At 33.8% G+C, this 144,179-nt stretch overlaps 12 protein-coding genes and 11 pseudogenes across 21 annotated transcripts; 12 read left to right on the plus strand and 11 right to left on the minus strand.

Moving 5' to 3' along the window:
• Window positions 1-4,714: 4,714 nt before the first annotated feature.
• On the minus strand, window positions 4,715-5,309 carry LOC120126852 (transmembrane emp24 domain-containing protein p24beta2-like). Its single transcript, XM_039144919.1, has 2 exons — window positions 5,100-5,309; window positions 4,715-4,966 (listed from the first exon to the last, which is right to left on the minus strand). The coding sequence occupies exons 1-2, from the start codon at window positions 5,307-5,309 to the stop codon at window positions 4,715-4,717; spliced, it is 462 nt and encodes a 153-aa protein (XP_039000850.1).
• Window positions 5,310-15,293: 9,984 nt separating this feature from the next.
• Window positions 15,294-17,771, plus strand: LOC120126966. 2 transcript variants are annotated; one of them, XM_039144992.1, is made up of 5 exons: window positions 15,294-15,721; window positions 15,932-16,059; window positions 17,030-17,154; window positions 17,274-17,337; window positions 17,449-17,771. In XM_039144992.1, the coding sequence occupies exons 1-5, from the start codon at window positions 15,683-15,685 to the stop codon at window positions 17,465-17,467; spliced, it is 375 nt and encodes a 124-aa protein (XP_039000923.1). In that variant the 5' UTR covers window positions 15,294-15,682; the 3' UTR covers window positions 17,468-17,771. The 2 variants fall into 2 exon arrangements, 1 of the variants encoding a protein (XP_039000923.1); XR_005516491.1 differs by having other exon boundaries at window positions 15,932-16,788; window positions 17,030-17,771.
• Window positions 17,772-21,403: 3,632 nt separating this feature from the next.
• Window positions 21,404-22,930, plus strand: LOC120126752 (U-box domain-containing protein 3-like). Its single transcript, XM_039144848.1, has 2 exons — window positions 21,404-21,873; window positions 21,971-22,930. The coding sequence occupies exons 1-2, from the start codon at window positions 21,539-21,541 to the stop codon at window positions 22,794-22,796; spliced, it is 1,161 nt and encodes a 386-aa protein (XP_039000779.1). The 5' UTR covers window positions 21,404-21,538; the 3' UTR covers window positions 22,797-22,930.
• A 181-nt stretch (window positions 22,931-23,111) lies between these two features.
• On the minus strand, window positions 23,112-24,491 carry LOC120126753 (probable E3 ubiquitin-protein ligase XERICO). 4 transcript variants are annotated; one of them, XM_039144849.1, is made up of 3 exons: window positions 24,444-24,481; window positions 24,124-24,128; window positions 23,112-23,797 (listed from the first exon to the last, which is right to left on the minus strand). In XM_039144849.1, the coding sequence occupies exon 3, from the start codon at window positions 23,787-23,789 to the stop codon at window positions 23,316-23,318; it is 474 nt and encodes a 157-aa protein (XP_039000780.1). In that variant the 5' UTR covers window positions 23,790-23,797; window positions 24,124-24,128; window positions 24,444-24,481; the 3' UTR covers window positions 23,112-23,315. The 4 variants fall into 4 exon arrangements, with proteins under 4 accessions (XP_039000780.1, XP_039000782.1, XP_039000781.1 ...); XM_039144851.1 differs by lacking the exon at window positions 24,124-24,128 and having other exon boundaries at window positions 23,112-23,812; window positions 24,444-24,491; XM_039144850.1 differs by lacking the exon at window positions 24,124-24,128 and having other exon boundaries at window positions 23,112-23,830; window positions 24,444-24,473.
• A 2,358-nt stretch (window positions 24,492-26,849) lies between these two features.
• LOC120126773 (zinc finger protein CONSTANS-LIKE 9-like) lies at window positions 26,850-31,481 on the minus strand. Its single transcript, XM_039144868.1, has 5 exons — window positions 31,242-31,481; window positions 29,758-30,459; window positions 28,617-28,841; window positions 27,681-27,985; window positions 26,850-27,434 (listed from the first exon to the last, which is right to left on the minus strand). Exons 2-5 carry the CDS (start codon window positions 30,340-30,342, stop codon window positions 27,305-27,307), a joined length of 1,245 nt encoding a protein of 414 aa, XP_039000799.1. The 5' UTR covers window positions 30,343-30,459; window positions 31,242-31,481; the 3' UTR covers window positions 26,850-27,304.
• Window positions 31,482-34,333: 2,852 nt separating this feature from the next.
• LOC120126967 lies at window positions 34,334-36,616 on the minus strand. The gene is made up of 4 exons (XM_039144993.1): window positions 36,449-36,616; window positions 36,270-36,351; window positions 34,854-35,255; window positions 34,334-34,638 (listed from the first exon to the last, which is right to left on the minus strand). Exons 3-4 carry the CDS (start codon window positions 35,247-35,249, stop codon window positions 34,558-34,560), a joined length of 477 nt encoding a protein of 158 aa, XP_039000924.1. The 5' UTR covers window positions 35,250-35,255; window positions 36,270-36,351; window positions 36,449-36,616; the 3' UTR covers window positions 34,334-34,557.
• A 493-nt stretch (window positions 36,617-37,109) lies between these two features.
• LOC120126954 lies at window positions 37,110-38,204 on the minus strand (annotated as a pseudogene).
• Window positions 38,205-41,481: 3,277 nt separating this feature from the next.
• LOC120126853 lies at window positions 41,482-49,791 on the plus strand (annotated as a pseudogene).
• A 7,783-nt stretch (window positions 49,792-57,574) lies between these two features.
• On the plus strand, window positions 57,575-60,925 carry LOC120126854 (annotated as a pseudogene).
• A 1,021-nt stretch (window positions 60,926-61,946) lies between these two features.
• LOC120127137 lies at window positions 61,947-64,577 on the minus strand (annotated as a pseudogene).
• Window positions 64,578-65,528: 951 nt separating this feature from the next.
• On the plus strand, window positions 65,529-68,079 carry LOC120127077. 3 transcript variants are annotated; one of them, XM_039145082.1, is made up of 6 exons: window positions 65,529-65,683; window positions 65,813-65,905; window positions 66,159-66,390; window positions 66,538-66,629; window positions 66,930-67,031; window positions 67,829-68,079. In XM_039145082.1, exons 1-6 carry the CDS (start codon window positions 65,600-65,602, stop codon window positions 67,988-67,990), a joined length of 765 nt encoding a protein of 254 aa, XP_039001013.1. In that variant the 5' UTR covers window positions 65,529-65,599; the 3' UTR covers window positions 67,991-68,079. The 3 variants fall into 3 exon arrangements, with proteins under 3 accessions (XP_039001013.1, XP_039001012.1, XP_039001014.1); XM_039145081.1 differs by having other exon boundaries at window positions 65,530-65,683; window positions 66,924-67,031; XM_039145083.1 differs by having other exon boundaries at window positions 65,554-65,683; window positions 65,808-65,905; window positions 66,924-67,031; window positions 67,829-68,078.
• A 258-nt stretch (window positions 68,080-68,337) lies between these two features.
• Window positions 68,338-75,040, minus strand: LOC120127076 (annotated as a pseudogene).
• Window positions 75,041-76,203: 1,163 nt separating this feature from the next.
• On the plus strand, window positions 76,204-77,723 carry LOC120126855 (annotated as a pseudogene).
• A 1,633-nt stretch (window positions 77,724-79,356) lies between these two features.
• LOC120126937 (mediator of RNA polymerase II transcription subunit 19a-like) lies at window positions 79,357-83,267 on the plus strand. 4 transcript variants are annotated; one of them, XR_005516488.1, is made up of 7 exons: window positions 79,357-79,451; window positions 80,537-80,602; window positions 80,804-81,093; window positions 81,283-81,489; window positions 81,858-81,917; window positions 82,089-82,224; window positions 83,049-83,267. XR_005516488.1 is itself a non-coding variant. In XM_039144974.1 (6 exons), exons 2-6 carry the CDS (start codon window positions 80,572-80,574, stop codon window positions 83,051-83,053), a joined length of 588 nt encoding a protein of 195 aa, XP_039000905.1. In that variant the 5' UTR covers window positions 79,357-79,451; window positions 80,537-80,571; the 3' UTR covers window positions 83,054-83,267. The 4 variants fall into 4 exon arrangements, 3 of the variants coding, with proteins under 3 accessions (XP_039000905.1, XP_039000903.1, XP_039000904.1); XM_039144974.1 differs by lacking the exon at window positions 82,089-82,224 and having other exon boundaries at window positions 81,858-81,912; XM_039144972.1 differs by lacking the exon at window positions 83,049-83,267 and having other exon boundaries at window positions 82,089-82,332.
• Window positions 83,268-89,236: 5,969 nt separating this feature from the next.
• LOC120127079 lies at window positions 89,237-93,250 on the plus strand (annotated as a pseudogene).
• A 1,178-nt stretch (window positions 93,251-94,428) lies between these two features.
• On the plus strand, window positions 94,429-96,091 carry LOC120127078 (annotated as a pseudogene).
• A 12,722-nt stretch (window positions 96,092-108,813) lies between these two features.
• Window positions 108,814-109,345, minus strand: LOC120126766 (annotated as a pseudogene).
• A 2,153-nt stretch (window positions 109,346-111,498) lies between these two features.
• Window positions 111,499-112,608, plus strand: LOC120126756 (uncharacterized protein At5g01610-like). The gene is made up of 2 exons (XM_039144853.1): window positions 111,499-112,075; window positions 112,173-112,608. Exons 1-2 carry the CDS (start codon window positions 111,596-111,598, stop codon window positions 112,251-112,253), a joined length of 561 nt encoding a protein of 186 aa, XP_039000784.1. The 5' UTR covers window positions 111,499-111,595; the 3' UTR covers window positions 112,254-112,608.
• Window positions 112,609-118,964: 6,356 nt separating this feature from the next.
• LOC120126808 lies at window positions 118,965-119,814 on the minus strand (annotated as a pseudogene).
• Window positions 119,815-126,409: 6,595 nt separating this feature from the next.
• LOC120127082 lies at window positions 126,410-127,615 on the plus strand. The gene is made up of 4 exons (XM_039145086.1): window positions 126,410-126,517; window positions 126,647-126,850; window positions 127,204-127,380; window positions 127,512-127,615. Exons 1-4 carry the CDS (start codon window positions 126,512-126,514, stop codon window positions 127,554-127,556), a joined length of 432 nt encoding a protein of 143 aa, XP_039001017.1. The 5' UTR covers window positions 126,410-126,511; the 3' UTR covers window positions 127,557-127,615.
• Window positions 127,616-133,048: 5,433 nt separating this feature from the next.
• LOC120127084 (EPIDERMAL PATTERNING FACTOR-like protein 9) lies at window positions 133,049-133,626 on the minus strand. The gene is made up of 3 exons (XM_039145089.1): window positions 133,496-133,626; window positions 133,323-133,390; window positions 133,049-133,250 (listed from the first exon to the last, which is right to left on the minus strand). Exons 1-3 carry the CDS (start codon window positions 133,566-133,568, stop codon window positions 133,056-133,058), a joined length of 336 nt encoding a protein of 111 aa, XP_039001020.1. The 5' UTR covers window positions 133,569-133,626; the 3' UTR covers window positions 133,049-133,055.
• A 524-nt stretch (window positions 133,627-134,150) lies between these two features.
• Window positions 134,151-136,105, plus strand: LOC120126857. Its single transcript, XM_039144920.1, has 3 exons — window positions 134,151-134,295; window positions 135,099-135,697; window positions 135,968-136,105. The coding sequence occupies exons 1-3, from the start codon at window positions 134,151-134,153 to the stop codon at window positions 135,986-135,988; spliced, it is 765 nt and encodes a 254-aa protein (XP_039000851.1). The 3' UTR covers window positions 135,989-136,105.
• A 3,131-nt stretch (window positions 136,106-139,236) lies between these two features.
• LOC120127080 lies at window positions 139,237-143,950 on the minus strand (annotated as a pseudogene).
• Window positions 143,951-144,179: the final 229 nt, after the last annotated feature.

A 144,179-nucleotide genomic window follows, 5' to 3' on the forward strand; every position in this document is an offset into this window, starting at 1 on the left:
ATCGAACGCCGGATTGGTCGGACGAAGGATCGATATCCGACGAGGATAGTCTCATTGAAATCTCACTTCCTGGGGACATTACGTTAAGCACAAAGAAGTCGAGCCAAATAATTACAGTACTATGCAGCAGAAATTGCCGGAATCCATTTTCCAGCAACGGAGTTTAATGGAGCTTCTAGCAGAGTTGAACGACATGAATGAAGAGGAAAACCTGATAGAGATCGACATATCCATGGGATCCATCAAGTGTTCAAGGTTTGAGACTGAAGCCTAATTAAGATGATAATATTTTACATTTTTATTTCCAAATGTTTCAAGTTCTGTTCTTTTTTGATCCATCTGGATTTGGTGCAACTTTTTTACGAATTTAGAAATCTGATATCGCTGCAATATTTTACGTTACTATTTCATGTGGCAGTAATATTATTGTAAACTTTGTATACCCTCCCTGCTACTGCATCATCCTTTTCATTTTCTCTTAATATTCATTAAAGTAAGCAAGAGTAATAAATTATTCTAAATCGTTCTATTATTTATGTAGCAGAGATCATTTTTGATAAGTTGGCCATATTAAATTTATGTGTCTGAGCATTTGCTGACAATTATTATTAGATGTTCGAAAATGAAAAAGGAGGAAGAGTAAAATGGGAAAAATTTAATAAAGCAACCAGTATGAAGAGTACAATGAAATGATAGATGGACCATTTTGCATCATGCATCTTATTCATTGTTTGGGTTGAAACTTGTTAATTTAGATGTATAGTAGTATACTTTAATCTCCATATTCGTACAAAATAAACGATATTCTACTTAAAATAACTCAATTGAGTTTTTAAATTTTAAATTTTTTTAATCTATCAAGTAATCTTAATGATTAAAAGAATTATTAATCTACTTTTGATGTTTTAGGTAGATCAAGTTCTGTTTTGGGTTTTATAAAATTTGGGTGATATGGTGATGGGTTGCGTAGGATAACTGGATCGCTTTCTCTGTATGCAAAGGTCTAATTAAAAAATAAATGTTCTAATTATATTTATTATTTATTTTAGATGTTTAATTTTTTTCAATGTAAATTTCTAATGTTTTTGATGTTATTATTTAAGTATCTAATTCATTAAAATCATTAAAAATACACTAACAAAAAAATTTATTTACAAAAAACTTGAAAAATCTCTCTTAACATTTCGATTGATCAAGTTAACATATATAAATCACAACCTTTAACTTCATCGAATAATAACACAACTTTTATCATTTATGCAAAATTGGTTACATAGGTTTAATGTAAAATCTAACTTAGCATGCATATGCAAGTTCGACTTATTTTCTAAATAGATTCGACTTTGAGATTTCTTGTTTAAATCACAGTTAATTATTTTGTTTATAAAAACTGCTCAATGAAAGAAGCATCAATAAACAAAAAAAAATTTAATGAAAATTTTATAATAATAAAAGACTCAAATTTAAGAGAGTAAAAAAAACGAAGAAAGAAAACTCTCATTAATTACTGCTTACTCTCCGAAGAAGTAAACCTCGGAATCAAGAAAGCATCTAACTTAATTAAATGCTGAAGTAAAATGAAACGGACAGAGGCGGATAATGAAGCTGAAAACAATAACCAAACCGGGGAGAAGTGTCGGTGGAGCTCGGCTGTTGGCGTGCTTGCCGACGTGGCTGAACAGTCTATCACGTTCCTGCCGACACGTGTGGCTGCCACACCTTAACACACTCATATTAATCTCCAATTATATTAAACTAATCAAAATTAAAGGAGAAAAGAATGTTCAAAGGAGAAACTATTCCCTTTATTTATGGTTCTATTAATTTAAAAAGTTTACATCATTCATTTTTTTGTATCATTTATATATTGATATTATATTTTCCAAATCATCATCTTTTTCAATAATACACAATAAAACAAAAAATTAAAGTTTACTTTCATTCTTATTCTTATTCACAATCTAATTCTCATCTTTAATAGTATATATTAAATATTTTATCAACGTCTTTTGTTATTGAAAAAATTAAATGATTTATGTTGAAGGTTAAAGGTTTAGAAGGATTAGAATGTAGGGGGATGTTGGAGTACAAGTTGGGTCCATCACTGTTGAGTGCAACGTGTTTGTGTTGCCTTGCGCATGAGTTTGTTAGAAGTTAGTTGAGGCTGTTAGGGTTTCTGTTAGCATGGGTTACTTCTGCTCATGTATAAAAAGGTTAGTCACAGTGCTTTAATGCATTATGAGATTTTCAATAATAAAAGACTACTGAACGTTTTCTTCTCTCTCCCTCTTCTGTTACTCTGCTCTTTTAGATAATTTTATTGTTATCTTTACATGGTATCATTCGTCTAATCTTGTGGTGGTTTTATCCGCAACTTGATTCGTTGATGGTTTCTATGGTCTTCTCGTTGATTCTTTGTCACTGGGATTGCAGATCAAGCCTCTATGGAAGAGTTTTTCAAATCTGGAGGTTATATAGTTTGTTTCTTCCACTCTTTTTCATTGTTTGTGCTTGATTTGCTTCTATTCTAAATCTGTGTGGAAGAATTACCTGTGATTGTAAGTATGTTTGACTCATGTTGACTCGTTGTTTGAAGAGCAAACTAGTGCTCTTTTGGTGTTCTTAGATCTAGATCAAAGTAGCTTTGTATTCCTTTATGATTCTTAGGTACATCACAAGGGTTGCGTTTTTAGCTTTGTGATCTATCTTAGTTTTCTCAACTATGAATTCAATGGTTGCTTGATCTAGTTTCTCTCGTAACCGGTTAAAATAAAATAGGCGCTACTTATTACATTAAATTACTTACCGATTTGTTTAAAGGTATAATATTAATGCAAAGAGTTAAATATTTACAACTTAACATGTTAAAATAAAATAGGTGTTACCTATTACATTAAATTATTTACCGGTTTGTTTAAAGGTATAATAATAATATAAATAATAAAATATTTACAACTTAACCGTTTGCTTTTTTTTTAATTTGAAAGTATACATATTTGTAGGTTGATGTGAGGGGTTTAGGGTTTATACGGCTTAGAGGACATTTACGTGATTTATATGAGGAAAAAATGTATAGGGAAACATCAGCAACAACAAAAACTAATGATACAGTTTCAACGAACTAAAGGAAGAAAAATACCCTAATTAATTTTAGCCATTTTACTCTGGAAATCAAATGCTAAAATTTTCAACAACTAAACTTGGTCCAAGCAATAAAATTTTGTTAAAACAAAATTAAAAAATGTAGAAAAAGAGGTTAAGTTAGATAATTTTTCATCAACTTTTTTCAAAAATATCAATTATCGATATTTTAACATTTATTAACTTTTTCAAAATGATAAAATTTCGATAACAGTAATAAAAAATCTAAAATTCTAAAGTATCGATATTGGATATTAATAATTTTCCTAAATATGTATCGATACATATACACTAAGTATCGGTATTAATAATTTTCATACATCTACACTAAGTATCGATATTTTTACAAAGATATTTTAATGGAATTTTGTAAATAAGTAACTTTCGATTTTAATATTTCAATTTTTTTCAAGTTAACAAGTTTCTAAAATGATAAAATATCGAACACATAGATGATATCGATATTTGCTAAAGTATCGACCATCAGATCATAGTAGTATTGATATTTATTTTAAAAATAATTTTCATCCAAAGATACGTAATATATTAAATCGCTACCGATTTCATTAAACACAACTTTAATTTTCTAGATCGTAACCTACTTTTTTATTCACAATAATATTATTGGGCGCAACCTAGTATGTTAATATTTATTTATAATAGAATAAATATTTAACCTATTTTGTTGTTGTGAGATTTCGAATGCCTCATCATCTTAAACTTTGGTAACATATTAGACGCAGTCTAATATGTTGATAATATTTATAACAAAGTAAGTAATTAACTTATTTTGTTATCGTGAGATTTCTAAAGCCCTGTTAGCTTAAACTTTGGAAACATTTTAGGTGTTACATAATATGTTGATAATATTAATAACAAAATAAATAATTAACTTATTTTAATATCATCGGATTTCTAAAGTCTCATTAGCTTAAACTTTGATAACATTTTAGGCGCTACCTAATATGTTGGTAATATTAATAACAAAATAAGTAATTAATCTATTTTGTTATCATCGGATTTCTAAGGCTAATCAGCTTTAAACAAACACAACTTATTACATTAAATATGTGCTACTTAATATGTTATTACAATTGTTAATGTTTCCAATAATTTACCTAAATTATTAAAATCAATATTTTTTTGGCCTATTTTACATACAGCGATAACATTTCTAGTATTACTATTATTATTATCAACACAAATAAAATTTCCGGTGAAGACATATAATATTATCGATAACACTTTTAACTGGTCATCTATTTAACCAATCACGTCATTTTTTAACCGTATTTTAACCCAGCAGAACCTCAATCAAGGACGATTGCTGCAACAAGTGCAACTAATTCCAAAATTGCCTTGTGAAGTGCTCGTTGCCCCAAGCTATCATTCACTGCTAGCATGTTCGAATATGTTTTAGACAAATATGAGCGTTCTAAAGAGAAAAATGAAGAAATAGGGTGACATATTGATACCTATTGCCTGTCGATTGGTCTGAGCCTCGATCCAATGCTGTTCGAATTGGATATTGTAAAGGGCTTCCTCCAGTCTTGTTATCTGCTCCATCAACGGATCAAAAGGCTCTGCAAATATCATTGAAAAAGTTTATCATTGAAAGGAACCAGCATTTAAGCTCACCATCTTTTGCATGATGATGACTGTACGTAAAATGCCCAACTTGTATATCGAAATCAATGGTATCATTATAAGGAGATTTGTTAAAAAAACAGAATCTGTAAACCCCTTTCTTGTGGACAACAAACTCGTACTTTTCACTTATTTTGTTACGAAGATCTTGAATCTGTTCCTCTGTTGGTCCCTGTATCTGTTCATCTCACCATAATTGACAGTGTTAATATTTGCAGCAGCAATCCATCAACATTCAGCGACAAACATAAAACTGGTAATCAATCAATCCGATGGAACGATTCGAACCCAGAAAAAAGGAAAGATTATACAAGATTGACGCTAAAATGCCAAGGGGCATCAGCCTTAATGACGACGAAAGAGACATGAACAGTGTCACCTTCGTACTTGACTTCATGGGATAAACATTCTTCTCTGTCTATCTCGAATCTTACCCCTTCTGCTACTTTTAAGCTCCATAGAAAAAACCCCATTGCTAAACATGCAATTTCGACGCTTGTCTTCCATCTTTTTCCCGTCATCTCTACGAAACAAAAACACAACCCTACAGTTTAGATAATCTGTTGTTATTTTCTTTTTTGAACAAGATCAAGAGATAGTGTTAAGAAAATTTTAATGATAAATTTAATAATACCTAGAAGATATAGAAAATTTTAATGATAAATTTAGTAATACCTAGAAGATATGCTTTCTGTCGGAAACTATATTGAACTCATTTTTTTTTCTTTTGGATTAAATTGAAGAGTTCCCTGTTTTAGAAACCGGAAGAACAGAACAGAACAAAAACTCGATATTAATGCTATTTTTTTGTCTCAATATTTTAGGCTTGCGTGTCCAAATGTTTTTGGATTTCATATTCTTTTTCCTTCGCATTCTTTCTATCCAAACACTGCTCACAGTTTTAGATCCACTTTTCTTTTTTCCAAGCCGCACCTACCAGCAGGCCAATTCTGACTTTTTTTTATCCGGGTAAAATTAAAAAAATAGGTTCTAATTTAAAAGAATATTAAAAATTATGTAATATAAAATTTTAATTAATTTTTTATTAAATTAAATAAATATTAATTCATTACAATATTAAAAATGTCAAAAACATATTTAAATATATAAATACTTATAAAAAGTATTGCCTTCGAGTATTTCCTGATGTAAAATCATTGATGATAGTGTAACATCAATGCTTTCCAACATATTTTTCTCGATATATAACATAGCTAGTCCATTCAATCTTTCTTGTGACATTGTTGATCTCAAGTAACTCTTCAATAATTTCAGCTTTGAAAATTTCTTTCCGCGGATGCTACCGTTACCGACATTGTTAATAAGATTTGATAACAATTGAAACATTACGATAACAATCTCTAGTTTTAACAAACTAAAGAACTTCAAGCGCTGACATGAATACATTTGACAAAGTCAATTGCAACACTTTCATTTTAGAATAAAAATCATCTGCATCAACATCCGATTAATTATTATGAGAAAAAATAATCTAAAATTATTGCAACATTCTTTTAATTTATTGTCATCCAATGACTTCAACCTTGTAGAATCAATTAAAAATCCAAAATAATTTTCAAAAATCTTTAACTGCTCAAATTAATCTTTCAAAGTATCGATCGCCATATCAACAAAAATAATAATTAACTTTAAAAGACTCCTTTGTTGATTTCATTTCTTCTTCATGGTCATTCTCATCAAATTGTTTTTTTCTAAAAATACGACGCTTAGTCGAAAAAATTGGCTCTATGTTCATATCTAATGCAAGGCTTTTATCAATATCTATAAACTCCTTATTTCTATAGTTTTCAAAATTGACATTATAATTAATTTAGTTTTTAACGTTAGGATGAGAACAATAAGTCAATAAAAAATAAGTTTATGGGCCCTGATTTTAATTTAATTTATTAATATTTATGGGTTGCTTTTAATTTAATATATTAATATAATTTTTAACATTATGATGAGAACAATAAATTAATAAAAAATAAGTTTATGAGCCCTCTTATATTAATTAAGAAAATAATATATTAATATTTATAGACACTATTTTTAATTTAATTTATTAAAATATAATAAATTAATATAAATTAAAATTATGGCCCTGGGCGGGAGCCCCTCTTGCCCCTGCCCAGAGCCGGCCCTGCTACCAGCTAGCTTACATTAATTCTAATCTTATGATACTTCATAATGAGTTTTGAAATATCTAAGCTCACATTTTAGGTTATTTGACATAACTGACACCCTTTTTTTTAAATTTTCCCTTTCTGACACCGTTTGACCAATATTTCCAGAAGTAGTACCCTTTCTGCTAAGTTGGTAAAGGCGCGTCCCCAGGGATGCGCTTTACCCGTGTTTTCGCTGAGTTGATGCCACGTGTGGAAGGCGCATCCCCGGGGACGCGCCTTTGCCAACTCAGCAGACACGTATTTTATTTAATAATAAATAGTTTATTTTTATTATTATTATAAATTAATAATATATTATGTAAAATGTTTCGATTATAATGTAAGAATTATCAAATGTAAGAATCAGCAGACACGTATTTTATTATTATTATAAAATGTTTCGATTATAGGAAAAATGTATGAAATTATAATATTACACATATGGTTATATTATTATTTTTGATTTTGATTATCGATCTATTAATTTTATCAGTTAATTATTTAAATGTTATCAATATAGTCATCTCATATCAATATTTAACGAAAATATTGATGTATAAGTTAATAAATTAGTATAATTACATATTTAATCTTCAAGACTTACATATTTTATAAAATTAGTCTTATTGAAAATTTAATTTAATAAATTTAATCCTCCAATCAGAACATGAAATGTGTCATCGTATACATAAATTTTTTAATAACTTTTAATTTGTTTAATTTAATATTTTTCTCTACTTAGAAGGTGGAATTATTATTATATTTTAAAAAAAATTATAACTAATAATATTAATTATTATATTAAATAAATATATTAAATATATTTATGTATTTAAAAGTTAAAAAAAATTATTTAGGTGTACATACATTGACAAATTATATAAATGCAATAACATTAAATTATTAGAAACAAAAACATTTATTTAAATACAATATTAATTACTTAAGAGTTAACGGTTATATGATGATAACAGAGCTGAACATTTTTTTCTATTGTGCCCGATGTTTCTACAATGCCCACATCGTTTTTGTTCTGTTAACTTCTCCCGAATATCCATATCACAATGTATTCTAGTAGATTTTGGACGACATGAGTCCCTCAATAGCAATGGATCTGGTACAATTGTAAGCCAAGTTTGAATCTCATTTGGGTCTCTTTCGTTTCCTATGGGCGGAAACTCAAATTCATATACCTTGAATACTTGTGAAAGTTGGTATACGGGATCAACATAATTTTTGTAATCCAAATGCGAATGTGAGCAAGCAACAATGACATGAGAGCATGGATATTTGAGTGCTTGAAAGAAACCACAATCGCACCACCTCTATTGCAGATTAACTCTGAAAGAGTTAGCTTCAATCCCTTGCAGGGGACGTTTGCATTTCGGTTACACGAAACAATTCACGGGTGCGAGAAAAATTTGTAAATAACAACCCATTTGATGCAGCCACTTTTTTTTTTGTAAATCAACTACTAGTCTTGGGTGGTAAATATGTCCGTTTTGCATCCAAGTAAGAGCTTGTCCACCGAGCTTTGCAAAGAGTTGACCCAAACGAAAATAAGTCGTTTTAACCAACGCCGTGACTGGTAAATGACGCGCCCCCCTTTAAGGTTGAATTTATTGCTTCAGCCAAGTTTGTTGTCATATGATCATAGCGATACCCCCCGTCATATGCATTTGTCCACATTTCTTTGCTGATGTCCATAATGTACTCGCATCCCTTCTTATTTTTGCCAAACAGCTCTTGTAGCATCGACTCAAACCTTTGAGGTAAGAGTTCGTAACCTAAGCCATTAGGAATATGTAATAGTTAATATGAAGTATAAATAAGTAATAAGAATTGATAGAAAAATTGGGAAAAAGTAACATACCCATCCGCACGACTAACTGACGTTCATCGTTCTTCTTGTATTTTCCGTAATAGTTTGCAGCAATATGACAGACACAATAACGATGTTGAACATGTGGAGGTCTATACATTGTACCCAAAGAGTCCATTGCTGCTTTTATCCCGGCTCCTCGGTCTGAAATAATGCATACTCGTTCCCTGGTGACAACATGTAAACGTAAATTTTTAAGGAAAAAAGCCCAAGACTCAGTGTCTTCTCCTTGAACGAGGGCAAACGCAACAGGAAGAATATTGCGGTTTCCATCTTGGACCACAGTCAATAATAAAACTTGCTTGTATTTCCCATACAAGAAAGTACCATCAATTTGGACAATTGGTTTACAGTATTTGACTGCATTAATACACTGAGGGTAAGTCCAAAAGACTCGGTAAAATTGGCAGCGATCGCGAACCATTCGATCATTCACGTAATGATGTTGAGTTTCGAACTCAACAATTGTCCCGAGATTAAGTCTTTGCACAACATGAAACCAACTGGGTAGCTCGTTGTAAGAGGAATCCCATTCGCCATGAAGTTTGCAAATGGCATTCTGTTTTGCTAACCACGCTTTTTTATATGAGACAGTGTACCCATATTGTGACTGTATAACAGAAATCAACACTGCAACAGCTATATGAGAGCTTTGCTTCACAATGGGCATGATTGCTTGACAAATAATGTTGGAGTCCAAGTTGGGATGATCCTGGTTTATACCTGTTGCACAACATGTATGAGGACCGTTGTATCTGGTTAGTTCCCATAAGTTGTTCTTCCTATTCCTCTTTGATACACGGACCATCCATTGACATCCGTTGTCACGTTAGACGCATTAGCAGACATATTTCTCCGTGTTAGATCGATCAACTCAGGACTGAAATGAGTTACGAATATTGTAACTCTTTATTGCCATCATTGCTTCCTCCTTCGATGCGAACTCCATTCCAATATGTAAATTACCGTCATTGACTGATGATTGAAGTCTATAGTTGCCAACATCAGGAAGATCTGGAAATTCAGGCTCATACATTGCATCATAATCAGCCTCATACATATGTGCATGAAGTTCGGCTGATGTTGTATTTATCGGAACGTCATCCTCGTCATCATCAGAATGTACGTTAAACTGTGGTGAGTCAGGTTCAACGAATAATCCCGTTTCAGCACCATCTACACCTGGCTCCCGAAGAGGTTCTTCTGGTGGAGATGAGGGTTCCTCCGATAATCCAATGTTGAGGTCAAATAAGTTCCCGCTTGCGTGTCCTCCCCTTGAACTTAAGGTCATTGTATCATGTGGGATGTGAATAGACTGTCGTCTCGTTGGCATTTCCATATGTAAGTCGAAAACATTGGAAGATGAATGTCTGCCCCTTGAAGTAGAAGAGATGTTGCCATATGGATTATTGGTGAAGCCACGTGGGTTGAGATCATAAGCAGTTGCAGATGAATGCCTTCCTATTGAACTTGATGGCATGGTATATGGCGTTGGATCCGCCATTAATGATGTGAAATCATTACAGATCAGTTGTGTCGGGCTATCAACTTGATTAGTTTGATATGCAATGCCAAAGTGAGAGGAATATGAGATACCACGAGTTGCACAAACCTCAATAAAAGTGGCATACATTTCAATAAGAGATTGTGAACTCCCCATATGAGCATCAACCATCATAGAAACATCATCATCGTTTGAAAGCTGAAATGATGTATACGTGAGCGGAAAAAGTTCAGTAGGAAATCTGTACTGAAGTAAGATAGTCTTCTCTGGCCTGCTACACGAATCTTTAACGAAATTTTTGATTAACTCCTCAATTGTGATGTTTCTCTTCAAGGTTAAGGGGACATAATGATCTGACTCAAAAACAACCCCCTCTTCAGTTTCCTTAATTTCTCCATCATACAAAACAACAGCAGAAAGACGACTCATTTTCAGAGAATTTGAGAATTTAGAGTTTGGGAATTTGAGAATTTGAAAGATTGTGAACTGAAGTTTGTTTTGAAATTTTATAATACGTTGCATATAATAGTGTATATAATCGGAGTATTATTCATATGAAGGCGCGTTCCCGGGGGCGCGCCTTCCATTATTTCGTCAGAGAATATGTTATCATTGCCCTATTATGTCACTCATGTCCCTCGGGGACACTAGATATATCAGTACCTATTATTTCACTATTCACATGAAGGCGCGTTCCCGGGGGCGCGCATTCCATTATTTCATCAGAGAATATGTTATCATTGCCCTATTATGTCACTCATGTCCCTCGGGGACACTAGATATATCAGTACCTATTATTTCTCAGGGGACATGAAGGCGCGTTCCCGGGGGGGCGCCTTCCATTATTTCGTCATAGAATATGTTATCATTGCCCTATTATGTCACTCATGTCCATCGGGGACACCCGATATATCAGTACCTATTATTTCACTATTCACATGAAGGCGCGTTCCCGGGGGCGCGCCTTCCATTATTTCATCAGAAATATGTTATCATTGCCCTATTATGTCACTCATGTCCCTCGGGGACACTAGATATATCAGTACCTATTATTTCTCAGGGGACATGAAGGCGCGTTCCCGGGGGAGTGCCTTCCATTATTTTGCCATAGAATATGTTATCATTGCCCTATTATGTCACTCATGTCCCTCGGGGACACCCGATATATCAGTACCTATTATTTCACTATTCACATGAATGCGCGTTCCCGGGGGGGCGCCTTCCATTATTTCATCAGAGAATATGTTATCATTGCCCTATTATGTCACTCATGTCCCTCAGGGACACTAGATATATCAGTACCTATTATTTCTCAGGGGACATGAAGGCGCGTTCCCGGGGGCGCGCCTTCCATTATTTTGCCATAGAATATGTTATCATTGCCTATTATGTCCTCATGTCCCTCGGGGACACCCGATATATCGGTACCTTTATTTCACTATTCACATGAAGGCGCGTTCCCGGGGCGCGCCTTCCATTATTTCGTCAGAGAATATGTTATCATTGCCCTATTATGTCACTCATGTCCCTCGGGGACACTAGATATATCAGTAAATCAGGTAAATTATAACCAAAATTTAACTTCTTTTGAAAGTTCAGCAAGTTAATAATAACTTAAATTAAAACGTTATGTGAAGTTTGAATAAATAGATAAAATGTTATGGATAAATTGAATAAATGTGAAGTGATAAGTTGATTGTGACATTGAAATTGTATGGAATGAGCATTGAAATGTGACATTGAATAAATTTCCAATTCACCCCTCTTGGCCGATTCCGTCGATCGATAAACTCAACATAAGTTGATTTTAATGTATACGTTTTAATATATATGTTAATGATAAAATCATATGTATGGATAAATTTAATTTCAATTTAAGTATTGTGAACTATAATTGGAATATAACTTTTAATTTCGAATACAATTGGAATATTAAGTTGAAATTTAATGTTAAATTTCATACTATAATTTATATTTTAAATTTAAATTTGAATAATATTATTTTATTTTTATTTTAAATTTCGAATAATATAATTTGTATTTTAAAAACATTTATCAAACATTTAATGTTAAATGTGAATAAAAATAACATTAAAAAATATGTATGTAACAACCATGAAACATTTAAATAACATAAACAAATTACATAAAATTCTGAAATATAATTATTTAAATAACATTAAATATAACTGGATCACCGATGTCGTCTTCTCGAATGAGTTCCACATGGCGGTGGTTGTCTATTTCGTGGAGGATTTCTTCGTGGAACTTGTTCTTCAGTCTCCTCATCTTCACTATCATCATCAGCATTTTCTTCATTTGGTGTAGATGATGCTGAAGGGGCTGAAGGGCCTGTATAAAATAACGACCCTGGAGGAGTGCTAGTAACAATCCCACCGCTCCCCGGGAACTGTGAAAACTGTGGAAACATTGGCATCGATGTCTGTGATCCAGATGGAGATTGAGGTGTCTGCGGAGAAGCACCACCAGCCAAATAAGATGCATATGAACCATATGCTGGATCATTAAACATAGTCGTATATGCACCTCCATATGGTATAAAACCCTGCGGGCTAGGCATGTAACCTGGCGGGCTAGGAATGTAACCCTGCGGGCTCGGAATGTAACCCTGCGGGCTCGGAATGTAACCCTGCGGAGATGGCATATAAACTGGTGGGCTTGGCATATGAAGTGGAGGGCTGGGCATGTACCCCTGCGGCATCGACGAATAAGGATGTTGTGGTGGGACTGATGCAGAACCGGTAGCGCCTTCTCTCCGTCCACGCGTCGGGGGACGATGATATTGAGATGGTTGACGTCTTTCTCGGCGCCTAGGAATGTTAACCCCTCGTGCTTCCGCCGAAAGTAGAAACGGCTTCCCATTTTCATTAAACCAGTCCATATAGTTATCCGTAACCATATGACCAGTTTCAGCGTAATATTGTCGAGGGGCCACCAGTGTATATCGGTTCTCCCAAAGCGTAATCCAATATCTGTGTCTCACCACCCAGTTAACATCTTTCTTCCCTCGTCTATCTATGTTATGCACGTCGTCTAAATTCCTAGGAGCTCCAGGAATATATTGCGTACAACCATACTGATGGAGCACGCGATCAACTGGATGCCACTCAATAATAGCATAACATATAAGAGGTATAAACGATATCCATACCTCTAATGACCCACTAAGGTGGGGTGGGATGCAAGCTTTCACTTCATCGCTCGCATAAGGTATCCACTGAAACTGAAATATAAATATACAATTCAAATAAATAAAATATTCTAATTATATCTAACATTTTAAATTAAAATATTAATAATTAAACAAATTTAAAAACATACCTCAGACCCAACTTTCGTATCAATAAGTAAACGAATTTCCTCTAACCCAGTAGGTATACTTTTATGGTCATTTCTTTTCATCGACCACCTATGAAATATAATATAAATTAAATATCACCCTATTTAATTGAAAATATTTAAATCAAAATTTAGTTCGAAAATTACCTCAACAATAAGGGGAATACGTATGGTTCATTCACGATCGGGCATAAGAAAGGCATGCGGAACCACGCCCATGATTGTAGAAGCAGAAGACATCCACCGATAGCAGTTTTCTTATAATTCGTCGCCCGACACATTTCTCTAAAGAGAAATGCCAAAACTGCAGCACCCCAACTATATCTTCCAGCTTCATCAAAATCGATCAGATGTCGTAACCACATACAATGCACCTGGTTGCGAGATTTGTCGGGCATCAATATTCCTCCAATTATTCGTAGAATATATGCCGAGCACATGCCTTTGCTTGATCCTCTGAAGCATTTTCATTTAAAACTCAAAATTAGCTTTCAACCAAGATAAAGCTATTCTACCTCCATTAAACTCTGGCGGAGCAGCTCCAAGATAATCAATGCACATTGATTACCAATCACCATCCGCCATACCACACATCATATTTCCGTTGACGGGAAGCCCCAGATGCATAGAGACATCCTCCAATGTAATTGTCGCCTCTCCACATGGAAGGTGAAAAGTGTGTGTCTCGGGCCTCCACCTCTCAATCAGTGCAGAAATTAGGACAGGTTCGAGTTTGCAACCGCCTATAATTGTTGCAATATACCCGAACCCGGCAGAAGCCAAATATGGCAAAATACGTTCCGGTGTCGGTATACATGATTTTTAATAAAAGTCTCTAAAATACGATCACATCCTAATAATATACATTATAAAAAATAAAAATTAATATAAATTCATAATAACTTTAAAATAAAAATAAATTTAAATATTAACATTAATTATAAAAAATATTACCATATCGCTAAAATGTCTGGAGATATGATCAATATCCAATCGCAACAATATTTCGTTTTCCATTATAACTGTAGACAAAACAATATAATTAGTAAAAAAAATTAATAATTCTAAATAAATAATAATTATATAAATATTATTTTAATAAAAATATAATATTTACATAAATATATTAATATAAAAAATAATAACTATTTAAAAAAATACTAACATAAAAATAAATTTCTTACCACTAATAACAAATTTAAAACTCAAATAATTGGAGAATTTGAGTTATATAAGAGAGGAGAAGATGATTTTGGTGTGAAGAATGAGGGAGGGTTGAGGGGGTTTATATAGGGGAGGAGGAGGGGTAGTTAGGAAAAACAGATAGGGCATTTATGACATTTAATGGAAGGCGCGTCCCGGGGATGCGCTTTCCACACGTGTCTGCTGAGTTGGCAAAGGCGCGTCCCCGGGATGCGCCTTCCACACGTGACATCCAACTCAGCGAAAACACGGGTAAAGCGCGTCCCCGAAGACGCGTCTTTGCCAACTCAGCAGAAAAGATACTACTTCTAGAAATATTAGTCAAAAATAAAAAATTTAAAAAAAAAGTGTAGTTAGGTCAAATAGCCACATTTTAAGGCCTGTAAGAACGAATCAATTAACTTTCAGTTTTTTTTAAATCCTTGACTTTTTTTCTTCTCACAATGTCTACTATCACCAATCTCATGATCTGTTGCAGCTTATCTAACGTACCTCAAAACTTTTTAAAGTTCAAAGCTTTAATCCAAGCTAGAAATCTCAACCAACAAAGTCCTTTGCAAAAAAACCTACAATTTCTCAGTATTCCTTAAACCCCACAACCATAAGCCTTTAATTCCCCTATTTCAGCAAAAGGGTGGTCTTCGAATATGTCAAAGTACCTTAAAACACCCAGAATTCTGAAGAAGAAACGGGTCAGGGTAAAGGGCTTTCCGATGATAATAATAAAGAAGGGATTGGACAATCTCGATTTTGCTTCTTGTGTTGTGGGGTGTTCTCATGTACTATGTTTTCAAATGCACACCTGACCAGATCCCGGTATTTTCCAGACCCAACTTCTTCTTCTTCTTGTTTTCTTCAAATTGTAAATGAATTCTTGTGTCTCAGATTTGGAATTGAGATGGAATTTAGTAAAGCGGCTATATCACTGCTCAAAATAGCTTGTTTTTTCTTGGATGCTTTAGGATTCTGATTTACTTGCTGTAGTTGTTGTTAATCATCTTCTGAACTGAAATATTATCGCTAAAGCTTGAGTTTCAGATGCTATGTTCCGATGATAATAATAAAGAAGGGATTGGACAATCTCGATTTTGCTTCTTGTGTTGTGGGGTGTTCTCATGTACTATGTTTTCAAATGCACACCTGACCAGATCCCGGTATTTTCCAGACCCAACTTCTTCTTCTTCTTGTTTTCTTCAAATTGTAAATGAATTCTTGTGTCTCAGATTTGGAATTGAGATGGAATTTAGTAAAGCGGCTATATCACTGCTCAAAATAGCTTGTTTTTTCTTGGATGCTTTAGGATTCTGATTTACTTGCTGTAGTTGTTGTTAATCATCTTCTGAACTGAAATATTATCGCTAAAGCTTGAGTTTCAGATGCTATGTTCATTGGTTACTCATTGTTCTCCAGATAAGTTTCTGCATTCATTTTTGGCGTGTCTTTGTTTTGCGTGCTATTTATAACTTCTTAATGAAATGTTAATAGGATGCCGCTTGTTTGTGATATCATATTAGGAAAATAGTAAATTTAGTTTTCAATGTCAAGTTCACGGTAGTAAATTATGCATTTTAAGTTTAAGAAGTTCAAACAGCATATAAACAGGATGCTAATTGCTACATCACATTCTCCTGATTATGCTGAAGGCTGACTGGCCGAGAGTTTACATATTTAGAAATTCTTAAAAAATCAATTAAACATTTGCAATGAATAGTTAACTCGAATGTGAACTCGTTGCAGTCAAGGGACGTGTATTTTTTAAAAAAGCTCCTGATTTTGAAGGGAGATGATGGTTTTAGGATGAATAAAGTGCTTGTCTCACTATGGTACATCATGGGATTGTGGCCATTAGTGTACAGCATGCTGCTGCTTCCAACAGGCAGAAAGTACCTTCAACTTCTCTCATCGCTTACCTTATCTGAACATTTTATCTTCATCATGTTATTTTGTTATTGAAATGGGTGATAACTTATTATATATCTTCATCACCTCTTTTTCGTTCTTTGAAAGAGATTGTTACAGGGACTTGAATCCACGGTCTGTCTTATTGTTGTACCAAGATGCATACTGTATTTAGCGTTAATTAGTTCAATCAATCTAATTTAGTAAGATTTTATATATCTGCAGCTCAAGTAACAACATTCTCACCTGGCCTTTTCTAGTACTTTCACGCTTTGGTGGTGCATATGCTCTTTTACCATATTTTGTTCTTTGGAGTCCACCATCACCAGTACTTCAGGGAAAGCAAATTTGTAAGATTGTAGATCTTTTGAGTACTCATGATTGTTTGTGATTGTCTTGTCAGTATGTTGTTATAATCTCATGGAAATTGAAATATCTTCATGCCGGGAATCAAATCTCGATGTTGCAGATTCACATCATGACCCTGGATTTTACACTACCAAGGTTTACAATAATATGACTGCCCGTAAGGGGTAAGACAAAAGAGAGACTATGATGCTCTTGCTTTGAATCAAAGGTTCAAAACCTCTAAGAAAAGATTATATGGCATGACAAAGGTATCGGAATGCTTTTCCTATTTGCAGGTACAACAATGGTTTTTAGCTTCTTCCCTTATCATTGGTGCCATTCATAGGTCCCGCTCTTTATCTTGTCTCACGGCCATCACTGTCAGATTTGCTAGTTACAGTTAGCATGACTACGCCTTAACAAAATTAGAATTTAAGCTCCTCTTTTTCTTCTGGTGAACATATACCGACCTTGGAAAGAGGAAAGCTCATAGTCTGAACAAGACAATAGAATTGATAGTGAATGGTGGCGCCCGACGAAATGCAGCCGATGCCACTTGATAAAGAGTTTATTCCTCTTACAGGTGCACCAGAAAATCATCACATGATAGTTTCCCACCCGTATATACATATATATGTTCAAAATACATGTACATGTATAAAATTTTCCTTGGTGAGGTTCTGCTGATGTATGGTGTACTTTTGTATCGACCATTGATGATGAGAAGTGTTGCTTGTTTATTTCTTCCTTTGCTCCAGGCAGCATGTAAGAACTGATTGGTTTGTGATGAACAACAAACATGAGTATTTTGATTGGTTTGTGAGTTTTAATGGAAAATTGATGTTTAGCAATTTTCTCACTATTGCCCTGTGATAATCTTAACATTATGTGTATGGATATTTATTTATATTCCAAGAGCAATAAAATGACAAGTTCCAGTTTTCTTGTATTGGATGATGCTACTACAAAGCAGATAAGATATTTTGACAACAAAGATGGCAGGATATCTCAAAGCATCTTTAGATGTTTCAACCCAAGCTAAACAACAAGAAAAATGGCCGGCCTCGGACTCTCCATAGTGATCTTGCATAGTTGTTATCTTCTTCCACGGTTGTAAATCCCCCATCTTTAATTGTTATCTTTAGATGTTTCAGTTCATATCATTCTTGTCATCTTTCTTTCGAAGATTATAAGCAGAGTCGAGGTGATTCTGGTTAAGCCATATTTGTCATAAATTTGAATCACTGTAGAACACAGGTATTGTAGCTGACATGCTTAACAAGATCCTCAATGTCCGTAAACTCGCCCCTTTCACTAGCCACGGTCGGCCTAGACCAGTGGCTCAAATTCAGCAAGGGCCAAGGGAGAGCCGTGGGATGTCTTCAGCTCTGAAGATTGTTCATCCAGGTGGGGTTGTTGAGTCCTACTACATGGCGATCCCTGCAGTTATATCATGAAGAAATACTTTCGTATTAGCTAGACCAGAAGTTTTCAGGAGACGATGGGATTCATTGGTCCGGTCACATGAGATCCTCTCTCCAGGTGAGAAATTCTATGTCGTCCCTCGTCATACCATACGAAAGCTTCGTCGAAGGATCAAAAAGCCCAGCGGAGACGTTTCGGTATCACAATTCTTCACCGATGTCTCGAAGGGTGGGTTATCAAGTGGGGTAAGTAGCTCATTGACTTGTAAAATCAGGAATAAAAATGGAACAAAGAAACATGTCACGTTGCAGGCATTGATGTAAAGCACAATACTGGTTTGGCCGCCATTAAAACCAGCAAGAATGAAGGCATTGTTGCCATTGCCGACGACTCCAAGAAGCAATCCCAGCAGGTAGAGAAAAGGAAGTCCAAAAATGGCGTTTTATGGCAACCCAGACTAGAAGCAATCAGTGAAAGTCCCCTGGTGAATGATGTAGGATTATGACATGTTTTCATCTTTAATCCAATTCAAACATTCAAAGATTACTCTGATAAACTAACAACCTTTATAATAATAATAACAATATCCCGCCAAAGTTTCATGTGAAAAATCCTTTGCATTGGAGACATGAAATCTTGTTCTGGGAGTAATCAAATTTGTTGTTTTAAAACTTTGTCAGGAGCCTCTTGTTTCTATGCCATTGGCAGCTTACACGAATTTTTTTTCTTGTATTGGAAACAGAGAAGAGATTCTTCTCTGGCGTTTTTACTTAAAAATCACTCCATACATAAATTAATTATCTGTCAGACATATTTTTAATTTTTTTTATTGATTTAGTACATTTTTTGAAAATGCGTAGTTTAAGATAATTTGTCAGAAAGAATGTTAATCAATAAATTTTCTGAAAAAATATGAACAAATAATTAATTCATATCAAAGTGATTTTTTTGGATAAAAACGACAAAATTCAAACGTTTTTACTTTTTAACCCCCATTATCTAAACGTTTTTTACTTTTTTGTTCTCTCGGGAGGTTAAATTCAAAGTATTCCTTTCCCCCGAGTAAATATAATATTTATATTTATAGTTAATAAGATAAATAAATGATCATAATTACAACTAGTCAATTAGGATATGTACCTAACTAATTTGAAAAAAGAAAATAAAATTATTTTCGTTTGTATTTATAAATTATCCACACATTTGATTTTCTATCATTTTATTTAATAAATTTGTTAATCTTTTAATAAAGATGTTGTTTTTTATAACATATTTGTATGTTTTTAAATATTATTTAAAAAAAGAAAATTTAACGTTATGTCTTTAAATAACATTCATTTGACTACTTTAATGATTTATCCATGATTTAGATTTTCAGACTAGTTCTATATTGATAAATGTTTGTAATCAATTATATATATATTTGACTCAAATTTGATGGGTTATGATTCGATTGATCCTATACGATCATTTTTTAATTTGAGTTTTGAGTAAGATTTTTTGAAGGATAATGTTATGTTAGGTCAGGTGCATGTTTAAGTAATAAATACAACTAATGACCTAACTTGAAAATATAGTATAATTAGTCTTTATATATTTAAGGATAATTTCTATAATACATATCTTTATAATTTTTCAATTAGGTCACCATTTTACCAAAAAAATGAGAAATATATATATCATTGTAAGAGCGTATTTTTATCTAAAAATTGAGTTGAGTTTCAAGTAAGGTGAAGTTTCCCTAAACCCGAGTCAAGTGACAATGAAGGAATGTTATACTCAAGTCAATTAGTGAGTGAAAAATTTAGTTTGACCCAATCCATGATTTTCTTAAATCATCAGAGTTGGATCGCGCTTGAATTGTTATAAGACCAATGATCACCGTGCTATCATCATTATATTCATTTTTATATTAGTATTAATGATATTTTTTTTTACTATTAATAATAGCGTTTGTTTTTTTTTTGAGTTGTTTGATTAGTTTTTTAACGCTTTTAATAAATAATTATGTTTTTATCATGTAATGGTTAGTTTGCGTTCAATAATGGTTTGAGGAGAAATATTTAATTAATACGAGTAGTTTATTTTATTTTTTTAGAGATTTTCCTTTTCAAAATTATAATGAAAACGCAAATATTTTTCATTTTAAATATTTACATATTATTTAATTACATCTTATATAATAAATTAGCGAATATAAACTATGATCATATTTTAATATTAAAATATAAAGCATTTCTCATTAATTACGCATAATCAAAACTAATTAATATATAATAATTAGTTAGATAATAAATAAAACTAAATTTCTTAATATTTTATCTAAATAAAATTATATATATTAAAAAGAAATGTGTTTTTGAAAATTGACGTTTTACCAAAAAAAATCACCATGACATGAGTTAATTATATGTTAGACACCTTTTCGAAAATTTTTACCGGTTAACACCTTTCTGACAAGATTATCCTAATATGGCGCCAGCTCGAATAAAGCGCGGATCATAATACGCGTCTTGTCAAAAAGATGTTAGATCATATAATTTTCTGAAAATGTGTATGACAGATAATTAATTTCTGTCATGGTGATTTTTGGGTAAAAACGCCTACGTCTCTATCGTTTTTAATTAAAATATTAGTGTTACTGGAAAAATCTTTTAAAAATTAAGCCTCACGTTACACAAAACATTATCAAAATCATAATAATTTATACAAATTAAATAAATTTATGTTATTAGAGCTTATGAAAAGCTTATTATGTAAATGAGTAAAACATGATATGAAAATGATAATTCAATCAAATATAAAAACAATACAATGTCACAACCTTATATATTTGGAGTTTCTCTTTTGTCATTGTCGGGTTTTTGGAACAAAAAGACTCGAAAGTCGCAGTCCAAAGATAAAAAAGGGCAGAAAACACAGTAGCTTAACAGCTTTGAGAAACAACCCTGAAAAGGAGAAATGGGTCATGACCAAGAAGAGGATACACCACCAACAACCCCAATGACCGTCGCCAGCAGCGTCATCAAAGACCAAGAAGAACAGGCTTGGAACCACCGGAAACGAACCCTTGTAGCGGAGCTTTCAGAGAAGCTGATTACTGGAGACCTTCAGGCCAAGATTGAAGCTGCCAGAGATATAAGAAAAGTTGTTAGGAGATCATGTGGTAAGACACGTTTGAAGTTTGCTGCTGCTGGTGTTATTCCGCCTCTTGTTTCAATGCTCCGTTGTCCTAATCTCGATGCACGTCAAACTTCTCTGCTTGCTCTCCTCAATCTTTCTGTTAGAAATGAAAGGTCTCTTATTTATTAGCTGCTATCTTTTTTCTTTTTTCTTTGTTTTAGAATATACGATTCTGACATGTCTCTCGTCATTCTCGTTTTGTGTTATCAGAAACAAGGTCAATATCGTGACAGCAGGGGCTGTACCTCCTCTCGTAGAGCTTCTCAAATTGCAAAACAATGGTTTGAGGGAATTAGCCACGGCGGCGATATTAACGCTCTCAGCCGCTGCACCAAACAAGTCCGCAATTGCATCCTCCGGAGCTGCACCCTTTCTGGTTCAAATCCTTAGCTCCGGAAGTGTTCAAGGAAAAGTCGATGCCGTCACTGCATTACACAACCTGTCGACCTGCAAAGAGAATTCGGTTCCAATTCTTGATGCTAAAGCAGTTTCCCCACTTATCAACCTCCTTAAAGAATGCAAGAAATACTCCAAGTTTGCTGAAAAAGCTACAGCCCTGCTCGAAATCCTTTCTAAATCCAAAGAAGGACGAGTTGCGATCACTGATACGGATGGTGGGATTTTAACCTTGGTGGAGACTGTTGAAGATGGCTCTCTCCTCAGCACACAACATGCCGTTGGAGCTTTGCTTTCTCTGTGCGAAAGCTGCCGAGCAAAGTACAGGGAACACATTCTTAATGAAGGTGCAATTCCAGGGCTTCTTCGACTGACAGTAGAAGGCACTGACATAGCTCGAGAAAGAGCCCGCATTCTGTTGGATTTACTCAGAGATACTCCTCAAGAAAAGAAATTGGCTCCCTCAGTTCTGGAGAAAATCGTGTATGATATTGCCATTCATGTAAACAGAACCGATAAAGTTGCCGACACCGCCAAGAGATTACTAGAAGACATGGTTCAAAGAAGCATGGAAGTCAACATGAATAGCGGTCAACACAGGCACGCATCTCGTACACCTGCCCAAGTGCCATCTGCATGAACCATTTCTGTCCATTCTATACCGGTCAATAGAGTAAAATGTGATGGATTAGGTTTCATTAGGCTTTGTTGTACATCTTGACCATTGTGTATTGATAAAATCCCCCACTTTTATCATACATGTATATTTCCACCTAATGATTAATCTTTTTAGCTGAATTCTTGCATTTTAGCAATCTGGGTACTTTGTTTTGATCTTAACAAGTAGATTTAGTTCTTTGTAGAGGTTTTTAGTTCATAAAGAAATATTGGGTGATTGCGGGTTGTACAGAATTCGAAGCTGTAGGCCAGAAATTCAAGATTTCAACCAAGGTCAAAGCTTAAGACGGAAATGAGACTTGCATATAACACCAGAAACCCTGAAAATTACACAACACGTCACCACATCAAGGTAAACTTGCGGGTAGCCTAACACACTAAGCCTCATGTTGACAACATGAAACTATATATATACCTATACGTGAAGTAAACAGGCTGTACAATGGAGACTTTTCTCCAACTCGTCACACTTGTAATCTTCTCACCAATAGCTGGAAAACTCTTCATCGGCCACCATAGGAGTCCGGCAAAGCGGGCAGGTACCCCTCAGATATCTCAACCACTTTTCCGCGCACTCCTTGTGAAAGGTATGGCCGCAGGACAAGAGGTTAATCTCTGATTCAGGCTCAAACTCACACCGGCAGACAGGGCAGTCATACTCGGGTCGCTCACTGCTGCTTAATGTGTCGAACCGAACTGTCGGGATCTTACTCCGGAACTCCTCGATGTAAATTTTAGATGCCTTGCGGTATGAAGATGGTTCCCCGGGACTTTCACTATAATCCGTGAATGATCGAGTAGAATCCGGGGATGTTGATGACGATGATAGATGGATACCGATAATCCGAAGGATGGACCGAAGTATGCCTTTAATTATAGACAAAGACAAAGCTGCATTTACCAAGAGTACACATAGCATTCCTTCTGATGGACTTGGTAGCCTTGAGAGCCCCATTTTTTGTATCAAGTTCGGGATTCCTATATGAAAAAAGAGAGATGCAATTCGAGAAATTCCAGATTAAACTATGTTTACCTGGACAAATGATCATATAACAGATCAAAAGCAGATCATCCACATGCACAGAACTTGAAGATAAACAGATCACCGACCAATAAGCACACAGTCAAACACCAAAAACAAAAGAGAAGGAAGATCACTATAAATGATATGAAAATTACCCGGGTAACCCCTAACAAAACCAGCATTCAATTGGGGAAATTATGTTAATGGAACACTTCAGGGGGGGGAAACTAAAGAAATCTGATTTTTCTTCAGCTTTTTCATTATCAAGATCTGACCATGCTCAAAACCTTGCTTGATGGCAATAAATGTTGTCAGAAATAGGAAAGAAAAAGGATATCAACTTTCCGATTCGTAAACCATTAAATAAACAACGCAATTTGAGATTTAACATTTCATGTATAATAGAAAGAAAGAATATAAAGTATAACCCCAACTTTTCCTTGAAGACCATCCAAATCCATGAGAGCAAACTTTAAAGAGGTAAAAGATTTGAGTTGTTTTAAGCAAAGACACCCATATCAAGAACTAAACAGGATTTCTTTTCATGGGAACAATGAAACATGGAGAAAGGAGATTTGGGTTTACCAGAAATGAAGCTTTTTGAAGCCTGGTAATGGCTGCTGCTGCTGCTGCAGGCTGTGCCGATGTTCTCTACTTATATACAGCAACCCCAACTCTAAAACCCAACTGTGGTTAATTTTAACTATGGTTACTTTATATCATAAATCCCTTTACTCCAGTTTAGTCTTTACTTATGTAAGCTTGGAGAAACCATACTAGCAGTTTTACAAGGAACAGTCTCTCTTTTCTAGCTAAAATTCCCACTTATAGCTAAGCAGTTTTCAGCTACAATTTGCAGATTTAAGTGAAATGTTTTAAAACCCCAATTATTTGAGTCATGAGTTTCTTCTCCATAAATTTGATAAGCAGTAATAATCCCTTAATTGCCACTATAAAAGCTAGGTAATTTGAATTTTTATTTTTAACGATGGCATTAATATGTGTGCACTAAATATATTCATATATATATATATACTATTATTCATTTGATCTCATTGAAGATAAAATTTAAATGCATTGAGTATTTGAAGAATAAAACTATATGTTTTCTTCGATCACTCTCCGAACTAGAAAAAATATTGACAAATAATAAAATAAAATTTATTTGTATTCGTTCAATTGTAGTTACATTATTCTACATCTACATTTTAAAGTTAATACAATAACGTAAGTGTTTTACGTTAAGAAGTGGTGGTTGAAGTGTTCGAAATCGAGATTTTTAGAGACACAATGAAAGTCCAAACATTTTTGTAAATGTCGTGTTTGAATCTAAATTTTTAAAAGATAATAGCTATATCTTAACTATCGAGGTCAACTGTTCCGTACTATATAAATAATATGAAATGTATTTTAATAAAAGTTTTGTTAATTTTGGTTAGTCTCGAACATTATCTAGTAGAATATATTGAACATTGTTAGAAATAATAATATTGATTTAGATAATGCTTAAAAGAGTTAATATCCTTTTGTTCCTTAAATGAGATAGATATATGTATTTTAATTAAAATAATTTTAAATAACGTCTATAACTTATAAGAACCCGTTAATCATATGAAGTCTAACGTATCCAATTATTAAATTGCTGATTTGGTAAATGATTTAACAATAAAGTTCATTAATATTGTCTAGTTGGATAGCTTTTAAGTTTTGATAAATTAAAGTAAAATACTTAGTTTTTAATTTTCATTTTAAAAATGAACGAAAATCGTTATTATAGCTAGAATATATTATGTACTCATTTGTTGGATAGAAAAAACATTTTGAAGAAGTAGTATTTATAAAAATTATTATTATTTTTAATAATAAAAAAGTATGATATCCATTTAGGTAAAGCCGTCACTTCCTTACCTTTCTATTCATCGTATCTTTACCTACAACAGTGACAAGTGGCGTATATCGTGTGATGACTTGTCTCCTTCTTAAGACAAATAGACAATGCCTATTTATGAACATTGCCACATGTCTTAGTTTTTGCAGTTTAAAAACGCTGGAGAAACTAATATTGGGTGCTAGGTGGACCCTACAGTATTTTATCAACACCGTAGATAAAGATATGTTATTACACGTGTGAAACTCTCAGTAGATCAATGGCCCATCATTCCTAATTTTGTAACTCGAATGCTTTTGAAATCTGCAACAATTTATCGCCATTACATCCTCACACAGTCTTGTCTTTGTCACTCCCATATAATATAATATCTTGGACACGTGGAACCCAAACGCGATCTTAGGAGCATTAGAATTGAAATTACTTGAATTTCATTTTTTTTATTAATTTAGGAATTATTTTATTTTGATAATATTTAAGATATTATATGAGGATAATAATTTGAGTACGATCAATCATATAAAGGTAGTCAAAGAAGGAAGGCTGATAATGATAAAAGGATAATAAAACGTCTTTAAAATAGAATTTATGAGGTGATTTTAATAATAATAATAAAATTGTCACTTCTTTTAATGATTTTATATTTAAATAATTACGTTTGTAATATATATATATATATTATTAATTGATTAAAACTTTCTAAAATAATATTACCTTACAATTATCCCTAGAAAAACCAAAATAATACTCTCTAAATCTAAATATCAAAACAATACTAATGTAATACAATTTCAAAAGATCAAAATACCATTTATCTTTAAAAGTAATATTTATTTGCTTATATATACCCTTCGGTCTAAATTATTGAAAGCGACGTGTAACAAACGATATTTATTGACTAGCCGTTCAAGTGTTTGGAAGTTATTGACAACAGCTTCAACTTCACGGGTTTGATTTGTTGTCGGCTCTTCACTTCAAATTCAAGCCCAACCCAACTTCACGAGTTCAAGTATTAACGTGAATGATCATGAACTTAATTACAGTAAATTAATGAGACTAGCTAGTGGAAATATGTTTTAACTAACTTATGAAGATTACAAGTGCATATGATTAAAGCTTTTCTGTACACCAGAAGAGAAATATTACAATTGCGTGGTTCTTGTCTCTCAACTGCAGATATCTAATGGCTATACACGTCATTAGGATAAACAAATAAAAAATAAAGTGCAAAATTACAGCTGCATGCTCATTTGCACGTCACTTGACAGCGTCAATTGAGACTTCTTAGCATGGCATGGTGTCACGTGCCAAGACTTTGGTCGAGCAAGCACGAGACAATGGCAATGGCAACAGAAACGCTAAAAAAACAAAAGAATTTGAGCAGGTAAACTTGCTAGAGTGTAATATGGCGGTCAAGGCGAATGATGCCGCCGTAATCCATGGATATTTTATGGTGGTGGACAACCAGGCTCAGCCAATTTATTCATGGCATTTTCTGTATCCAACTAACATTCGGCATTTCTTGCCTTGTTCTAAGCATGGTTAAAAGATTGCACTCTCAGCAGCTTCGAGTTGGGTTCAGTGGATCATAATCATAGGCATCGCCAGCTTTGACAAAGCGTCCTTTCTCGCGCTTTCGCACATCAGCCCTTGCTTTGCGAGTGGCATATCTTACTCGCTTTTCAAACCTATCATGTAACACAGATGGCGTTGAACATGTATATGATGATCGCAAACAAGACTAGAAGTAAAATAAAATGTTGAAAGACCTACAATATAGGACCTTCCCGATCAATTGTTGATAAATACAGACAGATGCATATATTGGAACGCAATTCACATTTGCTTACTCGAGAGCACCACAGTGAAACGGACTCCTCTAATGGCAGGATTAGTAACTAAAATGCACAGATAAGTTAGTGGCATATACTTACTTCCGTGTCTTCTTCTTTTCCTTGTAACGCATGACTGCATCACTTCGAGTAGCTGATGGGAAGGGGCCCTCAGCAGATGGAGAACACCAAGAGGGCTCTCCCATGAGAAGTATTGACGAAGCCCCACAATCTTGATAATCTCCTCCGCTAGTCTCTCCAGTGAGGCCAGAAAAGGAGAAGCTTGAATGGTCCTTCCTTGCCGAAAAATACAAAATCAAATCCGTTTTACTGCTCAACATGGAATCAGCAGATGCTGCATTGCTGCATGCTGGCTTGATGGAATTCACCAATCCATGAGATGAGCCCTGGACAAGAATATTTAATTCAACCATAAGAACATTTTCTGAATAGAAACTTGAAATTCTCAGGGTTCACATCATGGGATGATTCCTTACAGCAAGATTACTAAGGGAGATAAAACAAAAATGTAATTTCAAACAGAAAAGCTCCAATTCTGTAAGCAAACATTTGAACACGTGCATAATTTATATGAAAAAACCAATTTATCACTAATCAAATTCAAGACGACACTGAATGGCCAAGTACTTAGTAATTAGTATACTTACAAACTTGACGAATCCTACCACAATGTCTATACAACCAACACTGTTAAAAAGATGGATATTTTCCTGAAAATCGGAGGACAGTAAACTTCCTTTGGTCATAATCTGAAACTCAACGATATTGATTTCATGTAGATACTTCTGACACAAGGGATATGTTCTTTTTGTGGCTATTCAGAACGAAGATCAACAAATGAAATTGATACCCCTACCAAAATAAACTCCAAGTGAAAGAATGGGAAAAACTAATGGCTAAAATATTTAAGAATACCAGGAAACAAAGCATAACATCTTGAAAATTGGTGATATTACTATCAGAGAAAAAAATGATGATACAGATACCATTAAGCAAGACGAAAAGAGATAAGAGAACCTCAGCAGCCACTCCACCCTGACGGTTGGAATCAGTAGCAGACATATCGTTAGCCCCAAATAAGCTATCAATTCCACAATTCTCAAAAAGCTCTTCCGAATGATTGAGAGTTGCCCCAAAGAGTTCTTCATATTTTTCAAGGTTCAAATCAATTTCATCCATATTGAAGTCATCATACAGATCGTCTTCACAAAGTCCAGGATACTTTGTTTGAGGGCAAGAGAACTGCAAATTAGCAAGGTAAGAATTAGCCAAAGTTCTCAAAACGAAACATATTGTGTCTACTAATAATAAAGAAGAAATTTTAAATGCTGAAGTTTTCACAAACAAGACAAAAATTATCTGGGACCATCCAATGCAAAAGTTCTAGAGAATTACTAATAATGGATGGTTATTCCAATCACTCTTTTATGATTAAAATAAAATGTTGATAACTTTCAACAACGACCTCAGACAGCTTTGAGTTTATTGTTTCCTATCACCTTCACACTCCCCTTTTCAGTCTCAATTAAAACTCCTATCAAAAAAAAAAAAAAAAGTCTCAATTAAAAACAAAAGTGTAAAACTTCAATGATATAGAGGGTGACACACGTTCAGGCAGTAATTCATGCGAGTAAAATAGGAGAGATCTACATCTTGAGTTTATGAACCCATGGCAAAAACAGGCATAAGATTCAAAATATAATCGAAGATGAGGTTACAGGCTTAGTAATTATACAGTAAAGGCCAACATGAATAGTTATCTACAATATTAACCTCACATTTAAGTTGCTTTTGGGCCAAGAAACAGAAATATCTGAAGAGACCAATAAAAATACAAACTGAACAGAGATTTACTGAAAGAACAAAATCATTTACATATAGTTCCTCCCCAGAAGAAAGTCGACACCTTAATGTCAAGCTGGTTTTCCAGCCATAGAACAATTAGCGATTAGCACTCAACAGTCACTGTTAATGTGTTTTTCGGCGTATAATGCATATTTAAGAATACATTAGCAAATTGAAACTCATTTTCACCAAATGCTTATTGTAGTTGTTTACTATTATGGTATTACCCCATGGGACTAAGTAAGGGCCTGGAAGTACATCAAAAACAGTATCTAAATTCTTAAAAGACAAATATTACAAGTTCATCATTTACCTTGGTTAACAATGCATCTGTTGTCCCAGCTGGCTGACCAAGAAATGGTAGTGCAGATCCGAATTCAGGAATGCATGACGCACCCCAAGTACTTTCTCTATCCACAATGTGATCATGATTGGTTTCAGCAACACCAGTATCAATATGGCTGATGGTATTTTCAATAAGACACCATGAAGTCCTCTCTATGTTCTCAGTGATACTCATTTGCCCTAATTCCTGCTCACAGGTAGATTCAACTGCTGAAGAGGATTGTGAGAAAAACGACAGTATGGAAGAAAGTTCGGCAGATGACGGGCAACCAGAGTAAGAATTAACTGTTTGCCTCTTATGTGTCGAATTTGAGGTAGAGGCACCGTTTCCAATCAAATCACAATTCTGACAGAGCGATACACTTTCTTCTTCACATCTAACAAAAGCAGGTTGTGAATTGCATCTCTCACACAACAATGTTCTCGAATGGCGTTTCGACAGTGCATTAGCCGAATGGACATTTCGATCGCAAGACAAGCATAAACAGGCGGCATCAGACCGGCAATATACTATCGGTGGTTGTTCCCCACAGAAATCACAAATGTAACCCATTTCAATCACACTACTACTAACAAGAGCTAAAAACTTGTAAGCAAACAATATATCAACCGGGGCAAGTCGCTTCTGAGATGATCATAGACTGCGCTATTTCTCCTCGCACTTCAATAGCTGTCAAAGGTTAACAGAAAAGGTTAGCTGTTACAAGAGAATTCAGCACATGTCTGAGTAAAAGCAAGCCAATCAGTGAGAAAACTGAAATTATCAGTTAGGTTGCTTAATTCCTACATCTCAGACAATAATGATACAGCTCAGGGTCAAAATTCCAGAAGACAATTTAGTCATAGAAGACTAAGACTTCACGTAATCAGCACTATTCAAGGGTAAAAGTCTCTATAATGTTATGATCACAACAAAAAAAGTAAACAGTTTTAAGCACCGCGAAATCAATGTCAACAAAAGAATTAGTTAATGTCCAAAACACACACATAACAGCAAGTACAATAGAAAACATACCTCATCAAATTTTAGAGTCATCCATGACGGCTAAAACAGTGAAATAAAATAAGAAAAAAAAATATTTTTTGATAAAAATGAACTAGCAGGGGAATAACCATTCCGAGAAAAAGAATTATAAGCAAAACTAATTCAATCTCAAAACATTTAAAATAAAACAATCTACTATCCAAAAAAGGTAAAAATTTAACAGAAATCAAAGGAAAATATTGAAGTTCAATCCAAATATGTTAACTTCATAATCAAAGTAAACAGCTAAAGCAGAAAAAGAAAACAGAGGATCAAATAACAAACCAAGAGACCCAGAAATACTTATCCCCCAAAAAAAGGAAAAACCAAAACCCAGATACAAAACTAACATTAAGTGAAGAAAAGAAAAATACCCAGAAAGGAAAATCAAATTAAGAACAAAAAATGAACAAAAATAAGAAATTTACCATCATAATAGAAGATAAAACATTAAGAGGACAAGATCGGTTACTAGCTGAAACATTCAAAATTAAAAGATTCTAAAAAGATTACGAGAAACCTAGAACAATGAGCTTTCCAGAATTTCTCATCTGTCTATCCTCACTATGAATTTCTTCTAATTTTGTTCTTAATTTTTTATGTGATCAGTTTAAGTAAGAGATCTGAGATAGAAATTGGTGGGTGTATATTAGGAAATCTGATGACATAAGCTGAGAAAAAGTGTAAAGAGAGAGAGAGAGAAAATAAAGTATTAAATTGGAAATCCGATTTAAAGAAAACATAAATGAATATAAAAAAGCAAAATTTTTTAGTAGCAAAATTAAGTATAATTTTAGTTGGATTTATAACTTTAAAAAATTCAATTTTTAAGTATATAAAAATTTTCTCATGTTGCATTTTGTATTTTTAAGACATTTTAAATTAGGGTATTTTTATTTCATTAAAAATATTTTATGTAAAATAAATTACATATTTAAAAATAATAATTTTTAAAAAACATTTTAAACTATTTGAAAGATATTATATAAATCATTTTTCACTAATTAATAATTTTGTTAAAATTTTATTTATTAAAAATATCAAATAAAATAAATAATATTATTTATGAAAAAATTAAATATTATTATTATTTAGATATTAGAATAATTTATTTAATATTATTATTAAACCATTATTTTCATAATTTTATAAATAAAAATGTTAAGATCAGTATATTCTATTGAAATAAAAATACTATAAATTATATGATTAAAATAAAAATACTATATTATATTTTAAAATTATTAATAAATACGTTTTAAGTATTTTATTAAAATATTATTAAACATTATATTAATATTAAATACATAAATAATATTGTTTATTATTAATAATTTAATAATATTATTTTTAGGAAATTAATAACTATTATAAATTTTATTAATAATTTATTATATATTATTAAAATAATAATATAATATCATATATTATTATAATATAATTGAGTATATTATTATAATATTATATTAATAAAATATTAATAAATATATTTTAAATATTTTAATTATTAATATTTTAATAAAATGATATTAAAACATTATATTAATACTCAATATATAAAATAATATTATTTTGAGTATTTATATTTGTAGTGAAAAACTTAAAAAATAACATACGATCTAACTTTTTGTAAGTCATTTTTTAAAAATATAAAAAATCTATTAACTAGAAGAATGTTTTATATTGATCAACTTGTTTTACCTGAAACATACGTACCTATTAATATATGATTTACTTTATAAATTACGTTTGATTAAAACAAAAATATTAAAAAAATTATTTAGTGTCACTTCATGAGTTTATTATATTTAATGTTACCAATATATTTTAAATACATCTATATATATACACACATACTATTTTGTTAACTGCAGTAATAAAATATGGATAGTAAATTAAAAAAGGGTTTGTTATGTGCTTTATGGATGAGGCAGCTGCTTCAAATCCAATTAGACAAGACAACAACCTAAAAAGTAAAGCCCATGATATTCTTCAATAATAAGCACAGCAACAACAACAATAATATATTTATATTTCATAAAAGAAAATTATTTAATAATTTTGTATGCCACTTGAACTTTAAGTTGAAGGGTGAGGTTGGGGTTTAGCAAAGATTTGCTTTTAAATTTAAAATTATTTTACGACATTATCGCTCCATCACTTCACCATTTGTAGGTAAGGAATAATATTTTACTATTATTACTTCTTCAAATTAAAAAAAATGCTGCAAAAAGTATCACTTTGCTGAGATTGCTCCAAGGTTGGTGCCTATGGGAATATCATAAGATAATGTAATAAATTGAGAAAACAAAATATTATTTTCTTGTTTTCCAACCAAATAATATAAAAATATTCACTATAAATTTAAATTATTACTTATTGTTTTATTTTATTATCTAAACTTTATTTAAAAAAAGTATACTTAATATTTAGTTTAAGTTTCATTTTGGTACCCTACCGTTAAAAACTTAATGATGTGTTGTTGTGTCACCATAAAATAATAGAATATCATCATTGAAAAAATAAAAAAAATGTTATGTTAACAATTCTATTAATTTTTTAACGAAATGGTATTGAATTGAAATATAAATTAAACGTTAGATATGATTTAAAAAAATAAAGTTTAAGTCCAAATAAAACAAGTAATAGTTTAGATACTAAATTTATATTTATCCTAAATTAAATGAAAACTTTAAAGAGGAAACAAGCTGCAAAAAGCCACATGAGAATATTTGAGGTGTGCAAACTGTTCAAAACGCAGCGTTTCAATCTGCAACGATGAGAATAAACGTTAACGAGTTGATATTAGGCTGCATTTAATAGAGGAGGTTTAGGGTATCAATAGAGTGTCTTTCACTTCCAAGTCATTGGATTCTTGGTTACTTCAAACAACCACAGAAAGAAATGAAATCTAACCTGCCATTTACTAACGATGTTACGGCAAGGCGCCACTTCTTTTGGAACAATTTACCAACAAAATGCTCACACAAGCAACAATGTGAAGTCAAAATCACTGCACAACTTTTCTGACATAACTGCTCTTTTATAAAAAACCAAAATATATATATAACCTGAGACAGCTGAGTCCTTGGTTGTTGAGAACAACATTCTGACGGTCATTTCCTGTTCCGCAAATCAAATATGAAAATTTAAACATTATTATAACAACATACAAATACAAATCTAATCATCCAACATAAACAGTGAGGATTTGAGCATACAAATTCGGCACTCTATCATTGTATAAACTTTTAATAAATATAATAATTATATATTTTCATAAATTGACACCATATAATTCACTGTGTTTATGCATTAAATATAAATCTTTATATTATAAACTATCATCCATTAAATTTTGGGTAATCAAGTTTAATTCTTGTCAACTTCAAATATTTTAAAGTTTGAAATTAAAAAAGTACAAAGGTTAAAGAAAGAAACATCCAAATAACCTGAAAGAAATAATAGATGGGGTCAGTCAACCATTCAAGAAACATGTTGGATCAACTTTCGACATGATGAACACCTATCAGGCACTGAATTCCCAGATTATATGATACATCCGACAAATATGGAACATATAAGATCATCTTTCAACTATTTTAAGCCACTGCTGCTGTCTGCTGACTTCATTTCGTATCATATCCGAAAAAATTCAGCACCACGGGCCCTAGTTTTGACTACAATGTGCACCCACTCACATGCTAAACCTCAGTTTCTGCTTCCTGCAGGAACCTAAAACATTTAACCATGGAATGTGCGCCATGGCTCTCCACCACCACCACTTGCTGCCTTTGCGGCAAGCTCTCCTATCTCACAGAGGGTCTGAAATGCCATTTCCCAGAATTAGATTACATATAATTCGATATTAATCTCAACACCTGCCCCCTCCCACAGCATGTAGGAGAAAACAATGAAACCAATTAAGGTAATGCATAGTATGGTCCCACAGGAATCTTGTTTTTATAATCATTTCTAGCTTATTCTATTCAAGCAAGCCACAGAATACATTTGCTTTAAATTGACAAAAGAATGAATACCTGTAGATCCACATTTAAAGCTTGATTAAATGGGCTTTGACTTCGTTGGACAACTATAATAGAAGTCGGCAAGTTTGAAGCATGAACCAGGTGAAGAAAGCAGGCCAGAGGCTCGTAATGAATTTGCAAAGATGGAGGAGGTGGCTTCTGGGTTTTGGAAGCAATGGCTCGACTTACATCAGTCTCAGGGCCTACTTGGATACCATAAAGAGGGAGCTTTCCGCTATTTGTTGTCATCAATCTACCTTCCAACTTAAGCTTTGATGCCGGTACAAGAAAAGGGGATATGATAGTGGGCACAGTAGATGATATGTGCTCTGCATCCACAATTTTTGTCAGAACTGAATATATAGCATGAGGCAGTGCTGGCGGCTCCGAATGATCTATCATTACCATAGTTGCCTGCAACCAAGATAAACAAAAGATAAAATTACATAAATATGCACTTCACACCACGTATTTTGGGAAGGAAAATGGAGATGAAGAAAACAAATTCTTTCAGTATGTTTGGTACAGTTTCGATTAAAATTGCTAAATTTATGTTGAATGAGTACAAAATAAAAATGCTCCCATTTCCCTCAATCCTCTTATTTCTCTCCTCCTAAACTAATGAAGGGGTGGAAAGAAAGTAGTTTGTCTTTCCACTCCTTATCGTTTCCTTACACTTCCCTTCCTACCAAAGACAGTATTAAAGTGATTATTCTAGGCATTGCTCGTAAACCCAGATGCTAGTAATTCAGTGTATTGATACACCCATACTTGAAGACGTATGGCGTCAAGATCGTTGTTTCTCAAGGATGATTGCTTAACCACTAAGATTGCCAGATACACAAAACCAACACAAAGAAGGCTTAAAAAGAAAATGATGCAGCTACCATTCGATTCACTCGTTAAATCTATTTCTATCCTAAGTTTAGATTATGTCTCCTGTTCTGCAACTACTTAAATGACATTCATCATCCCTTAGCGAATAAAAGCTCCAAAATCTCATTCTATTTCCTTGTTTTCAAAAACAAAATAAGATCATAACTTACGAATATACATTGACTAGCAACTAAGAACCCATCAATCCAGTGGGGAAACATTTTCTAAATTAGCCACAAGGGAAAATCCAAAGGTTAGACTTGATTCAACTCGAAAATTTCACGTTTGAATATGTAGATGGCGAAAGTTCACTAGTGAAAGAGGGTTCCATTAAGCTCACTTCCTATGAGCTTTTAACCTTTTAGATTACTAAATAACAATATCACATCGGGCAGTCCTCTTATTTTATCAGGAACCAAACACTCTAAAAAATGGAGTAGCTCATAGGTTCCTCGTTTATACGCAAATCCACAAAAGTACATTAAAAATGACAAAAACTGTAATTTAAATAAATGGGTTTCGATATTAATGGCTAAAGGAAGGAAACATGGCCTTCAAATTGTCTTTATCTCTCAATTGAGTAACAGAGCCATTCAATTTTACATCCCCTAATTCCAAGTTTAATACCTCTGAGCTGAAACCATATAAACATTGAAAATGCAACTTTCTGAATCCAGGGCTTTCAATGGGAATCAGCCAAAGAGAGACTCAGAAAGAGAGAGGGGACTCACACTTTACTGTAAGGCTGGAGAGTAGGGTTGAGAGCTCGGGCGATGGCATTTCCGAACCCATCTTCGACTTGGTAAATGAAGAACACATTCGAAGCAACCTTTAATCCCCATAAATTTCCACATTGGGTTTCTTCGCTATTTTTGAGTGAGAGTGATTCCAGATTTTTCTTTAGTCCATGGAAACAGTGACGGGAAGAAACAGTAAACGCACTAGTTCTTTCCTCCCGGAACAGTCGTTCCTTATTAAGAGGGTTTTATTGGAGAAAATAAAATAAAACAAAAAGGAGAAACTGCTTTGTTACCCTGTTACACTTCTTTCTATTCAATTTTATCCAAAAAATTTCAAATAGTTTTGGTTGTATCGTTCATATCACTCCCGTTTTGTTGTATAATTAGTCAGATAGAATCATAATTCTCATTTTCTATTCTTGATTTGTTAGCTATTAATCTTTTAAATGTATGCTTTTTTTTATATAAAAAATGAACATTTTTGTTCCTGGACGTTTCACAAAGATGAAACATATAAGAGAAATGTTATTATATGAACAAAAGTAATATATACAATATTATTGTAAATCGGAGTTTATAATTTACAGTACTTGAACATTATACGTGCATGAAATTACCTGTAAAATATCTTTTTGCAAAATGGAAACTGCAATTAAAAAAAAAAAACTTTCAGTATTTTCACTCAATCTTCCAGGCATAAAGAAACAGGCTGAATTCCGATGTGGTGTCGACACCTAGTGTAGAATAATACTTGCTTGCAGTGTCGCTGCCTCCTCCTCCTCCACCGTGTCCACTTCCTTCCTTGTCACTCTCTGCTTCCGCCGTCACTGGCTTGAATATAAACACACCGTGGCCGGTTCCGAGGCTGTTGAACAACCAGTCATGGACATCCCACATGACTTGAACCGGTTGCTTATCGACCAGAACTGTCTGGTTCCCTCTGAATTTCCATTGCAAATTCTTGACGTGAATCAAAACTACCCCATCCATGCTAATCCACATTTCAGGGTCTTTCATCCCGGTTATTGAACTCTCAACAACAATGTCGTGTTCTCTGCTATTGTCCTCGAATCTAGCTCGGGTCGCAAAGCTTTTCTTGGCAAAAACGTTTTCCTTCTTGTAAATCAGGAGAGGTTCAACCAAAGCCGGTCTCGCTTTCGTTCTTTTGTACGCTTTTTTCTTGTAATCCCCCAATAACAAAACCACCTCTCGTCAGCAACTAGCGCAACGTAATAATCCGAGACCGGTTCGGGGCCGCTGGTGAATTTAGCGAATAAAGATCCCAGTAAACGTCCACTTGGTTTCCTTCAACCTCAAACGATTTATACCCTTTTTTGCTCCAGAAATGCCAAGGCTTCAGATCGATCTTGCACGAGTACTGGAAATTCCCTTGCTTGTTATTCATCATGATGCTGAGAGAATGGTTCATAGCGTTCTTGCACCACAGAACCTTGACGTTCCGACAATAGTCTACTATATTCGTTTGGTACACCAACGTGACGGTGGTCTGAGCGTTTTTATTGCTCGTAGGGCTTGGTTCTTCGGTTATTCTTTCTGCATAATACGCCGAGCTTGCAACTGACTGAGCTCTCATGGGGAAATGAAATGCCATTTCTAAATGCAAATTTTATTGATTTTTCATGCAAAAAGCCTCTAATGATTCAATTCCACTGCATGTGGTCTGATCTTGTCATGAAAATTTTCCCAGGATTGTACATATATGTTATATATATAACCCTATCTAATATATATATATATATATATATAGGGGAAAATAACGTTACCTTGTGTTGGAAAGTTTCAGGGGGTTAAAGGGAGCTGAGATCTTAGCTTATGACCATGTGATAGAAAAATAATAAGTCGTGCCAAAACAAAATTGCAGAAGAAAATCCGTCAGCATTCTGGTTTGTTTTTAGCAGAAATTGTGATTATTTTTTCTGGGAAAGAGACAGAATGAAAGAACAGACAGGGAACTTTGTCTTTCCATGGAGTGAAAATCTCCATCCATAGGTTGTAAGCCAAAAATGATGTCCGAAACAAGGGGACGAGGACAATTGCCTCAAAACCAATTTGCTATATTTAGTCTAAGTTTGGCCCGCCCCTTTTTTCAAAGAGAATTGCATTTGTACCATTGTATCTTAACCGAAAGGGAATTTTCCTAACTGTCTCGGTCCAAATACCAGACAGGCGGGGTGCTAAGGTTTCAATTTTCTCCATGTCATGAACAACATAGTCACTGTAACAATGACCAGCAAGCAAAGAACTCCGTGCAAGAGCTGTCCATGGTTGCTAGTCGGTATGTAAGTGATATCGACCTGCCTGACTCCTCGGATGCCAACTAGGAAGGGCCAACACTTATTGACAGCATCCATAGTTGGCATGCAGGGAGCCAGGCAGAATGAATGCCATACCATAAACCCTAAAATCAAACTTAAAGTTTTATTAGCTTCATTCTATGGAAAATGGTGACAGAATTATTAGTACAGGATCAAAGAGAGTTGGAATATATTTTGTGTATGAAAAGAAAATGATGTGCAAGCAATGACTTACAGTTCAATCATTGGCTGACAGACACCACAACTGGTGCAGAGACATGTTTCGGGGAAATTTAAGCTCATCGACCTTCCTCTGGTTTTTACTACTCTCTGTATCTATCAACCCATAACTGCATGTATATATATGTGTGTGGGATTTAAAAGCTGAAGGAAAGAGACAAGGAGAAGTACAGGGAGCTGGAGAAAAGACTACAAAGTGGTCGGCATGCCATTGGACTTTTGTTTAACTATAATTAAAAACCCTATACTTTGGTTTTACAACCTCGGCTTTTTCTTTCATATATGCAAGAACGAAGGTATAGACAAGAGTGCAGGATGCCAAGGTCATAGCATGAGACAATTTGACAGCCTCGCAAACATGGTGGTTTGACGGATTATTTGACAGTCTCTCTGGACCCTAATTTCTACCAAGTAATTATAAAATTTTTTGAAACTTAATTTTGAGTGGAGCTGTGGTAATAACGACGACTATGTTTTTTTATATATATATTTATTGATTATATGAGCTTTGATTTGTTATGTAAATGATTATGAACAAATAATGAGATTATTCATATTTACGTGTTAAATTCTACATTGACGCCACATAATCATTGTTGACGTTTCTGAGGCTCATGATTGGGCAGTAATTGATTGAATATAAGGTCGATTATTGTCAAAATTTTCACAGTGGGAGTTAATTGAGCCTAAGATGTGACAACAGCCTATGATTTGGTGATAATCATTCAAAGGATTCGATTTTGGGTAATGTTAAATTCCTCATAATGGGTTTTAACTTCAATTTTTGTGGGCCAGTGGCTTGACTGTAACCCATGATTTGCTAATGGTCTCGGGTACTCAACGATGACTATAATTCATTTGTTTTCTAGGTTTTACATGCAAAGTGTTTTTCCGCGTTACTACGTTAGTGTAATTGAAGAAACATGCTAAGGGAAACGAGTATAACAAAAGTTGGATTTCAAGCAAATTGAATTGTAGACTATTATTCTTTTTCCCTAGCCTGAACTCTCTCTCAATAATTTTATGTCCGTCTTTATCTTCTTTTATTTTTTATTTAGTCGACGATGATATCAATTTAATATTGATTGTCGACTGTCAGTGATTATTTTTTTTCCATTCTACGTTCTTTGTTTTTCTTTTTGAGTTTTTTCAATTTTAAATTAGAATCTCTGTCTTTGTGAGATGCTTTTCTTTGCTCTTGTAGCACGTTTCTTATGACTTTTTGTACGTTTTTCACATACCTTTGCGGTCGTGTTGGTGCTCACATAAAGACTCTCACGACATTTGTTTTCTAATTAGTTTGTCAATGGTAATGTATTATCAGATTCCCTCTTTTGTAAAATATTATTTGCCGATATAATCAAAAACACCTACCAAATTGTTTGGTTTGCTCACTACTCTTTTATCACTTCGTAAAGCTCATTCGATAGCGATAAGGAATTTTATGAAGGTTACTTTATTCTTTTGATGTTGGACGTTATTCTTAGAGGAAGATTTCGTTTTATTAATGATATCAATTACCATTATTTAAAAAAAATTATAGACTATTATTGAAATGTAAATACATTAACAATAACGAAGTTTCATAATGAAATTCAGTTATATTATGTAAAGATAACATAAATTATTATAATTGAAAAAAATAAGTTATATAACTCGGTTAATATGAATGTGACTATCGGAAATCATGCCACTCTTATAAATGGATTCGCGATACCAAAAATAATATAAGTGATTTTGTTGTGGTACAAACATGCTCATATATATATATATATATATCAAATATGAGATTTATATATGTATGTATGTATGATGCACATTCATATAATCCTTTTCTAATTTCTCATTTTTGTCGGTTCATAATTTCTAATTTGTTATTTTCTATCATGTGCAAGGGCGTGGCTAATGGGCGCAAGTTGCGCGACCGCGCAGGACCTTTAAAAAATAGGGATCTCGAAATTGAATATATCTATCAGTTATTGCCATTAATATATATAAAAATAGGGCCCCGAAATCGAGTATATTTATCAATTATTGCCATTAAGAAGCATAAAAATAAGGGTTCTGGAATCGAATATATCTAAAAAATAGAGACTCCTTTATAATAATTTGCACAGGACCCCGACAACCTAACCACGGCCCTGATCATGTAATTCGGTGAATATATTCTCCTTCAATTTCGAATATTTATTCAACGAAAATATTCCAATGAAATCGCTATTTTATTATTTTAATTGTTTTTTATATTAATTATATGATTGAAAATAATCCAGTATCGTAATTAAAATCTGACTGTCAATGGCAGTACATCTACTAATATCTTTAAAATGTCAGCATTAAGATTACATTATGATTAAGAATTGATATCTCATTTTTTCCCGAAAATTTCGAAAACATATCATTAACTCCAAATTCCCTATTATATAAAGAAACAGAGAATTGAATCAGAGCAAGCAGCAGCCACTGCAAATGAGACTTTCAAATGCTACCCTTTGCTTGGTTACTTATACAGACGCTTGCATTTGCCGCCAAAAGTGTAAGCATTTCGATTCAACATTCCCCCTCTTTTTTTTTCTTCTTCCATTGATGTAAAATGAGATAAAGATGAAGAAAACATTAGTGTTCGCTGATGTAGTCATATGTGGTATACTTGGGAGGACATTCACACGGAATCCGATTGTCGTCGGTTGATCTAGATGCTGTGACGGAATCTCATTACGATTTTCTTGGATCCTTCCTCGGAAGGTGAATGAGGTCTTCAGCTGAGCTTGTTGAGTAACATATTTGGAGATTTTTTCTTTAATTTTTAGTTTAACATCTTGAATAATTTGTTTCCAAACAGTCATGAGCATGCTCGAGAAGCTATGTTTTACTCGTTTACAAGACATATCAATGGTTTCGCTGCGAATTTAGACGATGAAGTAGCAGCTGAGATTGTATGTAAAAGTTCATCCTCTTTCCCTTTCGATTTTTCTTCAGAAACTACAGTTTTTTAACTGTGTCAGTTTGTGTTGAACTCTTATCCAATAACAGGGCATCCTAAAGTAGTTTGTGTTCTTGAATAAGGAAGAAAACTACACACAACACGATCCTGGGAATTCCTTGGCTTGGAGCAAAACGGTTTTGTTGCATCGAATTCAATCTGGAACAAAGCCAGATATGGTGAAGATACCATAATTGGAAACCTCGACACTGGCGACACACTTTCAGATTCCCTTTCGTCTTTTATTTTTAATCTGATCTTGTGATTATAATTGCATGAACTAACTGGATCAGGCCGCAGATTCCGTGGATCTGCATATATATATATATATATATATATATATATATATATATATTTGGATAAGTAGATTCATTTTATTATCCAAAGAAGCAGCAGAAAAAAAGGCTGCTACAACTAATACAAACGCAAACAACCTCTTAGGAGGAGGATTGAATTCCCCAAGCTATACAAAGGTCATGGTTAACCATATCACTCCTAACAACTTTCTTATATTCCTTCACCCTAATAATATCCTCTTGTGTCTATTTACAATTCTAAGTTGTCTATAATTCCTTCCTCCCATATGCAGTATATGTATGCTCACTAAGCTACTTTAAGAATGTAGACAACTAAAGATTTCCCTTTATGCCGCGCAACAACCCAACTGAACTTTCCTTTCCAGACCCCTACTGTCCTACCAATGTTGCATAGGCAGAGAATGGCTTTCCAAACTGCCTTTGAGTAGGGCACTCAAAAAATAGGTGGCTCCTTGTCTAGGCAAATCATCACAAAGTCTGCAGCTCCCATCAACCAGCAACTCCACCTTGATCAGTTTATCAGCCGTTGGCAGTCTGTCCAAAATTGTCGTCCAAGCAACTAGAGAATGCTTGGGAACATTCAAAGGAAACCAGATAAACTTTTGTCATACCACCTTCTCCCTCTTCTACCTAATTTCATCCCAGATCCATTAGCAGTGACCTTGTCCCCAGTTGGAGCACCAACATACAGAGCATAAAACTCTCATCTCATCTTTAACATTTTCCTAAGACTCCAACTGAAGTGAGGCTTACTCTCAACAAGCCAAAATTCCTCATCCTTCAAAATATAAGCTCTAACCCAGGCCATCCAAAGAGAGCCTTTCCCCAGCAAGTAAGCTCCTCACCAAAACCACACACAAGCCTTGTTCCAGCACTTTAAGTTCTTAATTCCCAAGCCCCCTCAGACTTAGAAGCACAAACATTCTCCCAACTCACTCTAGCACCTCTAACTAGGACATCACCCCCTTTCCACAAGAACCTAGCACAAAGTTGCTTCACCTTTTTAATCACAGCAGCAGATAAAATTAATTACCTGCACAAAAAATTAGCAATGCTAAACATCATAACCCTTGCTAGTTACAACCTGCCAACATAACTCAACCATTTGTTGGACCATATTTCTAATATGGCCTTATCTTATCCACTAAACCATCACAATCCTTCTCAATCAGCCTCCTGATGACCAAGGGCACCCGAAGGTACCTAACAGGGAGTTTGCCAACCTTGAAACCAGTAGCTTCCTTTACCATAGCAACTAAATCATCTCTCATACCAGAGGTGAAGATCTCTGACTTTGAAGCATTAAGCCTTAAACCAGAAAGTTCATAGAACTTTTTCAGAACACATTTAACCCCCAAGATAGAGTCAATGAGCCATTGTAAAAGTCAGGAGGTCATCTGCAAAACATAGATGAGTGAGCCTCAACTTACTACTTTGGGTGATACTGAAAAATTCTCTCCCTAGCAGCAATATCCAAGAGCTTGGACAACACATTATTTGCTAGGACAAACAGGTAAGGGGAGAGTGTATCCTTTGACTCACTCATTTCATTCCTTCAAAAAATCCCACCAAACTGCCATTGAAAACAATAGAGAATTTAGAATTAGTAATACACACCTCAATCCATTTTCTAAACTAAGCTCCAATTTAGGGAATCAAAGGCTTTTTGCAAATCAACCTTGATAGTACACCTAGGAGACAAAGATCCCTTACCATAACCCTTAACTAGCTCCTGAGCAAAGAGAGTGTTATCTTCAATGTTCCTTCATTTCACGAAAGCATACTGGTTTGGTAAAACCATCCTAGGAAAGTAGCTAGCCAATCAAGCAACTAAAATCTTAGTTATGGTCTTATAGATTACAAACAGTAAGAGATGCTTATAATCTTTGACATACTTGCATTAGGTGTTTAGGAACTAAAGTAATGGCAGCTGCATTAAAAGCTGGAAACAAATCAGAAATAAAAAAAAATACCTCACAACAGCATACAAATCATCCCCAACAATATCACAAACAACTTGAAAAAATCCAGAGGTAAAACCATTAGGGTTAGGGGCCTTGTTTTTGCCCCGACTAAAGATTACAACCTTTACTTCCTCCCTGGTGACTTCCCTAACCAAATCCTCATTTCCTTCGATAGAAAAGTATAACCAAACAAATTGCCAATAAACTCAGCATCACAACCTTGCAATCACCATCCACAGTGCCAATCTGTTTAGTGAAGAATCTCACAAATTCAAAGGAAATAGAATCAAATGTTTTAGTATATTCCCCTCCTCATCCATTATAACTCGAATAGTATTTCTTTTCTTCTTTACTGCCACATGAGAATGAAAAACTTAGTGCATTGGTCCCCTCCTACAACCAATTCTCTTAGTTTTCTGCTAATAAAACAAACTCTCTGCCTTTCGAAGCTCAACCAATTCAACCTAGAGATCCTTCCCAGCAGACAGATTTCCCAAAACATGACTAACCAAATTTTCAACTTGCTGCTTTTCCAACTCTCTTATCAGCAACCATTCCTGAGATATTGGAATAATACTCCTTATTTAAATCTCTTAGCACAGATTTCAGTCTCCTCATTTTATATAAAAGGCTTTGCATTGGATTCCCCTGAAAAGGCTCCATCCATGAATTCTTAATAATATCTTTAAAAGTAGGATGCTCATCCCAGAAAATGAAATACTTGAAAGGCTTTGGCCTAACAGTAAAGCTATCACAGAATGCCAGACATCAAACAATGATCTGAGTCTTCAGGAGCTTGAAATTCCACATGAGACTCAGTAAAAACATCACACCAGCAGTCATTAACTAAAACCCTGACCAATTTCCTAGCCAATAAATCAACATCTTGCTTATTGGACCAAGTGAAAGTAGGTCTAAAGTAGGGATGATCAACCAACCTAAAATCCCTCAAACATCACTAAAGACCCTCTATCTTAGAGGTAACATACAACCCATCACCATTAGAACTCTTCTAGCAGTAGCAGTGACATTAAAGTCACCACCAATGAGCCAAGCAGAGATGTCAACCAAATTATCCACAAGACTAAGATGGTGCCAAAGCCTTCTCCTAGTAAAACCATTATTACTTCCATAAACAACAGTAATAGCAACACCTTTAACCCCTAAACTACCATGAATATTTATAGACTGATCATATGTATGTAACACAAAAAAATTCAAGCCCTTCTTCTAAAGCACCCATATTCTCCCATTAGCAATAGAATTATAGTTCCAACAATAACACCAATTATCAGCAAGCTTAGCAACAATATCAAGTGCATTATTCTCCCTAATCATAGTCTCCAGGAAACAAAACACCTCAACATGTAATTTCTCCACCCTATGCATAACCCTAGCCTGCTTTTTGGGTGATTAAACCACTCACATTCTAGAAAATGACTGTCATAAAGAATGAGATGAAATATTACTTCCCACAGAGCAGCCAGCTTACTAGACCTTATACTTTTATCTAGGTGATCTTTCTTTTTGGACTTCATCTCATGCAGAATATTAGCCACTCATTGAGAATCCAACCTAGCCTTCCTGCCCATACCCCTGCTTCATTATTTACATTTCCAAGCACTTTAAATTTATTAGAGGTACTAACAAAGCCACCTTCCCTTTTCAACATTCTTTCCACGGCCTTTCTTTCTCTGAGAAGCCGGATCCAAAAGAGGGAAATCATTATCCTGATTATTATCACAATAACTTTTTCATTCTCACTAGTTTCCACAATCAACTGTTGACTATCATTCATCTCCACATTACCATCCACAATAGCAGCCTCACCCTGAATAACATCAACCTACTCTTGTTGAGAGCTTTTTATCCCTGGGCCATAGAAGCAGTCCCCACAACATCAACCTTCACTCTCATTCCTTTTTCCCCTCTTTAGCTTCCTTAGTACAATTCTTCCCCAAATGGCAAACATCTTACAAGTAGCGCAACAAGCAGAAACCATGGAATAACAACCTTCACCATTCCAATAGTGCCATCACATCTTTACAGCAATTGTTCTGGGCAATCAAGCACCAGCCTCGACTTCCACATATACTTTAGCGAACTCAAGGCACTCCTTAGAGGCAATAATGGAGTCCATATGGAACTCCCAATGCACTAGTTATGTAACTAAATCCCTTCTTGGAGAACAGCTCCAAAGGGATATTATGCAATTGCACCCAAACTTGCATCTTTACCAAATTAAACTCCAATCTCGGTAAATTAGGTTCCCATTTCCTAAGACAATGATGTAAAATAATATAATTTAATCTGAAGTAGTGGCTGAACGTAAGAAGAATTGGTGGAATCGTGAGTCATGACCTTAAAAAAAATATTGTGATAGAATTTGATACATTTTGATTTTCCTAATCCATGGCCCAGAGATACGTTATTTGACTATACCCTCCCCATGTTCAAACCCTTTATGTCTTTTTACTTTTTTTCCAATCACATAGTCTACTGTGCGTAAGAAAAATTGTATAGAAAATTGCTTGGAACCTTTAAAATAGTAGGTGGATAAGGATTAAAAATTGGTTCTACAAAACGATAACCATAACTCATATTTGCTTGTATTTTAGAAAGGTTTTGACTTAGTCTTTCATAGCCTTGAATGCAAGTTGAATGGGGTAATTTTTTAAAAAAAATTCATGGGAAGGTGTTTGGCCTGAATTAAAAGCTTCAGCGATGATGGGTATGTACTATTTTTCCAAAGTGGAAGGAAGTTTGTCAAAATTACAAAGATGTTGGATTTCACTGTAACATGTATGTTCTGTTTTTCTTTCTACCCTACCCCCACCTTTGAACCCACGCCCATGGGCCATGGCCATGGCTTTACCTTTTTCGAGTATGATATTGTTGATTTTGTCTTTTTACCTTAAAATTTAGTACGGCTATGCCCAGGTAACCACCACTGACAGGTTTTTTTTTTTGTACAAACTGACTCTACTCTAAATTTTTTGCCTAGTTTATTCCAACCTGTTTGACATTTTCAAACAATGAGGAAATTTGTATTAGCCTTTATCTTAGGCATTAGAGACAAAATATTTTGATCTAATATTCTTATATAGTTAAATATTTTGCGGCACATTGTTTCCTAAAATGAAGACAACAAAGAATTATTTATGTTGCCATAAAAAATATATCAGATATAATATAATTTGATAACCATTGGATTACTTAAGGTGTAGGTCCGTGTTCTTCTACAAATCTAAAAAACTATTGAGGACACAAGAGCCAGCCAACATAGTTTAGATCACTTACATCAGCTTTAAAATGGTTAATTTTCCCCAAGTTAGAAACAAAGTGTCACAGACCGAGACTCAATCCTTGGGCTGGTGTAAGTGCATGTATCAACACTTGAACCGTGACACGAAGCTTCTGGTTGCCTGTATGATACATGCGTGAGTGCACTGCTACACTTGCAACTTGCACGTACATAAAACATTATTCATTCAAAAACATCTTTCTTAATTTTGATATTCCCTTGCCGTCATTGTTCATATATGTTTTCTTTTTATCTTTTGGGTTGAAATGTTACTTTAATCAAGCTATTGTCTTATTATGGTGTCTTTTCGATCCTGGAAAAAAGCTGTTATACCTTTTCTAGAGGCATATTAGGTTTGTGTCAGTAACTAAATCAAAATATAAGTTTGTTTGTTAATGGAAGTATGTTTTGTTCTTGTATTTCTAAACCATGTTTAGCACCTAAATCGCTGGATTTATGTTTAAAGGAAGCTAATTGGAGCGAGGTACTTCAACAAAGGCTATGCTGCTACTGTTGGCAAACTCAACTCATCATTCGATACACCACGAGATAAAGAAGGTCATGGAACACATACCTTATCAACTGCTGGGGGTAAAATGGTAGCCAAGGCAAGTGTTTTTGGCTTCGGTAGAGGAACCGCCAAAGGTGGATTGCTAGAGCCAGTGTAGCATCATACAAGGTGTGCTAGCCACCAATTTATGGAAATGAATGCTTTGATGCAGATATATTGGCAACTTTTGATGTGTCCATTCATGATGGTGTCGATGTGTTGTCTATATCGCTGGGAGGAGCACCCATGGCCTTTTTCAATGACAGCGTTGTGATCGGTTGTTTTCATGCTATCAAGCATGGAATTTTGTGGTCTGCTTGGCTGGAAATTCAAGACCTGATGATGGCACTGTCTCCAACATTGCACCATGCCAGATCACGATTGGAGCCAACACCATGGATAGGGATTTTTCTAGTATTGTTGTCCTCGGCAACAATATACGCTTCTCCCCTACAAATCTAGTTACTAAAAGTCAAATGGAATTTTGAGGAGGATAATAAATATTGTCGAACATAAGTCAAACAATGAGTAGCAACATAATTATCCAATGGAATATAGAATTAAACACAAAAATAGAGAGAAAGTGAACTATAACTTGAGATTGTTGTTCATAAAATGCTTCAAAGTTATCAACAGTTATTTACTTTCTGAAGGGACAAAGTTTATGAGCTAAAGTTTTACTTGGAAAGTGTTAGATCTCTCCTTAATTGGAGGTTCTAGAAAATTCTAGAGCTTTCTAGAGAAGTGTAGAATTTTCTAGAACATTTCGAAGAACTCTAGAGAAGTGTAGAATTTTCTAGAACATTTCGAAGAACTCTAGAGAAGTGTATAACACTCTAGAAGCTTGTGGAAGAGTATGGAATCATCTGGAATATTCTGGAGATGTGTGTAACCTTATAGAAGAGTATGGAATACTATGGAAGATAGTGGAAGAGTGTAGAGTTTCTTAGAGTGTGTGGAGCATTCTAGATAATTAATCTTCATCCTTGGATGTAAGTAATCTCCACCATTCATTGTGGATGTGGAGTAGTATAAATAGGGGTGACAGACTTAATTCCTAACCATCCAAGAAATCCTAGCTTGAGAAACTAGAGAAACTAGAGAGTTAGAGAGACTCTTTGAGAGAGAAAATAGATAGCTTGGGAAGTCTTTATCCTCAAGCTTGAGTGAGCCACCAAGTGTGAGTCAAATTTTGTGAACACCTCATTTTAATCTATTGTTCTTTTATATAGTGGAAGAATCTCCAAATTGGAGAATTATACTATTGTGCTCTCTTTACCATCCTTAATCTCTCAGTGCCTATCTTAACTTCACGAAGCGGGAAATACTGTGATTCCCAAAAGAAAGAAGTTCTTCCCACTTATTAGTGCAGCAGATGCTAAGTTGGAAAATGCATCGATTGAAAACGCATAAGGATAAAACACTTCTAAGTAGCGGTACCTTGGTTTCATCTATATAATTGTTTTAACACACTTCAGTTGTAATATATGATTCTTTGCCTGTCTATGTGTTTCGTATATATACATGTTGATTTGCATAAATTATGCAGAACATTATGTCAGGCTGGTGCTATTGATCCAAAAAAGGCGATAGGAAAGATCTTAGTTTGTCTTCGAGGGAAGAATGCAAGAGTGGACATGGGTTAGCAAGCAGCTGATTAAGCAACTTTGGAAGATCATACTTCTTCACTTTGGAAAAACTTTCTTTGGATAAACTCCTCGAATATACAGAATGTCAAACAAAACCAACTTTTTTTTTTACTAAAAATCACTCATTTTATTCCAAAAAAAATTAAACTCATCTAAAAATACTCAAAAATCCCAGAAAATGTAAAAAGAGAGTAAAAGTGAGAAAATCATGTTTGAGAAATCACATACCGAAAAATTCGCTCATAATTGCCGTTGAACCTCAAAGAGTTGTAATACATTTTTCAACAGTTCTTGATGCCTATGGACTTCTTTATGATCAAAATCTCAGATAAAAGGAAAAAAAGATAAGGTAAAATTGGGGGGGAAAGACAAGTGAAATTAGGGATTTAGGAAGTATAAAATATTGTTTGGTTTAGATGAAGATGAAAATCAGGACAAAAAGACAATTGAAATCTATCTTTTCCTTACTTCCCATGTTCTTTCTATTTTGATTCATCAAATTACGACTATCGTTGAGGATAATATCTTTGACAACAGTTCTTGATGTCATTTGATTTCTTTTATAATCAAATTTTATATAAGGGAAGATGGGAAGATAGAATAAGGGCAAAAGCGGGGGAAAGATAAATTTGAATTTGTTGACCGACCGTTTTCGCTGAGTAGAATTTATTGGAGTTAGATGAAGAAGAAAATCAAGATAAACAGGGAAGTAACGTCGCGTTTTATGACTGTTGCCGTGTTTCTTTTAGTGTGATTCTTGACTCACACGCTCTTTCTTTCACTTTTCTCTCTCTATTCAAAACCCTCACTCCCGCCTTTTATTGTCGCTATGATAATCGTCGCAGAGTGTAACGGTTATTAGTTTCTTGATCGACGCTGGGATGTAGTCTCAATTATATAATAATATAAAAACATATTTTTAACATCAATTAATAGAGGTCAATTTAAGAATTTATTTATAGTACATAAAGCAAAACAAATATTAAATCTTTTAAAATTCTTAGAAAACTTATATAAAATTTTAAAATATTGTTTTTTATTATGACTTCAGTTGACTAAGTATAATTTCAGCTTCTAGGTATTGCATGATTATTAAAATAAATTAAATTGAATTTTTAAAATATATTATTGATTTGATTTTTTTCTTTTTCGCAAATATGTATATAAAATAATTTTTAACTCGTAAAATGTTATATAATCTATATTGAACCAAAAAAATATGTAATATATAAAAAAATTGTATATAAAAATACTATAAATAGATTCACACATGTATTTTTTTTCTCTAAATTTAATTTGATATTACAAGTTATAAAAAATATTAAATAAAACTTAGACCTATAATAATATGAATACATAAAATATAATAAAATTAAAATACTACAACAAATCAGGCAGAATATGCATAATATAAAAATATAACAGAGCATGACACCCATACTAAATGTATCAAAATTCAGGCTTATATCATAATTGATGTTAAAAACAAGTTATTATATTATTTTATAATTTATATTATCATTAATATATTTTTATAAAATAAATAAAATTAATTTTAGCTATAATTTAATTTAAATAATATTTTTATCAATATACTTATGATTTATTAATTTGACCTAATGGTTATCAGTTAGGCATTGAATTTCTTTTTCAAGTTTTCAGTTTAATCATCACTAAAACTATACATAATTTTTTAAAAAAATCACTAATAAAATGGGCAACACATGCAGTTCACGAAAATGACCAAAATAAATTAATTAAAAGTTTAATAATTTTAATATTATTTTTAAAATTTTAATAATTAAAATATAAATATTTTACATATTAGGTGACTATATTTTGGTTTATCCTATTTCTTTCAATATTACATTAAGGCTTAATTAAAAAAATAAATGTTTAAACTATATTTTTTAAATTTAGGTGTCTAAAGTTTTTTCTGTCAATGTATTTTGTCATCGTCATTAAAAAAAGACCATCAACACACAAAATGTGATACATTTGTAAATTATATTTGAAAAAACTTACAAGTATTAATTCTTTTAAATCTAACTTTCTCAAAAATAAAAATAAAAAACTCATAAAATCCCTAATTTTAAACTTGTCGATCGTTGTAGCCACCATTGAATGGAGCAAGAAGGGTCGCCATCGTTATCGCTCTTCCTAAAATCTACCTTCAACGAGATAACACTAAGCGATTGTTTGTGATTTGAATTAGGGATTTAGGAGTTTGAGACGACGACAAGGGCAATTGTCGACCATTGAAGAGACGACTGGTAGCAATTCCAATCGAAGATGATAGATGATTAGAGATCTTAGAATTTTGAATTTTTCTTTTGAATTTTAAGATAACTTTTGATTTTTTTAAAAAAATAACTTTAAGTCTTTTTAGATTAAATTTTTAAATTTTTGTAAACGTATTATTTGTCACAGTTTATGTTGTTCACAACTTTTTTAATGACTATAACGAACGAGACACGTAAAATAATAATGTTGAAAACGTTAAATACCTACTTTGTTGCTCGAATTCAATTCACTATTACGGTAATGAAGTTTTGGTTATTAATATTTTAGGTAAATTACATCAAATACTATTGAATTTTCGAAGATATATCAATCATATTATTAAATTTTCAATTATAGCATTAGATTTTAATTTTGATTTCAATTAGATCTCCAATTTTAAATTTTAGATATGTGATTAAGTATAAATATCTCTTGAAGTATTTAAAGAGTTTGTGCATATAAAATTTTGATCTTATGACCTCAATTGTATAAGGTATTGATAAAGAAATAAACTACTGAATAATTTTATTAAAAGAAATTTATAAAATATCTTAATTGAGAACTGTTTGCATAACATTATACAATGGATCATTATTCTGTGTGCAGAAGAGGTTTATAGTCGGAATACTTGAGTTTGATCGGACTTTGACTTAACCATTATTCTATTTTATTGGGACTGGAGTCGGGTATTATTCTTGCCCAGAGAATCTCTTTTTCGCAGACTCCGACGACGTGCAAAACTTAAACGACTATATTTTTTGTCAGTATGTCTTTAACGAATAATTATCACGAGCTAGGACCCACTTATACAATACGAAATTTTTTTAGTTTTACATAGATTTATGATAATTGGAAGAGTGAAAATAAACGGTTGAGATTAATTCATTATCTTTTTTTAGTGAATATATTCTCATTTCTTACTGTTAATCTCAATCATTTATTTTCGCACATCCAACGGTCCTAAATCTGTATAAAATTAAAAGAATTTTACATTGTATAATATATTTTTATCCCAATTAGAGTTAGATCCACTTATACAGTGTATTTTTTTTATTTTTCATATATATATATATATATATATATATATATATATAACCGAAGCCAACATACAAAAGAGAATATTGTTGAAATATCTGATGCACATTGAAGAGCTCAGTTGCCTAAACTATACTTTCCAATAAAACGAATTAAGAGAAAAAGAAATAGCAAATCTAACCTTGGATAGCTGAGAAGTTGGGAATTCTTGCTTCAGCCAACAGAGAGCTGGAACTCGCCATTGATAAAAGTCTAGAGACCAGAAGCAACGAATACACAATTCCATTACTATTCTTCTTCTTCATTGTTGAGTTTCACATTCATGGTTTCATCAATCCCAGGCTGAATTTTTATATACAAATACATATATAGAGACAAATAAACGAACTCTCTTTTTTTTTTCAACGAGAACGAAAATTCTGAAAACTTAATGGCAGGAAAGGTAGATCAGACCTCCGTCTGTGTCCTCTGTATAGAAAGGGTCTTCCTACACCTTCTCGTTAGAAACTTGGCCTTGATAAGTTTCATTTGTTGCTTCCTTGAAATGGCCCCAAGTTCAAAAACAGAAGAACAAAATTTGGGTAAACTACTCCACATTTTATCGATTTTAATATTGATTTAATCAGTAAACTTTGAATTGATATGATTACACTGAACTTTAATTTTGACTTCAATTATATCATTAAGTGTTACTCAATTAACAACCAGATGACATGGAAATCTAGTATTGGTGTTGAAGCTAAAAAAATAAATCATCTTTCATCTAAAGTAGAGTTTTTCTAATTAATTTTAGTCGTCATCGGAAATTATCACTGTTCGACGTCTTTTACAATCACTTTAGACATGATAAATGCATCTTATCGTCTTCTATCACTTTATTTGTTTGGATTTTCTCAAAATTTCTTTAGAACTTGTGGAATTAAATAAATAAAAAAATCTACTATTTTTTAGAGTCCGGGGGCTTTCTTAGATTTGAGGAGTTGAAGGTGTTTATTTAAAAATATAAACAATGAGAAATATTATTTTGAGAAGCCGAACAATATACCTTAAAGTTAGCCTTATCGGATGGTCATAAGAGGAGATCAAAGTATTAACATGTCAAAGTTTTAGATTAATTTTCATCGATTTGAATGGATTTCATAGAAAATCAATCCAAAAAGAAAGATAAGGAGTGAAATACAAATATTTTGACATCAATTTTGTCATGAATAAAATCATTAATGGATGTTGATTGACTACTAATGGCAGTCGAAAGTTCAATGCTTAGAATTAAAGTATTTTAAAGTTGTGTTGAAATTTATACACAAATTAAAGAGTTTATATAGTATTTTAAAGTATATGGAGTGAAATATATATATATATATATATATTGCTTAAACAGTACCAAGAATTACATGTTAACCTCTAAAGAGTTGACCTCTAAAGTGCTAAGCTGCTTTTCCAACTGGAGCAGTCCTAGAATTGGATACGGGGGAACATCATAGCAGATTTCTTGCAAATGCAAATCTCAGGTCAGCGATGCCAATCTATCAGCAACAATATTATGGTCTCGTCGAACTAACAGATTACCGGGAAGAGGATAGACATGAATGTCAAACTGACTGGGATGAGTAACGTTCAGCCGAAACCAGTCCTCCATAGGCAACGACATAAACTCATTAAATCTGGAATGACGAATCAAGATCCTCCAACAATCTCGGGCTTTAGAACAGTCACGTAAAACATGAAGAATATCTTCGGGTTCACATCGACAAATGCTACAACGGTTATCAATAGTCACGTGACGACGAACCCTTTCGACATTAGTGAGAAGATTACCGCGCAAGGCCAGCCACATAAATACTCGGATGCGTTGCGGGACCAAATAATTTTCCAAATACCATCGCGAGGTCTCATCGGATCACCTACAAGTGTCATATAAGCAGATTTGATGGAAAAAGTGCATTTCGCCTCCCATTTCCAGCCCGGTCTATCCTCACCCAGATGATTCATAGGCGGCACAAGAGTTAGGATGCTTTGAACACAGCCCTCAGGCAGTATTGATTTCAAAATATTAATATCCCAATGACCAGAAGGCGTTGTAAACGACACAACTGGGCAAGGCATCGGATCCACATCAGCTTGACACCAATTTATTAGAGGCCCGATTGTGTCAATCCAATCATCATACCAAAAATTCACTTGACAACCATCCCGCACACTCCAAATCAGACCACGCCTTATCTCATCCCAAAATGACATTTTATTACGTCATCACAACGTTTTTGATTTAGTAATTCAATCGTAGAATTGATAAAGTAAAAATTCAATAATATAATTATATCAATTTAAAATAAAAGGATAAAATAAATACAAAGACCAATATTCAACAATATCTAGAATAATTTACCAACCACAAACGACATACCACATGATTCCCCCCCCCCCCATGAAACTAAATATTTTCTACACGAGCACCTTGGCTAGAGTCAAAGTCAACTAACTTGGTTTTACCTCCTTGATTCTAATCCCGCGCATAGAAGATGAACGGAGAAAACTACTTGAAACGCGGATTGTCTGATAATGAGAAACGAAAATTATAATGTAACCTTTTACTTTTATAAAAATATAATTCAATAGTACAGTCTTTCTCGATTGGTTTAGTATGAATTTATTATGTTTTCTAAAATTATTTTACTCAATAACTTTATAATATATTATATGTTACTAAAATTATTAATTTTGCTGAATTAAATCATAGCGGTTATTAAAGCTGACATGTATGTATTAATTTGAAAATTATTTAAAATATGATTTTGATATCACTTTGAAATAATCAAATTGTTTTATTCATAATATTAAAAATTTTAAGATTATTTGAAAAATCCAACCTTTTGTATTACTGGACCAATTGATTTTGGGTATAATATCGAACTTTTGATTAATTAATAGATAATAATAATTCAGGGGAAGAAAAGATTTGTAGAAACACGAACATGTCAAATCCTTCAGTTGAATCCTAGGGGGGGTAAATGTCTTGGCGGTTTATTGGGTTCTGGGGATTCCCCAGAACCTGGAGGCAACGGCTTCAGATTCCGACGATGCATGCCACTCTTCAAACTTGCTGTTATATACACAACCAAAAGCCTTCAATATTACCCCATGATTATTAAACAAAAAAAGTGATATTTTCAGTTAATAAACCTTCAATAATTGAGGGGAAAAAAAAGAAGTCGAAAAGCAAACCTTCGATGGCTGAGAAGTTAGGAATTCTTGCTTCAACAAACAGAAACCCTGAACTCGCCATTGACAAAAACATGGAGGCCAGAAGCAAAGAATACAAAACTGCATCACTATTCTTCTTCTTCATTGTTTAGTTGCACATGGATTCATCAATGCCAGGCTGAGTTTTATATATACACGTGAAAAGAGAGAGGAAAACATCTCATTTTCAACAGCAAAGAATTTTAAAAATGATGAAGTTTTGAACTTAGTGTTCGCCCTTTTCCATTGGAAACTGGATATTTCCTGTTGGAAGTTCTTGAATTTTCTGCTTGTATTTTTATTTATTATTATTTTCTTCGAACGCGGTTGTCAAACTTTTGAAAACCTTTCTGCGTAATGTCCAAGTAATCTTTATTAAATTTGCTAAAGAAACCTCTATAAGTTTGCTTTGCTGCTTCCTTGAAATAGAGGTAGGAATGGGATAAAAAAATGGACTTTTCTTTCTTTTCCTTCGGCTTTTTTTTATTCCTACGGTGATGGACTTTTAGTTATTAATAAAAAAATAGAAAAAATTGCAACAAAACTGCTTGATTTTCATAAGATATGTTGATTGCTTCAAACGTATTTTCTCTGTTACTTGATTAACAAGTTGCAACTAGCCATGTTTTCATTGATGAGAAAGGCCCAGTTTTTACAGTTGTAATCCTTCAGTAGAAGGAATTTATTAATTTTCATTGTCATTTTAATCAGAAAGAATACAAGAAGCTTCAATTACTGAACCAAGCGGCTCAACATCTTTTTCTTGGAGCAGATTTCGTTGCAATCGCTGCATTTGGGATGCAAATGTGCATTCAAAAATATTTAGAAAACAAGTTTTTTGCAATTTTCAAGGGCAGAAAATGAGATTTTGGTACAATGAGAGTTAAAAGGGATGTCCCATTAAAGATAGCTTAGGAAAATTCCTTTCTATTGAACACAAATATATTAATATTTTAATGCATTAGTGAGTTAAACAAGTTACAGATCCAAAATTACTATCTGTGCAGAGTATAAGCTAATACCAGAATTTCTTCTTTTTAGCAAATACACCCTGATTGACAGTAATTACTAACAAAACACCGAACAGCTATTGCGTTCCACGTTTCCCCTCATGCACCCCGGAGTTTCGAAACTTCCTCTGCCTCCCCATAGTCGGTGACTCACTGCCCACCGCCACTCTCCATTCACTCGGCAACACCTCGGCCCTCCGTACACTTCATGCACTCCCTTTACAATGTGCATTGTTACTCACCTCTCCTGTAAGCTTATCAATCCCCCCGACTTTCCCTTCTCTCTTCCTCCTCGTTTTCTTCTCCCTGCTTGTCCTGGTTCAAAAGTCTCACTTCCACTCTCATTTTCCCCAATATTAAGATAATTACAAAACAGCCGTTGAGTCTTTCATTGGATTGTTCTAACTTTTATTTAGTTCTGCGGTCCACACAGAAACTTTCCTGGTTAGGTCCTCAGTTTTCTTTTTTGTTTCTTGTGGGGTATGTCATATGTGGCCATGCTTTATTCATCAGTTCTGTATATCTGGGGGGTAATCTCAGTTTCGGTTCTGCAGAGAAATTTAGATATAGGGGGAGAAATGGGTGAGATATCGACTGAAATGAGGAGTGTTCCGATGGAAAGTTATGTTGTAATTCAGAATTCTGATAAGTTAAAAAGGTTGGCATTAGGAAAGCAAGTGTAGCAGCTGGTCAAGGTGATCATGTCAATGGCCAGCAGCAGCAACTTCTTCACCAGGGTGGTGATAATAACACATTGATTGCTTCGCAAGAAATCTCTGGAATCCAACTGTTTTCAAGGTTAATGGTGTTGTTGGTAACGAGGGGGCGCAAAAGGTGAAGGAGAAACCTAAGCTCACAGTGATTAATGAGATTAAATCTAGCATTTTTGTCGATTGTTTGCGATCAGCTCAGTGGCCTTCTTAGTCGGTGTTCATTTCCTTTAATTCTCTGCCATTTTTACTTCATCGTCTCCATCTAGTTTTTTCAGTGTGCATATCCTTTTTATTTCTTAAAACAAACGAGAGTAGTCTTATGGCAAGTGATACTTGTTGAATTGGTGTCTAAAATGGATTCATCTATGTGACCATGTGGTAGGAGAAAAATAATGACTCATAAAATAACTTGATTATTCTCTTTCAATTGGAAACAACATGCATTCCTTGTTTAGTGCTTTGCAAGATGTCGGGTGTTTTTTTTTCCTTTTCTTGTTCATCCTTATCGAACACGCATCGACAGCTTAGAGTGGCTCAGTCACTTTACTCCTGTTTATTTTGAATAGTTAAACTCTCTTCTAGCTGCATTTTGCTCGCTCAACTTTGAAATTTTCATTTCCTTGTTCTTTTCCCTGTATAACGATATATGTTTGTTTCTTCGGAAAGTAACTCTGATTGTTTAACAGCGCATTGTCAAGCTTGTTTTGACTGCTTTCTAGGCAATTCAATCAACATGAATAGCCTTTTTCGACCAGTTTTGGAGATAAATTGATTCATCCGAATGTTTATAGTTCCCTTTCTTCATTTGAATATGAGTATACACAATTAGCTTTTGCATAAATTGCTAATTTTTGCAGCGTGTAGATTCCTGGTTGCAGACGACAAAATATTTGCAATCAGTCGTTGTTTATACATCTTCATGTAGTTCTGTTACACTTCATTCTAGGAATAATGTTAATAGTCTTCCAGATTCTTACAGGAAGTTTATCGGTTTGTATTTAATCGTTTCTCTCAATGTTGTATGTCTCGTTATCATTACTTTACATAGCATTGATGATGTATACTGAATTCTGTTTCTTCGATACCATATTTTATGGTAAAAACTGCAAGCTTGTCGGATTGTATACCGTTGCACGCACGCTTTGATGACTTACACTATGTTCACATTATTGAAGAATAGAGCATCACCATGAGTCTGCAAATGGCACTTGCAGTTGTAGTATTACCATTTCTGCTTAGTATTAGTCATTTTTAATCAATTTGTTTCAATTCAGTTTATTATGGACTGGATCACATTTGTAATCGTCATTTCTTGTATCACAAGAATACCATTAGGACATAAAGCTTGATTGTTCAAAAACGGTAAATCTTATTTCCAGAAGCAACATCAAAGGCAGTCCTGGACCTGATGGATATTGATGGACTCGATCTTCTCCATATCAAGAGTCATTTACAAGTAAGTTTTTGTATTTAATTAAAGCATTTCCTTTTTACCACTTAAACCAACTGTATAAGTTTCCACACGAAACACTATCATTTATGTCCATTATGTTGACCGATGAATTCCAGAAATATAGATTGGGAAATGCAGACATGGAGTTGACTGAGGCAGGCAATACTGGTAGGTTAAGTTCATTTTAACCTGAAATTTGAATCCTTATGTTATGTGCTCTTCACCTCGTTTCGGAAACTCGCAGAGGATATGATGTAGGGGCAATTTTTTTCTGATATTTCTTAGGTTTATTCATATGCTACATTGTTCTTATGTGTATGCAGAAGACTTGTAATAGGAAATATTTCTGGTGCAATAATGATCAAATTTCAGGATAATATAGATCATGGAGTTCGATGATATATTACTACAATGCACATATTTGACCTCTAACTTAACGGAGTGAATTATACATAAACCGAATAAGATCACCGAAATTGTAACATTAACATCATAATCATCGATATATTTATATTTTTCTTATAAGAACCTCGTTCTCTCAAAGTTGCAGGAAGTTCAAGCAGTGTTACTCTGAACTCGGTACCGTATGATAACAGGTATGTTTTTCTTTTCATTGACGTGATTCTGTTTATCGATATATTATTAGTTTTTGCTTAACTGGTTCAAGGTTTGATTCCTATGGTTGATTCTTGGTCATACAATATGCAGGAGGTAGAAGAAATCCGAAAAATCGAAAGGGAGAACTCTATCTGAAAAATGTCATTCTGTTCCAGGAATTTTTTAACATTATATACTAATAATCTTCGTAGAAACTGAAGTTCCAATCATTGAACAAAATCTGAAAGGGAAGTCTTGTATGTTCTTTGCTCAGTATCCAATATTAAAGCCGTAATTTTGCAGGCTCTGAAGCATGTTCAAACTTCAAAGGTTTCTGGAAGCACAAAGAAGGTACTTATACACTGCACTAGAACGCGCGTGCAAGAAGCTCGCCGATCAGTTTCTAGGCGACGGAACCACAGGAAACACAGTCCTATATGGGCAAGCCTCGGCTAGTTTAGGAAATTTCACAAATATACCAGCTGGTCAATCTGGTTTCAGAACATCAGCCATGACAATTCCACCGTTTTGTTTCAATCAGCGGAATGGATAACCTACATATAACAGACCGATAACCCCAGACAATCTCGGCCTTCAACGGTCACCTTTTGATTGTCAGCCGCAAGCTTCTACTTTTCACGCTGCACCTCAAGGTGATTTCTCAACTTCAACAGGCTATTTCGGAAGTTTATTGTATCAGGAAACTTCACCTGTGGTCACTAGCAACGTGGGCATTTGATGATGAGGACCCGATAAGAGCCTTATTGAATTGGGCTGATGACGAACCAAAGAATCTCGATACTGCCTTCTAAGTAAAACTGTGAAAAAATTAGTAAAAACAATAGCCACCTTCTTTCTCTTTTTCAAGGTGGCAATAGCTACTTTCAGTTGTAAGTTTAGACTTTTTCATCCTAGTATAAGACTAGTAATGTCTGTAACCTTATACTTCTTTTGGTTCACGGAATGTAAGATTATCAGTGGAAATAGGATTATCGGCGAGAATAAGATTACTGAGAGTATTATATTTTGTGTTTGGTTCGTTTAGCAAGAATGTAAGATTACAGTGTTTGGTTAAAGGAATAAAAGATTATTGGAATATATATTTTACCAAATTGTCCTTATTATATATTTTTTAACAAGTTGAATTCTACTATAATATTATTATAATTAATTTTTATATTTTCTTTAAAAATTTTAAATTCATAAAATTTATATAATTTTTTTTTACAAAATTAAAAAGATAAATAGGTTAGTGAAATGCTAAAATTTTATTTTAACCTGAACTTCATATAAAATTCTAATTATGGATTTTTTTTTGTAAATCTAAAAGTTTAAGGATAAATTTGTAATTTAACCTTCATATAATTTTTTTTATTCAACGACAAAATAAGGATATTTTTGAAGAAAAAAAAAATTTAAAGACATTTTAGTCCAAAACGTCAGTAATCCAACAATACCTAAGAGAATGAGCATTCACATTCTTGGTAATATACCCCTAAAATACCACTGTTGAGAATAAAAGATTACCAGGGATTGGAATATTTACCAATCAAACGGGGAATGACATTCATTCTCTCGGTAATCCAATATGCCGCCAACCAAACGCCCACTTATTGTCTGTCCCATTTGTAAATATTAATGAGAAATAAATAATATATGCTTTTCATCCACTAAAGAACAGTTGATTCAACAAGAAAACAAAAGACGAGAAAAAGAAGAGAACTTCCTATTTGATTGACAATAAGAGAGAAATACAAGCTTTTAAAATCCAACAAAACCTCATTACTAGGGAACTGAAGAAAAGAAAAATGAAAATGGCAGAGCAGAAAGAAGGTAGTATGTGACTGCAACTTCAACTCCTGATCACAACGCCAATATGATAGGTAATTTTGAATGATTCTGACAGGCGCTTTCTTATAGTGATACAGTGGCACATGATTCGCTACCAAAGGCCACTTCAGCGAAAATCAAAATGATGAAAGGAGATATCATCCTCTTACATGCCAAAGTCTTTTTCTACCAGTAGCTCAAGATCATGATGGAACTGCTAATCGATCTTGACAGATGAGAAAAGATAATGGACAAAATAGAATGATGTGATGAAGCCAATGGTGCCTGTAGACAACATGATTGCAATTGCCATGATCATCGAGTAGCCGAGATAAAGAATAGCAGACACAGGACCACTCAAACTCTGTAGGTCGAACACCAAGTAATTGATGGAGTACAGGAAAACATAGAGTGCAACTGAACCCGAAGCAAAGAAAGCCTTCCACCACCATCGCCAGTCCTCAACACAGAGATGCATGTAGGTAAGGACCACCGACACTTCAGCACAAACAATGACCAGTAGTAGAAGAACTATAAGCAAGAAGCCAAAAACATAATAGAACCTTCCAAGCCAGATGCTAGAAAGGATGAAGAAGAGTTCAATGAACAGCGTTCCGAATGGAAGGGTCCCAGCACCAAGAACGAGAAGCCAAGATGGATATTTGCGTGCAGGAATCTCCCTAGGGATCTGGTTGGTTCGTACAGGATACTGAATAGGTTCAGCTCTGGTCCCTAATAATCCTCCCAAGAGAGTAAGAGGCACAGAAATGCAGAACCAGAGAGACAAGAGTATGAAATACAGAGAAATGGGAATTGCACCAGTACTTTTGCTGCCCCACAGAATAAAGTTTAATACTGTGAGGATGACAAAGACAATTCCAGGAAAGAAGCACGCGACTGACCAGGAAACGGACCTCCATCCTTCTGAAGTGCCCTTGACAGTTCTCCAGAGTCGTACAGCAGCATACCCAGCAGCAGTTCCCAAGAAAAGATCAAGAATAATCATCCCAGTCAGTAGCATTCCTCGTGAAGCTGGTGACATGAAACCAAAGGCAGCAAAAACTATAGTGACAGCTGCCATTCCTGTAATCTGAAGTCCATCTCCAATCATCACACAGAGAAGCTTTGGGAAATCTGGTTCCCTAAAAACATCACCCACAACCAGCTTCCATCCAGAAAGCTCCTCATTCTTTGTCCAATTCCTCATACCTTGTCAAATCCCTCCTTACAGTCCTCAAGAATATGAAAAAAACAATACCAGCTAAGAAAGTAATCACCATCAAAGAATTTAGAATTGAAAACCAGTGCACACGTGCTCCTTCCATCTTCAAGTAAGCATCCCACCTAGACGGCCATTTGATATCACTTTTAACAAATTCAACCTCATAAGTAAAAGAGATCCTCTCCCGTTCCCTTATTATCTGTGACTTGTCTAACTCCAGGGGGCAGTTCACAGGAGAGATACTGTCATACGTATGAAGTTTAGTCATGACTTCTGGATCATACTTAACACTACATGGAACCACCTCAAAACCAACAATCTCGAAACCAGATGCCTTCTTCTGATCAGCTTCAGAGATCACACCCATGCCTTCTTCCCCGGTTCCGATTATTTGCACACCAGTGCCCTCGTACTCATGAACCAAGACCTTGAACTTGAGATGATTGATAATGTAGTCATCGTTACTATTTGGCGGATTATACCCAACTGGGAATCCAGTCCATTGAATGTTAACCCCATTTTGTTTTGCAATCCTCATAACCGGCAAGTTGTCGAGAATCATATTCACTTGATATAAATCGCGAGTCCTCTGTTTCAAAAGCTTAACCTCATGCTCATTCAAGGGGCTGGTAGTGCAAAGGTAGAGAGACTCATTCACATTCATTCTAAACCGATAAGGGGAGTTATCAATCTGATCTCCCATGAGAAGTTCACCTAGATTCTCGGCACTTTTCTTTATCCCACCGAGAGGTTTGCAGTAAGGGAGACTGTAATAACTAAAAGGAAGCTCGGTTTCAATGGAAGTCAACGAATTAACTTTTGCAAATATAGTATCCGAAGTCGAATAAGTGTGCATGTAACTCCCAGGAAGGTAAAACCCATGAGAATAATGGGCAAACAGAACCACTAACAGAAAAACCGAACAGCTTCCGGGTATCTTTCTTCCCGAGAAAGCCATGTTGATAGCAGATCTCGCAATATACTGTCGAATCTAAGCTACTCTATACTGAAGCATTCAGTATGAAAAAGAAAATCTACAGAAAAAGATGTTCAACATAACTTTAAAACAATTTCATTGCATCAACTTTAAAAGCAGTAGATCCATGCACCAAAATGCAAAAAAAAAAAAAACTTTTAAAAAAATAGCATTTCAACCAAAACTACTTGAAAAAACCATTCATATCAACACAAAATCATAAAACAGGTCACCGTACCGAACAAAAGAAGAATGGGTAGATTAGATCTAAAATAAAAAATCCATTCAAGTGAAAGGCAGAGAAACAAGAAAAGATGATTGGATAAAGAACCTGGGACAGTTGAAGGGGACTTTCGGCTCCCGGATCCAACGACGACACATAAAACGCGTGACAACGAAGCAGGGAAGCCTGGATTTTGCTCTCTTTATACTTTTTTACCTCATTCGTTGGTTTAACTTTAAAGCTACTACGAATTACGAGAATATTTTGAATAGAAGAAAACGGAGGTTGGGTGATTTATATAGTAGAGTGACAAATCGAAGAACGTGGGAAACATTAACAATTGGATAAAAGAATACTAGAAGTCACTTAACTATATTCAAAATCATAGTTTTGGATATTTAATTTTTAAAAATTATAAAATAATTATTATATTTAGCGAAAAATTATCAAATGATCATTATAATATTATAACTGATGTCAAATTTTAATAAAATTTTGATAAGATCTAATGAGTATTTTATATAAATTTAATAAAACTTAATTATTATTTATAAAAATTAATAAATTTAATTATTATTATATAATTTAAAAGTATCAAGTGTACTTTGTCCAAAAAAAATTAAGTGAAATGTTTGATAGTGACTGGAGTGGGGTGATTGTATGATAGTCTAATTTAAGGTTAAAAATAGTGAATATAAACACAATTAAAAATGTAATTAAAAAATATAATATTTTAAATTAGACGTAATTTAGATTTTTCTTAATATTATTGATTGAACCGAAAATGTTAAAAAAATTAACATTTTAAGTTATGTAAAACTTAAAATATTATATTTTTATCACATTTTTAATTACATCTATTTACACTACTTTTAACTTTAAATTAAATTGTGGTTCTTAAAATTTTACTCCTAAAGTGACAGGGCTGTCGGCTCTTTAATTTTCACCGCCCCCACCGCAACTAGGCTCAACCCACACCGTCAATTATAAAATCCTGGACATGGGCTTTTAGCCGTTTAGGCCTTAGGGCTAACCAACATATATGCCCGTAGCATTAGACCCAAGCCCACCTCGACGGCGCCAATTGCCCAATTGTAAGGAATACTAACCCAATTGAGTTTCTTCTTCCCGACGATTGAAGGATTCAAATCCCGGTTCTTTCTCTGCTTCAAAATTTAGCTTGTTTTTATTTTTCATTTACTTCCTCGAGATAGCTCGAAAACGCGGGACACAAGATGGAAGATAATTACCCAACAATCAAACGACCTTCGCTTAAATCCCATCCCCGTTTCAACAACTACTCCTTTTGGAAAGACAAGGTTCGTCTCACTTTCTAAGGAATACTTATGGGGTTTCAATCGTCTTTTAGGTTACTGGTTCAGTCCATAATTTCTTTTGAAAACTTTAAATTAATGAATACTGTTTAAATTGTGGATGATGAAGTATAGTTGAGAGAGAATTGTTACAAAAGGGTGCGTGAAGACCGGACTCGTTTGCTTTGGAAAATGAGGTTACCTGCTGCCCAATCTTTCAATCACAAGGTTCTCTGTTTTCATTCAAATACATCTATTTTTTTCTTTCTTTCTTTCTAGTTTCTATATCAAACTGTGTTGCAGTTCTTATCTAACATAAATTCGGTGCTTCTAAATCCTAATCAACATTTGTTGTTGTTGTTGTTTTTTTTTGAATTTGGGTGTTTTTTTCTTGATTTCTTATAATTCTGTTTCTCTTGAACTAGCTCATGTGGTTAAGTTTAATTGAACATCACTTATTTATTATGTTGTCTTGTTTCAGGAGTTCATTAAGTCTGCCTTCCGGGACATAGTTTCTGATGAACTTAAAAAAATTAAAGACTCGTCAATAAGTGACAGTTTGGAAAAAAGCTCAAACTCAGTCTCTGAAGCCTCTGATGAACTATGGGAATACAATGGCCTTCAAGATGCATATCAAGGTGAATGTGAAGAGATGCTGTTAGAAATGCAAAGAATATTTTACGAGGATCTCAGGACAGAAACAGAAGGAAAAGGTAACTAATAGTCCCATTTTAAAACAAATGCTTTTTAGGCATGCATCATATATGTGGGTGAATGATCATGCAGATGCATGACTTGGGAGGTTATATTTGGTAATGTCATCCTTTTTGAGTTCAAATGTCTACACTAGTTCCTTGCAGAATCAAAAGAAGGAATGGAAGCTTGGGAAGAAGAACAAGATGAGTACTTGGCCCGTGCAGTTTATGAGCATATGCAGTTGAACAATGAGCAGGTGCTGCTTGTTTTTTTAGGGTTTTTTAAAGTGTTAGTATTATTAACCCTTAGGGAACATTTAACATGTGGCGTTTTGCAGGTTTGCTAAAATGCTGTCTAGGCACCATTTTCTGATTATTTGCAATAAATTTCTATCAGTGTCATTGTTTTATACTTATATATATATATATATATATATATATATAATATATATATATATATATATGGTTCTATATTATAGTCCCCAGGACTATCAAATTTCTTATTACTAAGCAATAAATTTCTACATAAGATTTTCTGATGTTTATGGAAGGTGCAGAAACATATATGGTGCCCCATCTGTAAGAGAGGAGAGTTACAACAGAGCCATCAACTTATTTATTGCACCCTTTGCAAACTTCAGCTTGACAGAGGCGATGAGGTTCTCCCATCAGTTTTTATTTTTTTTTCTTGGACAACTTTTATTGCATGGAAACTATTTCTATGTGATGACCTTTTTTTCATTTGATTGCTGCATGTATCACATTCTGAAAGCTCTCTTCATTTTGACAAGTTTCCCCAACCCATGTCACTCCGACTCTTTATTTTTCCTGAAGTATCTGTGTCCAAACTGATGTCCGACATATATTCAAACATGGGTGTGGTATATATACAATCTTCCAGAGACTTTCAAAGACATGAGAAAACTTAGGGTGGAAAATACCTGTGTTAAACAAATAACCATATCCAATACGAATACCTAAGACCAAGAAACATATGAATAGCCTGGATTCTCCTCCTGAGAGACTTTGAAAGTCTTGCCTAAATGCTTCCAACCAAATATGATAAACTCTTTAAAACAAAGTGCCACTTTCATTTCTTCATTAAGGATAGATATCTTCTTGGAACTCACTCTTATAATCAAATGAATACATACTTATCTCTTTCTCATGATCTGTTTGCTTGCATAAAGGATATCAAACATTCAAGAAAAAGAGAAAAGAATGCAGTAGGATATGACTTTGTGCACTGCCTTCATGGTTTTCTATAGATATGGTTGCTTGTTTGTTAAGCCATTTGCATTTTGTCCGTAAGTGATTTATACTTGAAATGAATGATTGGGTTTACATATACTCTCATTTCAAGATTGTTCATTAGAAACATGAGTGAACAAAGCAAAAAAGTTGCTTCTGAAGTTTGATTTTCAACGAGTTGTCCTCATTCTGGTCGTATTTTCAGGTTAATTTAGATGTACTACGGGATCGATTAGCAGAAGCTCATGCAGATCATCTCGAAAGAGGGTGTAGATTGAAACCTAAGTTTTCCCTTGAGACTAAATTTGGCTTAACTGCATTGTACATCCTTTGTCAGGATTGCAGTACCTTTGAGATTGTCATTTAGCTTCCTTCCTATTCTAACTTCTGCATGGTTCATGTGCGCGACAGGTGTCTCTGGTTCACATGTAGTTTCGTTTTTCAGTCATGCTCCCATTTTATCTGGATAATGCCTCTTCACACGAGTTCAAAGCTTTGCTAAGTTTTTTTTTAATCTTCTTTTTTATTCCAGTATATTACAATGAACAAAGAGACGCCTAGAACCACGATAGGAAAGTGATATTTTTTTTGAATCATCCACCCGGGATCAATGCCCATCTCAATAATCATACACATCTGACACCATCAATACAACAATATCAACACTCAATATAATAGATGCTCTATTTGCCATCCAAAAAAGGGAGAACTATATAAAAGAATTAATAACAAAATTGAAAATTCCCTCATCTCCGACTATATGGGGCAGATGAAACCCACATCGACTCAAAGAATTCAACTTTCCGTATGCATCAGTTGGATGAAGAATAGTTAATGTACAGCAACCTGAACAAACACTGAAGCCGGTACTATTGTGCCAGCTGATATTACAGATTCTCAAACTGAAGCCGACAATAGCTGGCTGCAGATAAAGAGAATTATAGCCGCTGAAACAGCCATACATTTTGACCCCAAGGCATAGTTTGCCAAAATAATGAGAACTTTCGGAAACGTAATAACAACAAATCGAAGCTCAGAACAGCTCCTCAGGATTGAACTTGTTCCACGTTTCCTGTTTAACAAAAAAAAACAGACAAGAAAATATGATGGAAAGGAATGCAACACTGTCATCCATCTAACAAAAATGTAACGAGAAATATGGCTACCAATAAATTGTTGGTTTAATACTAAATAGGACACTAGAAGTAAAGTACCTTGAGCAAATCGAACACCTTCTCTGAAATATATTTCTGCTGAAGATTGGCACCTTTTTGCTGGACTTTATCAGGATGGATACAAAGCGTCGCCTTTCTGTAAGCCTTTTTGACCGCCGCAGCTGTAATCAAATCCGTCAAAGAAACAGGTTGCCACCCACATTCAGGCCAAAGAACCTAATCATCAAATAAAGGTTCGGGAGACAAATTAGTATAACAGTAGTTGTCATGAAATTTGTACTATTCAAATAAACAAATGATGAATAGAATGAACCCTGAGATTAAAAATAAAATCTGTCGTTTATGATTGCAGGAGTTGTTTTTTCTGTTCTATTATGTCCTTAGGTGTTGGGTTGTTTTTTCTTTTGTTGGAGGTGTAACTTAGGAATAGGGTGATTGTCTCTGGGGCTTTGTGGTTGAGGAGGTGAGAGTTTTAGGTGATTCTGGTTTTTTGTAATGGTGTCTATCCCCGTATGAGGGTATTCCGTGTTTTCATATGTACTGGATGTTTTATTTAATGAAATATGAGGTACTCTTTTCTTCCTTCCAATGTTCGTTAACATACTTGTTAGTATGTGGACGAATACGAATGGAGTTTTTAATGAGACCTCCAACTTTTATATAAAAAAAATATATCGTCAAATTTGAACAAAATTACAGTACTAGTTACAAAAAAAGAAACAATTCCAATGGCTGGAGCCAAGTTAAAACTTTTTGATGAATGTCCCATGTTGGAAGAAAACCGTTAGTTAACTAACGGTCAACACATGTTGACATGACATTTTCACATGTACATAATTTCTGACATAGCACATATCACATCATCACTTTGGATGACACAGCACATGCAACATCAACAATTATACACATGTAAAAATGCCACATCAACAACATGTGTTAACTGTTAGTCAACTAATGATTTCCTTCCAACAGGGGGTGTTTTGACAAAAAATTGAAACGTTGGGGGATAAAATGCTTCAAAGAAGAATAGGGGCCAAAATAACCATTTCTGTAAATGTTGGGGGTAATTTTTCCATTATGCCTAAAAAATTAATAGTAGTAGTAAGTAATAAAACAACATACATATTGCAACGTTGATAACAGAGCACGCAAATTCCCCTCTTTCCCAGCTGCCCATCTCTTGATCTCAACATCTAGTGTTTCAGCAATTCTCTGAAATAAGCCCATAAATCATTATTGGACAGAATAATCAAAAGACAGTGTTGCAGCTGTATCCATGTACGAGTAGAAACTCACTAACTCACACACATTTGACAAATTCCAGGCATATGTTATTACACAGCATATGGAAAGCATGCTGGTATTTCTTTCAGCAAATGCCGTTATACATTCAATTACTTAAGAATCTAAATTAACTTCACATAGAGGTGCAAGGCTCTATATAAGAAATTAATTTTAGGCTCATATAAGAAATTAATTTGCCACTCCTAACTCATCAGAAGTCCCAGCAGAATCATATTCTACGATTATATAGTTGGTTATCATTTTTCTCATGTAAGTTATTTCTGTAAATCAAAGCCACCCAATTTTGTTATATGTTGTTATAAAATTAAAGTGAATGTGTAAACTATCAAACTTTACAATTCAATTTTGATGCCAAATGAAAGTAAGACGTGAAGAAAAAAAAAGCAACCACAGACCTCCAGACACTTGCAATACATAAAATGTAATGACATTGTGCAAGGTACATGATATGAAGTGTGGTGGGACCAGAGAAAGAAGTCCATTATGGTTGGACCTACTGAAAAATAAACTACAACAAAACACACTTTAAAAAATACAAAGATGAGGAAAATTATATGAAAAATATTTACTGCATCCACTCACATGTCTCTCAGCTTGCTCCCTTTGAACTTGAAGATCGCGTTGATTTTTCTCAGCCAGTGCTTTTGCCTGGATATATGCAGAACCCAATAGTGAAGAATGCTAGCAAGCAATTTATGACGGGAAAGGAGGGCATAGATAAATGAAATCATGTAACATAATACATACAGCACGCTCCTGGGTTCTTTGGTGGCGTTCCAACCGGGCTCTTCGCCTTTCTTCAGTTTCACCTTCAACCTCTTGGAACTCACCAGATGGAGATGCAGCAGCTTTAGCAAGCAAAGTAGTTTAGTCAGTTATCAATTAAGGAGAACAATAAACATGAAATTACATATTATAGAGATCGTTATATCTGAATTTGCAAATACCTCCAAAAATAGAACTGAGATCATCAACAATATTTGCAGTTGAAGAAGCTTTCTTCATGCTGGACGAAGATCCAACAGATGTTCTCCTAGCTACTTCAGGCCCCCCTTGTTTTGTCCATCAAACACAGGATCCTACAAGAGCAGCAGTTCATGTTAGATACTAGACAAGCTGATGCTGTGGCTTAAATCAGGACACAAATACAGTACAAAAGCCTTAGGTTCTCACTGAAGCGTTAGCTCTTGGCCTTGATGCACTGCTTGGTCGAGATCCCATACTGAAAAAGGATTCAAGATTATTATCATTATATTGCTGACAAGCAGCTGCTCTTTCTCGAGCCTCTGCCGCAGCCCTCTCCGCAGCAGCTCTTTCAGCTCTAAGCCTCGCTTCAGATTCAGCTTTAGCTGCTGCAGTCCTCTCCCGCGCCTCCCTCTCTCTGGCTTCTGCAGCAGCTCTTTCTGCTCTTTCTCTTGCCTCAACAGCTGCTCTTTCACGAGCTTCAGCTTGTGCTCTCTGCACTGCAGCCCTTTCCGCACGCTCTCGAGCTTCGGCAGCTGCCTTCTCAACAGCAGCCCTTTCAGCTCTGGAACGAGCCTCAGCAGCTGCTCTTTCACGTGCTTCTCTAGTAGCCTTTCAACAGCTTGTCTGGCCCTTTCCCTTTCCCTCTCCATCTCCCTGACTCGCTCCCCCTATTTTTCAAGCCTTTTTTGTTCTCTCTCCTTCTCCTCCATTTCCCGTCTCCTTTTCTCTCTCCCTGCCTCCTCCTTTTCTCTTTGTTGCCTCTCACGCTCCAGTTTCTCTTTTTTTTCTCTAACTTCTCTATCCAAAGCATCTTGGGTAGCTCTCTCATATTTATCCATTTGAGCAGTTTCTTTAGTTTTAGCAGCCTTCAAATTCTCTCTCTCCCTCACTTCCTTGGCATGCCTAAATTTAGCCTCTGCTCTATCCATTGCCGCTTTCATGGCACCAGCAGATGCAGCAGTAACAGAATTGGTCTCAAAATCATCACCAGGAAAAACTTCAGCCTGTTCGACATTATTCCAGGCCTTACCCATTGCAAAATCTTCTAGTTCATCAATTTGAGATGTAACAGAGATGTTTGCTGCAGCATGAGCTGACTGAGAGCTCTGTGAATACTGAGTTGAATTCTGGAAAGAAGAAAAATCATCTACCTTCTTTTTTGCATTTGAGGAAGAAAATGAACCTGCCTTCGTCTTTGAAACTTGTGGTGGTCTTGGAGGCGGGGGTCTTTAAGGGGGTGGAGCACTAGTAGGTTGTGTAAAGAGTGGAACCTCTGATACAGTGAGCCACACATCATCAGACGCATCAAAGTTCTCTTCAGATCTTGGAGCTGTATGTACCTGGGAACTAGTTTCATTAGAACCAACATTCGAATATGGAGGAGGGCTAGTAGTTCGACCAACAGAGCTATGAAAATCAGATGACATACTGGGCATGTCAAACACAGATTGATTAGAGTCATAAAAATTGTCCATAGAAGGCATCCTCTTCTTTGTACCATTCTCATGATCCCCATAATTTTGCTCTTTAGTAGCAGGAGCTTGTGGTCCACTTACAGTTCTTAATGGGCTTCTATCCTTCCCTCTCTTTTTGATCTCAGATGCAACAGGAGGAACAGATTTTCCAAGACCATCAAGAGGATCAACATCATAAAATATTCCCCCACTACCAGATGAAATATCCACTCTTGACTCCCCAAATCCATTAAGTTCACTCATTACTTCATAGGGGTCAGTAAACAACCCTGAGGATGAACCTGCCGGGTCTGGTGTTGCTTCTAAGACAACAAAAGGGTATTCCATCAAATTGGAAGCAGTCTTGCTTGAATCTGACGCTGATATCTGAAACTGCTCAGCCTCTGAAGTTGATCTGCTCATAGGATAAGCACAATTCAGCTAAAATTTTCATGGTATAGAAAAGTATTATAAGAACAAGAGACAAATTAGACTGCATAGGACAGATACTGGACTGAAAAGAAAGATACAACATCTCAATCTTCATTACTGGGTCCAAATATACCTTAACATATTTCTTCACTTGTGCTAGCATAGTTTCCAAATAAAAATAGTCAGAACTGTAACAAAAACAAGTTCCATTTCTTCTCTTTATTTACCTCTGCCATGTATGGCTACAGCTAAAACACTGAATGATAACAATCAATTCAAATGGTTTAACTCGTAAGAAAATCTCAAAAGTTTCTGGCAGTATGTCCCATTTTAGCTCCAGCAAAATTGGATAACCAATTTTAAAAAAAAAACATTGGATAAGCAACAGAATGACACCAAGCAAATGGATTTAATCTAGGAAATTTGCCACCTTAACGAAAACAGAAATTAAATAGAGGATGACAATCATTCCTCAAATATGTCTCGAGGTAGGAAAGGCAAGAAGTGATCAATGCATCAATTCCGGCATACATGTGAAGTGTATCGTAATTAAAAATCCCAAAACACAATCAAAGCAAGCCATCCTGATCCTAAATATAGATTTCTATAGTGGTTGCACGTCCAAATGAGAATGACCCACCCTCAAATATGTGACTCAATCAAATTTGAATATCTTCCCTGGTGGGAAAAGGAAATTGAAAAATCCAAGTAGAATATTTGTGTGTTAATCACAAGATCAGATTGCTGACGGTGTTGATTATCTCCAGTAACGTGTACCTTCTTTCAAAGAGAGTAAATTTAGCTATAATTAAATTAAATACGTTAGGAAGAAGCTATGCTATGCAAGTGAGAAACCAAACAATAAAGAGCAACTAATTGATAAAAAATTCTAGGAAAAAAAAAGTAATCTTAGTCAATTTTAGCAAGTAAACTACCGTCGTTAGTTATTTCCAGAACAGCGCACTAAGGTACCTCCCATGTAACATTTTTGGACAAACAACTAACATTTCATAATTTAAAACACACAAAATCAGTAAAAGAATAGCTTTGATAAAGTCCTACAGCAAACAAAAACTATTCTTAACTACAAAGTTAAGTATTCAAATATGCTCATCTCATTGAATGCATTGCCGCTACAGCATGCTCGATGCCAAAACCACAGTTAAGTCTCAGAACCTTACTCTAGATAGCAAATTTAATCATTTTTGCAACAAAAAGGGAAAAAAAGGCATATATTGCCAATACTCTTTGATATAAGTCAGCACGAATAACTAAATTGAAGTGTCCGAAAGATTGCAAATTCAATCACAGCCAGTTATTTCAAACTCAAAGCCTTATGAACCAGAAGATACCTTGCAGAACCTGCAGAGCTACTCTGACCGAAACCAGCAAGCAAATCATCAAATAAAGGTGCATCTTTTTCCGCTTTCACTCTCTCGCTATTCGCCTTCCTCTCATCGTCTTTTCTTCCCAGTTTCCCAAGCATATCATCAAAAGGAGAACTACTCATCGACTTATGCTTACGCGGAGACCCCGATACCGTGAAAACGTCGTCATACTTAGCAGCCGATTTGGCAGAAGAGCTCTTGATCCCAGGCAATCCATCGAAAATATCTTCATCGTAAACCGGCGGCTTCGTGTCCTTGAAAAATGTATCGTAATCAAACGACGACGTTTGCGCGCTTGTTGCTCGAGACTCGGAGTATTTACGCTGTCCACTGTAAACGTCGTCAAATAGGATCCCGTCGCTGTCCTTGTCATCGAAAATAGAATTGGATGACGATTTGACATGCGGTATGATGATCGGGTAAAATCGGATCCGAATCCGTAACTGGAACCTGAAGAAGGGTTTTTAGGAGGTGCCATCGGGGCCGCCTTCCCTTGGGGCTTGATCCCAAAATCTTTGGCTAATAAGTCTGGAAAATCATCCATTTGAACTCGGATTCGAGAATAAAACCGGCGGTTTTCACTAGTTTCGTTGCCGATTTTCCGAACAGCTTTCACCCCTTATTGATGAGAAAGTTTAGATCTGAGCAAACATAAGGGAACAAAAGGAAATGGAGAGTGAAAAATCGATTGTCAAATAATTTTCAGTAAAGAGATGGAAATTATTAACAAGTTTAATGTATTATTTTTTTATTTAAAAAAGAAAAATGGGGAGCGAGAGAGGGAAGGACCGAAACCGAAGGAGGCAAGCAATTGCGTTTTGGCTGTTTAGCTTCTTCTTTTTCCCTTTCTCTTCCTCGACGGCTTCCCACTCTCTTGTTTCTCTGCCGAATCCCGGACCCATTTTTATTTTGTATTTTTGTGAATTATTTTAAAACGGATTTTTTAGAGGGAAAATTGTATAAAATCTTTTCATTGCTTTGCTTTTGAATTTTAACTTTGGTGCTCTGCTTTTGCCATAGAAACCTTGAAGATGATAATATTTGTACAAAATCCAAAAAGTTTTGATTTTTTATAATTTTACCCCATCAACATGAAGATTTCGAAGTTAATATAACAAGTTCCAAGTTGTTTTTTTCTAAACATTTTCAATCTAGGGGAGGGGAATTTTTTTTACTCCTGATGGGTATTTAACTCACAATTCAAATGAGAGGATATCGTCAACGGAGAGTTTTTAACTACTTATTCTATGGGTTGTTGACAAGTATTTTTTAAGTTACATGATAAATTTAATATATTATATTATTTAACTAACATTTTAAGAAAATTACTTAAAATCATGAAATGAGAATGGAAGGAAGAATTCGTAGTTATTTATGTTAAAAATAAAGTATTAAATTTGTATTAAAGAGTCCCACAAATACGTTAATCTTGTTTGGTTTCATGAGAACCGTATATTCTTTTTCTCTCTTCCGGCATTGAAAAATGTTTAAAGTTCTTTCTATCGTTAATTATATTATATTATATTATAATATATTCGAGTCTTAAATATAAACATTTATTTAGTAAATTAATAGAAGCTTGAATCAGTGGATAGTGGAAGACATGTCAATACAGAATAGACTATGTCACGATACCCATTTGCTTTTGAATTTTCTTGATTCTCCACCAAAATAATAAATAAAAATGATCCTCTCAATATAACTTACCTAATCACATTTACCTGTAAACATGCTTGTAAGGCACCACGTTCTTTCCAGTAATATTTAATTTAAGACAATCATGAATCATCGTCAACTTCTCCAGCTTGTCACACAATATGTAAGACCAAATATATACTTGTCTAGAGCAGATAATCAAAAGAAGAAGAAAAATATGAAGCTATCTTCCATTTCCATTACCTTCTTCCTTGCCCTTCTGCAGGCTTTATCAGTACAGCTGGTGAATTCACAACAGATAGATTCTTGCAATTCAAATTTGAACCTTGATGTTCCCTTCGATACGACATCTCCACTGTCTTCCTGTCTGGAGCAGCCATGATTTCATCCTCAGAGTAGGCGTCTACTTTTTTAATTCTAGATGCTGAATGTTGGATATGAATATGTATTTAATACGAATATGATTAATGTTGGAATGTAACATGTTGCAGTATGTTCAGACATCATCGAACGTATGGAGTTTTGTTCTGTCAGCTCCAGACACGAATTCTTATATCGCGATGGGGTTTTCAAGCAGTGGAATGATGGTGGGTTCAAGATCCGTGGTTGGCTGGATCTCAGCTGATGGCAGTGGAACGGTGAAACAATATTTTCTCGGAGGCCAACGACCTAACCGTGTGTTGCCTGACCAAGGGAATCTCACACTTGTTAGCAACTCTTTGTCGATAACATCCCGATCATCGCGTCTATACATGGCATTCCAATTGAATACCACTCAACCCCTCTCACGGCTCATATATTCCGTCGGACAGATTGCGGTGATTCCTTCTTCTCCGGACTATACTTTGGCCGAACACCGTGACAAAGTCTCCACCACCTTGAATTACGTTACAGGTAATTCATAAAAATAATTTACCACGATGTAATCGGATCGAGTCAAATTCAAATGAAAAAGATCTGAATAATAAGGTATGCTACTCAATCCGGATTTTACCAAATGATTAACAGGTTCAAGTGCATCAAAGATCCCTCATTCAAGATTAAGGAAGAGCCACGGAACACTAAATATGCTGAGCTGGGGGATACTGATGATAATCGGAGCAATGATTGCTCGGTACTGCAAGCAATGGGATCCGATCTGGTTTTTCTCCCACGCAGCGATTCAGTCGTGCGCCGTCGTGTTCGGGATATCGGGTGTAATATGCGGACTTGTTTTAGAAAATCGTCTCAAAGCTGATGTCTCCACTCACAAAGGCCTCGGCATCTTCATACTTGTGCTTGGATGCCTCCAGGTTTCTCTCTAGCATAAGCATTCATTAAAATAATATGATTTTGCTTAAATACATGTGAACATGTGATCACCCTCTCTTGAAATATTATTATCTGTAATTAATTAATGTACATAATTTTTAACTATCTAGAAGATAGAACATAATTTATGCACATACTTGATATAGATACGTTTATTTAATTTCATATTATGTTGATTATAGGTAATGGCAGCATTAGCAAGACCAAACAAGGAATCGAAACTGAGGAAATTCTGGAATTGGTACCATTACAGCGCGGGGGGGATGCTGGCAGTATTTGCAGTAGCAAATGTTTTCTATGGGATTCGTTTGGGGGAGAAGGGGAGTGGATGGAAAGCTGGCTATGGTGTTGTTATTGCTTTCTTGATTTTATTTTCTTTTATTTTAGAGTTCAAAATGTGGGGGAGAAAATGATATATATATATATATATATATTATTAACTAAACCATATTTTAAATTATTTTATTTGAGTTGTACTTATTCACAGTTCTTAAAATAATTTGTTTAGTAATGTAATTCATGTTTATATATAAAATAATATTGCTATCACAATTATCTAATAAATACTACAAGGGAGATGGTTAAAATGAAAAAATTTCGATTTGGGTGAACGTACCAACTTAGACCTCGGTAATGCTTTTAGTCACTTAGCAGGGCGGCCCAGGGCAGGGGCAGGAGGGGCCCATCACATTAATAAGAGTTCATTTCTTTTACTTTGCCTCGGGCCAAAAAATACCAAGACCGCCCTGTCACTTAGTGATTGAAATAAAAATATTTTTTAACAACGATGATTAAAATGATTTTTTTAAGTGGTCAAAATGAAATCGTCCAAAAGTTTCTTGATTATGAATTTAGGAGTGTAAATTAACCGAGCTTCAACGTATAAAGTTGTGTTAGTGTTTGTTTATTTTTGAAGATGTTCATGTTCAGTTCGTGTTCGTTTATTTTATTTATGAAGTTGTTATTGTTCTTTCGTTTAGTGTTCGACAACATGTTTATTTAACATTCATCAAAATGTTCGACTATCAACACTCTTTTTTTATTATTTTATTTGCAAGTAAAAGAAAAATGATGAAATTATGTCACTGGTCTTAAGTTTCTTAGGTTTCACAAATTAAACTCTAAAGTTCACTTTATATACTCAATTTAGTATTTCTCTTTATCAATATTTAAAATATATAAAAGAGGAAAAGGATAACTTAATAAATGAGCTTATAAACGAGTCGATAAATAAGTCAATAAACGAGTTTGTTCATGATCATAAAAGAATAAAGTACACCTCTATTTGTGTTCATTCGTTTATTAAATAAACATAATTTTTTTATTAAATTCATTTATTTAACTTAATAAATGAACGTTATATAACAATTCACAAATAATTCATCAAATATTTTATTCATTTATACCGTTAATCATAACCAATGGATGTAGTTAACACTAAGAAGCCTTTATTTTATAAATTTATATTATGTATTATGCAATAATAGTAAGTTTATTTTATATTAATATTTTGTGTACCAAAAGTAAGTGGAGCCAAGCCGGAAAAAATGTATAGAGGTATAAAGCAAGCAAAAAAAAAAAATCCTCCCCTAATTTTGGCTGGGGTTCCTTCCCTCTCTTGTCGCGCGAGATGGCCCGATTCATCCACGCTCCCTCTAAATAAATAAACAAATAAGGTAAATAAAAACCCCTAAATCCAGCAAACGAAGCTACGGACCCGAAAACCTGAGAGAAGTACAAAAAGGGGGAATTTTATTAGCTTCGTCCTTCTTCTCCTTCCGAACCCTAGAAGAAGTAAAAGTACCAACTTTCTTCTTTTGCTTGCTTTAGAATTCTGTCGAACTTTCTCTGATCTACCACTTCTACCCTTTTACTCTATTCAATCCCTTTCCATTTCCCTTCCCTTCCAACCTTTCTCTCTCGCTCTTCATTTCACTGCTCAATTTTCTGCTCTTTCCCCTTTTCTTGTTTTAAATTTCGCGCGGTTTTGAATTTTATTTGAATTGGTATTTTTTTGTAATCTTTTTACTCTTAGAGAAGCGTGAGTGAGTTGAATAGAAGAGAAAAAAATTGAATTTTCGAGCTTTGCTTTGCCGTGATCTGAAAAGTTACGACGGCGAACTTGCGATTTCATATTTGAGGTGTTATGGATTTCTTTTGTTTTTCTTTTAACGTTTGCTATTCAAAATTTGTAATGATAAAATTTGATAGGGGATTTCTTTCTAATTCTTCTTTATATATACATGTGTGTATAATACATATGTAGAATTATTTATTCTTTGAGAAAATATTGTTTGGACGTCTGTTCTTCATCCCCCCCCCCGAGGTTATATAATACGAAGATTCCGTGAAAAAATAGTGAAAATGAGAATAATTTGAGTTTTAAATTTGGGTGTCTGTTATGTGTAGAATATTAGCTGGTTTTGGGGGAATGAAGAAATATTAGGTAATTTTTTAGTGGTTAAAGCAGATTTAGTAGCAAAGTTAGAGGAAACTATACTATAAGTCTGGATCTACTTGGAGTTAGAGTGTCATGTATGAAGCTAATTTAAATTTCCTGAAAATGCTATTGCTTGAAAACTTGTTTGACTCATGACCATTAACTAGGAATTTAGAATTTATTTTGAAAGTTACATATGATATCATTTGTCTTGTTTTGGCAATTAATACTAAGATATGGTCAAAAGTTTAACCGGGGAAACGTAGTTTTTAAAGTTAGTGGGTCTATTCCCTTCTACTGAATCCATATGCTTGAGGCTATTGGTGCTTTGATATGTTCAATACAAATATTAATCCTGGCTTTGCCTCTGTTTTGCTTTTTGATCTGAAAACAAACGGTTAGCTGATTACCAAGTTGGTTTTCATCAGCTTTACTTCACATATCTTTTGCCCAAATGTGCATATCTTTTGGTACTAGTGATATGATTGTTTGAATATAAATTAATTGTAAAAAAGAGGAGGAAAAAGAAATTAATTGCTACATTGGAGAACTATATTTGATTTGGAAGTTAGCTTTGGAACTTAAAAGTTGTAAGCTGCTAGTTTTACAAGTGTGAAACAGGAGGGGAACGAAGTGTATAAAAGATGTACTTACCATATGTATGCATGCATTTTTAGTTTTAATATGTTGGAGCCTTTCCTGCATGTGAATCTTTGTTTACCTTAATAGATGTTTTGAGTCAATATTCATGGATGTTTTCCCTGACTTTTGACTAAAAATTTGCAGTTTATGATGGTACATATTTCATGAATCATTAACACATGGATCCTGAAGGCAAGAAATTTGGAGGAGGTAATACTGTTTAGAATGCGGGTTTTTAAAACACTTTCTTTGTTTTCATTGTATTTTCTTTTGAATTTGTTCATTCCATTTGAAGTTTTCAGATTAAAAAAAAATTCAGAGTCGACTGTAATTTCATGTAAAGTTATTTGGTATTTTTTTTTGTTATATTTCTTTTTCAACTGACAAGAAGCTATGTATAAATAAATGTAGGACCAAGGGAACTTAGCGGTGCTGTTGATCTTATAAGTCACTATAAATTATTGCCTCACCATGACTTCTTCTGTAAGAGACCTCTTCCTTTATCAATCTCAGATACACATTATCTTCATAATGTGGTGGGAGATACAGAAATTAGAAAAGGAGAAGGGATGCAGCTGGACCAGCTTATTCATAATACATCTCACAGCAGAGACGCTAATACCCGTATACAGCCTTTTGACCTTGATATTCTTAAGGAGGCTTTCCAGCTGAGTGAAACCACTCCTGTTGAATTGCCAGCGGTAAGAAATTTACTGTTTTGAGACTACCTTTATTTAATTTTCTTAATCTGAACGGCGGTCCTATATATTGTGCCAATTCAGTAATTTGGTAGAACTTTAATAGTTTATATGGTGTTTATTTTGTCATTTGACAAATTTTTGCTTCAAGATTCATAGTTAGAGTTATTAACCATTTTGTTTATTTGATAGAGTGAAAAAGGGATTCCTACAATTCTTGGTAAATCAAAGAGTGAAGCTAAAGATAAAGATAAAGAGAGGAAGCATAAAAAGCACAAGGACCGAGATAAGGAGAAGGATAAAGAGCATAAGAAGCACAAGCACCGTCGTAAAGATAAAGATCGAAGTAAAGATAAAGACAAGGAAAAAAAGAAGGATAAAAGTGGGCATCATGAAAAGGTTTGAAGTTTGTTACCTCTTGCAGTTAGTGCTTGATCACTCGTTTGGCCCCCTTAGGGTAGTGGAAAAATCATTAGCCAACAAGTCTTGGCTAGCAGACTAGGATGTTGTGCCCAAGTGCACAAAAATCAGTCTGCAAATCTACCCATTCTTTGTTCAATAATTACATTGCTTTTGAGCCATGCATGAGATATATTCTTTTATATCAGGAAAAATAAGTAATTCTGCTGATGGCAGGAATTCACTATTGTCATCTGTTCCGTTGTTTACTTTGTCATCTGGAAGTTTATCAAAAACTTTATTTTGAAATTAAATTAAATTTTAAATGGAATTCCATGTAAAGTTCTTTATGATTCATATACTTTCAGAAAAGGAAGCACGATGGAGATGAAGATCTTAATGATGTTCACAGACACAAAAAAAGTAAGGTAATGCACATCATTCTGGATTTTACTCTCTTGTGTTGCTTATGTGGATATCTTTTATATTTGTGACGCATGCAGAATCAACTCATCATTTTCCCCCCGGAATAGTGTCTACCTTGTTTTCTAACTACTATCCCGTTGTGCTAATCAAAGTACATAATTAATTTATTGCAGCATAAAAGCTCAAAAATAGATGAGGTTGGTGTAATTAAAGTAGCAGGCTGAAGGGGTGGATCTATAGTTCATTTGTCGTCTCAGATGGTTGTTAGAGTGTGGGAGGGCTTTCTTAATATTCTCTTCTTTGCTTGAGGTGAATGTCGTATCATGCTGTTCTATTTTTTTCTTATTGTAAATTCTTGTTATTCAGAATAGTACCCACTTATACACTTCTAATCATTTATCAAAATTAAGAAGTTCACTGAAATTTATATATGAATATAACCCGGATTTCTTTACCTCCCTATAACATTATGTGCTTTATTCTTCTCCTTTCAACTCAGGAAACCAAGGTAAAATGAAGAACTAGTTGTGAACACTGAATTTTCCATTGTATGAATGGCGTACTAGAGCATGGCTGTTTGCTGCAGAATGTTCTTACTATGATTTTTTTAAAATTGTCTTAAAATAGAACAGTTTTATACATGTAGCCAAGCAACTGGCTTGATAGGCCATATTGTTCTAAACTTTTTGCCAGTAAAATACGGCAAGTGTGGTAATTTAATGATTCTGCTAAATTAGTGTTTTCTGGATGTTGCCTGACAAACCCTCTGGCTGAAAAGTTTGTGAAATGGCATTTATTTGTCTTCTGCTTATAATATAGTTAATTAGTTACACATTCCAAGCATTTACAATTCTAGTTTTAGGGACGAAGATTCCAATGAGAAAGGTAATGCAATTATTTGCTTCTTTCTCTTGAATCGATATGTAAGCATGGCATATTCTCTTATAGGATTGAATTCTATCCCCGTCTCACAGTTCATTATGTCACCTGTTATTATTTTTCTATAAGGCAGACTCTTATTATAGGGCTTGGGACTGGAGGTGGGACTGGAGGTGGGGTTGGAGGAAGGGTGTTCAAATGGAAGTTAGATTTTGAAAGTTCTAACACTGTCTCTCTATCTGGTTTTTGTGCAGAGTAACTTGTAAACTGGGTATAGAATGTGTAGGTGGTGAATTCATCGTCCATTGATTGATATCTATGCGAGGTATAGGTTGCTGAACATGGTCTTTTTTGTATCATAAACATTTGCCTGTAACATGCAAAACTTTGATTTTTTTTATTGTTATTTTTTTTGTAGCATGTTGGATGACTGTGCTGTTCATTTACTCATAGTTTTATTTAGTTAAAAGTTTTAAAACCCTAGCCCTGGAATGAAATATCAGTTTGATTTAGGGTTGGCAGCTTTTCTTTTGTGGAAAGAATTGGGCAGATAGGGGCTGCTGTTTATATTTTTGTTCATTCCCTTTTTTGTGGTAATGTCCGCTGTCAAAAGGCAGTGTCTCATTTGTTTTGTTTCATTTTAGTTGAGAATTTTGGTTATAAAATTCATTAAAGATTTGATTATAGCTAACATGGAAAAAAAATCAAATAGCTTAGATTCCTGATATTTGCAGTTTCCCCTCCCCCTTTTTTTATGATTAAAGATGTATAATTTTTTTTTGATGAAAAACCAAAACCAAAGAAAACATTGATAAGGAGAGCCAAGAGCCGTGAGGAGCATTCACTCGACTTGACACTTATGTCATGTACATAGGTCCTATTAAGGCGTGTCGTTAGCTTAGACTAGGGGATTCTGAGAACACCATCTGAAACCTCCGTTCTACCATCGTTCTTCCTCAAGCCATCTGTAACCTTTCAAACCACCTCTTGGCTCTACGATCATACCGGCCTTAATCATCAACCCAGTCTTTTGTATCAAAGAAAGAAATAATCACTCGGACGGGTTATAAGTTTTAAGTGAGAAAAGCTTATATATCCCTAATATCATATGATATGGGTGTTAACCACCCAAATTTATGGTTACGAGAAAGAAGTGAAACCCAAGCAAACATTAAGTGAGAAGCAATATCCAAAATTTGATGTCAGCTCAGAATACTATCCTTGGGTGTGGGCAAAGTATTATAAAAGCAAAACGTTTCACGGTCAGAAGAGAAGATAGATGATACTTTAGCATTCAAAGGTCAAAGATGCATAAAATGTCAAGGGATTGTATTAGGAGATGAGCAATTAAACTCCATGTAAAGTTCAAATACTTAAAAGAACTAAAAAAAAACTACTAAGTACTAATATGAATAAAAAAAACCAGATTCAATTAATAAAATGCATATTGACCTTATACTTTTTTTATAAAAAAATTGAATTACCACTAAAACTATAAAACTGGAACGATTTTAACAAAACTTTTGTTAAAAAAACGTGATTCACTCGTTAAAAGAAATTTAAATTATGATCCGACGAACATATTTAATCAAGACCCACATGTTTAGTAAAAAGGGGAAGAACACCTGATACGCTGAGTCCTGGTACGCATCCATTTATGTGTTTCTCAGCGACTCTCCCTTTGCTATCGCTATTAATTTCAGCTAACTGCTACACTTCACTTTATAACACCCTTATAATTTACTTACAAATAATTAGGCCCACACGGGAGCTTAATTATTTAATGGCGGATATTACCAAACAACAGTAGATTATTGGCTTGATTTTTCTGAGAGAAAACAAAACAATTAGTATTGTTTTTGTGATTTAAACCAGCATATTAGTAAGAAATCATCAAAATAAGCTCTTTCGTGGAGAATTATTAGTACTGTTTTTTTTATTTATAAATGCGGTACATATATTTTTTAATCAATTTAATTCTCATATTTATTAAATAGTATTCATTTGTTATCTGTATTTTTTAAATTCATGGCAGATATTTCAAAGTATAGAGTAGATTTCATATTACAATGTGTAATTAGGGATGAGAAAAGTTCAGGTCGGTTTTTTATCGACCTACATCCGATACTAATGTTATATCATTTCATCTGTTATCCGATCTAACTCAGATTTAGGGAGGCTTCCACCAATATAAAACTTAACTCAATTTTTGAGATAAAATCTCACGTCTGATCCTACACAAATATATATATATATATATAATTTTTATTTTTATTTCATAAAATAAGAATCTAATTAAAAAAATAAAAAAATATTATAATTATCTCTAAATATACTAAAGATAATTAATACTACTATCTTGAGTCAAAGATTTTCAACTGACTTAAACTTGATTATTTTTTAAATTAATCCTATAAGACCGGATTGAGTTAAATCTATGAGTTCGGATATCATATGTAATCAAATCCCGTTCTCAGAAGCCCAAGTGTGAGTATAGCCTCAAGGAGAGCATTAGAAGCCCCGTTCTCAGAAGAGGAAATGTGGAATGCAATCAAGTCGGCAGACGGGTCTAGGGCTCCCAGCTCGGATGGCTTCAATTTTGATTTCTTCAAGAAGTTTTAAGCTGAGGTAAAAGGAGAGGTGATGATTTTCTTCGAAGAGTTTTACAAAGGTTAAGTGACAGACCGATCCTTTAACCAGTCGTTTATTGCCCTTATTCCAAAGAAGAGAGATGCTGAAAACTTCGATGACTTTAGACCTATTTCGTTGGTGGGAAGCCTTTATAAGACACTGGCACTAGTTTTATGTAGAAGGCTGGCAAGATGCATCAATTAAATTATCAGCGAAACACAATTCGCCTTTGTGGCTGGGAAACAAATAGCCAATTGCGTCTTAATAGCCAATGAACTAATTGATGACCTCTGTCAAAGGAAAAGAGAAGTTGTCTTGAAAGCGAATTTAAAAAAAGCATACGACTCGGTAGACTGGGGTTTCTTGTAGGTGATTCTCCGAAAGATGGATTTTGGTGCGAAATGGAGGAAATGGATGAATCTCTGTATCTCGACAGCATCCATTTCAGTATTGGTTAATGGGACCCCCACAAAAAAAAACTTTAGAATAAAGAGAGGACTTCGCCAGGGATGCCCTCTATCCCCTTTGTTATTTAATTTGGTCGGTGAAGCACTTAGCGGAGTTATTACTAAAGCGGCAGACTGTAATCTGATTAGAGGTGTAAAGGTGGGGCAAAGTGATCTCTATTTGACCCACGTTCAGTTTACGGATGATCTCATATTGTTCTTGGAAGGCAGTGTGAATCACCTTGTCAACGTTAAGAGGTTGCTAAGGATTTTTTGAGTTAGCTTCAGGGTTGATCCTAAACCTGAGAAAAACAAAAATGTATGGAGTCAATGTTGATGCAGATTGTGTTTCGTCGTGGGCTAACGAGATCAGTTGTGGTTGGGAATCTTCCCCACTACGTATCTAGGACTGTCACTGGGACATTCGAGGAACTTGCCTGAGTTATGGAAGCCTATTGTGGATAAATTCACTGCTCAACTTGAAAGTTGGGAAGGTAGTTTACTATCGTTCGGGGAACGTGTAGTCATGGTTAAGTCCGTGTTAGCAAACTTATCAGTGTACTATCTTTCTCTGTTTCAGATGCCAGAATCAGTGGCAACGAAGCTGAATAAAATTATTACCAAGTTTCTTTGGGGGCCAAACAGTAGTAGACCCATCCATTGGGTGAAAGGGGAGAGAGTGTGCAAGCCCCGACATCAGGGCGGCCTTGGCATTACGGATATCCGGCTCAAAAACCGATCTTTACTCAATAAATGGATCTGGAGATTTGGTAGGGATCGAGAGGGTTTGTGGAAAAAAGTGGTCATTGCCAAGTATGGCTATGAGATGGATTCGCTGATTCCTTCACTGAGGGTGCCAAAGAAAATCTATTGGGTCTCGAGAAACGTAGTGCAGCCGTTATCCAACCCGAAGGATAGTTTTACAAAGGGGCTCAAAATTCCATTTAGAGACGGGAAAGCAATTGATTTTTGGAACGATCCATGGACTCGATTTCCTTCGTAGAAATTGGCTTTTCCCAGAATTTTCAGTTTAGCTATCAAGAAAGAGGTGAAGGTAACTGAGTTCGGTTCCAAGGAAAATGGTCGTTGGGCATGGCTCGTAGAGATTAGGCGTAGGTTGTTCTCCTGGTAACAAACTATGTGGGGTAATTTCTATCGTTCTCTTAATGAAGTGGTGCAGCATGATTCAAACGTGGATTGTATCCATTGGGAGGGTTCGTCGAACGGGCTGTTTTCTCCAAAGGCCTATTGTTCCAATGTCGTTCACATTGAGGGTGAATGCGATGATTTTTGGAAGCTGGTTTGGCAGAATCCTGCCCCTCCAAAAGTGCAGTTCTTCGTTTGGAGAGCTGTTCTTCATAGGGAGTCTGTTAACGGGGTTTGCTGAATTTAGGTTCTTTGGATTGTGCGCTGTGTTTGAAGGAGAAGGAGGTCTGTTAACCACCTATTCTGTCATTGTGAGGTAGTTTGGAGGGTCTGGTCCAGGTGGTTCGCCATGTGGAATTACCATTTCGTGTGCCCTGGTAGCATTCGGTCCCTTATTTTAGTTTGGGACAGCAGTCTGATTGGTAACCACTACAAAATCTTCTGGAATCTGGTTTTATTTGATATTATTTGGTCTTTTTGGTTATGCATGAATGATATTCTATTTAATAGGAGAAGAGTGAATGAGGAGGTGTTGTTTGAAAGTGCAATTACAAGGATTGGTTTCTGGTGCATGTGGGTTCAGCCAGATTCGTGTGTCTCAATAAATGATTTTGTTAGGAATCTGTGTACGCTTATTTCCTTCAAAAAGTATGTTTTTTTCCCTATCTTCCTTAGATGGGTTCTTTGGGGTTTTGAGTTGGTTTAGAGGGTGTATTGGTGAAGTTCTGTTTCGAGTTGGGTGTATGGTTATTGATTTTTGTTCTTGTACTTCTTGTTCAAGTGAGATCAATGGAAGTAGTATTGTTGTATGGAAAAAGGTGAGTTTGATATGCTTGTCAGATTTGAATTTGTTTAATTAATGGGCTGTAGTAGAGGGATTTGATTTCTGTGTTGCATTTGGTTTGATCGTGAAGAGGTCGCGTGTTTCTGGGTATCCTTTGTTCAATGCTTCGATGTTTTGCTCTGGATTTGGTGTTTGGAAGTGTCTATACAATGGTGGCTGGGCGTTAGGCTTTGTTGTGGCTCCTTCTGTCATTGATTTTTCTGCAATCTATGGGATGCCCTCTTTCGTAGGAGAGCGTTAGAGTGGTGCCGTAACATGTTAGCTCTTTCGCGTTGGTATTGCGTTGATTGAGTTTGTTGTTATTGTGAGTCATTGAAGGCTACCGTTCTATTCTTTGAATTTGGTTTTGGACGTGTTGTGGACCGTTTGTGCAGGTGCTACATTCTGTTTTTGGTTGATCCAACAGATCTTTCTGCTGCACTGTGTGCATGGACAGGTGGTTGCCTTTGTGGTTTGGCTTTTCTTTGGTGATGTACCTATGTGCTTTAGATAGGGCAGTTACTGTTTCTACGGTGGATGTGGTTAGATTTTGGTGGTGTTGTGGCTTGGTGGGTGATTTCTCTGTTTCGATCGTGCCCTTGTAGAGTGGAAGGAGTTTTCATCTTTTGTTTTTTTGTTCTGTATCATGACTCTTCTATGTTTGCCCGGCATTTTGTGGCTAGGGCTTGTCAGTCATTGTTTAGTCGTGTGACCATGGTGCACTATTTTTTCTCTTATTAGGTTTAAGGAGATTTTTTTAAGGAGATTGTTGTGTCACAGTCTATTTTGTACGAATCAATAAAATTATAAAGACTACCCTTACAAAATATGGATTACTTTGTATGATATTGGATAAATTCAAATGTCAAATATATAATATTTAATAAATAAAAATACCAAATTTATAAATAAAAAACAGATATTTTATTTGTAAAATAAAATTTTCATATACTAAATTGATTAAAAAAATGTAAATATTGTATTTATATAAAAAGATAATAAATGCGTAATGGTACATTGGACAGCTTACGCTGGATCTGGAGTACAAACGTGAAACGCGTTGCTAAAACTTACTAAAAACACGTGTGTTATATGTAATAGTATTTTTAAGATTAGATCAAGCTTCAAATTCATTTGGCATTCACCATCAAAGTTTTTATTTTAAGAAAACGTTGTGAAACCTCCACGTAGCCACTTGGCGGCCCACGAGAAGTGGAATAAGAAACGTTGCCTGTGGAAGCAGGCATCGGCGATATTAAATAGGTTGGGCACCGGCGAAATTGATTGTGGAAACATGTGGCTCTCGTTGCTTTGCCCATCTCTTTCATTTTGCAAAAGTTAATAATGGAATTGCATATGATGATTGGTATGGCTATAAATAGGTAGGGGAGCGGTGAGTATCTCAGCAGATAGCAGCTGAGAGTGGTGATCGCAGAATCAATGGGGGTGGAACAAAAACCCAGAAAACCTCATGTTTTGATCTTTCCTTTCCCCGGTCAAGGTCACATTAATCCCATGTTCCAATTCGCTAAACGCTTGCTCTCCAAAGGCGTCAAAGCCGCCCTTGTTTCCACCGTCTTCCTAGCAAACTCCTCGTTTTCCGATTCATCCATCTCTTTTGATCACCACACCATATCCGACGGCTTCGACGAAGGTGGCTTCCAACAGGCTGCCGACGCCGAAACTTACCTCTCCACTTTCTGCTCCGTTGGCTCCGAGAGCTTATCTGCTTTAATAAACAAACTCGGTGACCCTGTTGATGCACTTGTCTACGATTCGCTCATGCCATGGGCACTTGACGTGGCCAAGCGGTTCGGGATACCATCGGCCGCGTTTTTCACTCAGTCTTGTGCCGTTAACAGCGTGTATTACCATGTTTGGAAGGGACATCTTCAGCTGCCACTGCCACGAAGTGGTGTTTATCTTCCGGCTCTGCCTCCGCTTCAGGTTTCCGAGTTACCATCTTTTGTTGCTATTTATGGATTGTATACGGCTTGGCTCGACGTTCTTGTGAATCAGTTTTCCAACGTTGATGAAGCTGACTGGGTGTTCTTCAACCATTTTTACGAATTGGAGACAGAGGTATAATACGTATTCCTTTTCTTTTGTTTACACCCATATTATGTCGATGATGATGATGATAATAGTAATAATAAACATCCCCTCTGATCGTTCGTGGATCTATTTTGACCAGAATAAACACTAATATGACGTATTACACCTTAAAGAAAATAATTTAAACTTAAATTTTAAAGATGTTATTGTTAAGAAAAATAATTTTGTACTTCAAACATATACCGTGATCCGTGAAATAGATATAAAATATAAAGAAAAGCAGTGAGATTATTTGGTAGGTTCACACCCAAATAATAATAATAATAATAGTAATAATCCTCTAATCGTTTGTGGATTTATTTTGATTTGAACAATAATATGATGTACTGCATTTTATTTATTTATTTATTAATTTAGGTAATTACAATATAGTATATGTCCATAATTTTTATTATTTATTGACAACGTACGTACATCTCATAAATGTAGTTGCTCGAATCTATGACATTTAGAGAAAATAATATTCTCTTTTATTACTGAGAGCACTTGATAAGTTAAAAAAATAAATTTAAATTTTAAAAATATTATTATTGAGAATGACAATTCTCAATTATATACCGTGAAATAAATATAGAATATATAAAGAATAAAAAGTTAAAAATAAAAAAATATTAAATATGAAAATAGTAATTTAAAATGTATTTATATTTATAATTATTTTACTAATAAACAACTGAATTTATTAATTATATTGTTGTTATGTTAAAATTTTGTAAAAATATTTTTCACATAAAAACAATTAATTAGAATAATATATATATTTTTAAAAACTTAAATTTAAATTCGCTCAACAAGGGAAAAAATTCTCTTAACCACTGATACCACTCTTAGGATTCAATAACACCAATGTTAATTTCAGTCAATTTGATAAAAAATAAATTTATATATCTATTATATTATTATAGAAATCACAAACACATATACTTCATATAATAAAAATAACTATTCTTATCTATCTTTTTCAATTGAAAGGAAAAACTCCATGGAATTAAAATTAGAAGCTTATTAATTTATTTTGATATAATGATAAATTTAAATTTAAATTTTATATTCATGTTCATATAATTTTAATTTATTTTCAAAAATTATATCTAATCATCAATCTTTTAAATAGAATGAAATCAACTTTTTTTAACATAAATGTTAACTAAACTTTAAAAATTTAACCATTTTGATATGATAATTCATGTAAATAGTCACTGTGTATTTCATATTGACACAATATTATTTGTCAATTTGACAGATCAATAAATAATTTAAAACTGTAAAAAATTATATTTTTTTGATAAAATTTACTTTTAGATAATCTTATATTCTCAATAAAACATAAAAATAGTATTTTTAATAAAACGTTAAATAATATTATATTCTTATAATTCTATTTACAATAAAATCTTACATTTTTTCACCAAACACATCTTAACAATTTTAATTGAGATGAACTCGTCGGTTATTTATTACAATTTTTTTTGAAAAACATATTAAGGGTTTGTTTGTTTTACCTAAAATGTTTTTCGGAAAATGTTTTTCTTATTTTTCAGTGTTTGGTTAGAGAAAAATTGGTTGGTCAACGTAAAATATTTCCTAATTAAAAGAATTTCCTTTGTTTTTTGAAAATGACTTACGGTTTGACTTTCCGTAAGTAATTTTTCAAAATTTTCACTTCAAATAAAAAATATTCAAAATAATTTTATTTTATGAATTTAATATTAATAAAACATTTAATATCATATTAATAAAATATTAATTATTAAAATATCTAAAAATATATTTATTAATATTTTAATAATATAATATTATATTTTTAATATTATAATAAAATAATCAATTATATTATAATAATATAAGATATTATATTTTTATTTTAATAATATATAATAAATTATTAATAAAATTTATATTGTTTATTAATTTCATAGAAGTAATATTATTAAATTATTAATAATGAATAATATTATCTATATATTTAATATTAATATAATAATCTAATAATATTTTAATAAAGATATATAAAATATATAATTAATATTTTTAAATTATAATATAACACTATTACTTTAATAAATAATTAATATAATTTATAATATTTTTATTTCAATAAAATATACCAATATTAATATTTTTATTAATAAAATTATAAAAATAATATTTTAATATTATATAAATTATTTTAATATTTTATAAATAATAATATTAAATTTTATGATAAATAATATTATTTATTGTATTTAATATCTGTAATAACTAATTTTTAAAAAATCATCAACTAATGGAAAAAATTTAAACATCTTTCAAATATAGTAAAATATTTTTCAGAAAATATATTTCAAAAAATATAATTTATTTTACAAAAAAAAATATTTTGTGAAAATGCTTTCAGTGAAAAAACGAACCCTAAATTTGACAATTTGGATGTGTGTGGTGATTAGGTAATGGATTGGATGTCAAAGCTGTGGAACGTGATGACGGTGGGACCAACAATTCCATCAATGTACTTGGACAAAAGAGTCCAAAATAACAAAGACTACGGCATGAATATCTTCGACCCAAATTCTAAAGCGTGCATGAGTTGGCTAAGTGGAAAGCCCAAGGGCTCTTGGTGTACGTATCATTCGGAAGCATCGCATCCTTAGGAACCGAGCAAATGGCAGAGATAGGTCGAGCATTGCAACACCGAAACGGCTACTTCTTGTGGGTCGTCAGGGAAACAGAGAAATCCAAACTGCCAGACAATTACATACAAGACACCTCAAACAATTGCAGGTACTCTCGCATGAGTCTATAGGTGTCTTTCTCACCCATTGCGGCTTTAATTCCGTACTCGAAGCTCTGAGTCTCGGAGTCCCGATGCTGGCAATGCCGCAGTGGACCGACCAAGCCACTAATGCCAAATACATAGAGGATGTATGGCGAGTCGGAATAAGAGCTCGCCCCAATAAGACAGGGATTGTGAGAAGAGAGACTATACAGAATTGCATCAAGGAATTACTAATGGAAGTTGGAGAAAAAGGCAAAGAGATTAGGAAGAATTCAATCAAATGGAAGAATTTAGCTAGCAGGGCAGTGGATGCAGGTGGAATTTCAGATAAAAACATTGATGAATTTATAGCTAAGCTACAGTCAAATTAGAAATTACGCCCCCGAATGAAGACCATGGCACGTGGGATATTTTTAAAGTTACAGTTTTGCAACTGATCTTGGTCTTGGCTATTCCTGTGTATGTAACATGTGTCCAGGATTGGTGTGTGTTCTGTGTTATAATAAATTTACAAAATAACTGGTTTAATTTATAAAATTATTATGTAATATATATATATATAAGTTTTAAAGAATGTCGTTCAAGTGTACCTATTAAATAGTCTTAATTGTTGCGGAAGACGGCTATCGGATAGAACAAAATCGCAACTGATAATTTGAAAAAATAAAAATGAAGATAAAGAAGACACAAATTTTACGTGGAGAACCCCTAAATAATATAGGGTAAAAACCACAAGCAAATGTAGAAGAATTTCACTATGAGAAAATAAGAATTACAACTTTTCTCGATCTAACGAGGAGAAAACAATGAAAATTATCTTTTGATAAAAAGGATAAAACAACTCTCAAGAAACTCTCTAAATTCTCTAATATTGAGAGAAAACTTGAATGATTTGGGATGATTTTGAAGTTAAATGTGTTAGAATATTTATAGTTGAAGCTTAAGAACTAATCTTATAAATATCTTAAAATATAGGGACTAAATTAATAGTTACCCCTTATCAATTCTCCACAAAATCATGTTGCCTATTTTTAAAAGCAGCCGGCTGCTAACTATTGACTTAGACTTTCAACATTAAAGACAATATTATTTTTTTTAGAAATTTTAGGTTGTAACATAGTTAATCATGACGGCACGGTTCATACGTCTATAAACCATACAAAAAGGACAAAAAAGGCCGACAAAAGTAGTTTCGGTACCACTTAATTTTTGTGTTTCACAGCGATATGCACATGGCTTGATGATTCCAAAAGATTTCGAGTTTTTTTTTAAAGCAGTCTTTAATATTTTTTTATAATTTTAAATTAAAATTTGAATTAATTAAGTATTTGAATTAAAAATTAAATCAAATATTTTTTATCAATTTTGAATATTAAATTTTAATTGATATAATATTAAAATATTATGAGATTATTTTTAAAATGAATATTAAATTATAAAAAATGATATTTAAATGTATTGTTATATTAATTTTATTAACCAACACTTCATGTATAATTAAATTTTAATAAATTAATAAATTAATTATTTTTTAAATCAAATGATTAATTTTTAATATTTTATAATAAAAGAATTAAAAGAAAATATCTTATACGTAATTGGGAGACTATTTATATATATTACCCGAGGGCAAAGAAGAAGACAAATATACAGAGCGAGGCGAGAATATAGATGCTAGCAAGAAGTAACAAATGTAAATGGACCCGAGCCTGTCCGAAACCGCAACATGACAAAAAGTTATCATTAAAAAGATCGGGCGGCAAAGCAAGGCGATCAATAGTGGTCAACTCATCATTCTGCAACTTCGTATTGAGATAGAGAGATTTTAATGGGGGACGAAAACAAACCCAAAGCACCTCATGTTTTAGTCTTCCCTTACCCTGCTCAAGGTCACATCAACCCCATTCTGCAATTCGCTAAACGCTTGCTCTCCAAAGGCATCAAACCCTCCCTTGTTACCACCGTCTTCCTCTCCGACTCCTCCTTCTCCGACCTTTCTTCCACCTCTATTGATCTCCACACCATTTCCGACGGCTTCGATGAGGCGGCCACGATCAGGCCGGCAGTTCCGATGTCTACCTCCCAACTTTCTGGTCCGTGGGTCCCAAGAGCTTTGCAGCTTTAATAGAGAAACTTGGTGAAACCGGTCACCCTGTTGATGCCGTCGTCTATGATGGGTTCATGCCTTGGGCACTCGATGTTGCGAAGCAGTTTGGGATACCCTCGGCGGTGTTTTTCACCCAATCTTGTGCCGTCAACAGCGTGTATTACCATGTTTGCAAGGGACACCTTCAGCTGCCACTCCCGGCGACTCTGTTTCTCTTCCGGGACTGCCTCCGCTTCAAGTTTCAGAGTTACCGTCTTTTGTCGGTATTTATGGATCCTCTCCGGTTTGGTTTGATGTGCTCGTGCATCAGTTTTCTAACGTCGATGGAGCTGATTGGGTGTTTTTCAACATCTTTTTCGAATTGGAAAAAGAGGTAAGCAACTGGTATTTAGATTTTAGAGCATATTTCTTTTTTTTCTTTTTCAATTACCAATAATGGTGGAAGTCGGTTCATTTTGGTTCCAATGGATTTGTTTCATTAGGTGGTAGATTGGATGTCGAAATTCTGGAACGTGAGGACAGTAGGACCAACTATACCTTCTATGTATTTGGACAAAAGAATCCAAAATGATAAAGACTACGGTATGAATCTCTTCAAGCCAAATGTTAGTGCTTGCATGAATTGGCTGAGTGGAAAACCAAAGGACTCAGTGGTGTATGTATCGTTTGGAAGTTATGCATCACTCCGAATCGAGCAGACGGCGGAGCTAGCTTCAGCTTTGAAAGAAAGTGATGTCTACTTCTTGTGGGTCGTCAGGGAAACAGAGAAGGCCAAACTACCATATAATTTCATTGAAGAGACCCGGGAGAAGGGTTTGGTGGTGTCATGGTGTCCTCAATTGGAGGTCTTGTCTCATGAGTCGGTGGGTTGCTTTCTTACCCATTGCGGTTTTAATTCGGTTCTCGAAGCACTTAGTCTCGGAGTTCCGATGCTGGCAATGCCGGAATGGACCGACCAGCCTACTAACGCGAAGCACATAGAAGACGTATGGGGAATCGGAATAAGAGCTCGCTCCAACGAGGAAGGAATTGTGAGAAGAGAGACCATAAAAGAGTGCATAAGGGAATTAGTGACTGAAGCCGGAGAGAAAGGAAAGGAGATCAAGAATAATTCAAGCAAGTGGAAGAATTTAGCTAAGCAGGCAGTTGATGAAGGTGGAAGTTCAGATAAAAACATTGATGAATTTATAGCTAAATTACTCTGAGACTTGTTACGTACCTTTTTATGTTTGAATAAGTTAGGTTTTAAGACCAGATGCTGAATGAGAGCAGTTGCTGCTGAATAAGATCACTTTAACTGTTTGTTTGTTTCACCAAAAATATTTTCTATATCTTTTAGTGTTTGGTTAGAATATAAGTATATAACAAACTGATTAATATAAAATATTTTATGGTAAATAATTTTTTTTTTGAAAACTTTATTTTTTTTATTAAAACTGAATTTTTTTTTTATTTATAGATTTTTTAATAATTTTATTTTAATATAATATATTAATCTTAATATTTTTATTTATAAAATTATAAAAATATTATTTTAATAATATTATTAACTTAAATAATATTAAATAAATTCTAATATTTTTAAAATAATGATATTATGTTTTTATAATGAATATTATTATTTATTATATTTCATATTTACAATATCAACTAGTAAGAAAATAATTTGGACAACATCTTTCAAAAAAACATAAAATATTTTGTACAAAAATATTTTCAATGGAACAAACATATCTTAAATCTGATTCTGGAAATGACCTTTTTCAAACAAAGAAACCTGAAAAGACAATTGTTATGGTCAAGGTTCAACAAGTTTATGAAGCTGCAGGTCGAGAGGTTTCTTGGGATAACTCCAGGGAAATTATTAGATAATAAATCAAGTGAAGTGACTTACGGGATAAGTTCTTAACCACACGATGTAAAGCCATCTTTTTGAAATGAAACATTTGGCCAATGAAAAATATGGTTTTATATCGTGTAATTAATAATTTAATAAAATCCTACTATATAATATTAAAGTTTTAATTCAAAATTTAAATTAAATTATATAATGTATTTTTTTAATATACTATAATAAATAATAGTACAATTATTTTATATCGAATTTGAGCTTTAAATATTTCCGACCCATTTTTTGACCATTTAAAAATGATTTTTTTTCATTATTTCCAAAAATATTTTTTTTCATTCGTGCTACTACACTTTTAAGCAGCCAAAGCGAATATTATTGACCACAATCTATCAAAATTTAGATGAATCATTGTAGGGCTTGCAGACCGTTGTTAATTTATTAAATAAATTTGTCAAAATTGATTTTAATTAATTTTTTAATATTTAACTATAAATTTGATTTTTATATCTAAAGCATTGCTCCTCCAAATCACTCTCTTTGAAAAGATCATTGCTATTGGCAGAATGGTTCTCGCAGGCTATTAACGATCAAAAGTGCGTATGAGATTATTTCTAAAGATATTTGGGATAACCCCAACCCTTGTTTGAAATTGATTAGAAGCTCATATTAGAGAGTATAATAATGCAGCTGGTTATAGTTGATTAGCTGTAATCGTTTCTGGTTAAGTTGTTGTAACTGAAGTCTGTTAGTTGGGCTAATTAGTTAAGCATTGTGTTATATAGTGGGCATGTTCACTATTCATGACTCGATGAGAAGTATTTTTTGTATTTTTTGAACTTTGTATACGTTTTTAATATTCAGTAAAGTTTTGCAAAACTGTCTTCTTTCTTCTGTTTTGATTCTCTCTTCCCTTTCCAGTTTACCATAGTTAGTCTTATCTTCATTTCCAGTTCGCCTAAATTCTTGCGACCTTTTGTCTTCCGTTCTGCGTATTTTTTTTGCTTCCTCGTCGAGTTCTCTATGGTTGCTCGTCATTTGGATTCTTGATTCGTCGCATCCTCTTTGGTTATACTTTGCGATTCCGGTCATATTGTTCTACTAGTACTCTCAATTGAACTCGCATCTTGATTCACCTAATTTCTTTTGGCATTCGTTACTTCCGTTCTGCTACAGTTGTGCTACTGCCCTTACTTGCCCTAATATCGTAATCTGATACAAATTGATTGAATTCTTTAGGTCTCTTGACAAATTTGGTTTTCGTATGTGCTTGTTCTCAGGATTGATTTGTTGTGTCTTCTCTATTCTAGTTGTTCTTCAGTTTTTTGCTTAATTCGGTACTTTGTCTAAGCTCTTCGGCGGATCTTCGATACTGGTGAGAACGTTCTTATCCTTTGATTGGTTAGCTTATTGCATTCAGCTCTTTGCTGTTTTTTGGTTGCAAACCTGTGATTTGTCTACTATCTGTCTTGTGCTCTGAATGGCAAATTCTATTGATGAAACTGTTCTAAATGCCACTGGTAGTTCTGCCTCTTCTGCTCCTAATAGGTTGTTCTTTACTAAGAAGATTAATGCCACTTTAGATGATCACAATTATTTGATATGGCATCAACAAGTTTTTCTCACTATTAAAACACAGAGACTTCAGAAATATATAGACTCAAATGTTTCCTGGCCTACACAGTATATTACTTCAGATGGTGTAGTTAGTTTAAACCTTGAATATGAACTATATGAAGAGCAAGATGGAACACTTGCCTCATGGTTGCTCTTTACTGTTAGCGAGGAAGTGTTGTCTTATCTCATAGGTCTTAATACTACAGCTGAAATCTGGAGTACACTGCATAGGTTATACAGTGGTAAGACTACTTCTAGGTTAATGTCCTATAGGAGAATGTTTCATTCTCAGAGGAAGGGGGAACTGATTATGAGAGATTACTTGATGAAAATTAAGTCTGTTTGTGACAATCTAGCTAGATGTGGTGAGATAATTTTAGAACATGAACATATCACTGCCATTTTAAATGGACTTCCACCTGAGTTTGAGTTAGTTATCACTGTTATAACTGCTACTTCCACTCATCCATACTTAAAGTCTGTTAGCACTATATTACTGGATGCTGACACTAGACAATCACATTCCTTCAATCATGTCACTGTATGTGCTCATGTTGCTACTCAAGCTGCAAATGATCAAGTGGTCCCTAATAATTTGTCACATCTTGAATATCAAAATAACAATGAATTTGTTGAGAATGATGGTCAAAACTTCAATAATAATATCAACAGTAATAAGGGTAGAGGCTAAGGGCGGTTTTCATTCTCGAGACCACAGTGTCAGTTATGTGGCAGAATGGGACACCTTGTTGAAAGGTGTTATTATAGGTTTGACATGAATTACAAAAATGAATCATCTCGCCCCCCACAGAATAGCAATAACAAATGTTATTCCAATGTTCAAGCCAATGTCAGTTCTTATAGTTCAAACAGTGACACCTTCATCCCTTATAATTCCACGTACTATGCCCTTTCACCTTTGATAGCAGCCCATCAAGGTCTTGTTTTTCGCCCACATACCTTTCCTTTTAACGTTCATCAGCAAGCCTGCCAAATCCTTTCAATATGTCATCATTTCCTTCTGTAAATTCACCTCAGTCCACAACCCCTATTCAGTCTCATACCACATCTCAAGCTTACATAGCTACACCCGAAACTGTGAATGATAATGCCTGGTATCCAGATTCTGGAGCAACACACCATATCACTAAAGACTTTAACAACCTACAGGTTAAAGATACTCACTCTGGAACAGGTAGTGTGATTGTTGGTAATGGTAGTTCTCTACCAATACAGTGCACTAGTAACTCATTTTTATATGATAGGACTAATAAGTTTCATTTAAATAAGTTACTGTGTGTTCCTAATATCACTAAAAATATGTTATATGTTTCCAAATTCATTCAGGACAATCAAGTTCTGCTTGAATTTTATCTTAATTTTTGTCAAGTTTGTGACCTGTACACTCGAAAAATTCTGTTAAAAGGAAGTGAAGATGGAGGACTGTACAAATTCAATATTGACATGAATAAGCCTGTTGATAGTGACTCTGTTGATAATAACAATTGCCTGCCTACTGGTGATAGGGTTCATATTCATAATTCTGTTCATAATTCTTTGTCTTCAATAAGCTACTATATTGTAAAATACTAGAGTGTCTATGGATGTATGACACAAAATGCTAGGTCATCCTTCTAAATAAGTTTTGCTTTCTACACTAAAACACTACAATGTAATTCCTTTTGATATAAATAAAGATCAAATGTTGTGCAAAGCATGTCAGCTTGCTAAATCACATAAGTTGCCCTTTTATGAATCACATACTGCTTACTCACAACCTTTAGAGCTTGTAGTGTTTGATGTATGGGGTCCTGCCCCTGTGTACTCTAATGGATTTAAATACTATGTTACCTTCACTGATGCACATAGTAGGTATACTTGGATCTATTTTTTAAAACAAAAATCTGAAGTTAAAACTATTTTTCTTAAGTTTCATAAACAGGTATAAAAATAGTTTGGTGTCAAGCTCAAGGTGTTTCACTGATGCACATAGTAGGTATAGTTTGGTGCTCTACAAGCCTACATGAAAGAGCAAGGCACTATGCACATGATGGCATATCCTCACACTTTAGAACAGAATGACTCAGTGGAAAGGAAGCATTGACAAATAGTTGAGGTAGGTCTCTCTATGCTAGCTCAAGCTACAATGCCATTAAGTTTTTAGAATGATGTTTTCTTTTAGTGCAGTGTTCCTTATTAATCGATTATCTATACGGGCATTGTCTGACATTTTGCCATATGAAAAACTTTTTCACAAAACACCAGATTACAGTTTTTAAGGGTTTTTGGTTGTGTGTGTTACCCATTTCTAAGACCTTATAATCAACATAAATTTTAGTTTCGGTCATCTGCTTGTGTCTTCTTGGGTTACTCTCCTACTCATAAGGGATACAAATGTTTAGATTCTAGTGGTCGTGTCTATCTGTCAAGGCATGTTCACTTTGAAGAAAATGAGTTCCCTTATTAAAAACTTCAAAACCTTCATAGTACCTCTACTCCACCAATGACATACAATCCTGTTAAAACTGAACAAAAGTGTTCAAGTGTACAAAATATCAGCTCCCAAAACAACATGTTTTATTATTTCTTTCTTTCTTACACTAACACACACAGTCACAAGTTAGTTTTACCATCTTCCTCATTACCACAACAAATGCTAGAGTTATCATCACCAATATCAACATCTTATCCTTCAAATCTACCATCTCTTACACCTTCAACATCATCACATCCATTCATAACATCATCACATTCATTCACTTCATCACCACACAATGTAATTTCATCACAACCATCCACATCATATTCATCTCACCCATTCACAATTGCTACATCACTACCACCATCTTCATCTCTATCTCCATCTCCATCTCCATCTTCATCATCTCCATCTCCATCACCTCTATCTCCACCACCACCACCACCACCACTATTACGGCAAATTCAGAATACACATTCCATGGTTACTCGTGGGAAGACTGACATTTTTAAGCCCAAAATATTGCTTGCTGAGACAAGTCCTCAAGTGCCAACTAATGTATATGAAGCATTGCAGCATCTAATTGGTGTGAAGCAGTTCACAATGAGTATAATGCTCTTATGAAGAATGGCACATGAGAATTGAAGACTCTACTACCTACATGCAAAGTAGTAGGTTGCAAGTGGCTTTTTAAAGTAAAGAATAAGCCTGATGGGTCAGTTGACATGTTTAAGGCTCGTCTGGTTGCCAAGGGTTATTCACAAATGGTGGGGAGAGACTTCTCTGAGACATTTAGTCCGGTTGTTCGAGAAAAGCACAATAAGGATTGTGTTGGCTGTTGCTGTCATGAAGAATTGGTCGCTTAGACAAATTGATATTAACAATGCGTTCCTCAATAGGAAGTTAACTGAGGAAATTTACATGAGTCATCCTCCGGGGTTTGAGCAGAAGATTGAAGATGGGAAGGAACTGGTGTGCTATTTAAAAAAGGCACTTTATGGGTTTAGGCAAGCTCCTAGAGCATGGTTTGAGACATTGAGGAAATTTTTGGTTGAAAGCCTTGGTTTCACTGTTTCAAAAGCTAATTCCTCCTTGTTCAACAATAACATATGACCGAAATCAAGGCTCAAGCAAATTGTTCAACAATAAAATCTCCCACAATGAGCCCATTAGGTCAAGGAAGCTTTTAGATCCATAGGGTTGTTGAACTTCAAGCTCGATTTTTAACTGTAAGTCTTATTTCTAAACAAACATTAATCAACACTAATATAATAATCCAGAAACATAAGATAACTCATAAAGCAAAGCTCTCTGATACTTTTCAGACACATAGCTACCATTTAGCTTTAGACATTCCATTTTCTTCATCTAGTTCTGGATAATGGAACAATATCTTTAGGTCGGTCCTAAAAAGGCTAGTACTAATCTTGAAAATCTTAGTGATATGTGTGTACTACAGCTCTTCTGAAAGTTTAACCCGAATGGGTTCTAAACCGTTCCCTGATCAAGCTACATATTTACCTAAAATGAGTTTAAACCTCAAGGAGTTTTAAACATGCCAATCTCACTCCTGAAAACATGAATTGACCAATTTTGAAGCCGATAAACAGTCAGACTTGTACTTCTAACTTTTACGAAGACATAGAAAGACCAACGGTAATGCTCCAAGGCTTTAAATTGAAGTATAATTGACATGTAGGCATACAGGTCACTCTTACGAGAAGAATGAGTACTTTCTCCCCACTGATACATGGTTCTATTTGTAAGAGATAATACTGTTGTTTCATTGCCCTTCAGAATATTTGTAGCTTGATTATCAAGCGTAATGGTATCATATATCAGCTAATGTTCAATTCTACTGAGTTTATTTCTCCTGAAAAGACTGCAGTATATTTTCATTCACCAACAATGGTTCAATTTTACACTGCTATGAAAATCAACCCTCCATCCCATAGTAAATCTATACCCAGATAATTCCTTTCACAATCTATTTCTTGTCAACGCAATGCAATTTATTTCAAGGGAAAAGGAAAAAACCATACCGACGTTTGCGATAAAAGCATGCTTCTCCGAGCATTGATAGGAATAGGAACAAGCTAATGATTATGTTCCTTAACAAACCTCGTAACAACCCATTTCCCTGATTTTTCTTTCTTTACAACGATCATTGATTTACAGCCTTCTCTCGTAATGGCACTAGGCTACGAGGTCTCAGCTTTCGAAAACCTTCCTTGTTACAGATCAGTCGTCGCCAAACGACTTTACCGTCACGCATTGAGCTGCGAAACGCATCCACACGCATGATGAATCCCGCACGTGTGGCGTAGGCATCGTAGAACACTTTGGCTGCTTCTTCGGATTCGAATTCCATTCCCACATACGATTCCTCATCGGAAGCTCCTCCTGTTGTAACAAACTCCCCTCCGTTCGAATTATGCGTCGTTTCAGTTTCAGCTTCTTCAACCAAAGGATTTTCATCCACTGATGAATTTTCAAAAAAAAAAAATTATCGAATGATGACTTTGGCATGTGCCTGCTTCTCTCTAGAGCCCCGAGCCCAGGCGTTTTTAAAAATTATTTTCTCCACCCACGTCCACCGTCATGTCCACCGTCCGCCGCTACACTCCGACCTCCGTTTGACGCCTTTTTTCCCTGAGAATATCATCTGCTCACGGTGATTCCAAATCTGGGCTTAGATTTGTGATAAAGTCTTTTAATCGACGTAGATCTACACGCTAAAATTCCAAGACAGCACAAATCTGGGCTTAGATTTGCTCTAAAATTGTTAGGTATTTTTGCTTTTATAGGTACTTTTAAGAAATTAATAAAATTCATTAGGTAAAGCAGTGAACATTTAGAGATAAATTTAAAATGTTCAAACGTTTTGAGGCTAATTTAAAATTAAAGTTATAATTTATTGATAAAATTAAAATATTTAAAAGTTTAAACATTAATTTAAAATATACAATTGTTTTTTTTTAAAGAAGGTATTTTATATTATAAATGTTTACAAAGTACACCATATCAAAAACTTCATTAAAATCTTAAACCTAAGTAGAAAAGGAGAGAGAAAAAGAGTATGCATACTAAAGAACAAGGAATAGTGTACACCTACTGTAAAATACTCAACTAGACAAACACAGTCGCTAAGCCTAACCATACACTGGAATCCAAGAACAAATGAAAGCAGTACTAAAATCCTGCCATATAACAATAAGGCTTTCAAAGCTTCCTGCCACTAGCTTAAAGAATAGAAAGCAAAGACCAATAACTGAGCTAATAAAACAGATTCCTTTACAGACACCCCAAACAAAACAGCACTATAATAAACAGCAATATAAATCCAGCAAAGACTGAAGAATCGACTCAATCTCTACTAGCAGTAACCAAGAGTAATTGATTCGGGACTACGAACGAAATCTTCAACGACGGGGATTAGCAACGGCCATTGATAATGAGCCCATACACCTATCTGCAGCAAGACAATATTAAAAATTTGATCCACCGAAAAAGCAGCCATTAAACATTGTTTTATTTCTACACAACCATATTTTCCAGATTATACAAAAAACTCCCACTTGCTAGAGGTCTAACCTTTTTCCTAATGTTTTGATTGAACCATACCTATAAAAATCCTTTAACGTTCATAGGAAACACTAAGTTTGCCTTCCACAAACGACTCCATCTTTGCCACACTTGTCAAACCACATCACATTGACACAAAACATGGTTAACTGTTTCCTTTTCCCGATTGCAGAATATATAGTGCAATTAATCCCCCTTCTCTCTGTATATCTATACTATTAACTTATCTGAAGGCAGCGACTCACTACATTTCATCATCTGCTTGAACTCCATTAAATTAATCTTTCCATCTCCATCTGCATCCACTTTTGATATCATATTCTTACAATCCTCAATAGCTCTTCTTTGCTTTAACCCTAGCGATGACAAAACCGACATCAACTCCTCGAATGTGATGAATCCGTCTCTATTTGATCGAAGAAGTTAAATGCTTCCATCATGTCATCTTCATCATTTTGCTCTTCCGCTATCGTTTGGTACAATATACCAAATTCATCAATATCCACGAAACCATCTCCATTCACATCGATTCTTTTGATAATTTGATTTAATTCTTTTTCGGAAATGAATAAACCCATGTTTTGTAGTGAATCATTGAGCTCTTCCTTCGTTATCTTGCCATCTCCGTTTCTATCAAACATTTGAAACACTCGACGAAGCTCAACTAGACCCATTTCACCCATCGAAGAACAACAGAAAAGAGAACCTTACCAAAGTAGAAATTTGTTTGAAATGCAAGTCCCAAATGAACAAATGAAAAATGAATGGGTTGAATGATTGACAAATAATGAACAATATGGAGAATTAAGTGTCGAGCGATGTTTGCAGATGGTAAGTGAAATGGGGGAGAAGGTTTTTAAAGAATGAACAACTAAATGAGTTGTTATGAAAAAAACAACGCGATAAGAGGTTATTTTTGGACAGGTTTTTGTTGGTATGTTGTTTGCAGCTAGTTGGGATGTTTGGAGGTGGAGACTCAAAGATTGGAGAGTTGTGATTCGTTTTAAGGATGAATTTATAAACGTTTAATTGTTTGCTTTCTAAATTTCATTCCATGATTTTGGTTCCTTTTAACTATATACATATACACTGTATTTAAAAAAATTTCATCAAATGAGGCATTCAAGTGAAATAGTTTGTTTAAAAAATTATTTAAGAAAAAATATGTAAAAAGTAAATCATGTTATTTAAATTACAATTATTGTAAAGTTTTGATAATAACTTTACGTTTAAGTGTTTAATTATAATTTATTTTGTTGTCCCATGAGATTTTGTCTTGATTAATTCAAATTTATTTATGTTGCTTACTTGATTTTAGTTGACGAAAATAAGAATTTTTTCATATATAAGGTGTCAAACTCATATCTATTTGAGTAACATCAAATTATTTATTACTTAAACCAATCTATTGATATTTTAAGTTGTATTCTTTGATAAATAATAATAAAAAAACTGAACATTTTTTTCCTCAATTTTTGTAATAAAAAAGGCACTGTTCAATAAAAACAATGGAAACAGGTTTTAAGATTTAAGCGGAAATTTTAAAAAGAAAAAGAGAGAAATGTATTCCAACCAAATTCGTCTTTACAATGAGTTTAGGGACAGAGTACGTTTGCAAAGCATTTTCTTTTCATCTTTGAGAGGAAAAACAAAACTAGAAAGGAATATGGCAGTGGTAAAAGGGCCTGAAAAATCAGGAAAAAAAAACAATCAGATCCAGGCGAGTGGTACTGGCTGAGACCTTAAATATTGCAAGCAATTTCAAATTTTCAATAAATTGACTGAGTGGGTCGTTTCTATCTACACCCAACCAAGAAGCTGACTTGCTTTACCGTTCCATTATTATAATGCAAATTTCTCTCTAAACAAAAGGGCAAACACATCCAAGTAAAATAGGTTTTCTTCCTCGCGTTCGCTGATCAGAAACATAGAGACGCCGCTAAAAAGGGAGAGATGAAGAGGTAGGCGTACTGTATATAACAAAATCGAGAATTAGGGTTAGGATTTCCATTTCTAGCTCTTGAGGCTTTACTGCTCTGTTGTTAAGAGGTAGAGGTCCAAATTCCCAAATTTAGTGTGGATTGACAAGGCTGGCCCAAGTAATGTGGATTTATTTGGGCTAAAAACTGTTTTCGTATATGTATATATATATATATATATATATATATATATATATACCTCTATAAATAAATAATGTTGGGATCGCATAATTTTATTAATTTAAAGAGATATTAATTAATTTATAAATTAATAATTTATTAATTTAATATATATTTTTCGATTCAACGATCTTACATTATCTTTCATGAATAAAATATATACATTGTATTGACTAATTAAATTATGTTCATTACAATGTAACTAATTAAATATAATACCTACTACTAAAAAATCAAAGTTCATTGTAGTACGTAGTACTAGTTAAAACTTAAAACAAGTTCATCTATGGTAAGAAAATCAATCACTATATAAACAACATTAAGCATTCCTAATTAGTCAATCCAAATCCAAATCGAAACCAACCAACCATGGCTTCACATCTAAAGGTTGTCCTACTTATATTTGTAATTTTATAGAATTATTAATTTATAATATTGAAGGGACTATAAATTTAAATAAGGTATTCCGAAAAATTATTATCTTATTAATTTATCGAAATTATTAATTTGGATCTTAGGCTCAAGTCAAGACCGAGAAAAATTATTATTTTAGAGAGATTATTAATTTATCAAGTATTAATTTATAGAGGTTATATTGTATTAATGATTTTTTTAATTACAACCCGTTTTACCTATAAAATATATTTAAATATACAATTATGGATCCATAAATATTTTCGAGGGTGTGACATATATATATTAACAACATAAAATTTGTATACAAACTAAGCACAAACTAAATTTTAGGATGGACACAATCAACAAAATAAACACAAATAAATTTTAAGACGGATACAATCAATAAAATAAAAGAAAGATCGGATTTAGAGTGAACATTTACCCAATCTCACGCCTTAGTAGATCCACCACAGTAATATATATATATATATATATATATATATATATATATATATATATATCTATAATACAATAATTTAAAAACAAAATCAACAGATTAACATAATAAGAGATACATAACAATCTTTTAAACCCCTCCAAAATTGTAATGTTGTGATGTTAGCCATCTCCAAACTTGTATTGTTATTATGTTATGTATGTTACAATTTTATTCAACTATAGTTAGTATGTCTATATAATTTTGTGTTTAAGGTTTTAGGGTTCCACATACTCTCATATAATCTTCTATATTTTTGTTTTCCTTTCTTATTGTTCTACTCATTGTCATCCGCTAACACTAATAATCTTTGAAAACGTGAATTGCTCATAAAGGTTCAGTATCAGAAGAGCACCACTATCTGATATTTTTCGACAAGTGAAATCACCTAGGTACAATGATTCTGTCCAATTTTATGCTTAATTCATCTCAATGCAAACTTAAATATGACAAGAATTTCAACTTGCTAGCATGTCAAATATGTCATAAGAACATTAGTAATTTGCACAACAGGAACTTCATTTGTCTGCAGCCTATAATATTTCAAGCCCATCAGGTCAGATATAATTCAGCTCTACCCTGTTCTCGTCTGATGCTGTATTTATCCAACTTATTCCGTGAAGAGACATCAAACACTCCTTTTGTTCGTAAAACCCGGACCATGATAAACTATATGTATCACCTAATAATCAGTTATGCATTAACTACGCTCTGAGGAAGAAACACTCGCCAAAATGGACCAAAAGTTTCCATCTAACATCTTTGATGCCTCAAATTAACAAAACCGGACACCCTCGAAAGAAACAATCATGCTGCACTGCACCACCTAGGATAATCTCTCATTCATTTGAATTCAATCACTGTTTCCTGAAATTTCCCTCCGGTAGGGCTCGTATAGTTGCACCACCTCTGGTCCTTCACTCAATTCTATCTAGCAGCTCTGATAAGAACCAAACCAGCTACCTAAGAGCAAAGCTCACCTTCACCCAGGGAACAGGGTCAATTTCAGTAGAAGGCTGCAACATTTTTTCTTTTCAAATCAGGTAATGGGTAAAAAGGAAAGGAAATATCACAATGCTTACAGTTGCATGACAGCTTCCTTTCCCATTACACCTAGTAGCAGCAAGCTTTAATCACTTGAAAAATCCCCTAAAATTAAATGCACTTTTTCATATGATTTTCGAAACATTTACATTAGTTCCCTATACTTTGCAGCAACCCAATGGACATAATAGAAGAAATCCAGAAATAACACCAAAATCTGTAGAATCAGTTGCATTTAAATTCGAACACACCCAGATTACATGGAATAAAATCCTTTTCTTTCAAAGCACCCAAATTATTATTACTCCCATAAAAACAACATAAATACATTAAAAGCTCCCACATTTCTCTTTCGTTCTACAGACTTTTATGGAATATCCCAGGGCTTAGGTTCGGGGACAGCGACGACCATACCTTGGAGCTGAGGCGTAAGCACGACCTGACAGCCAAGCCTGGAGTGCTTGTTTAAGATACGACCCCTCGAATTCCTTACCAGCACATATTCCTCGTCGTAGGTACGGGGTGGAAGCCTCTCGAGCCATTCCTGGACGATGTTGACCTCGCATTCCGCGGAGCAAGCATCGATCTCCTCGAGGCGGTGAGACGCTGGATCGATCAACCCACAGTCAGTCAAGGCTCACAGTAAGCTCTGGCATGTTAGGCCCGCTACCTCACGCTTTTGCCCTTCTGGGTGGATAGCGAAAATTTTGACGATCCGATCCGAAACCTTCTTGGAGGGTGATAAGGTGGCGGGGGATCGGGTGAAGATGTGGGAGGAGAGCGACGGTAGACGGTGGATGTGGGAAGTGAGCTTTTGGATGGTTGAAATCGCCATTGACCCGGGGGGGGGGGAGATGGAGACTCGGAGAAAAGTTCAGTTGAGTGAACCGTTTAGAGGTGTTTCTGTTTTCAACAATACGGTTCGGTTAGTCGGACTATCGGGCTTGGATTTTGCAACGTGGTTCCCTACGGTCCCGAACCCTGCGGTGCCTAACAGTTAAAACTATGTATAATTTCACATGTTAACCCTTTACTTTGACAAAAAATATTCACAGTTGAACTTGTATTTCTTTTTTTGTAATATTTACACTAATCAGAGTTTTTGTTGGCCTTTTTTATATATGGGGAATAAAGATAGTATAGATCAAAGACTCTTAATCATTGATAATAATATTTATAGCTCTATGTATGCGTACTCGTACTTGATAACTCAATTGATAACAATAGATATTTAAATATGTTAAATTTTTTATATGTTATACTAATAACGATATCAACCCAATTAAGTTCTATTAATAAATTTATATTTTTCAAAAATATGCAATGTAGCACTTATTTGTATTTTAATAAAAGGGTAAACTATGCTAATAGTCCCTTTTGTTTAGGTCTGACAGACTTTGGTTATCAATTTAAAAATTAAAGATAAATAGTCCTTCACATTATCTATGCGTTCGGTTTTAGTCCATTTTCCATTAATTTATGTTAACCCCTTTTGTTCAAGTCCCAAACATGGTTGAGGGACTAAAAACTAACAGAGTTAATGCTGAAGACTAAAATCAAATTGGTCAATAATGTTAGGGACCATTTTCTTTAATTTTTAAATTGGTGACCAAAGTCGGTCAGATCGAAAATATAGGGGACTATTCGCATAGAATTACCCTTAATAAAATGTTTGGTATAGTATATATTTTTATGTATTTATTTTGTTTTGATTTGAATAATTCCTATTTAGAGGAGGGACAAAGAAAATTTACATTCCCATAAACATTGAACTCATAATCTAGAAAAGATAAGGGGTACTAATTGAAAGTTTTTAACCGCATACTTTAAAATTGTTGATTAATATATATACACTTTTAAAATATTTGATATGTATATGTAGTTCATACTTGATACTATATTTAAACTATTATTATAGTATATGTCATATTTGATTAGTTGATTTATCACTCACATAATTCTAACTTAGGTATCACATAACTCAAAAATGAGAGTTCAAATATAACACTTGCTTTCGACGTTAATATGGATATCATACTAATATTTTCGGGGGTGGGACGGAGTATCATACTAATAGATGGAATGGTAGTTCATGAATTATAGTATTAGATTTTAATATATATATATATATATAGTATCATGTTAAACGTTTTATAAAAGTGGAAAAATAATTATGTAAATATTAAAAAATTCAAGGACCACTTCATAATTAATCTATTTTTATCGCACCGAACTTTATTTACTTATATCATCATTAGATCAAAGCATAATTTTTTTCTTGAAATAAAAATAATTAAATGATTATTTATATAGTTTCTATAAAAGTTATATTAAATTATTTTTAAAATATATTTAAAATATTATAAAAAATTATTTAATTTTGAAAATCATAATAAATAATTTGATAATTAAGGTATTTTATTTTTTAAATAAAATTTTAAATTAAGTTCAGTATTAAGGCGAAGAACCGCTCTTAAAAAATTTATTTTTATACAATTCAATTATTCTTCAATATTTTTCATTAATAATTTGATTATTTTATTTTATAATTCATCTATCCACATGGAATCTTATATCAGACCCGCTTAAAATGATGGTCCAATTGGCTTTAATTTATTATTATATTTTTATTTTTAAAAGGTCCAAGTGGCTTGTTCCTTAGAATCCCAAAATAATCCAGCTTCTTACCAGTTAAGAATCGGCATGGCAGCAAACATAGCAACTGGCTTAACCTCCAAGCACCTTTGAAGCGCGTGTACAAGCTCCGGCTTGAAGTTTGAACAAAATATAGCCTTTAAATTAACTGGAACAACCAGCGAGAAAAACACGAAACCCACCCCCGGAAGTTTTACGAATTTACAATTACGACATTTTCCTATGTACGTGGCAGAAAACTACTGGTTTAGTCATACAATAAGGAAAATTCTAACCGTAGAGGATAACGGACATTGGGCCCACTCATAATTGATCATTCTCCTCAACCTCTCTGTATCCAAGCTGGCAAACACTTGTCTCCTACTTCTCTCATTCGCTTTTCTCATCATTTTCCCCCAACTATACTTTTCATTAAACCCTAACTCTAATTTCCCCTTTGTCTTGTAAATCCCCCAATCTCCCTGTTCTAACACCGAATTCTTAAGAAAGAAAATGATTCCTTTAATTCCATCCATATTTCTTCACTTTATTCTCATCCTCGCGTTTGTCAACGGCGAGCAGGATTCTATCTACGATATCCTAAAGGCCCATGGGCTACCAAAGGGGCTGCTTCCGAAAGGGATAACCCGATTCGAATTCGACGATAAGGGTCGGTTCGAGGTTGAGTTGGATCAGGCGTGCAATGCCAAGTTTGAAAGCGAGCTGCATTATGATAGGAACGTGTCGGGCACTTTGAGTTATGGCCAGATCGGGGCCTTGTCGGGGATTTCGTCTCAAGAGTTGTTTCTCTGGTTCCCGGTCAAAGGGATTCGGGTCGATATTCCTAGCTCGGGTGTCATTTATTTCGATGTCGGTGTCATTTTTAAGCAGCTTTCATTGTCTTTGTTCGAAACGCCGAGGGATTGCACGGCGATTCGGGAATCCGGTGATTTGATTCGAGATGGCAATTTATTAGCTAAATCAATCGAAAAGGTTCATCTTTTTATGAATCCTATTATCTGATTAATAATTTGTGAAATATAATTTTATTAAATAGCTTAATTAATTATTTTTCTTGTACAAATTGTAGAATTCACTTGCGAAACTTGGATATAAATTTGATCAAGAAAGATTTGGGAGGAAAGGCAAAGGAAGTTATTCAATAGCTTAATCAGTTTAGCCTTGAACTTGAAGTGTATTCAGGGCCTCGCCCTCCAACATTGTAAATTTTGGTCGGAATGTCTGCTGTATATGGTCTTTACGTCTCCATCCTGTGTGATTTGCTTTCATTTTTGTCTTTGTTCAATATAGTGCAGAATCATCGACATGTCAAGTCCAGCTGGCTCCTGACTAAACGAGGCTAGCCAATGAAGTGACAGTGGAAGATTGGAAAATTAATTTGTTGATGACCTTCATGGTTAGTTTATCATATGGAAGATAAAATGGAGAAGGGAGCATTTGGTTGGCTATTTCAGGTGATAAAATCTTTGAAATTTAATTCATATTTTAAAATTTTCATTTGTATTTTGAATATAAGCATGGCTATTAAATTGAGTCTCTTTTGTTGTAAAAAGAATTAGATTGATGGGTCAAGAACACCATCATGAATCAATAATGAGACAAAGTTCAATAATAAAAGTTTATTGAGTCCCTTATTTATTGCTTGCTAAACATGTGATCCGGGTTGTATGCCTGAATATTGTGTTTCAGTTGTTTTGTTGATTATTCTTTAATCTCAAGATGCCCCTGTTCCATATCAAATATTGATGTAGTACGAGCTTTTTAATCTAATAAAATTTACGCGATGTGTTAAAAAGGAGGGAAGCATAAGCATAGGTGCGCTGAGCTCATCAGTATTTTGTTGTTTTCTGTTTTAACTTTCTTGAAGAGACTTGTACTTGCATTGCTATGCTCAAGTTTAATCCTCAGTGGAATCACGGAATATATTATCATAATTCAAACAAGTATTTACGACCTTGTGTAGATCATGGTTATGGGATGGGGGTATATTTGTCCCTAGGTTTTTGAACTTGCAGACTTGTCTCCGAAGGAAAATTTGATTTTATGTTTTTTCCTTTTATTTTCTTTGGCTTTGGGAAGGTTGTTAAAGCCTTGCAAAATTAGTGATCTTTTGGTTATCTACCAGATGTGTGGCAAGGCCACATACTTATTCTCTATGTGCAAGAAGTTCTGATAAGCTTTCTGAAATTGTTTTAGCGCTCTGGATCATGGAACTGGTGGCTTTTTCTGAATCTATGTAGTGTAAAACTTGTAGATCGTCATATTAGATGTAGGGTGCAATCAATCTTGTAAGCAATCATACCTTTGCGTGGAACAACTTGGTAATAAAATTTGAATAAGATACTGGGTGTACCTATTCTATTAATCTAAGAATGTTGTAAACCAGTGTTAAAATCCGGACTACATTCCTTGATTTCCTCTATGTAAAATTTGCAGTTTGTCTGTACCAAGTGCATCAGATGGCATTGAATTAGGCCAATGGATTGTCGTTAAATATGTCTAGTAAGTTCAATTTTTTCCCATTAAAGTTCCCGACTTCTATCATAGACACATTCTTTTGCACATCAGATGTAGATTTCCCTAAACATACTCTCTAAAAAGCTGACTTTTGTTTCGTTTTTCGGATGGGATTGTAATTAACATGTTTGTTTCTTAAGATTACAGTAGAAGAAACAGAGGTCTAAGGTACACCCTGCCTTGTTAGTAAATGCCTGTAGAACAATTCTGTATTTAGTCTAGAAACAATTATTGAATCCTTGGCGATACTGACATGAACCGAGGAGAAGATTCAATTGGGCAGAAGATTGATGAGGCTGGGTGGGGTTGACAGGCCAGCTTGGCCTTGCCGGAGGTTAATTTTATACTATACTATGCTATTCTTATATGGCCTGTGATGTGATCATTGATCAAATGATTATTACACATCCCATTGCACATGCTATGCTACCATGTTTTAAGAGGCATTTTGTTTGTTTGCGTGTGTGTATGGCAGGTGATGCGATCATTGATCAAATGATTATCCCGCATCCTTTTCAGATGATTATCGCAACATGCTACTCTATGCTATACTTATCCATGGTGGTGTTGTTCTGTATATCTTGATCCTACATTTGCACTTTTGATTGATGATTAATTATATTTTATTTGTGTGTGTGGATCTCGGCTTTCTAGTGATTTTATTTGTTTGTTCTCAAATAGTAAAAGAAAAAAGCTTATTTTGAAAATAAATACCTCTAAAGTATGATATCTAAAATTTCATTCTATAATCATTTTAAGTCTAACAATAAGATTCATTAAAAAAAAACTTGAGATCCAATGAGTGATATAGATTAAATGTGATTTTTTTTGAAAAAGAAATCAAATTTATTTTAATTAAAAAGCCATAGTAGTTCCATTCATCTTCCTTGATTCAGTTTAATACCAATTTTCTTTTTTAACATTAACGATGGTTTAAAGACAAATAGAATAATAACGTGAAGTCATTTAAAAATAATGCATGGCCAAATTAAATATTATATTAAAGTAGGAGGGAAAATACTATTAAGCCTTTCATACTATTTTTCAATGGGTTAGTTTATTGTTATTAATCTTCAGTCTGTTTCATATATTTAAACCTAAATTAATCAGTTTGTTTCATCTTTTCAGAACTCTCATTGTTAATCTTCAATGTCGAATGTAATAAACTAACACTTTTTTAAAATACTGAGCCCAATAGCTGAAGATACGTCTTGTCATTATTAAATTATGAATGCACAAGTCAACATACTAACAATGAGTCACATGCTGATATTTGGTTAAAAGTTTCTCAAAACTATTCCATGAATATTTTCCCATCATTCATAGTTCTTACTACTCATTTTGGTTCCATTTACTCCTTTTAATTTGTTTCAAATTTCATTGATGTGAACATAGTTGATCAAAATAAAATTTTAAAAATCATGAATGAAAGTGAAATAAAGCATAAAAACCATGGGTATATGGAGTAATTTATTCAACAAAAACCATAAATATTTTAGTAAATAAAATGGAGGAATATCAACCTAGATTTTTATTATTTTACACCTTGAGATCAAACAAAGTGAATTTTAAACTCTAAAATATTTCAGATGTATATTATTGAAGGTTTTTTAAATAAAAAAATATTTTATTTTATTCCATACATACCCCCCATGGAGCCCCCCAATCTTATACAAACATAAACTCTTGAAAAAACACTGTTTTCTTTTCTAATACTTTGAAGAAACTGAGGTTGTTTGGTGTGTTTAGAAATTACATCCATCATTGATGTGGTACTTGTCGAACACTTTGTAGTAATCCTAAAGAAATATTCGATATATGGCAATTAATTTTGGCCCTCTTCAACCATGATTTCAAAGCATATCTCATCAATACTTTTTTTTTACTTAAGATTAATTGAATCATTCATTTGAATTTTTTTTATTTGTGCATTTTTTAAAAGGTTATAATATAAAATGAGTGCTTAAATTATATTTGTTTTTTATTTAAGTGTTTAAAATTTATTTTGATCAAAATAAGTGTGTAACATTTTTTAATCAAAATAAAATCCAAAAAATTTCAATTTTTTGTTAAAATAAGTGTCAAATGTTTAATATTGTTAAAAAAGTATCATCCAATGAGTAAATAACACACTGCTGAATTTTTCATTTTTTTAATTCTAAAAAATATCCTTATTTTTTTAAAAAAAATCTCTAAATTCCTAAAAAATCTTAAATTATTAATCTCTAAATCCATAAAATCATAAATCTGACTACTACCACTATCAAATCAACTGTAACTGCTCACTAATTCTGTCGTTAAACCCTCGCTACCGATTATCCTACTCTTTGTAACTAGAAATTGATGAACGACGTGTCAATCAAATATTGAACGCGAAATCTTCCATATCATACGATGAATGGCGAATGACAGACGAACGAACAATGAAATGGACGTTGCGGATCTTGCAATGAGAGGAGGAGACTTCTTCGACAAAGGATGGATTTAGGGATTTGACTTATTGTGAGAAATTAGAAATATTTAAATGAAAAAGTTATATCTTTCAAAAATAAAAAATATAAATCAAGCTACATGTCAAATAATTATTAGATTTTAGGGTTTTCTTAACTAAACGATCTTAAAATGATAAAAAGATATTAACTAGTAAAATAAATTCTAGACTCCTAAATGCTGAAAGGAATATAATTTAAGTGTTTTTTGTTATTTAGGGTTTTTTTAATATACCATTTGAATTTGATTTTTTTAAATTTATTTTTTAAGTTTAATAATAATTTTAACATGGGATGACATGGGAATTAGACCACCAATGAGATTACGATCAGTGGCAGACGTATGTGTATTTTAAGGTGGGCACGGGTTCACTTGGAATCCGAGTTTTATGTTAATTTTATTATTGGTGTCTACCCTGAAATTTTATTTATATCTACCTCTACGATACATTTCTATCATTAGCACATATATGTCAACCCTGAAAAATATTTCTGAATCCATCACTAATTACTATAAGTGGTCAAAATTATAACAGTTAAATATATAATAACACATCAAATTTAGGGACCAACATGTTTAAATTTGTTTCGAATATATCATATTAGACATAAAAAAGAAAAAATAATACATTACATTAGAAAAAAATATCAAATCATATTATATATATATATGATGTTGAAAATTTATTAAGTGAACCCATCAAACCACTTCAATGGTTAATTTTTCTTTTTTAGATAAATATGAGTTTTATTTATCCAAAAAAAAAAGACCAGTAAAAAGAAAAGAAAAAACCTATACAAGATTTAACTCATTACAAAGAAATCTATGAACAGATTTCATTCTATCCATGGGCAAGTCTATCAATTTACACCTAATTAACATGCACAGATTTGTGCTGAAAAGTGAATAGATTTCTCTCCCTCCACACATAATAGATTCAAAGCGATTGTCATGATAATCATAAAGAGGGACTTGCCCTTAAGGCATTTAACAAGAATATTGTTCTTTGTAAAAGTATTAATTTCAAGCAGTTACGTACGTCTGTAGAGTGTGTTGTCAATGAAATCATCCCAAACTATTAAAAATTAATAAAATTCGATTTAAATATATTTAATAAGAAAGAAATAGAAAAGGTCTTTTTATTTTAATATATAAAAGTAAATCATTTTAAATTAAAACAATAAAAGAAGAGAAAGATAAATGAGTCAAATGTTCAAAATTATGTATTTTTAACAATTTCATCTCATAATTAATTATACTAACAATAGATGGAAAATTTATTATTTCCGCAATTTTTTATATTCCTTTAATTATTCATTTTTTAAATTTTCTTTCAATTTTATCCAACATAACCTAAAGGACTCGATTAAATTTTATATTCTAGCTATAATTTAAAACTTAAATGATAAGAACTAGTTAAGTCAATAAAACTTTACCACAAATGGTATTCTAATAGTAACGACATAGTGAATTCAAAGGTATTTAAGTAAATCTTTTATAATAAAATATCTACTTCAAGAGATTATGATACATAATTTGCATAGTTTAGCAGAGCTTCAGATGATGCTAGTAACTCACCAAAAGAACTTCGTAGGATTATGTTGTTTACATCTTCAGGTGTTAAGAAAACTCCCGACTACTAATGAACATATTATTATATAAACAGTGCGCAAAACTCAATTAATAATTAATGTATCTTTCTTACAGAAATTCGTAAAAATGCTATCTATACGCATCAATCTTAAATTTTGTTATTTTATATAATAACTCGTATTATTTTATAGTTTTTACGCTTGCACACACATACATATAGCCTAATCAGGGACAAATGCATGTGCTTATGATACGAGGATGAATTTACAAAATTTTAGAAGGAAGTGAACTTATAAAATTTTAAAGGGTCAAAAATAAATTATCAATAAAAATACACACAAAAATCTAAAATATAAGAGAAAATTTCAAGGGGACTGCCTCTGCCCTCACCCACCCCCTCAATCCATCCCTGAGCTTAACCAGTTGGTGATGAATTAGAGGGTTTTTTTTTATAACAAATATAACTTTAAAAGTTATTTAATCCTATACTATTTATATTATTTTCGTCCCATAATTTGTGTCTCATATTGACTATGCACATATTTTTAGGAGATATATTTAATCAAGTGAATGACATAATTATCCTAAAGCGTGACTAATAGATTTGATAGATTTATTTTGATAGGTGTATAAAAGTGGGACATGCAAGGGTAAAAAAGAAAATATGTGTTGTTGTTTGTTGACATTTTTAATAAGAAATTTTGAATGAGACAAATATCAAAATAAAATAAGACACATTTAGTGAGACTAATAGTATAATTTAAACAAATTTTGGTTAATATTGCAGCTAAATGGAGGATTTGAGCATGAAAGTATAAAGCTATTACTTCATTAATATATATATATATAGCTGATAATAGTTAGGGTTCATTATTATTGGAAGAAACAACATTCTGCTTTTTAAGTTCATTTATTTATCGAGTTTTGGTTGTGTGGTTTATAATTTAAGGAGTATAAAGATAGAATTGAACCTTGATATAACTATCTTGACGTATACTTCATGCCAAACTCATATAATTAAAAAATTAATTCATTTTCTCTTGATTTAATGAGAGAGAGAGAGAGGTGGAAGATGATCATTTATCAAACAAAAGTTTTAGAAACCCAAGAACCAGAAAAACAAATAACACGAAATGACTCCAGATTGTATGTAAAAATAGATTAATGTATATAGGAATAGCAATTACCAACATAACTACACAAACACCAATATATATTTATCATGACACTGATTTTGCAAGTTTCTTCGCTTAATAATATTCATCACTTTCTGTCTAGAAACTATTTCAGCTGGCTATACAGAAACTATTTCACCTTTTTAAAATTATGTTCTTCGGATTTATTATATATGTTGATGTGATAAGAATATATGTATAATATTGCTCAGAGAGCGTAGAAATCGGTAATATTTTTCATCACCTGTACCTGGGTGGTAAGACACTTTATGTAATGTGCTGTCTCGTCCAACAAGTTGCATAAATCCATGGCTTCACCACCTGGAACAAGCTCTCTCAGTTCATCTGTTTCAACACCAAACACAACCCCATCTTCCCCTGTTGTTGCCGTTGTCGTAGTATTCTTGTTTTGTTTCTCATGTTTTGTTTTTTCATGATGGCTTGACGGGACTTGATAATACTAATCGTACTGGTCTTCACTGATCTTCTGCCACAAGATCGGGTCCGAAGCTTCCAAAGCATTGCCTTACTCCAAATTTTCCTCGACCTAACCGAGTAAGCCATGGACTTGTCGGCTGCAACCTTGATCCTTCGGTATTGTCGGAAGATCTCCGTGGAAGAAGACGAGGAGATAGGTGTCTGAGTCTGAGCATGAATTTTAGACAGAGACCTGAGGAACCTTGTGGTGAACCTGGATTTTAGGGAACCAGGGTTCATATGGTGAGGGTTATACATGGATGAAAAGTTGATGAACAAAAATTAGGGTTTTGGTGTTGGGGATAGTTGGATATGGAGATGAAGCAAGGGTTTGGCCTATTTTGGATGGATCAAAGGTACAAATGGTGAATATGAGCTCAGCTGAGGGGGCTAATTGCCCAACCAGAAGTGATGTAGAAGACAAAAGCTGACTAATTCTCAATAACAAAACCATGTGACCAGAATTATGTAAAGCAATCAAAGGGGATTGAAAATGGGAGGTGTAAAGGGCAAAAATCGTGAGATAATGGTATTACACTTGGGGAATAAACCCTTGATTTGGATATATACCACATTATTATCATTCTTCTTTGTACAATCTTCAAACAAATACTCCGTAATGCTATTACACCTTCAACCAATAAATATTAATCTTAACATTTTCTTTTAATTTACATATATTTTAATTATTGATATGATAAAATATTGATTTCTTTTATTAAATTAATATTGCATAGGGCAAATATTCTCATAGAATTTAGAGTAGTATGAATTATAATTAGAACTGAATTAAAGGCGTTTGCTTTCGTTTCCAGATTGGGGTAGAGAAAAGTGAATCTTTGCGGGGGCTGAAATGGTCAACCACCATATGAGCGCACATGCTTCCATTTTCCCACTTAGACTATGGGACCTCTCTTTTCTTACTTTCTTGATTTATATGTTGATTAATGTTGATCCTTAAGTTTAATATTTTTCTGGATCAATTAGTATAAGAATTAATATTATATTGTTGTTGAATGATTTTTTTAAAATATTGTTTTTATTGATTTTTTGAACTTTTTAAATTTTATTTTAAAATTTCAATAATAATTTAAGAAATTTTTAGAATCTTAGTGCGACATGTGATAATAATATATCAAAAAATTATTAAGATCTAATGATTAAAATTAATTAAAAATTGATTTATTTAATTTTTCAATTTGAGGATTCAATTGAATAAAAACTTTAAGGGTTTGACTGATTTTTCAATGCACCCTTAAACCTAGTGTTTTTTCATTATTGTTTTTTCTAGTTTTTTTTTTTAAGAAAATATAAATTTCTCACGTTAGTATTTAACATTCTTCACCTTAAAGTTAAGTTTTAAATTAGTTAATTTTTGAATTGGTTTAACTCCTGTAATTATAACTTTGAATGCCTTTATGTTGGTGGGTTATCGACAAGGAGTGATGCTGTGAAGGTGGTGTTCACCGGTGATGGCGGCAGCAGCAGTGAGACCCAAATTATCACATACACAAAGAGATCATAACCAGTTTCTTCACTACAATTAATACCCGATGATGGATTGAATGAAATGATAACTCAAATTTTTTCCGATTAACTATAATCCAAATTTCAACCCACCATAAAGTTGTTTAAACATTCAACCAAAAGAAATATTTTTGAGTGAAAAAGGCAATGCTTCTGCTGATCATGGAAGAAGAAGAAGAAAAGAAGGACAACCTTGGTGATCATTGTAGCAAGTATGTTGTGACCTGATACATCTGAAATCTTAGTTTCATTAAATAAGAGACAAGTTAGGGTTTTCCTGATCATAAAGACATCAGAGTATATATATATATAGATGGTTTTGGCTGGACCGCAATCAAGTGGGTGTATGCATGTGTGGGGAAAGTGACAATTTGCAAGCTTTGTTTCGGTTCACGACAACTTGGAACTGATTGTAAACTTCCAGTTTAATTCTATCTACTTACTTTTGTTGATGTCAGCATAAGATTTTATATTAAGAAGAATGAATTTATAAAATTTTAGAAAAGTATGAAATTATAAAATTTTATGTGATAAAAGCATATCATAAATAAAAATTCTAAAATATAAGAGAATTTGAAAATTTTATAGAGGAACGACCAATTTTTCCCGATCTCCGTTAGTCCTTAGTTCATCATGTCTTTTTTTATGTTTTGCTTTTATTGTTTGTCTTCCTCTTCTAATTTCATATATATCGTTAACCTTATTCCAGTCCACAATTAAAGGTGTGTACGCTTGAGAGTGACAGATAACTCCGCCTTCATGCGCCGCCACTTAAGCGTGGTTTCACTGGTGACGCGGAGGAGGAGGACCAGTGGCCGGGAACTGAGTGTTTTCTTTTCTTAGGTTTTGGTTCACCTCCCCTAAAAGGTTGGTCTCACTACATACTTGTAGGCAGCAACTGTCTCACTACCAAATACTAGGTTTTGAAGTCACCAGCAAGGGAAAACGAAGCAGATTAACGACATTTTGATGTGAAATTTTATACTAATTTAGTAACAATTAATAAATTAAATTTTACTAATACTTTTACATTATTTTTTCTTAATTATCAGTGGACCTTTTATCAAAAGGATTGTTATTTGTACCTTATTAGAATTCTTGTTTTTCTCTCTTCATCTCATCACTCTTTCTTTTTCTTTTTCTTTTTTTTTTTATCTATTTAATTATTGCATATTTCATTTTTATATTATTTGGTTTTAATGTAGTGAAAAATGATGGATGTATTCTTCTATTTTTATAACATGATTTTTTGTCTGAATTTTATGTCATCTTTACAATTGATGTTTATTTGGTTGACTTATTAATCTATCTCTGCTTTGAATCATCAATCCGACACTATTATATTGATAGTCACTCGTAAACATCAACGATAGATCATAATTGGATTAAATCAACTTGTAGATAACAATCTTTATAGTTGTATTTCTATGTTAGTGTTGATGGTGTTTATTATTCAATGTAGACAAAAATATTTGTTTGAATCTATCATTTCTTCAAGTTGTTAAGTTTTTTATATGACCTTATTTTACTCTTTAGTGGTTGGAGAAAACACTCTAACGATTTATATGATTAGTCTACTTTATTTTTTATAGGCTCTTCTTATAATTTTATTGTATTTACTCTTTATTTTATAAAACTAATAATTAACTATTAAAATAATTGTTATCTAAGTTTGATTGTCAAATGTATTTGCACATTTTAATATGGAACTTTAATTAAAAAACAATTTAAAAATCATTAAAGTTATTATTACTAGTTAGAAACATAATTGGCTAAATTTTTAACTTTTTAGAAAATTGAAAAATACGATTAGAGTTATATAAATACACTTAAATTAATGGAACTTACTATTTATAATATGATAAAACACACAAATAATTAATAAATTATATTGAAATAACTGTGTGATCAATGAAGTTTTAGAAATTGTAAAATAATCATTAAATTCAATATATGTTATAAAATAGTGATAAATTTTAATTTAATGATCATTTTATAATTGTTTGAAAATTTTAGTAACGGTTTTATAATTTTTAAAACTTAAACAATTATAAAATTATTTCAGTATATTGTAGTGATGGTTTATGTACTTTGTTTTTCTAATAATTATATAAACATATATCGGCATTTCAAACACAACATTACTATTATTTTTTATTACTGAATTTAATTAGTACAATTTTATTTAATTACACGAAACTCATATATCTAGGGTCGGGGCTAGAAAGCTGGAGGCCCTGTGCAAATTCTTAAAAAATGAGATAAGCTTTACAGCTATAGCACAATATTAATTATTGGTATTTCCTATATAACTTCACAAGATTCGATCGTAGGTTCTGTGATTTTGGGCCCAAAAATTTTACCACTGATCCATATTACTTTGTTTGTTTTTTTATTGTAACAATAGTAATAAATCTTTTTTTTTTGGGCCCTTGTTATTTCGGGGTCCTGTTCAGTCGCACACGTTGCGCCGTCTTAGCCCCGCCTCTGCATATATCTACCCATGATTCAAGCATAAAATTGTGTAATATTAAGTATTAAAATACCTCCTTTCATTTGCATTATTATTAATTAACTCATTAGTATAGTTGTGGAAGATGTATTACTTGTTTTTAAATAAATAAATAAAACAAGGAAATTAATTAAAAGGAACATAAACTTGTATAATTAATTGGAAATGGGCATGAAAGCTTTATAATTAGACTCATTAACCACCTCATAATTATGCTTAGCTTGAGATAAGCAGCTTCCACATGCATCTTGTTCTTTATTCAGGACCACTTTATGATTCTAGAAACAGGTGTCGTTTTAATATTCAAGCTCCTAAATTACTTTTTATACTTAATCACATTATAGTGTTTCTGCATTATCATTTTAAATATAATAAATATATTTATAAGTAATCCTCCTAATAATAGATGATTCCAACTTGGATTAAACTGTTAACACTTGATGAATAAGGGACTTGACACAATCTGTCTTTATCCAAAGTCCAAAACAAAGAAGCGTTGTCATCTTTTTACAAAGGTTGGAACAGATGTCCACAAATAAAAGCGTTTCTCAAAATCTTCGTGTTCATACAGTATTACAGAGTAATATAATTATAGATTCTGGGAGTAATCATACGAGGAACACGAGAGACTTGGTGATTTCTTCGAGTAATGCTTCTTCACAGCCACCAGAGACAAAATTTTGGGAGGCTTTGGGCTTTTAGAAGCAGTGTTTTACTCTGTAATTAAAGAGCGGAAAAATATTTGAAAGAATAAACGCCGTCTGTTGGAATCGAACCATGACCACATGATTAAAAGCCATGCCTTCTACCGGCTGAGGTAAGACGGCTTCGACAACGAGGAAACAAATTATATTATATAAAGCAGCATTTTGCTCGAGTCGATAACCATTAATGCAAACACTACTGTTATCGTTAAAACAAATATACATAGACTTCGTCTGAGGTTCAATTTGTGTGTTTTTTTATTCTACATCTTCAAATAAGTGTATGGTTCGAATCAACGATAAGCCGAAAATTTAATACCAACATTTACTATGTCTAGTATTTTAAGCTTTGAATGGAACCCAGAGCAATATTACGCTCATGCCTCGCGAAAACAAAACGTTGGTATAACACTAAGGATGATAACAAGTTGGGGATTTTCGTCAAATATTATAGATAGTGGTATTAGCCTACCATTTTAACAAATTAGCCGACGGTTCAACAAGATAGACCCGATGGGTCTAAACGATAAAAGAATAAGCTATTGATACGTGGATTGGCCTTTTCTTTTTAACTTCGGCTGTAAATTTATGGTTGTCTTTGAATAATTTGAAAGATAAGTATTGGCAAATTAATTCACGATAGAATATAGGGAACGAAGAAGAAATTCAGCTGGGAGTTGATTCTCTGGAATATTGTTATCTTTTCTTTTCTTTTCTTTTTTTGGGTAAGGAAAGAAATGTGTCAAAGACACTTATACGTCATGGGCTTCTTCTTCTTGAATCATGTGTTCTACTTCAGCAGGCGGGGCCGGGAGGATGTGCACCTCTAGGTCCGATTGTTTAGCTAGCTTCGCCAGGAAATCTGCTATCCTGTTTCCATCACGTGGTACATGTTGAAATTTCACAGTCCACTGTCTCTTGCATAGTTCCCGAATGTGAAAGAAGATAGATGACCACCCATTGTGGACTGGTTTACGCTTTAAGCCTTGTATACCTTATATTTATGAATAATAAAAAATAGACATAAAATAGTTTCTAATTTTAAAAATAAATTGTATTTCTGTTTTTGTTTGTTTGGGATGGAATTATACATTTGAGTGACCAGGGAAAGAAGAGAACGCCTCATTTGGACACGCCTAGAATCTCTATGACAATTGACAACAAACTACTCCACCTCCTATCATACCTATTTCTCTCTGTCATTTGCTTATATTTAAATTTTATTTTCTTCTGTTTTTTAAAATTTAGAAAATAATATATTATTTGAATCTTACACATTATAAATATAATTTTATTAATAAATTTAATAGTTAAATCAGTAAAATGTTAATTATTTAAAGAATCATAAATAAGATTATTTGCTTATTGGGAAGTTCAAATATTACCGATGGTTAGAAACAAATTCAGAGGATGTAAAATATAAAAAGTTACTATTAGAGAGTTAATAAATTAAAGGAAAGAGATTGTGTGCACAGTTGCACATGTCCTAATCAAGTCAACTGCTTCCCTGCAAAAATAAAAAGATAAAATTTATTCCATCTCACTGCAACTTTGTCTTCTGCAAGTTTTCAACTTCATAACACTGTTACCCCTCTCAGATCCATTACACACCCAATCTAAACTGTTGAGTGTTGACCCTTTACTGAGCTCATCGTCATTAACTACTTTTCATCAAACCACCTCTCTTCCCCCGTACGCGTGTGGGGTTAGGAACCCTAAAACCAAAGGCCAATCCACAGCCTTTGCTTGAACATCACAGTAAAAGATAAACAAAAGTAAAATAAAAAGATTCAAACATTGGAATATACATTTGATCAAAAGCGCACAAACCCTTACAAATAGGATAGTTCTGCTAGAAGATAGTTTTAATATATCATTAATAAAGAGACTTATTTGAAATATTAATATTTTTAGTAAAGTGTTATTTAAAATATAGAAAATATTAAATATTTTAGATAACACTTAATATTAACATTTTTAATATAAAAAATAATATTTTAGATAATATTTTATCAAAAATATTAATATTTTCTATAACATTTTTTCTTAATGTATATTAAAATATCGTATCTTAGTCATCCCCTAGAAATCTCTTTTTCTCTCTACCTTTCATCTTTTCAATATCTTACCCTTACCTCTTTGTCCTTGTGTTTTCTACTGTGAAACTTCGGTATCTGGGTTACTTTTTTTCTTTTACCAAAGATAAAATTTCACTGCTTTGGATCCGCCCCATACCCCCTACTTTTTACCCTAGATTCCTTTCACCCTTTAAATTGCTAGTTTTTCCCCGCTCGCCCAAAGAAAGAAACAAGTGAAAGAAGAAACAAATTTATCGACCCTCTCTTTGAAAGGGCTTCTTCGAAAAGTTAAGTCAATCTCCAATACATTCCGACACTTGTTTCTCTCCCGCAATATGGATGTAAGAAAGTCTACCCTTTTCTTCCTTCTATGCTTTCAAATTGTGTTTCATGTGTGTTCTTTTTTTGGTTTTGGTTTTATACTTGGCATTGTTTTTGGTTAAAGGAGATGATTGTGTTTGTGTGTTCAGGATTATTACAGAAGGAACCATGTTCCGGCTTTTGGTAGCTGGGATTGGAACAACGACCTTCCTTTTACTCAGTGTTTTGAATCGGCTCGACAAACTGGATTGCTTCGTTATAGCTACGCCGAGGATCGTGATTTATACGTCGCCGGCGATCTTTATGAGAATGATATCGTTACTCCCGCCATGATTGTTGTTCCTCGTAAAAGGGTAAGTAAGCTAAGAACGAAACAACCTTAAACTTCTTTCATTTGCCTGAAGCTCATCTCTTGCTAGTAGAACAGTGGTTTATTTCATTTGTTTTTTGTAAGCATGTTTAGTCTTTTGCCATTGAATTGTTCATGCCAGGAGAATAGTGCTTACTTTGTGTTAAGATAATACTATTTTTGAAAGTAGCCTAACAAAGCAATGCCACCATTAGAGACCTTTAAAGTCGACTTTCCATTAAGATAAAGGATGCAAAAAAATCTTCTTTAGTGCCTAGTTTCCTTTCTATCACTTGTGATGATGATGATATTAATAAACAATTAGTATTAAACACTAATTAATAAGCATGTTTACAGACAAAAGTAGGACAGAAGCATGTTAAAGACGGTAAAAAGCAAGGGTGGGAGGTCAGTGACGTGAAGCAACCGGCAATGACAGCGAGCTCCATTCCCATGTCCAAGCCAACTCCAAAACCCGTTGATGAAGACCTTTACAAAATCTCCCCTGACCTACTATACCCAGAAACCAAAAAGGTAGGCTCCACTACTCCATTGATTTTTGAATTTAGAAGCTTTTACAATCTGCCCCACTGTCCCCCATGTTTGTAATGATTGTGTTTTTTATGCAATTATTAATCATTTTCTCTTTGTTTAATTTGTTGCAGAAAAAAGGGTCGAACTTGTTCTCATGCTGCTTGATGCCAAGTTGATTACCTTGGAGGATTACGTAAATATAGTTCTTTTGATCTTTCCCTGCCCTCTGTATATTAGAGGGTCTTAGTGGGGTTAAGATGATAGTTATCGTAATGGTTATTATTATATTAATTAATCATTATTACTCACGATCATAACCTTGTTCAGAAGTTTTTTTTTTCTATGACAATCTGTTTGATGAATATATGAAAATTTCTGTAAGGAATGATGGGGTAATTTTCTCGAGAGTTTTTTACGGTCTTGTAAAAAGAATTCTGCTTCGCTTGTTTAAGAAATCAAAACATGATGTTAAAAGACGCGATTCTTTTGATTATTTTATACGAATTTTCATGTCATGGGATTGTATTCAAATTTGGAAGTATGAGATGTTGCTTTTGGAGGAATGGGGCAAACTGTTGCAACAGTTTGCAGATCCAGGAAACAGATAATAAAAACTCACAGTGCTTGGAACTTGAGAAATTTACACACCTTTCATTGTTTCTAACATCACGGGCTACGCATCAGATCCTTCAAATTTTTTATTCACTCTTCTCTGAAAACAGATTATTTCCCGCCTTCTTACTCTACTTTGGAGTCGGTTGATTGAATCCATATTTACTCGAACTAGTTCATGTATGATTGTCGGGTTTATGAATTGATTTTAAAAATGGGTAATTATACATTTTAGTGTTTAAAAACGATTTTAATATTTAAATCTTTTTATTTAACTATGTTCTAAATTTCAAATCAATATTTATTTTGATATTTAAATATTTTTTAGTTTAATTAAATACTTAACTTTAATACCATTAATTTGTTGATATAATAGGATGAAGCATTATATTTATTATATTTATTAAATAAGGTTAGAGATTTTAATTTTATTTTTGCCCATGGAATAAGGGTTTGTTTTTTTTTTCCTTATAGCCATCATTAATATCTTTTCTTCTTCGTCTTTGTGATTGACGTCGTGATCAATATTGATATTGGTTGTCGATTATCAATATTCTTTATTTCTCATTTATTTTATTATATCAAATCTTTGTGTTTTTCTTTTTCTTTTTTTGTTCTTAATAATTTTGACTTTTCAACACATATTTTTCTGCCTTTATGATACATTTTTTCATATCACTATGGCACATTTTCGGTTGTTTGGCATTTATTTTTATTTTTTAGGGTTAGATTTAACTGTTGTTTTTTTCGGTTGTTTGGCCGTTGTTTTCATGATGATTTTTCTTGCTTTGGACCCTCAGATTAAATTTAGATATGCATTTATTCGTTCGTGGATAATATTTTCACATCGCTCGTTTCTGATTTGTTGTATGTCGATGGTCTTTCAACAGTTTTAGTTTCTTTTATGGTTCGTTTGTCGATGCAGTCAGATCTATTCGTATTTATCTCTTATTCGAATTTATTTGGTTATATTTCTAAACATTTTTATTTTATGGTTCTTGCGTCGTCTTAAACGACTAGTTTTATTGTGTTTATGAAAATATTCTTATTATATGTTTAATTTATACATGATTATAAACCTTTATTGTAATTGACATATTTTCTATTTTTAATAAATTAGCGGCTTTTTATAAAAAATAAAATTTTACGCATGGAATAAAATGGATTGAGAAATTCGTCTAAACTTCTACACTCAATTCGAATTAGTTAATTAATTAATCACACAGACGTGGTTATAAAAAAATTGAATTTAATTTTTTTTTCAATTAAGATGTGCATATGAACAGTTTTAGCTTACAAAGTTAAGATGATACCCGACCTGTGATACTACAACCCAATCGAATCAGTCAATTGGTTTTTAACCTTTAGATTTTCATCTAAAGCACAAGATTCACCCGACAACTGCACACAGGATGACTCAAATCTCCGAATATATATTGAATTATCCCTTAATTTTCTCGTATATAAAAGAAAAACAAATTTTTTAAATCATCTTTTTGTTGATAATTGAACGTTTCTTACGCTAATAAAAAGTATATATCTTCTTTTATCTCTTCCCCTTTTCTCATTATCCTCTTCTGCTAAGCTTATTTCATATTCTTCTGCTCATCTTCCTCGCTTCGTTTGTTGAGCAATTTTCTTTTTGAAAAAATGCCAGTGGAGTCGTTGAAGTCAGATCTAAACCCCATGGCTGCAGCATGGTGAGCTTCATCTTTATGGTTTTTTTCATATGTATATATATATATATATATTAACTTTTATATTTTTTTTCTTAATTATGAAAGTATTTCTGTGAGAAACAATACCACGTGAATGCTTAATTGTGCATTAACTTGTTTCTGTTGTATTTGCCAAATTCAGAAGATTGCAGCCTTATCATACTGACATGAACTAATTGCCGATTGTACAAATAACTAAACAGTGCAATGAAGAAAGTGATTTCTCTTTCACGTTGGTGCATCACTGATGAAATAAAAGCTTTCATTCCCAGGCCACCGAATAAGAGAGATGGATTGATGAAGGCAAAACAGCATGCGATGGAGATGAACAGAACCAAGAAATGTCCCTGCATATGCTCTCCAACAAGCCACGCCGGTTCGTTCAGGTGTCACCTTCATCGAGCCACTGGTGCAGCAGCATCCAAGCCACGCGGTGGGTGTGGTCAGGAGCCTGCTCTGTCCAGGTTCGGTAGGCCTTCTTCGACTTTAAAACTGAAACCCATTTCAGAAAGAAGCCTGACAGATTATTAAACAACGCCCCATCTCTTCTTCTTCTTCTCTCGGGTCGCAATCATTCCATTACTGGTTGTAAATAGCAGAAAAAAGAATAAGTGGGTGACTTTATAAATAAACTAATCTAACTCTTTTGACTTTTCATTAATTTCCCTTTGAGATTGCATTTCAAAAAGGGGGCAAAAACTGAGATTTCATTGAGGGTGTACAATCTGGGTTTACTACTTACTGCAAACCTTATGAGTACTTTGAACGTAATCATTATAATAAATAGGAAAGTTGATGGCTATGTCCTAATCAAATAGACTTGAGATTGGATTACACATTCTTACAAGACTATCAAAACATGTAATGCAATTATTGGTAGTTAAATTTTACTTTAAAAGTGGGTCATTAAACATAGGGTAAATTACACAAATGACTACATGCTGTTTTTTTTTTATATTTTATTCAATTATTAAAATTTATAAAATAATATTTGATTATAGAATGTCACTTTGTTGAGTTATTCATTATTAAAAATAATAAAATGATCATTCAACTATTTATATGTTTTAAAGTTGTCATTTTCAATTAAAAGATTGACGACAATTTGAGTTGAATATTATTTTGATGACTGAGACATGTTAAAATCTGATACTAGAATCTCAAACGACTATCTTATCTCAGTTAACATGTTAATGTCTTGTTCAAATGACCATTAATTTTTTTATCGGGATAGGATGAGTTTGAAACATATAAATAGTTGATTAATCATTTTGTAATTTTTAATAATCTCGGACTCAACAAAGTAACATCATATAATCAAAAGATCATTTGTGTATTTTACCTTAAAACATATATAAAATATAACATTAGATATAATTTTTAAAAATAATAGTTAAATAATTAAAAAAATTAAGTAATATTTAGGTAATTAAATAGGTAGTTTACCCTTAAAAACACATGCGTTATTATAAAACTTAAATGACATATAAATTCGTTCTTATAGTTATAATTCTCTTGTATATATTATATGTTTTCTAAAAATCATATGTATAATTATTTTTAATTTTATAATGTGAATTACAAGATCCATAAAAAATGGTGACAGAATAATAATAGGAAAAAGTATCAAGTTTAGTATTACTTGTTTTAATGAAGATAATCAAGAAGGGATGATGATTAACGATGGAGAATGAGTAATTTGAGAGAAGAATAAGGACTAAATTAATAATAAAAAATTACATAAAAATATATTTTTATTGAAAATTTTAAATTAAGATAGAATTCATATAAATATAAATATATATATATATAATAAATTTTGAGGACTAAAATTATTATGGTATAATACTACTTATCTATTACGTCTAATATTGAATGATTAAAAGACATATTTATAATAATATATCAATTGAATAACCAAATTATAATTTAAAAGAAATATAACCCGTTTATATGTTGACTAATAATAAGAGCGATGTATATGAAATTTTTTAAAGGCCCAACAACCTTTTTAGAGCAATGATTGTTAACACATTCAAGTATGAAGTAAGCCCATAAGGCAAGAGAGCAGATACGGAAAAAGCAAGATTTATATTGATAATATCTCTGTAGTGCATGTAGGCGCAGAGAGGGAATGAATTAAATACCAAAACACAGTCTGTAACATACGACCCTTGAACATGCACATAAGGCAGGTAGCATTCTGAAGATGAATAGATAGATTATGAATCGGTTGTAGGTGTATTTATTTGATGTAGGATACTTGATAGCATTAAGTTCAAATTTGCGTAGAGCTGCTCTACCTACATCAATTGTACATATATGAGAGAGCCTGACAGGGTATTGTAGAACATCAGAGATCTCTTCTCCCACATGTATTTTGTCTTCATATTTCCACACAGGAATCCTTTTGGGACCTCCCCTTTCCACTGAAATATCTCCCACTTCACCAACCTTTAAGAGAGGATTTATGTACATGCTTGTTTCGTACTTTCTACTCGATACAATGCACACTTACAAACGTGTGATTACACCCACATTGATTCTCGCCCCGATCCTTGGGGAGCCTCGTGTCTTTGCAGCAAAGCCAGGCCAGAGATTAAGCATCGATCTCCAACTCCTGGAGTGGACCTGCCGGGATTGGAATAATTCTAAACAGTTTATTAAAAAATATAAATTTATGGAAATTTTACTTCACAACACCGTGATATGATATAAGACACTAATTGGTCCCATATTTGAAAAGCTGTTGCATGCTCTAAGTTTTCTCAAATCTGTGCTTCTGGAATATGGTCATGCTGATTTGGATTTTGAAGGTTCTGATTCATGAAATCTGCAAATTCAATGTACTAAACCAGAGGCCTACAGCCCCCACAAAAGCATTGGAGTCTTATAATTTACTTGCAACTTTTTTTTTTTTTTTTTGAAAATGGGTGATCACCAGAATATTCTCAAAACTGCAAGAAAGCCGAATGTAGTCCACCATATAAATGTTGGTGGGTCTTTCTTGTTTGTCTCAGAAAATGGGGCCTCATCAGCTGCTGTCATTTTTCTTCTATCATGGTTTCACGTTCTGCCGTTGTTGGTATAATTGAATAGCTTCAAAAGAAAGTTAGCCCATGTGAACTTTTTGTTAGCTTTTGTTTTTATTGTATTCTAGGGCCACTGCCACATGCCAACTTGCAGTTTCATTGGCAGTTACCCTCACTTCAAAAACCCTAAAACACCTTTGCAGTTTCAGAAAATCAGCTTCTTGTTTTGTTCCTAACACAAACATAATACAGGGACTGATAGAAGGATTTGACCTAAATAGTTAATACTAAGGCAGTTGCTGCTTACTAAATTTCATGGCCTGTGGCAAACACATTTGTAGTGATATGCACTGTTGATTGGGTCGTTGCCTTCAACCGGAACTTGTTCTGCTCTGCATTTGTATTTGCATCCTCTACATTCGTTGTAAGTGCAGGTCGGAGCCGTGGATCCAATCATCAATCTCCTCCAATTCCGATTCATCGTTGCTTCCTTGCTGCCACGCGTTGCCTTAGAAATGTTTTTGAGTTAGAAAATTGTTTCTATAATCATAAAATAAACTAGTAGCCCAGTACCCTTTACCTGCAAATGCAGTGGAGGATATTGATAAACCCCTTGCTGGAGAGGACGAATAAGTTGAGTTCCGAATCCTACAAATTGGAACCATAAGCATAAAGTAACATGAAAACAAGACAAATGCAACGTTTTTAGCTAGAAATAATAGGGAAAGGTGGTTTCAAGGCAAGGGAAGTGACCTTGCATTACATGTGGTGAAAGGAAGAAGAAGACGAGCAGGAAAAGTAAGTAGAATAGTTTAATGTAGCCCATCTCTCCACTTTGTATTGGAAGTGAAGTCCAAGGAAGTGATGGTATATATGAAGTTTTAAGGCAGCAGCTTAAGGGGAGGAAAAATGAGCCAGACAGAGAGAGATTGTTGTGGTCAGTCAAGTAATGACCATAAGAAATAGAGTATTAAATCTTTCAGTGTCTCAGAAGGGGTGAACACCTACAAGAGGTCCCCCAAACACTACATCCAAAATGGTTTACTCTCGAGCTGATTTCAGTAAAACAAAAATGTCGTTTTATTTAAAGGACTCCAATTAGAATAACTATGTCTAGAGTATACATATATTAATAATAAGTTAACTAAATATATATTACTTTATAATTATCCAAACTATTAAAAAAATGGATCGACTTTAAAATATATGATAACAAGAAGTATATAAGTTTGGTGAATTAGCCCTCAAAATCATGATTGCCAGAGACATGGGGAATGATGAATTTGGGATGTATTGTTGCTGAAATCCCAAGCCGATGAAGAAAATTTGCAGGCTCAAAATGAAAGGAGATTTTGAAGTGGGTGCAATGGTCAAAAGAAAGAAGAAAAACGTCGGCCAATAATGATGAATGGGTTGGCAAGCGTGGGGAGGAAATGGGGGCAGCCAGCCATGTGTTGTGATTGCACCATCTCTTCTCATGCTCACTTCTTCCACCTCTGACACCTGGTTATTATATCCTTCCTTGCCTTCCTCATCAGCACCAGAATTTCTTTGTTTTTTTTCTGGAAGAATCTATTTCTTTTATCAATTAGTGTGTTTGGTATCTTCCAGTTAATTCATATTATATACAAGTTTATTTATTTTTATCAGATTCAGTGTATAAATATAATATTATGTTGAGATCATCTTGAGCCAATTTCCTACGATTCTAATGTTTCTTCAACTTAGTCGTAGCGGATGAATTTTGCCGGATATAAGTTTTGCAATATTCAATCCTCATGTTATGTTTGTCACTGTTTTTATTTATATTACCGAACACATATATCAACTTTTTCTTTCTTGTTTTAATGGTATAATTAAATATTTGACTTTTTTATATAATAATTTTGTTTCTAATACGATTAAGTATCTATTTTTGTAAAATTATAAATGTTAATATTTTAAAGCCTAACCTTTTAATCTATAACATATATTATTTCTTTAACTAAATAACGTTAAATCATTATTATCAGTATAATTTTTAGAATATTAAATATTTAATTACTCTATTTTTTGACAATAAGATAAATTAGATTAATCGAGAGTGACATCATCAAACATATTTTTGGAAATATAATGTACAATAGAATTCAAACCAAACAAAAATTACAATTCAAAACTTATTTGACAAATCTATAAGTCGTGTTATTTATTTTTTGACGTACGAATTTAATCTAAATCTAATTACTATTTGAGAAAAGAATAATTGATTAACCCTAAATTCAAAACTCTAAAACCCTGTGCCATGTACTCTAATTGCTCTAAAATATAAAAGTTGGGTATCTATTTATTTGCCATCTCTGAGCCGAAACTACAGCAATATTCAGTAAATCCACTTTAACTCAAATCCCACTACATGCTACGAAGCCCGCAAATCCCACAACCAGACCAAAAAAACGCCGCAAATTCACCAAAACCCCGCCAATTACGCAGCTTGTCCGTGGCTACCATTTCTTCTACTACTTCCCAGCTTTAAATCCTTCAAAAAACACTTCACAGTTGACATTTCAGACATCCAACGCAGAGTCAAAACCTCCTCTTTTTTTCCCACCACAGCAAAAGAACATCGAAGAGACATGGGTGGCCACGAAGAAGAGGCAGGAGGCGAGGAGTACTCGTTCAAGATTGTGCTGGTCGGCGGCTCGGCCGTGGGAAAATCAAACCTTTTGTCACTTTTCGCTAGGAACGAGTTCGATAACAACTCAAAGGCAACCATTGGAGTATAGTTCCAGACCCAATGTGTGGAAGTTGATGGGAAAGAGGTTAAAGCACAGATCTGGGACACTGCTGGTCAAGAAAGGTTTCGAGCTGTCACTTCTGCTTACTATAGAGGCGCTGTTGGTGCTCTTATTGTTTATGATATCAGTAGGCGGACTAGCTTTGACAGCATTAAACGTTGGCTCGACGAGCTTACCAGCAAGTGTTTGATTCGTTATCCTCTTTTCCTTTATGTTTCTAAACTTTGATTTGGAAATGCATTTGAGATTTTTTGAAAGAGATGAAGTTTTAGTTGTCGTATTATTGTTTTTGGCATTGCAAGAATGTAGAATTGAATTGTTTGGAGATATTGTCACTTTTGGCGATCATACGGAGACTACTGTTTTAGAGGGTTAATGGGAAGGTGAAACTACTGTCATGTTCATGGAAATATGCAAAGTTTTAACGTGGTTGGAATTAACCCTGCAGCTCATTGTGATACGACTGTGACAAGAATGCTGGTAGGCAATAAATGTGATTTGGAGAACATAAGAGACGTAAGCGTGGAAGAAGGCAAGATCCTTGCTGAAGAAGAAGGCATGTTCTTCATGGAGACATCAGCCCTCGAATCCACTTCAGCCTGCTTTCGAGGTCGTTATACGGGAAATCTACAACAATGTAAGTCGGAAAGCCCTGAAATCCGGTCCTTCATTTCCCATTTCCATACACTATCCTCTTCCTGGTGAGTTCCTAATGATCAAGTTTGTCAGTTTTGGAGTTTCTCAATATGTATTCTTTTACATACTGATAGGTTTCACGTTAAGGAAACCCTGTTTATTATTCAAGCCTAGGTTGCTCGGACTCAAACTTGAGTGTGTTACTTATATGTTCTGAAGTGTTATACTTTTATATTCGTATTTGAATATGTATTAGATACGAAAAGGAAATAATGAACCCGATACCATAGATTATAACCGGACATTAGGTTTGAACTTATAGCATAATGGTACATCATTTAGATGTGTTATTCAGTCCTAATACGGAGGGAGTCTCATGATCCACAAACCATGAGACTTGCGGCCTTCTGACAAAATATGGCCACTATGTGAAGTGACAACGGAACTCCACTACTCGACAGGGGTGCCGTCGAACAGCTGATGCATGCGAACCATCAAAACAACACTAATATAAAGATAAAAATACATAGAGTGAGAAGACTTGTAGGGAGGCCTCTGGTGAGTGGCGACGCAAGAGGCTCATCCGGACTTGGATAATGCCCGCCATCTAAAATTCAGGTTTTGAAGCTTCTCCCATTTAAGGGTGTAAAAGAACAAAATGTTTGATGAACTGTTAATACAACATTTGTTTATTAAACCAAGTAAATGAGTATGAACAAATTTTTTTGTTCATTTAGAACACAAATAAATATATGTTCGATTTGTTTATGTACACAAACAAAATTGTTTAGTAGCTTGTTTATAAGTTCGTTTATTGACTCATTTACTTGGTTCTTCTTTTTCTTTTATTTTTTTTATATTTTAAAAATATTGGTGAATGTTTGGACTAAATTGAACATAAGATAAACTTTGGAGTTCAAACTATGAAGTCTAATGAAATTAAGTACTACTGACATAATTTTACCATCTTTTAACTTGCAAATAAATAAATGAATAAAAAGAGTTTGTATGAAAAATATTGAACGAATATATTCATAAACTTTAAAAGAATATATTCGCAAACGCTAAACATGAACATTTTAAAAATAAAGAACCGAACATAAACATAAATTTATTCATTAAGTCCAATACATTTACACACTCCCATTAACAGAGTATGAAATCAAATATTAGAAGAATAAGCACCCGTATCATCGCCTTCCCTTTCTAAACATCTCAGCAACAGCAACACATCAACTCTTGATATTTTTTTCTTATTTGTCACTTTCATGCAGAATAGAATACAAAAAGAAAAAAGGGGGGGGGGAACATTTCTGTTTTGGTTTGTAAGCGTGATTGATGAAGGGACAGTAGCTCTCACGGACATGAGGTAGCCCAAAATATTGTGGGGCCTTACCCATATCTTTGATGATGGCCTAATACACTCCAAAATTCCATTTAAAAAGCAATGTGTTTAGGATTAGTAACGTAGCCCTTTGAAGGTAAGTGTGAAACTCACTAATGACTGCCCCAAACATTATTATAGTCGCCATAGAGATTGAGTGGTAGTTAGAGCATGGAAGATTCATGTTTGGTTCGAGATGCACACTGACATCCCACCAACCTCCATCAAAACCCCCTCAACTCTAAACTCTACATCTTCTCTTCTCTTTTGTGGGGTTGTGTTGCTAAAGCTCTAGACTTTACTAGTCATCCACTCTTTCCTTGTTTCTTCCCTTTTAAAATTATATATATATATATATATATAGGTAAAGTATATAAATGGTCCTCCAACTATAAAATATTATTTTGTCGAGTCCTCCGAGTATTAAAAATTACAAAATGATCACACGACTATTTATATGTTCCAAACTCGTTACTTTCCGTTAAAAATTGGCAATTTTGGACGTTAACTTGACTGAGATATAATAGTCGTTTGGAATTTATATTATTAATTATGTTTTTATTAATATTTGGGTAATTAGAAGTTATTATATGTTTTAAAAACTTTCAATCATTTGACAATGAACATTTTAACGTCCTTATCAGAATTAATTAGGACATAACTCTAAAAACTATAAGGACAAATATATATATATATATATATATATCATTTTAACATTTCATTTATGTCTGTAGCTATCATCACACTGTTATCAAAATAAAATTTTAATAATATAATTAAAACTAAAACACAAGTTGAATATTAGTTAGAGTGATTAAAAGTTTAACCATATAAATGGTTTAATGTCTAAAATTGAATGATATCTCATACTACTATCTTAACGAAAACAGCGACGATATGATGTCATATTAAGCTATTATTACGAATAAAGTAGAAAAGGTAATTATTTAGTCCATCGTGGCATCATCAGGACGTGTGGCCACATTTTCTTTTCTTTTCACCCACTTTTATTTAATACCAATACCACCAAACAGCAACGGTTTGGATTTAAATTTCCGTCGCTGTCAATCAATCCTTAACGCTTAAGTTAGGCATTCGGAGCTTCAATATTTTATACCCATTTTTTTAATATAAAAGTATAGAACCAAATTGTAATATAAAGGTTAGAGTTGAATCTAGAAATGGAAATAATATATATGGGTGTGAACCAAATTCAAAAAAAAGAATCGTCGCTAAATAGAATAAGAATATGAAACACGAGGTCGTTTCATGTGACTATGCCAAATGTGAGTGAGTTGACTACACATAGCTAAGCTAGATTCACACTCCTTTTGGAAGTATTAGTGACAGTTTCTGTTTCATCGTCTTTGCCAAGTTCACATCTTACATACTCAAGTGATAAGCTAAAGGATCCACCTCTTTTATTTTCTCTTTAATTTTTATGTGCAAAGGAGAAAATGCCCCGTTAGGCTGTGAGTGCTTCATTAGTCGTAATCAAAGCAAAGACGTCAATGATCCAAGCAAAATCTTGCCAACTCTTTTCAATCTCGCCCCGCCCTCACGTTAACGATCGTTGGAACAAGGGTTGGAATGTAAGAATGTCTCTTCACATGAATTAAACAAAAGTTTTTTCATTTTAATCGACATAAAAATTTAATGTATTGAATTTGTCATAATCCTACTAATTCATCTATCTACGGATAAAAGTATTATATGATTCTTTACGTATTATGATAGGGGATGACATATATTGATAACACAATTTAAAAGTGAAACTAGTGCAAGAATCAGTTGCCATTGCTGTATCCATCATAGGGTTTGGTGGATTTCTTATATCTTCTCTTCAAAACTACGATCCAAGTGATGACTTCCAACAGCAATGAAATACCGCCCAAGGTGATGATCATAACCGTATAAGCTGTTCTCCATTTATGTTCAGGGCTCAATATATTGAGACCCTTGAACACGTTGACAATGCCGAGGACGAGGATGGCGTATCCCAAGCTGTGGTGGTAAATGTTCCAGTAGAATCGATACTTGTGATCCTTCTTTGGCCTTATAAACAAGGCAAAAATCTGACAAATAGTCAAAAGACATACAATAAGATGCAAGTTTTTCACACGATTGTAAAGATCCAGAAACCGACAAACCAAGAATCACCTAAGAGTTTATGGAAAATTCCCAGTTTATGCAAAAATACCTGCACAGTAGCGAGAACGGAAAGGGCAATTCCAATGTTTCTATGAGCTGAATATGTGATCCCTGGGGATTCACTTCCAAGCTTAAGACCAGTTCCCCAGCCAGCAACTCCTATGGCATAAGCTAATACTTGACAGAAGACATGAAGGTAAAACCAGGCTGGATCTGCCGATTCAAAGGTTCTCATGTAGCGTGCAATTATTGCCCCCAGTGGAAACAAAATTCCCCAACTCACAGCATTTAGAATCCCATGAATCTGGAATTAGTGAATTCGTTTGTCAAATTTCTACGAATTCATCTAAAACCCAAATCAATCTAGGATTTCAAACAATTTATTGAAAGGGAAACTCACATTTTTCTTCTTAAGCGTGTCGTTTCCTCCCGAACCAGTGGAGCTCTGTCCACTTTTCAAATCTAAAGTCCCTTTAGCTTGTAAATTAGCGGCGGCGAATTCATGTTTCTCCAACATGCCACCAGCTCCGACTCCAGGACCCACTTGCCAAACCTGATTAATCTTCCCACTCGCCGCTAAAACCGCCGGCACCTTAATTTTAGCGAAAATGCCAAACTCCCATCGCTTCTACTCTCCGCCGTCTTATCCCAGACCGCGAACGATAGACCCTTGGGCACAATTGAACCGTAGGAGGCGACGTCATAGGTATAGACCTGGGCGGTGCCGGTGGAGGAATTTTTGTAGGCGACGAGTGATATATGCATCAGAATTCATAATACATACTTCTTTGGATTAATGTTTCTACTCGAACCTATTAGAAAAACAAAATCTCGAAGATTCAAAGTACATCTATTCGGTAAGCATAATATGAATGAATTATTAAACTATTCTAATGTTGCTCCATTTAATGTTTGAGATTCGAGGTCGAATCTTTTTGAAGAAAGGGAGGATGATACATACATCACAAGGTTCAAATCAAAGGAAGAAGTAATAATTTTTCCAAATGATCCACTCGTCCAAGCTTTGGAAGAGAAGATCAGAACAGCAGCAGACTTGCGACGACTTTTTGAATGAGATCCTGATCTTGTTTGGTCGACCTATCTTATGAAGATACAACCGTCTGTCCCTTATCTTTCCAACGGTTCTTGAATCACATCAATCCGATATCGGGAACTCAAGATATAGCCATTTTACTGAAGACGATGCATGCAGAAAATCCTATACGGGATTTTATAAATATTACGAATTTTCAATATTTTTATTGATTATTTGTAATATAATTTAATATAGGATGATGCATTATCTTTTAGGATTAGATTTATTATTTTATTAGGAATTAAGGGTGGGTTAAAATATTACCTTTAGTTATTATTATTTTATTATGAATTAGAGTTAAGACATGTTTAGTTTATTATTATTTTATTCATTAGTTATCTAGGACCTTTAGAACTCAGCCCCTATATAAAGGAGGCTTCATTCAACTTTGTAATACAAGATTTCTTTGATTAATAATACAACGAGAGTTCGTTTTTGCAAGTGCTGATTGTCTTGTGCTTTCGAAGCTTCTTCTCCTGGAGTTCTTTCAAGTTCTTGTGAGGGAGATTAATCTTCACACTCCAATTTGCCTTTTCATCGCGACTAGGAGGGTTGGTTAGAGCCATTTATCGAGTTTGCCTTTTCATTGCGACTAGGAGGGTTCGATAAGACACTTATCCATCTATTTTTCCACAAATCCATCTACACCATCAATCATCTTTACCGTCCACCTTCGTAAGGGAGATCTTTTGATTTCTTTATTATCTTATCTTATTTTATTTTCAATTTCTTTATCTTTCGTTTATTTTGTTCTAATCATATTGCCTTGAAGAAACCCTAAATAATCCTAGTTACTGCCGCCACCTTCCCCTATTCATCCCCTTTGTTCTTTATCGAGTCTAGAGCTTTCTAGGTTTGATTCTTCAATAAGACCAACGTTCATTAACCCGCCACCGCTTCCCTATCAATTGGTATCAAATTTGAGTCGATTATTGGAAAGAAGCAAGCAATCTTGTTTGTTTTTGCACACAACACCGTCAAGGTACCCCAATGGAGCTAGTTCAGAGAAGATTCATCGTTTCAAGTTATTTTTATTTAATTTTAAATCCTTCTTGTTAGTTTGCTATTTTAAAAAAAAACAAAAAAAAAACAAAAAAAGCCAAAATTTCAAAAAAAATCAAACGAAGGTATTTAGGGCTGATTTTCTCCAGATATAATATTTGTCTTAAGTTTAATTTCCAGTCCAAAATTCACTTCGATCAGAGTTCATTAGATCCTTCAAATACATCATTCAAGTTTTATCGACAGATTCGGTCTAGAATATTGTCGAATTTCTTGAAACTTCTAAAGGAGGAATTTTGTGGTGAAAATTTCCAGATTGAAACTCCATATATTGGAGATCATTCACACAAAAAATCAGAATTTTTGGAGATCAATAACAACTTTGAACAAAGCGATCAAGAAAAACAGATTGTTTGAGGACTCACCGTTCAACAGAGTCTACTGGATACTACTGAAGCTATTTGGTTCTGAAATTTTACAGGTGGTTTCTTGACACATCGAAAGACATTCAAGAATTTTTCCAGAATATTTGGATACCGTTAACCCCCTAAAAAACGTTGCTCAAATTGATCCAGCGTTTTCTAGGTTTTCTGGTTTGGTCCTTTTTTTCTTTGACTCTTAGTGGTTTAGGTTCTTTTGTTTTTCCCTGTTATTGTTTTTTGCATTATCTAACACATTATCTTCCTTGTGTTAGTAGGACAAAAGAGTTTGCATACTTCTTCCTTCTTTGCATTCTCGTTCTCTTGGAGTCTAACCTTTGTTTGGCCTCTTAGAACTTTTAAGTTTTTTTCTTATCGCCTTTTCTAGTAATCAAACTCCGATACGAACCGTGGAAGACTACTTGGTAAAGTGAGTTTTAAAGAGTACAAGATCGGCTTACTTGCCTCTCGTTGTGTTACTTTCTTGGAGTGACTTGTGAGGTTTCTTGCTTTGTTGAATTTTCTTCCTTTTATTTTTATTTTACTTTAAAATTTTCTTTTGAGTGTTATGATTTCAGGATGGGCGACAATAACAACAAGACACTTACGGCTATCTTAGCCACACTTACCCAACTCACGACTCAAGTTGAAAGATTTGATGAAATCGTGAGAGAATGACAAAAACCACAACTGGATCTACCAAACCAGAATCCAAGACCAAACAATGCTGAACTTTTGGTACCCGGGCGAGAACAACCACGTTTTCAAGCACCCAAACTCTTTGCAAAACCAAAGTTCACGATCCCGTCTTTCAAAGGAGACAACGATCCGAACATGTACATCGATTGGGAAGGAAAAATTGATCTCATATTTGAATACCATGACTACCCCCAAGCTAAACAAGTTCCCCTCATCACCATGCAATTCGAAGGATATGCTCGAACTTGGTGGATGCAAACAAGGAAAAAGATCCAGAACTTCCAAATTCCAACAATCACTTCTTGGACCAACCTCGAACAAACTATGAGGAAGCGATTCCTACCGACACATTATACACGAGAAGTTAAACTACGACTACACCAACTTCGACAAGGTAGAAGTTCAGTTGAAGACTACTACAAGGAGATGCAGTCCTTACTTAATAGGGCTAACATAACCGAAAAAGAAGAGGTCACCGTGTCAAGATTCGTCGTCGGTTTGAACCTCAAACATCACTGGTCTTTTAGTTCATTTATTATCTTATTTTATTTTCAATTTCTTTATCTTTCGTTTATTTTGTTCTAATCTTATTGCCTTGAAGAAACCCTAAATAATCCTAGTTACTGCCGCCACCTTCCCCTATTCATCCCCTTTGTTCTTAATCGAGTCTAGAGCTTTCTAGGTTTGATTCTTCAACAAGAGCAACGTTCATTAACCCGCCACCGCTTCCCTATCAACGAGGGATTGTGAACCCGCCATGCCGGTGGCTTTCGGGTTTATGGCCCACGCAATCCAGCCCCCCGATTTGGAAGGAGTGGTGACGAAGGCGATGGAGTGAGTAGTGTTGGCCGAATCGTAAGAGAAGAGGAGGTAAGAGGAAAGAGAAGGGAGATCAAGGCAGTTGGAGTAGATTTGGTTTTGGGTAAACTTCTAGGAGGAGCAGGTGAGAGATACCGCCGGCGAAATTATCATTGCCCAAAAGCATAGCCAAATAACAGCAGACGACGGCAGTGAAGACGACAGAGCCATTTTTATTTATTTATTTTCCTCTTCTTTTTTCTCAGGCGAAAGAATAGCACATGAGCAAAATAATAACGGCTAAATGGCTAAGTGAGGAGGGTTGAAAGTTGGCGAAATAAATAGAGGCCATAAACAACACAACTAATAATTTGTTGAAACGTGTTGTATATTTGTACGTAGAACAAGCGCTATATAAAGGAAAATTACCTAAAATTTTTAGGGTGGCTTAAATGTAAGATTACTAGTAGGGATG

The sequence above is a fragment of the Hibiscus syriacus genome, unplaced genomic scaffold (assembly GCF_006381635.1).
Source record: "Hibiscus syriacus cultivar Baekdansim isolate YM2019G1 unplaced genomic scaffold, ASM638163v2 tig00110462_pilon, whole genome shotgun sequence".
Lineage (NCBI taxonomy): Eukaryota > Viridiplantae > Streptophyta > Magnoliopsida > Malvales > Malvaceae > Hibiscus > Hibiscus syriacus.

Coding starts and splice junctions, on each gene's coding strand:
- LOC120126966 (XM_039144992.1), top strand. CDS start 15,683: ATGTACTATGTTTTCAAATGCACACCTGACCAGATCCCG. Junction 15,722..15,931: donor GCACACCTGACCAGATCCCG/GTATTTTCCAGA, acceptor TTATCGCTAAAG/CTTGAGTTTCAGATGCTATG. Junction 16,060..17,029: donor GCACACCTGACCAGATCCCG/GTATTTTCCAGA, acceptor ATATATCTGCAG/CTCAAGTAACAACATTCTCA.
- LOC120127082 (XM_039145086.1), top strand. Junction 126,851..127,203: donor TTGTTGTTCCTCGTAAAAGG/GTAAGTAAGCTA, acceptor GCATGTTTACAG/ACAAAAGTAGGACAGAAGCA. Junction 127,381..127,511: donor TATACCCAGAAACCAAAAAG/GTAGGCTCCACT, acceptor AATTTGTTGCAG/AAAAAAGGGTCGAACTTGTT.
- LOC120126756 (XM_039144853.1), top strand. CDS start 111,596: ATGATTCCTTTAATTCCATCCATATTTCTTCACTTTATTCTCATCCTC. Junction 112,076..112,172: donor TAGCTAAATCAATCGAAAAG/GTTCATCTTTTT, acceptor TACAAATTGTAG/AATTCACTTGCGAAACTTGG.
- LOC120126937 (XM_039144972.1), top strand. CDS start 80,572: ATGGATCCTGAAGGCAAGAAATTTGGAGGAG. Junction 81,094..81,282: donor CTCCTGTTGAATTGCCAGCG/GTAAGAAATTTA, acceptor TTTATTTGATAG/AGTGAAAAAGGGATTCCTAC. Junction 81,918..82,088: donor ACAGACACAAAAAAAGTAAG/GTAATGCACATC, acceptor AATTTATTGCAG/CATAAAAGCTCAAAAATAGA.
- LOC120126753 (XM_039144851.1), bottom strand. CDS start 23,789: ATGGGGCTCTCAAGGCTACCAAGTCCATCAGAAGGAATGCTATGTGTA.
- LOC120126752 (XM_039144848.1), top strand. CDS start 21,539: ATGGGTCATGACCAAGAAGAGGATACACCACCAACAACCCCAATGACC. Junction 21,874..21,970: donor CTTTCTGTTAGAAATGAAAG/GTCTCTTATTTA, acceptor TTGTGTTATCAG/AAACAAGGTCAATATCGTGA.
- LOC120126857 (XM_039144920.1), top strand. CDS start 134,151: ATGGGTTGGCAAGCGTGGGGAGGAAATGGGGGCAGCCAGCCATGTGTT. Junction 134,296..135,098: donor ATCAGCACCAGAATTTCTTT/GTTTTTTTTCTG, acceptor CCGAAACTACAG/CAATATTCAGTAAATCCACT. Junction 135,698..135,967: donor TTGGCTCGACGAGCTTACCA/GCAAGTGTTTGA, acceptor TTAACCCTGCAG/CTCATTGTGATACGACTGTG.
- LOC120127084 (XM_039145089.1), bottom strand. CDS start 133,568: ATGGGCTACATTAAACTATTCTACTTACTTTTCCTGCTCGTCTTCTTC. Junction 133,391..133,495: donor TTCACCACATGTAATGCAAG/GTCACTTCCCTT, acceptor TCCAATTTGTAG/GATTCGGAACTCAACTTATT. Junction 133,251..133,322: donor ATCCTCCACTGCATTTGCAG/GTAAAGGGTACT, acceptor AACATTTCTAAG/GCAACGCGTGGCAGCAAGGA.
- LOC120127077 (XM_039145081.1), top strand. CDS start 65,600: ATGGAAGATAATTACCCAACAATCAAACGACCTTCGCTTAAATCCCAT. Junction 66,630..66,923: donor TGCAGTTGAACAATGAGCAG/GTGCTGCTTGTT, acceptor TGTTTATGGAAG/GTGCAGAAACATATATGGTG. Junction 67,032..67,828: donor AGCTTGACAGAGGCGATGAG/GTTCTCCCATCA, acceptor TCGTATTTTCAG/GTTAATTTAGATGTACTACG.
- LOC120126852 (XM_039144919.1), bottom strand. CDS start 5,309: ATGACGGGAAAAAGATGGAAGACAAGCGTCGAAATTGCATGTTTAGCA. Junction 4,967..5,099: donor GGCATTTTAGCGTCAATCTT/GTATAATCTTTC, acceptor TGAGATGAACAG/ATACAGGGACCAACAGAGGA.
- LOC120126773 (XM_039144868.1), bottom strand. CDS start 30,342: ATGGGTTACATTTGTGATTTCTGTGGGGAACAACCACCGATAGTATAT. Junction 28,842..29,757: donor CAGATGCATTGTTAACCAAG/GTAAATGATGAA, acceptor GCTAATTTGCAG/TTCTCTTGCCCTCAAACAAA. Junction 27,986..28,616: donor AGGGTGGAGTGGCTGCTGAG/GTTCTCTTATCT, acceptor ATTCTTGTCCAG/GGCTCATCTCATGGATTGGT.
- LOC120126967 (XM_039144993.1), bottom strand. CDS start 35,249: ATGGTAATGATAGATCATTCGGAGCCGCCAGCACTGCCTCATGCTATA. Junction 34,639..34,853: donor CTTTAAATGTGGATCTACAG/GTATTCATTCTT, acceptor ATGGCATTTCAG/ACCCTCTGTGAGATAGGAGA.